Source organism: Cydia amplana, chromosome 5, assembly GCF_948474715.1.
Source record: "Cydia amplana chromosome 5, ilCydAmpl1.1, whole genome shotgun sequence".
Lineage (NCBI taxonomy): Eukaryota > Metazoa > Arthropoda > Insecta > Lepidoptera > Tortricidae > Cydia > Cydia amplana.
Genome location: NC_086073.1, coordinates 15399300 through 15542113, shown reverse-complemented (window position 1 = coordinate 15542113; position 142814 = coordinate 15399300). Strand labels below are relative to the sequence as shown.

The window sequence follows — 142814 nt, the reverse complement described above, 5'->3', positions numbered from 1 at the left end:
CAGATAGGAAGGCGACAAATTATAGAATCTTACAGAGACGATTTATTAGGTACTAGGTGCCTATAGTGTTGTATAAACCGTTTAAGTTCGGGGGTAAATATTAGTAGCAGGTGTAGTAGTAGCACTTTATTGTACATAAACAAGTTACAACACATATGAAACGTATAATAAATATTTTATTTTATTTTATTTCATAACAATTTTTAAAAAACACTATAGCAGAGCTCTGTTAAGTATGAATCAGATCTAATTATATGTTATTAAGTGAGTAGGTAAATCAACTTAATTTTTTATCGATATTGATTATCGCAACTGCCCCATCACTTGCCCCCAAACTGAGCATTAGATAACGGGGTGTATTTATTATATTTATAAGTACAATCTAGTTTACTTCAAAGGTTAACATTTCCCTAAAGACGGATAGATCTATTCGTAGCGACGGACTACTTAACGCTCGTGAAAGGGCATCGCGAACTGATGCGGTCTGGCCTTCGGTTTTACATTTATTTACTGGATTGACGAAATGTTAGCGTTCGAGTAAGTAGCACTACTAAATACCAAATAAATGGCTGATTATAGTCGGAGTGATTTATTAGGAGAGACGAGTTTTGACATTTTTGATTTGATTATTTTCTTAAGTATATGTCTAATATGAAGCTAAGACCTACAGTTTAACTACCAGCCTTACCTTTATATACAGACAACAGTCAGTCTTATCTCATTCATACAATCTTTGGGTAACGAAAAACTAGTCAATTAGTAACTTTAGTTTAGACTAGTGGCGTGTCTCTTATGTATAGCGTATAGAGTCAAAGCTCTGTAAGTTTAAAGATTAGAGTGGTAAATATAAATTTTGTTATACTGAAGCTATACCTATATTTCTCGAATTTGTGTGGAGTATTCGCAAGTTTTGGTCGGCCGAGCGAGCTTGACTGTCTGTATTACTATAGTACAGCAGACATTGCTTGATCCCTTAGTGATGGACCAAATTCAGAAACCAAAATTAAATATCCAATTTAATATTCATACTATTTATTAGGGTATAGGTAACAAACAAAATACAATTACAAGAACACTAGAAATAAAATAAAAAACACAAACTGCCTATAAAATAAAATAAAACACAAACTACCTATAAACTTACCTACCCATAAACTAATTTAATTCAAATAGTTAAATATCATGGCGTTGCACTAGCACATGTGTCTCCACTTTAGAGAAAACAAATACACGGAATAAATGGGGCATTCCAGAAAAGGGTCGGGACGCTATTTTTTAACACTTCTGATAAAGCTAATAAGCCGATATTTGGCATGACAACGATTAATAACAGCTTTAAATTCAGCGGTGTATCATATATTTGTACGGCTAGCATGAGTTGCGTTCTCGGGCGCGAGTCCATACTTGAAGTCGCGCTTGATGTATGGAGTCGCGCGCGAGAACGCAGCGCATGCTAGACCGTCAGGTCTGAATATTAACATAGCTTCTATAAGCGTCACGTCACCAATAAAGTAGACTTTTTTTAATGCCCCAAATACGTTTTCGATACAATTTTGATACGTCAAACGCAAGAATAAGGCGTGTGATAGACAGTGAGCGAGCTATTATTGGCGGTGCGCGTACGCAGAATCTGTTAAACAAACAAAGCTCCGTGAAAACACCTGGTGCTGGGAAATGGATGACAACAAAGCTTTGAGCCTTTTTTAGAGACTTGTCTTAAAAATAGCAGTGAACGGAATTTAGATGTTTCAATGTCAGTGTTATGAAAAATTGAATTTAAATCTCGTTCGACGCAATGAAAGGTCAACCTGGACATGAGAGATAATAAGCTTAACTTGTATAATAAGTACCTTTCTTATGGCCTTCTAAAGATTGTCTTAAAGTCACAGAAAATCTCGTGTGCGGGACTGAAGTTGTTCAAGGCCAAAGTTCACAGAAAACTGTTTTTCGCTAATAAATATCAAGGTTTCTATAGCTCCAATGATGTTTACTTCTAGGTAAATATTCATGTTATTCTCAAGTCTAGCGGGCCTTGCGGTTAATACCTATTTTTCAGGGTTCATACCTAACTATCCTGCCTTTAAGCATTTGCACATACTATTTTAAGAAAGAAAATGTGTAATACTTATACAAATATCAAAGAAAACAGAAAGTCTCGTATCCCCAATAACCATACAAGTGTTTAAAATCACAAATTACAGTCAAGTCAGTTCCCACATTTTATTATGCTATTAAAGTCAATAAAATGCTCTCAATTATAAACAAATGTATTTTATTACATTACGTATACTGGCCGAGATTTAGATGAGTTTGGTAGATAGTGTAAATTTAACACATTGGGGGTAAAAAAACTGATTTATTACCACAATATATGAGATATTGTAACTCTTTCAACGCCGCCATTGTGGCCAGTTCAATGTTACATTTTGATGTCCAAATGATATCTTAATGATGTAAATAATTTTGTTTTCATCCCGTTTGTCATTTATATTACCTACCTACTTAGAATTAAATAACAAAATATATAGTAGCAACATTTCTCGTCTCGGAGGCCAAGTCCCTCTTTGGGTCGCTAAGACATATAAGTTAGTTAGTAGGAACTTTTGGGACAGTGTCCAGCATTGGAAAATTCAAAAGTCACTCGATTTTTAGATTAAGTAGATAAACAAGGTTGCTTATTATATTTAATATCTGCAATTCTACAACTGGCGGACATTACAAAATTCCAAGTGTTTACTGTAATCTTTTCAAATAATCCGAACAGAAGCTGAGCAACCGCTACATCAAAAGGCGAAAATTGTTTGACAAGATATCTACAAACATTATTTTCAGATTGTTCGGATTTTCTTGCCTTTGATTCGTCTGTTCATTTGTTTTTCCTTGAATAGCGGCTGATAGATTGTTATTGCTAATTTTTAGAGTTCCGTAGCCAAAGGGTAAAAACGGGACCCTATTACTAAGAATTCGCTGACCGTATGTCTGTCTGTCCGTATATCTGTCTGTCACCAGGCTGTATCTCATGAACCGAGCTATGCAGTTGAAATTTTCACAGGTGATGTATTTCTGTTGCCGCTATAACAACAAATACTAAAACAGAATAGAATAAATATTTAAGTGGGGCTATTTTTTTGCCGTTTTTTGCGTAATGGTACGGAACCCTTCGTGCGCGAGTCCGACTCGCACTTGGCCGGTTTTTTGTTATGTTGCTTTGCGTACTTGACCAACTAACATGACCCAGACACAAGGAGTGAGGGGAATCTAGGAGGGTTTGATCGCAAATAACACTCGTGCACAAATCACACAACACGAGAGGTGCTCGCGCTAAAACGATTCCTCTGTCGCGCAGAGAAGTGCACCACTTAAGTTTATTTGTTCATATTTGCTAACAGTAAACATGCTTATTGCTTGTTGGGTCTAAACCGATACAGTGTAAATGAAAATTGTAGATATAGGTAAGTAACTTTTTGTAGGAAGTGTCATGAAACGATGATTCGATTATGATTATGACAAAGCGTAAAGGATGACTCACACGGGCCGACCGGGCCGTGTCCGGGCCGGAGCTTCCGGCGCTTACTTCTCTATGACAGATGACAGGTGATCACGTAATGCTTTCCGTAGAAAACAAAGCGCCAGAAGCTCCGGCCCGGACACGGCCCGGTCTAACGCGAGGCGTGAGAACGTGCTTGAGACTAGCCTTACCACGACTGCCTTAGCAGTGTCACAAACTGACATATTCTCTAACGTCTGTGTAACTTGCTTTTTATACATCTCGCTCGCACGAATATGCGAGTACAAGCGAGTTGCATAGAAAGTCAGTTACGCACACGTTAGCGAATATGTGAGTGTCAAATGGTGGTATAAGTATAATATTTTTCAAACTCGAAGGGTAGGATGACACCAGTCATTTCAATACAATTTTGCGAGATTTAGTTTTTAGTTTATACGTAAATTATATGGAGATGACAGGTGTCATCCTACCCTTCGAGATTGAAAAATATAATAGCCGTAGAGTAGGTACCCATAAAAAGCCAGCATTACCATTGTTAAGTTTCGTAAATTTGTAAAATTAATGAGAAACGTTATTTCATAAATCTGTGAAATAATGACCATAGGGCGTTGGACGCGGGGTGTACTTAGTCTCATTGTCATCTAATAGGACAATAAATTATTTGCGTTTTAGGAATGGATGAGTATCGTATCTTTAGCTTTACGTAGCTCCATAACCTCCTAATATCCTGCGTACAATTTTCTGTACATATTCCAAAAAATATTTTGAACTTTCATTGAGTAACTAAGGATTCCAAATTCAAAAACAAAACAAACGCTTCTGGGTCTCAGGAGGAGATATCATGAAACCACTTAACTAATTACACAAGTACATTTGAAATGTTAATAACCTGTTCAAGTTTACTCGTCCAGCATCTTCATAAATAACCAATCAGATAGTCCTGTCTTGTATTATGCCAATTTTATTCATAAACAATATGTACAACAATTTAGGTGGTCTTGCCAGCGAAGGCATAAAAACGGTATTATATTTTAAAGCTCCATTAAAGATGGCTCACTCAACGAGAAATATCTAACAAATCAATTAAAGCAATGCAAAGAATTCATTCACCTTTCAGTGGTGTGGGGAAAAAATTAAACGAATATCGATATCGATATATTACGGGTACCTAGGTTACAAAGTACCTAGTGGCTACAAAAGCTTTCCTTTGTACCACTGATAATACTTAAATGTTATCCTTTCGAATTGAGAATTCGCCTTGAATGAAAGCTAATGAGTGTCAAATAAAAAAGAACAACGGGTTGCACTCCGGGAGTGCGGACAGAAGTGGAAACTCAATGACTAGTCTGTAGTATGTATAATTGACCTCCTTTGAATTCCTTTCTATTGAAAATCTTTAGTTCCGAAATTGTTGGTCAGTAAGCTTGTTTAAAATTCGAAATTCTAGCGTTAATTGTTTAAAATTCGAATAGAAATTGTAAAGTTACCTTGCAGGCCTCGCATCTAAGTATATTTGGTTATGATATTTTGAGTTCTATTCACCAGTACTAGAGTTCACTTTTATTAGCGATTTCATCAAGATGTAGCTTTATTGAATTATATTTGAGTGATATAAAGTTAGAATGTAACTGTGAGATCCTCGTATTTCAGCCCGTACAAGATTAGAACCTTTTTCATGTAATGTCATTGAGTTTTTCTTTATTGATTTAAATGCCATCTAAATGAGTGGCCATCTAAACCTTACGGTCACGTGATCGCCTTACGGGCACGTGATCGCCTTACGCTGTCTCGAGTTTATCATTTTTTTCCCACCTCAAAGAGTACCCAGCGCCACTAAAGAAGTTTTCACTTCAAAAATACGAGAACTTACATATAACAAAGCGCTCAAATACTTAACACATGCATTAGCGGATTGTATGTTAGAGTAAAGCAAAAGCGCTGGCATGTGTTGATAGGTAATTTAGAACGTGGAATCAAAAACTTTCACAGGACTTCCTATAAACCAATCATAATAATTTCAAGACTGATAGAGTGATAGAACATCTCAGACGATTTCTTGAAACCTTAAATACCAAGTTTTTTGCGATTTTAGCGAGATTTACTGCTCATGACTTTAGTCGGAATTAAAAAAAAATCCTAATGAACTTGATCTGCTAGATTCTCTTACTCATGTACAATTTATTTAATAGCCCTTGATTGTATTACTTGTGTAAAATTATGAACAAAACCAGAGCTTAGACTTAAAGTAATTGATTAAATATCACATCTTTTACATTGTAACGATAAAGTCTTATCGATATTCAAATTTGTATTACCCCCGCACTAACGTTATCGCGTCATCGATTAAAACATTTTGATTAGCTTTCGACTTACGGGCAATGTCATAATCTTAAAACAAAAACTAAACGCACTAAACGCCATTATCATCTCTCCACAACCGGTCTTTCCGAGTCTTTGCAGGTTTTAGAAATTACATTCCACATCAATGCTACAAAGTTGGAACGGTTTAAGTGACATTTATTAGTTTAAACCGTAGTCGCATACGTCGTTCATCTCCTCTGTTTTTTTGCGTCAGTTAAAATATGCTTAGCTTTTAATTTGATGATATGTCGCTTACGTCATTTTGCACACAAAGTCATGATACATTAAACGCTTAATATACAAGATAGCTATAACAGAAATAGACATGATGCCACCCCTGTCAAGTGACTGTGCAAGAAACGTCGATAGTGATCTTAGATTCCTTAGTCGATATGTTCGGACTGCAATCGACTCGACAACCGGGCAGCCCTATTGAATTCGTGCTAGGTATGTTCTTAATTGTGACTCAAATTGACGTGTGGAAGACAGTTGTCAGGCGGGAATGGGTTTGAAAGCGTCGATTACTTGTTATTATGAATTGTTTGGTGACGTGAAAGGACAACATTTTTGACGTCATCGACATAGTGTTTCAACACAATGAATTAAAGCCCTTCTAATATTATGTAGGTACATAATGTATCACTATATAGTACATATAAAACAAAGTCACTTCCCGCTGTCTGTCTGTCCCTATGTATGCTTAGATCTTTAAAACGACGCAACAGATTTTAATAGATAGAGTGATTCAAGAGGAAGGTTTATGTATAATTTGTTAACTCATGCGAAGCCGGGGCGGTTCGCTAGTATTGTTAATAAAATTTCATACAAAAATCTCATCGTATTCTGAAATTGGTGAACGCTCCAGGGAATAAGGGCTCTTAATACGCGGGGTAGAGTAGATAGGTAGGTACCAAGTACCAACCAATCCATTGCATTAATTCATAATTCGCAGGCCATAATAAGATGCAACCAAGAATAATATGAGGAAACACTTAATAAGTTATTCATAAAACTTAGCAAACCATTGATAAATTGCGTCCCTTTCTATCAAACACAAATATCAAAATGACAGATAAGGACAAACTATTATCAAGGGCTCGTTAGATTTGACAAAAATCTATTTTAAAGCGTTATTTAAAAACGCCATAAAAGTATTTGTACTGTAGTACCTATACCTCTGAGCCCGTACTGAGTACAAAGTCACTGTCAGTCAAAACTGACATATACGCTATCGAGAACGTTATTTACTTTCTATACATCTTGCTCGCACTAATATGCGAGTACGAGCGAGATGCATAGAAAGTAAATTACGTTCTCGATGGCGTTTATCAGTGCCAAACTGATGGTAGCCGCACTGAATATATCTGTTATAAATAAACTAGCCTCAGTGTTGTTGTGTAATGTAATTCATCCCAATAAAATAAATGTTAGAACACATGAAAATGCTATGAAATAGATTTTCTGAAAGCGTCTTTATACCACTAAAATACATGCATTGTAGCGTTCGCGACTGTAATATTTACATATTTTAATTGAAAACCCTCGTTTTACACCAGCTCGTAACTCGCAGTGGGTCGCCATTCGCCATTGTTTAAATACAACTAATTAAGTATTGCGATACGAAGTAACTAAACGTTGGTTTTTGTTACGCTAGTGTTATGGGTTATCGGAGGAAGGTGTGGACATGCTTCTAATTCTTTCAATTGTAGAATTTTGCATTAGAAAAAAGGTGAACAATCTTGACGTGTATTTTTATTGAAAAACACTTTTGAAAAACTTATTTTAACTTATCATGGCAAATATGTAACAATTATGAATATACCAAACGACCAAAAGTACAGGGATATGATCGACAGAGTCTGTAGGGATATACCAGGCTGAAGTAGCAGGAGCTGTATATTAATATAAAATATAAAACTATCGGTTCTAGTAACAATTGTTTGAGAGTAGTATTATATCGCGCTTCAGATAAAGCAAATCAAGGGCTCTAACAAAGTAGACCAGAGTATTACGCAATACGTACCTACATTGATATCTTAAGTTCAAATTAAGATTTAGTGATTTAAGCCCCAGTAAATATGACATTATCATTGCCAGTGAATATCCTCTAAAACTCTCTAAAGTCATAATCCATTTGATACCCAAGGATTCCTAAAGATTCCCGACAAAAACGGGTACGTCGAACGTGTGTGCAAAATCATTACCAAGTTAGCCACGGAAACTTTTCACGCCTAAAAGCCGTATGTGACTATTAAAATGGTATGGAAACATGACTTCTTGAGCACAGTAGAACCCCCGTGTAAATCGCTCCAAACATGGATGTACATAGAACCGGATAGAGCTCTAACTTTTTTGCTAATCAAAATTGATCCTTGTCACCGAGCAAGACAGTTGATCATAGGAGACTTGAGAAAACAGTCCGTAGGAGAGGATCAAACCAGAGTACTGTGTCTCACTCGCACATGTTACAGTATTGGCGTAAGTTTACATATTAGCGTATTGTAAGTACCTAATGTTGGCATTATTGTATAATAGAAAAAATAGAAAATATTTATTTGAGGTAAAACATTATATCTATACAAAAACAAGAAACAACTAGGTAAGTACCTAATTATTTTCAGATACACCAAATGGGATGCCGCTCAGCATATATAAGTCTACACTGCGGCGTAAGGCACGACACTGGTCTTCACTTTCAGGGCATTCAGCCATTGATATAATTGCTAATTTAATCTAGACGAGATGCGAACCTCTAGTCAACGTCTCTTTCACTCTTTTATGTCGAAGTACTCAATCCGGAATCTACACAGCTCCGTGGCCCCAGCTTACTCCGGTTTCAAACAATAACTCGTAAACATTTATCACGCGTTATAAATGGCCATTTTTCAAAGGCCACTAATTATTTTCACCGACGAACAACAATTGATTTGCCGCTTTTCACTTTAAAACTTTACAATTATAATTATTACGGGCTTAATGACTTATTAGGCTGCGTGGGCTGTAAAACTTGTTTTGGAAACAAAGTGAGAAAGGTATTTGTTTACCGATATGCAACCGTGTGGGCTGCTATTGAAATCTGTATGGGAATTAATTCTACATTATGTTACCTACTTATTTGGTGCGACAACAATTTACCGGAATTTATATTGAAGTTTCAGGGCTATTATCTAAAGATAGAGAATCCGACTACGCTCAGTTTGCACAGACTTGGCACTCTTGGAAGTAATTAATAGAATTACGCGTTACTTTACGGAAATCCATATTAATTAAGACGAAAGTGGATGACGACGAGTCTTGTTTTTCTTAAAAGTGGTTTCCATTCAATTCCATTAAATCGTGCACGTAGAGCATTTTTCGGTAGTTGCTTTTAGTTAAGTGATAGCTCCGGCGGTAGCACGGTCGCATCATTATCGCTTGTCACCATGCCTGTCACGTTCCAACAAATATGTAAGTGCGAAAGTGACGAGTATAGTCACAGGCGATAAAAATGGAACCATGCTACGCCCGGACTTTACTAAAGAATGGTTAAAATGCGTTTCAATACTAATCTCCATTTCCAAGTTAGTTCATTTTGTAATAAGCTATCAATAACCTCTAGCCGCCCATACGTCAAACCATGACAAGCAAAATGAAATTTTATTTTGTCAACACTAAGTTCAAATTAGAATGGAACAGACCTTTTTATAGGTCTCTGGGCGGCTAGAGGATGTTACACTTTCAACAACATAAATTCCTGATTCTATTGTAACGTCTACATTCAATTAAACCACTGTAAATAGAATATGCGATTTTAAATGGAAGTCGGATGACTCATGGACATCCTGTTACAATTTCTTGAATCCGGGTCTTTCCACTGTACAGACCATTCACTGAATCATCAGTATTATAAATTCAATAATTATACCCTGAATCACTATAATTTTTTCACCCCATTGTATGTTCCAAATGTTCCAATGACGTATGATTAACATTCTGAGAAAAAATCAAAAGTGTAAAGAATTAATGATTCTGAAATTTCCAACATCGTGAAACCGCAGTTTTTGTCATAATTAGAAGTTATTTGCTAAAATTGTATGGTTAGGTGCGAAATCCTACGTTGACTAATGTTTCTAGAAAAAACGTCTGCCTTTCAAACACCTAAACCTTAATTAAATCAAGTAATTTGAAAATGATTTTAGTCAGTGTTTGCTTGCCATTATTTGAATTTCCTTTGAAAACCCTTATAGGATCACTCGTGCGTCTTTCTGTCTGTCTGTCTGTCCAACCATTCCCTAAGTAAACTTAACCGGAACCATTTGATTTTAACTTATCCAACAATTTACACAAAAAATCCTGTCCGTAAACACGGTAAAGACGTAAATTTAACGAAGTGTAGGTAGGTACCTTATAATGTAATTAACGTAGACTGTGCCTAAAGAATAACTAATTTGCGCCCATCACCCATGACTCATCGTTACAAAATATTTCAAAAGCATCGCCGCAAATTCGCATAATTTGTCCCATTCCCATGCCATTTACAGGAATTTCAACGCATGGGAATGTTAGCGCTCTCATCCAACCTACCGCATTCACACGGTAACGGAATGACAGATTTCCCTTCCGATATTGAAATACGCATGTCAGACATTCAAAAATGTAGGGAATTCGTTTGATTAAAAAACGAATAAAAATTAAAAAAATACAAAAATGTTGCACTGCCCGGGAATCGAACCCGGGTCGCAAGAATGGGAATCTTGCATGATACCACTACACCAGCAGTGCTCGCGCCAAGTGAGTGAAATTTGTTATCGTATGGTTCATGAGTTGCGCAGTACGTTGACCTGCGCGCACATACCGCCATTGAGGCGTTGACAGCACGTACGATGTGCATCGGCAGCTTCACGTCAGCTTCATATTGCTATGTAAACAATGCAATTCGTATGCAGCGTACGTGCCTACTTAATGTTAACTTGTTTTGTGTACGAATTTGTATTAACAGTATGTTCAATTATTAATTACACATGTAACCACACACACACCCACACCCACATGGGTAGCCTAATCTTTTAACACTTTGGTGGACACTAGACGCCTATATAATAGGCGTAATCCCATTGTTCTTTCTATTGTGTCTGGCGTAGTGTCAAGTATGTATATGCATTTGGTTGCTATGATAAAATATGAATCAGGTAACTAAATAAATACTTACTTAAATTCTATACCTACTAGTTTTTTAAACAATTACAAAGGCCGTGTTATACATAGATTATAATTGTTAAGCTAACATTCGGATCTCGTAAGATGACTTTCGGTTCAATCCGTCACTCTGCTGCGTGTGCGCTGTGATAGAAAACCACCAGCAAATCTGTAGTCTGATATTTGACATAATGTTTTGTTTCTTATGACTTGCACAACAATATCATCAGACGAATTTTTAAGATATGTATTCTACTTGGTGTGCCTACCCATATGATTCACATCACGTACCTACAACTTCATCTTTGCTTTTATGACTCTTATAAACTACTTATATCTGGCCCATTTTTTTCTCAAATCCAAGAAAACAATCTACACCATCCAACACCTACACCTTAGAACCGGACGCCAGCGCGTAAACACTTACACGGCGCGCGCTATAAAAACGATGTAAAATTTTGATGTTTCTATTCAACGTCACCCCTCCTGTTCCCCCACACGGGAAAATACACTCTCTCCCGCTTCCACAGTGGAGAATGGCTCGAATTATTATCAATGTACTTTACACAAAGCAGAAGTCCCGACTGGACTGACGTTTATGTGATTTTGAAAGTAAATTGTGTAGGTTAGTTGCCCGATAAGTGGGATCGCGGCTGGATGAGGTGTTAAGTGATAATTTTGAATGGAACTAGATTCTGTATTTAGTCATAGAGAAAAAAATACATAGAGTGCTCACTCCATACATCAGTTTTAGTACCAAAAAGACTATTAGCATCTAGCATCGAGTAGCGGAACTATCAGTACTGCTACTCGACAATAGATGTAGCAGTACTAATTAGTTCCGCTACTCGATGCTAGATGTAGACACTGAAATTAATAGTCTGAATTGATGTATGGAGTGAGCACTCTTGTCTTACTTATTTCTCTATGATTTAGTGTTGGTTTTATATCGTGTCCAAGTCTTGGGTACCTATATTTAAAAGCCTAGCAAAGATCTACCGAGAGTTCAATTGTACAAGTTTGAATTTTTAATTATTACATATAAGAGTTAGGAGCATTTAAAAATGTGTATGAAATCTGTTTTTCGCTCCTCATTTTTGCAGTAATCAAAAAATCGAATAAAGTCAAACCTAGGAGCATAGCTATGGTTAATATACCTACATCAAATTTTAATTATGTAAAAATATTTCCATAATGTCAACATCCAGAGTGAAAAATGGGGACTACGTTTATATGGAGAAACGGCCGTCCACTTTCCTCTTTGGTGTGACTTTTGAATGATATATGCACGCACCTCCTTTCTGGATATATCTTAAATAATAGTCTATAAATACAATATTTAAGGGAGCATTTTCACTAACAGTTGCTTAATATTTAACACACCACAAGTTCATCTACCTATACAATATTTCATACTCCCAAAAAACCTAATCCAGTTTCTGAAGAATCTCACGCGACCTTCGCCGCCGCCGGCGATATGGGAACGAAGACGTCCAGGGCGAGTCTGTGGTTAAATAAATTAAATTTGGGTGCAAAATACATCGGCGGGCCCTGTAATTGGCGCGCCGCGGTGCGATTTGCCCGCCCCTGCCTCTGCTGCTGGCGAGAGGAGTCACGAATGGTGGATGTGGCTTTGATAAATCGCATCGTCAATACTGTAAACCATTCGGATTCAGACTACACCAGCTTTACTGCAGCAGTATTGCAGTGCGACATTACTACCAAGTGCATTACTGCCACAAATGTCAGAATTCAGGGCAGCAACATATATTTTAACATTTGCGGCAGCAAATGCAGTTGGCGGCATTACCGCAAGAAACATCGTTAAAAAAGACGGCAGCATTCCCATTCTGGGTTGCATGGTCAGATGAGTCATATTCGTACAATTAGGTTCTTGGGATTAGGTTGTCAAACAAACCGCCGTTTTCCTTAGCGAGCAGTAGCAAAAAAGCGAGAACAACACTATTAGAAGGACGATGTTGATGAATGTTCTCACTTCACAGATACCTACAAAACACTATGTAATACCTACAAAATGCCGCATCCAACCTCGCAAATGCTGCTCGTTGCCCTGTAATGACACCGAGATTCTTATCTCATTATCAATTTCATCGGAACGCGGTTCCGATACAATTCCCGGCTAATGGACCGATATTAGCCAACGACGGGTGTCTAAGATGTGCATGTTGGTTATTTACATTATCTAACAGAGGCGGGGCGTTTGGAAAACTCATTTCTTGCCTTAAATACACTTGAAGAAGAAACAGTGACCGCATTCACTGTCAGTGCTACAGATGTGCAAGTTGCGGAAAGTTTCCATAAAATTCTATAAATTCTCTGAAATTTCATGAAACTTTCACTAGGAAATATGGGAAATTTAAATTTAAAATTGGAAAGTTTCAATTCGCATGGGTCCTCTACACGATGGGCCAGCGCCGGCCACTCCAAGGGACGCATTTAATGCGTTAGAGGGAGCAAGTGATATTGCTATCTCATTCTACCGCATGGCTGCGTCCCTTGGAGTGGCCGGCACTGGCCCATCGTGTAGAGGAGCCATCATACAAAAATGTAAGAAATTTTCCGAATGTTTCTTACGTTAAATTTCCGAAACATTTCGCAATTTTGGAAAGTTTCCTTAGGCACATCAGTAGTCAGTGCGAGCTACCTGCTACAAGCGGTTTTCCCCATTTGTAGTGAAAAACACTTTCGGACAGACAGCCATTTCGGAACACAACGCAAAACTACACAGGTATAATATATTTGGGACACACAATCGAAATTTTCCATTTCCTCAATTGAAGTTTCCTTTGTTTCCTGTGAAATTTCTTCTAAATTTCTGAGAACTCTTCCAACCTTTTGCATACAGGCACCTACAAAGCTGGTGGTCCTGTGAATATCAGTATTAGGGCCGCTTGCACCATTCACTAACCCGGAGTTAACCTGTTAAACCTGGAGTTACCAGTACAATATGAAACTGGATTAATGTTTTAACCGGTTAACCCCGAGTTAGTAGGTTGGTGCAAGTGGCGCTTAGAGTTTATTTGCGTGATTAGCACCGATATTCGTTCTTAAACCATGTTTGACGTCAATTTGCATATTTTATTGCCTAATTAATTAATTAATTTATTAGGCAGTTAGCGACATTTTAGCGTCCAAATAAAACTTCAGTGTGAAATCCCGATGGGTTAGTCATCATGTCATCGAATGACGTTCGTCGATTAGTCATTTCATTGAATTTCAGATATGAATCACTGGAGCTTTCATCGAGTGAGCCTCTTACCCACGCCACGTACTTATGAGTAGTCATGACAAGGAATAGAATATATAACTCACTAAAATACAGAAGGCACACTTGTCCAATAAATAGGTAAAGCTCACGAGTTACGGTCAACCCTGATTTTCAATGAATAGGGAATATTACGGGAAACTGCGTAGTGGGGCGCCACTACCACAATTACTCACAATCTGAGGGTCTACCGCAAACGAGAGAGTCGAAATTTTGTTATCTAACCTCTCTATTACTCTTGCATGTTCGACCGATAAAGAGGCAGACTTTGCAAAAAATCACATACTAAGGTACTAATTCTGAACATGCGCCCCATCTTATATTTATATTTATGTAGAAACTAGCTGTTGCCCGCGACTTCGTACGCCTGGATTTGTATATTGGTGGTAATAATTTCTACATTAGCTTAGAACATTATGCAGCAAAAGATAGCAGTAGGGACGGTTAATCATTTGTTACAACGCATGAGATTTGTCTTTCACAACCTGGCTATATAATACCACAGAATAACCTAATACGAAGTTTCAAGCCCCTAACTGAATAAAATTTTTCTCGATATAATCTCTCTCAACCCCCAGAAGATTTTCAAGTCCACTATTTAATAAAACCTACTACCTAACTACCTATTTACGAAGTTTTAAGTTCCTGGCTTTAAATAAAATTTGAACCCTCTACCAACTCTCAACCCGTTTAAACCTTTAGGGGATGAATTTTTAAAAACGCTAAAATTACTTTTCTTGTTTTTTAATATTATGCCTTTATACAACGATTCAAGTCCCGCACTCAAATAAATATTTGGGTTCCATACAAATTTTCAACCCCCTTTTCACCACCTTGGGGGATGAATTATCAAAGACTCTGAAATTAGTTTTCTTTTCTCTTAATAAAATACCTTTTTACGAAGCTTCAAGTTCCTAGCTTTAAATAAAATTAAAACCTATACAAACTTTCAACCCCTTTTTAACCCTTTTAAGGGATGAATTTTTAAAAACGGTGAAATTACTTTTCTTGTGCTCTAATAATATGGCTTTATACAAAGATTTAAGTCCCGCACTCTTAAAAAATATTTGATCTCCATACAAACTTTCAACCCCTTTTCACCTCCTCGGGGGATGAATTTTTAAAAACGCTGAATAGGTTTTCTTGTTTTATAATAAAATACCTTTTTACGAAGTTTCAAGTTCCTACCTTTAAATAAAATTTGAACCCTATACAAACTTTCAACCCGTTATGGACCCTTATAGGGGATGAATTTTTAAAAACGCTAAAATTACTTTTCTTGTGTTCTAATAATGTGGCTTTATACAAAGATTTAAGTCCCGCACTCTCAAAAATATTTGATCTTCATACAAATTTTCAACCCATTTTTCACCTCCTCCGGGGATTATTTTTTAAAAACGCTGAAATTAGTTTTCTTGTTTTTTAATTTAATACCTTTTTGCGAAGTTTCAAGGTCCTAGCTTAAAATAAAATTTGCACCCCAAGACAAAGTTTCATCCCCTTTTTAACCCCCTTACGGGTTGAATTTCCTAAAACGTCGCAATTACTTTTTTTTGTAATCGGCTATTATGCCTTTCTAAGAAGTTTCAAAGCATTTGTAATGGATTCAAACTTTCAACCCCTTTTTAACCCTGTTAGGGGATGAATTTTCAAAAACGCTGAAATTACTTTTCCTGTCTTATAATAATATCCTCAATTACAAAGTTTCAAGTCCCACACTCACAAAAATATTTGATCTCCATACAAACTTTCAACCCCTTTTTCACCACCTTGGGGGATGAATTTTCGAAAACGCTGAAATTAGTTTCCTTGTTTTTTAATATAATACATTTTTACAAAGTTTCAAATTCCTAGCTTAAAATAAAACTTGTACCCCATACAACCTTTCATCCCCTTTTTAACCCCGTTAGGGGTTGAATTTTTAAAAACGCTGAAATTACTTTTCTTGATTTCTAATAATATGGCTTTATACAAAGATTCAAATCCCGCACTCTCAAAAATATTTGATCTCCGTACAAACTTTCAACCCCTTTTTCACCACCTCGGGGGATGAATTTTTAAAAACGCTGAAATTAGTTTTCTTGTTTTTTAATTTAATACCTTTTTGCGAAGTTTCAAGGTCCTAGCTTAAAATAAAATTTGCACCCCAAGACAAAGTTTCATCCCCTTTTTAACCCCCTTACGGGTTGAATTTCCTAAAACGTCGCAATTACTTTTTTTTGTAATCGGCTATTATGCCTTTCTAAGAAGTTTCAAAGCATTTGTAATGGATTCAAACTTTCAACCCCTTTTTAACCCTGTTAGGGGATGAATTTTCAAAAACGCTGAAATTACTTTTCGTGTCTTATAATAATATCCTCAATTACAAAGTTTCAAGTCCCACACTCACAAAAATATTTGATCTCCATACAAACTTTCAACCCCTTTTTCACCACCTTGGGGGATGAATTTTCGAAAACGCTGAAATTAGTTTCCTTGTTTTTTAATATAATACATTTTTACAAAGTTTCAAATTCCTAGCTTAAAATAAAACTTGTACCCCATACAACCTTTCATCGCCTTTTTAACCCCCTTAGGGGTTGAATTTTTCAAAATCGCTTCTTATCTCGTGTACACTTTATAAATGCAACCTAGTGTGCAAATTTCAACTTTCTAGCATTTGTAGTTTCGGCTCTGCGTTGATGAATCAGTCAGTCAGTCAGTCAGTCAGTCAGTCAGTCAGGACACTTGCATTTATATATATAGATAGATATACTCTAAATATTTTGGTTTATTAGTTGTAAAAACTTTAATTAGTTACCTTTATTAAATAAATATTTTTTTTACTGAAGTTCGACAATAGGCAACAATTTTACGAGTAACTTATCTCAACCGCGTATCAAAACGGAGGAATTTGCAATGTGTAAGTGTTTTAACACTTACACATTGCAAATTCCTCCGTAATTACACAAACTAACCTAAAACAACAATCGGCAGTGACACGCAAATCGCTCACTCAAGCCTAAATCAGCTAATTCATTTAAATTTTCCAAACGAAAATAATTCTTCAATAATACGATATAAAGTTCATTTTCCTTTGACAATTTAAGAGGCGCTTGGGACTTACTAGGGCAGGGACCATGAAAATAACATACGTATAGAGCGTCAAGACCACTTTGTTTCACCTCCGAGATATGAGTGCCCTGATAACCATCAAGCTACCGCGCAAACTTATAAAATCACCTATTCCCAACCTTATAAGTAGTCAATAGAGCAGGTTTTAGAAAAACTATCTGCCTTTGTTATATTTGTAGTAGACATTAACGTGTCAATCGCTCCTCCTCTCAGAGTAAGTTATTAATAATCATGTCAATGCAGCGTGAGAAATATACTCGAGTGTAAGCAACTATTAATTTGGAATTATTAAATAATTGACGGTGTTCGTTGTGGTCGTAATTAATTTAGTTTTTATGGAATGTCGGTGACTGGCATTATGGCTTTAGGGAATGCGGTTGTGTTTTGTTTCGACTATGTAGGTACGAGTATGTGTTTTAGTTGTCTGTGAACAAATTGAGATGAGATCATAGACTAGGAATCCTCTAGACGGAGTTTAAGCAATTATTTCATGAAACCGATGCTGCCAAAAATACGGGGGTGCTCAGTCTAGAGGATGTCTTGTCTGTGGATGAGATACAGATGTAGTGCATAATTATTTTCCATCGTATTTTCATGGAAACGTACGAACGTGTCTTGCTATTTCAGTCAGTCTCGGTATAAAAAGTACTGAGGTTGACTGAAGTAGCATGACAAATACAAACGTTTCCGAGAAAATACGATGGAGAACAATTAAATGCACTACATCTGTAATATCTCGATATATGTAGGTATGTAGGTATAACAAAAATCATGAATTAACTCTATTATTACTGATCTAACATATTTACAGAAAATGTCTACATTTTAGTTTAAAATGTCTTTTTATAGGTTATGGTATATTTTTGGACAAGTAGGTATAGGTACTTCTATAATCTTCCGAATCCTGTATTACCAATATATCGCTGAATTTAAAGCTAATTTATCAAATGTTACCATGCCAATCTTAGCTTTATCAGAAGGGTTGAAAAATTGCGTCACGTACCTATATACCCGAATTCTATGGAATGCCCCATGGGATACTATATATAGCTGGTCAAGCAAATTTTGTCAGTAAAAAAAAGGCGCGAAATTCAAATTTTCTATGGGGCGACATCCCTTCGCGCCTACATTTTTCAAATTTGCTGCCTTTTTCTACTGACAAGATCTGCTTGACCAAGTATATTTTGAACATGATACCTGGTTGCAGCATCGCCTTCCATTCTTTGCCACCATCTTCCAAGTCCCATGGTCAGCGCGCCGGCGCGCCGCAGCCCCGCCCCGCCACGCCCACCGCCTCGCGCCCCATTCCTTTTTCCAATTTCAAATTCCGAACAAATTTGAAAATGTAAAAACTTTTCCGTCTACATTGTTGCTGAACAACACTGGTTGGTGGAACTTTTAACAATAGAGCCTGTGCGGAAAGAGAAGAGTCGTGGAATGTATTGGGCCCCACACATTCCACGACTCTTCTCTTTCCGCACAGACTACCATAATTTTCTAATAGTACCGATAGCTACTACGGTACATATTATAATAATACATAATAATTCAGCCACATGCAGACACAGGCCTCCTCTCATGCGCGAGAGTTTTTGGGCTGTGTCCCCACTTTGGCCCAATACGGGATGGGTACTACACATCGCAGATGTATGCAGGTTTCACGTGTTCTGACATATGACATGACAATCTGTTTAAAAAAACAGGACCACGAGTACCCTAACAATGCACCAGAGAACAAATACAATCCAATACATATTAACCTTTTCTAAGATAATAATACAATCGTCGTTGCTAAAATCGGTCAAGATGATCATTATACAATTAAAACTGAAGAGACAGTATTTTTCTTGTCATAAATATACAAATAAAAAACTCGTTATTACCTTATTTTCGTCGTCAGTCACATAGCGATTAACTGAGAACATAAAATCGTGAGAACTACAGCTCTACATACACCATGGCACCATTAATCTCAATAAAACAATACCTGGACGCATACCGAGCTATCATTTATATAATCCTTTTTATTCTATCCACATCAAGCCAATATTGAGATATTAAAACAATCGTACCAGCTTAATGCGAGCACGGTTAACAGATAACCAGTATATGAACTTTGTGTCAAAGCATAAAAAATTGTTTGGTTATTTTAAATACAAATAATAACAAGGTTTTAAAATTACTTAGCTCATGAACGTAATCATGGCAAGTAGTGACCAGAAGAGGTTAGAACGAAACTTACTTATGCAACCTGTGTAAAGTGATATTCAAAAATCCTTTGAAATAACTACAGCATTAATTTCTAAGCTGAGATGCTTATTTATTTTAATAATTTCGCTACCTACATATATATTTTAGGTACCTACTTCGTTACCTGCTTAATTAAATGCTTTCCAACTTTCAAAACATAATATGTGGCGAGGGCGAGCTATCTGTCAATTCAAACCACAAATACCCTGCAAATACCCCAGCAACTGCAATCATCGCCCACTTCAATCAGGCAATCGAAGCAGGGGAGTTTAAGTCCGCAGGCACCTGGACACCATTCCCAGCCGAACTTGACATAACCGTCAGGTAGGTACGGACCCGGCGGTATAGACATGAGTGTTCTCTCCCTCGCCAGAAAAAAATCTAAACATGACTAGGTATGGCTGTTGAAAAATGGCCTGTAGTTAAAATACTGGCGTTGTTAAGATTATACTGCGCCGCAGTCTTCGTGGGCAGAATACCGTCGAATCACCCTCCACAATGGGAGGTAATTAAACCACAATACAAATATTCTCAACTCCGCGTCTCGCAGGTGGTCGCAATGAGAATATATCGTCAAAGATCATGTACTGGGAATAATTAGAAATAATTTTATTGTGCCTATTCACACGAGTCTCTGTGAGAGGTTTTTACTTTTTACATTGCATATATTATTCAGAATATACTAAATTATATATTGTTTAAGATGAATGATTCCGAAACCAATGATATAGTTAAAATGTTCTCTAACTTATTTTCATTAGTCCCTTTGGAAGTTGATACAAATTAAGACCTTTGCATAAATAACTTTCACAACCCTATTTAAGGTAAGTACCTAGTATTGGTTAAACTTATTTATTCAATTACTTACAAAGGAAAACGATTATTAGGTACTAAAATCGTGTATTTATTTATGTTTTTTTTTTTTTTTTCATTTAATTGGGGCGTCAATGATGGTAATCATTTGTACAAATGGATCATCATAATTGTATTTTGGAAGTTACATAATCTCTTCATCATAGTTTTATTAAATTACACGACCGTGCGTTGGCGGATCGACCCGCCACTCGTTTTAATATATTTATTTAATATATCCGAATTATCCGACTCTCGCTGTAGCTTTGTTAGTTGTTGTTTTAAAACTTGATTTCATAATCACAAAAGGAGTAGAGCCTGTGCGGAAAGAGAAGAGTCGTAGAATGTATTGGATCCCATACATTTCACGACTCTTCTCTTTCCGCACAGGCTCTATTAAACGTTTTAATATATTATCTAACGCATAGAGCCAAACAAGGAGGCGATATGATGTGACCAATCTATAACCCATTAATTAATCTATCATGACAACGCACCAGTGGCGTTCCCAGACCTCAATCGCTCACCGGACGAGCGCTGAAGAAATTAGATCGATTACCCGATAAATCTATCGACTCATCGCTACAATCGATACTATCGATACACTGACAAATTACGCTCTGTCCTCTCTGTGAAGGTTTATCTAGCTCTGTGGCTGACATTTCATTTGCGTAAAACAAAAGAGCATCGGATTGAAAAATCGATTAGTTAAGTATTATTAATTCTGAACTTTATAGCAAATACGTAAAGGTTTAATTTGGAACAAAAATGATCAGTTGGTATAAGACGTTTTGAATTTTTTTGGTGTGTTTACGGATTACTTGGTTGTGTACATAATAGGTATTAAACATCGATAAATATGGTTTGTTTGTATGTAGGTATAAGGTTTTTGAATGACGGAAGCGGTTACCAAATTGTTACGGTCATCTTTGTATTAGGTACTCCGTTTGGTTTTAAGTTATAGAAATATTTGGAATGTTTATTAAATACATATTTTTTATATACCGTAAAACGGGATGAGTGGGTTTCGCGGGGAGAGGTGGGTTATGAATGGGGAGAGAAGGTTTGAGAGGGGGGTAAGAAGGGATTTTAAGGCTATTGCTACAAAAATAATGTATTCTAATTTAAAATGGAGGTATAATCATACGCATAATAAAAAAAATCAATCCAAGAATCTTCCAAAATCACCTTTGTATGAAAACCCCTCTCACCCCAAATACGAGGCACTACGGGGTGAGGTGGGTTTCCTCTTTATCGTCAAAGTTATGAAATGGAACTACCCAAAATAAAATAAAAACTAAAATACAAACGTCCGGAACACTTATTATATACACCATTCAGTTTTCATATGTTAAAATAAAATGTTATCGAGGTTTGAATTTCAGTTTTGACCCTACTCACCCCATTTTACGGTAACTATTATCAAACTTGAAGTTACTTAGGTGTCTTATATGACAATCCACAAAAAAATCCCTTATAGATTTTATGGGAAACAAGATTTTTCTTAACCAAAAATTGATGAATTCACTGAGAAAATAAAATATCAATAATTTCTTTGTTTTTTCTTGATTAACCTTGAAAATGTATCATACTAGTTTGGAATAATGACGATGATAAATATAAACTACCCTATGTCCCTACCCGGACCTCAAACTATCTCCATTCCTACCAAAAAGAGGTAACAGACAGATTTACTTTCACATTTATAATTTTAAGATATCACATTTCAATGTCGCAATATCGTAAAGCTACCGTCATTACCTAAAACTAGCGGCCTGATTCGAACAATGCTCATAAGAATTCACAGCGATACGATACCGGTATTTCAATGATAAAACTGACATTTCTTCAACCAAAAAACGTCACTTTTGACACTGACCGATAAATATCGTACCGCTGTGACTTCTTATAAGCATTGTTCGAATCGGGCCGTATACTACGAAATAAACTTGTTACTTCTGACATACACTTATGGTTCGTAATCATAGTTCCCGTAAGTCGTGATAGAGCATTCGCAATGATAGGGTTAACTCGGAGTGTATCGATATATGATTTATGCTCAGAGATGGGCATCATTCGAATAAACTTTAATCGGAATAATCATTCGAATAAACAATAATTCACGACTTTTTTATTCGCGGATGATTCATTCGCGAATAATTCATCCGCGGATGAATCATTCGAACACTTTTCAAATAACGAATGATTTATTCGTTATTTCATTCGAATAAATCCACGAAGAATATTTAAGTTTTTTGGCTTATTCCATTCAAATAAACAACACAAATAATAGCACGTTTCATATGACTTGTTCTTTTACTGTATATTTGTTCAGAAGTTAAAGATTGTTAAGGTTTAAAAGCTAAGCCCAGGTAGTACAATAAAAAAAGCGGCCAAGTGCGAGTCGGACTCGCCCATGAAGGGTTCCGTATTTAGGCGATTTATGACGTATTAAAAAAAAACTACTTACTAGATCTCGTTCACACCAATTTTCGGTGGAAGTTTACATGGTAATGTACATCGTATATTTTTTTTTAGTTTTATCATTCTCTTATTTTAGAAGTTACAGGGGGGGGGGGACACACATTTTACCACTTTGGAAGTGTCTCTCGCGCAAACTATTCAGTTTAGAAAAAAATTATATTAGAAACTTCAATATCATTTTTGAAGACCTATCCATAGATGGGTTTGATGAAAAAAAAATTTTTGAGTTTCAGTTCTAAGTATGGGGAACCCCAAAAAATTATTGTTTTTTTTCTATTTTTGTATGAAAACCTTAATGCGGTTCACAGAATACATCTACTTACCAAGTTTCAACAGTATAGTTCTTATAGTTTCGGAGAAAAGTGGCTGTGACATACGGACGGACAGATAGACGGACAGACAGACAGACAGACATGACGAATCTATAAGGGTTCCGTTTTTTGCCATTTGGCTACGGAACCCTAAAAAAGGACTAGCGTGAACAATGAATTACTCACACACAAAGTTAGTAACTTTCTGGCCTGACCTAGAAAGAGATAGCTGTATAATAAAAGAGTGAGAACACCAAATTTTCTTAGCAGTTGTTTGCTTCAGAGCGAATCTCACAACGCATTTATATTTACAGTTACTATTTAGGTAGTTGCATTGCACATTACAGTTGCCAATCTTTCTAAACCGTGAAAAGTTGATAAGGTATTCGAATAAACAAATTATTCGTGGCAATTCATTCGACGAATAAATTATTCGCGGATAAATTATTCGACAAATAATTTATTCAAATAAGAATAATCATCCGACATTTTTATTCGTCATTCGCGATAAATTTTGTTATTCTTATTCGTTATTCGTCATTCGAATAAATATTGCCCATCTCTGATTATGCTCATATGCTCTTTTGAATTATGTGACACACCTTCACGTACCTATATAATGCCATATTTGAAAAATATACCTACATGTTTTTAGGTTTGGATTTACTCGTACTCAAAGTTCTCGAATTTTTTAACGCTTTTTTGTCCAACTTTCATTATAAGATACGAGTACTTAGATTTTTTTCGAAGCTTTGTTGCGACAGAATACCTAACACCATAATATGATATACTTGACTGATGAAACTTTGTGACTCAGTTTTTTTTTTAATTGTGCAACCAAGGGCGTCCGCGAGGTCTACAACTCACTAAACCACTACTTTTACTGAAGGTTGATTTCACTTCCAGTTGCATGAAGAAAGGCCACTTTAAAACCGGGCTACCTCGTTTATAGTTGGTCAAACCAATTTGTCAGTCAGTAATAGAACCAGGAAAACTCACCCTTTTCTTTTGGGTGTTAGTACTAGTGTAAGACAAAGATAGTATGATTTTCTCTGTCTATGTTTGAAATGAGACAGTCTTTTGCTAAACTATAAAAATCTGTAAAAGTTTTCATCACAACCTACCGATCCTATCTTTCACATTTGCGTGAGAACCTTCACTATTCCTCACTCATAAAACCCATAGGCATGGGTTATTTTGTCAATTATCCTGTAAATATTAACACATTATTTTGTAAAGTAATAAATGGCCTTAAGTTCGTTAGGGCGACGCCACGCGGGCACAATTAGAAACTTTAGGAGCTATAAAACGTCTATAAATCAAGATGGGGAACGCTATGCGTTAGGGTGATCGTGCACTGCAGTTTGAAAGCGCAATTGATACAAAAACATACCCATTATGTAATTAATAGAAACAAATTTAATTTAATTTTGTCCAACCTAACCTAACCCATATCTGTAAATTTATTCATCCTTTCAGTTGACAAACTATTAATACAGTTAAGAGTGACGTGAACTTCAATATATCGTTCTACAATAAATCTCCCAAGAATCGTTCTACAACAAACCAATCTTCAATCGATCTACAATCAAAGTTACGCTCATTTTAACAACATTCTTAAATTAGTTACATATCTATGTCTATGTCTGGGACTAGTTTTCGCTGCTAGAAATTGTAATGTATTCATTCAACAAATAATGTGCTCGATGTCAATAAATTATATTTCATATAGGTGCCTACGACACGCAAAAATTTTCTGTAGGATACCTTAAACCACATAGTTTAATGGATGCACTTAAATCGATTTGTAATAAATCAAACACAACATTTAAGAGGCCTATCTCGGTTATTTTTCTCAAATATTTTACTCTAAAATAAAGCAGTGATAGAGTAACACTTAGTTTTTTATCAATATATTTTATAGGTATATAATTGTACTATAAAAAGTAACCTAAAATTAAAACAACCTAAAAAACTAAAACTAATAGTAAGTACCTATAAATACATAATATGGGTAACCTAGTACATACATACTTACATAGGGATCTTATATGCTACTCAAGCTAAGATATATTCACCAATATGCGTGCAAATACTTTCAAATAAAAAATAACTTAAAATCCTTTTCCGTCCAAAATATATAAGTAAAAGACACAAAAAACTTGACATTTAAAAAATTCCCTTTTTTAAAGTCACTGAAAGTTGTTCTACAACAACAACAACAACAACGGCCCTTAAATCTATTTCCCTGCCAGTGTGCGCCGCCGCGGGCGCTCGTTAGCATCTATACGCGACATTTCGCGGGACTAATTGCGCTTCACCGGCCGATAACCGCCCGCTCCGCGCATGCGTGCGATTAATGCGTGCAGCCTTTAAATACAGCCTTTTAATACACGTGCAAATAGGGCTAAACTAGGAAGAAAATAAGAAACACAACATAATATCAACATTATATTATTTCGTGTGACAGAGCGTTCTTTTGGTTTTAAGGGGCCCACAGATTACCAGTTCGCCGGACGATATCAGCCTGTCAGTTAAACGCAAAATGGTGACAGTTCCGAACAACTGACAGGCTGATATCGTCCGGCGGACTGGTAATCAGTGGGCCCCTTTAGAAATGACGGCCATGATTTTATTTGTATTATTTATTAAAAGTTGTCACAGGAGTCGTTTTTAAGATTTTCGAGGTTTTAAAATTACCACACTGATCACAATTGGACTTCAAATACGAAATATTTCAAAATGGCCGTTAGAGTTTCTTCAAAAATATCATCATAAGAGTCGTTTTCAAGGTTTTCGGGGGCACAGATTAGTAAAATGTGTCTTTTATTTCGCAATGTGCGCCGCCGCGTCCGCGCATGCGTGCGATTAATAAGTGCAGCCTTTTATTGATATCAGTGCAAAGCGCAGATAGGGACTACATAGGGACAAAGGAATACGTAAACTTAACTGTAGTTTATTTGCAATGTGCATGAGAAAAGGTATTTCCGGGACTTTACCGTAATACTACATTAACATTTTAACAACCTACATAGATTACGTAATCTCAACCAACCAACGTTATTAAATTACTATCATTTATCACACCCACCGCAATAACCGAAGAAAAGCATGGAAATCCCACAAAACATAAGCCTCACCCACTAAACGTCATGTACTTGGTAATTTCATAATAATACTGGCAACACATCGCAATCTACCCTATAACTTCAAAAAAGCTTACGTCCTTTTGAAATGAAGGAACTTATGACGTTTTAAATTAGTATCTTGAATATGTTTCTCAGCTAATACTGTGTTCGCGGGTAATTGATAATAATACGGAATGACCCGTGACAGTAGCTGTGAGCGAAGTTGCTAGCAATGGATATACATAATTGTGTACCCTCTGGGAGCTGTGTTTTGTTATGTGTTGCCAGTTTAGAAAATTACCCTGTAGCTGAAGGTAACAGGTTAATAAACTAGCAGTGTACGCAAATTATTTTTCTATCTAAGGTGATATGATATGACTTCTAATCTTTTAAGTATTGTAGTTAGGTATCTACTGTCACTATCAGATATAAAGTACCACGCAATTCCAAATATGTATAACAAACAGCACGTCAGATTTTACGTTTCAACTATTTAATGTAATTCTAACCCCTACTGGCCAATTTGAAAACCTTTACCTACATTGTTGATGGCATGACAAATGTATTCTAAATTCAATTTAATTAGATAATTTACAGAAAAGCATAGTGAATAAAATATATGTTAAAACAGAACTTGTGTTTGGCCTGTGAGTAGATGTACTGTCTACACATTGATCAAATTTTCTATGGGAGGTCAACCCTTCGCGCCTACATTTTTTTATTTGCCTTTTCTACTGACGGAAATGAAATGAGTTGCCAAACTATATGTAAACATTAATAGTATCTACATATTTTGGGGTCAATTTACTTTATCCTGGCAACACCGATGAACAATATAAGCGCGCAGCCAGGCTCTGCGTAATGCGTAATCTTCATCACAACGTATTTACTGAGCGATACGCCCTAATGACAGGTAAACGTCGATCATTCTCACAACACGACGGAATTGTTATTAATATTCTCAGCCAATGTCTTCATTTTATAACCTTTATGGAATATAGAACTCTAAAAAACTGGTCAAGTGTTAGTTGGAGTCGCACATCGAGAGTCCCAAAAAGCGAGTCCATAAAAGCGATATCAAACAATGCTCGAAGGCTCGAACCCTAAAATAAATGAGTTTTTGCCAAAAATAACATCTTTGGTACGAGCTTTTATCGCTGACTATCCTTTTTTTTTCACAGGCAACTTACTCATCGTGTCAATTCTAAAAACCTCAAACAGAATTAGGTTGTGTTGTTTCATCACATAGATCCTACAGCTACCTCCTGTCTCCATCATCACCATCAGATCAGCTCGGTGGTGTCATAATATTGCAAATTTTGCAAATTTTCAACTGAATCGGAAATCGGGAAGTGGGGACAAATTTAGCTTCTAAGATTTGACCCACACTAACAAACCAACTAACAGGGCAAGTTAATTAAATCTTGTAAATCGACTGTAAAGATGCTATCTGCTACCTCAACATGTAAAATAACCGTACAGACAATATACCTACATCGATAGGTAAAGTGTCATTCTATGGAACTTGCTAACTATGTAAACAAACCGCCATATTGAAACTGTCAAAAATTATGAATTTACTTTAATTTACTAGTGACTTTTGTTTACATAGTTAGCAAGTTCCATAGAATGACACTTTGATAAGTAAAGCTGTTAGTGAGTGGCAGATATTTTTGGCGCTTTTGGCGTTTTATTTAACTTTACTGGAATTCCAATACTTGAAACTAACATTCCGTCAGTACGTATATACATTTGATTAAACGAAGTATAAATTGTGAAGTCTATTGTGAGGATGCGTGGCGTTACAAAGGGATCATTTGCATACCCTGACTCCGCATAAGCAACTCACACAATGAGCATTGCTGACGTTTCGATGACTCCGTGTTTCTGATGGGTCTAATTTGCAAGTTTTTTATAGTCTGTTCGAAAAGAGAAGAGTCGTGGAATGTATTGGGACCCATACATTCCACGACTCTTCCCTTTCCGCACAGATTCTACCATAAAAAATAACTTTACGGCCCGTTTAATGGTATAAAGATACTCGTTTAATGGTAGAGATTATTTTATATGTAGGTACCTCTACTACCATTAAAATAAATACAATTTCATCACAACTAGATGGATGTTTAATAACTCTGTATTTAGGTACACATCGTGATAGTTAATAGATTGAGTGTGATTATGTAAGTTCGTTGGCAAAGTAATACTTATCACTGTAATATCAAGCTTGTCTAATTGATGGAGATTGAAAATGGCCATATTATGAACCCTGTAGCAAAGCAACCCTATTGAGTTTCGGCTTGTCAAAATTATAATGAGTAATAGAGTCAAACAAAGTGTGGAGGTGTCATTGAAACTGTCTATTTTCATAGAAATTGAAACATTTATAATGACATTTCCACATATTCATTGCAGATGCCATGCAGACTTAGCTTGGGCGGACTCCAAATAACTTCTTAAAGAAGAGTAGAGTCGCAATGAGAGCTTTTATACTAAATGTTTTTAAAACAAAAAATTATTTATAAAAATGTTTAGAGAATAGAGCTTTAGGGGAATGAGATAATAATGGGTAAAAAACAGCACGTAAAATAATGTTATACTCCCATTGTACAATAAAAAGCAAGTTCTAATAAAGCTGTATCGTCCCAAATCTATGACAATCCAGCGAGAATTACATTTTTGAACTAACAAGTATTAACAACTTATATTAAACTCTAAAGCTGTCATTATAAGGTTGAAAGTCACTTGTTAATTGTTACACTGATTGTCAACAATTGTCAATGCGCACGCGACTAAATCGCCCCTAATGAAGGGGTTGGTACCCTTAAGGGTTACGACAATGCATCCCAGTCGATTATACGGCCAAATTAATTTTATGGTTGCATTACAATCGTTGCTAATATTTGATATTTATAAATTCATTGTTTATTCCTTTGCAGTGACATAACGACAATGTTTTTATAATGACATGTCTACATAACATATGCCACTTAATGTAAGTTACTTTTTATCATAGAGTATGTTCAATAAATATTTAATCGCAGTCGAAGCAAAACGAGTTTTCAAGCTATCTGTACGACATGTAACATTTAAAAGGCTGTATAAAAAATCAGTGAATTAGTATGCGATTTTACAGTTGAGCCGTTTTAATCGAGACTCCCGTACTCATGGCAGGTTCCACTCAACATTTACATACATCAATGTAGTTTTATAGAATCCAGTGACAATGTTAACAAAATGTCAAAAATAAATCCGTTAAACGGGACGTTTCCCATGGTCCGGATAAAGCGTGGGGCGTTTTATATAGGCAGGGATTCCGTCCACCGTGCCACTGTCAAACGAGACCTCATTGTGAGCACACGCCTATTCCATCAGTGTAACTTGTGTCTAAATAATAAAGTAATATCGTGTAAACAAGGATAATGAGCGAGTAGGTGGGGTCGGCAAGGCGTCTGCCTCTCCTTTTTTTCTCGAGATCTGGGCGGCGCGAAGAACACGCCTCACAGCCCACGCATCCGAACGCAGCGCGGCCAAACACGCTCTACACGACCCGACGGCAACCGTATAAACAAACAATTTAAAAAACAGTTCGAAATTTGAAACGTCGTGACGGATTCAACGCTTATCTTTTTTTTTCTTGTTATCTTTATAATTGCCAGCCAGGACGTTAATTGCTCAAACCGGAGTTCGGTTGTTTTATGTGAGTTTTGAAGTGCGCGCGCTTGTTTTGCGGTGAGATTGTCAGTGAAGCGGAAACGATGAGCTCTCGGGGCCAGGTGGTGTTGCCAACATGAAGCACGGTATCGACGAAGAGCACAGAATGCGCAAAAACCCTCGGGCAATCATTTTGTTGCTGTTCATTTTGTTTTGTAAAGCAAGGTAAGTCTATTGGCAAACAATTTTGTTTATTTTTACCCAACTATCGAAAAGGAAGAGTAAGTAATTTATTCAAATGCATGCATATACATTATGTGCATCTAGGTATATATTTCTATAGGTATACCTACATATTTCCTTCCCAATTAGCGCCTAACTACTTTTAATAGTTTAAGATTAGTTTTAATTGTGTTACCTGATTTTTTAAACTATATGAGTGACTCAATGGATCTTAGTACATATATACTGTTTTAGGTAGGTATAGAACAGCTGTGCATTGATAGTGTTTGTAAACAAATTCTGTATTGGGCAAAATTTCTTTCATATATCCGGCTATTCATGTTCACCTCTACGGGTCGCCATTCTCAACCGATTCTCGCGAAATTAGGTGCTAAGCAGGTTCGATAATTGTGTTGATTATTTTGATCAATTCAGTTTCCAAATCACAAATGTAACCCCACCTCAAAAGAAGCAGTTGTAGCTGCAACTGTCATCACGACACTAATCATGCTAATGGCGCCGCATGATGATAGCAATGATAATGCATGCAAATACTGCCGAGCAACAGCCATACAAGCGAAACAATTATTACCTGGCTGTTTTAAACTCTAAGTGATTTTTGGTCGACAATAGAATATTATCTAACCTCAAACATGTCCTCAAGACATTTTTAAAGTACTTAATCTTTAAAGTAAGTAGCTAGCTTGCTAGCTATATCTACAAGTCTAATAGTTTTAAATAATGGCGGTATACCAATTTATGCAAATACTGCCGAGTAACCAGACATACAACGAATTACTAACTATAAGTATAAGTATAATATTATGTGGGATATAGGCAAGGTTTGAAATAGCCCTATTTCAAACCTTGCCTATATCCCACATAATAAATGACATTTAGTAAAATCATACTGCTTGTGGCTATTAAAATTTATTAGAAACTTGCACATTTTGTCCACGATATAAAACGTAAATACTTGTGGCGTTATTACACTAATCATGCTTATGGCGATGCATGATGAATTGATGATCTCAATAATATTGGTCATGCAAATCTTGTCAGTAGAAAAAAGCGGCAAATTTGAAAAATCGCGGGTTAGTAACAGTTTTGTTTACATTTCATCGTTGTTCGATGTACATTGCTGCGTTTTGTTTATTTCCTAGGGATAACATACTTTAGTTTGCTTTACATTGCTACTGACATATCCGGCTTGACAGACTATACATGCAAATATCATTGAAAAACAATCAGCAGTTCGGCCTGAACGATCTATAACATGCCGTCGCATGAGACTATTTGATCCCTGAGCTATTAAAAAAAAAAACACTTTTTTCCCACAATATAAAGCAATCCTAAATTAAACGATAAAGATAAAAATTAATTCACACATACATTTTAAATAATAGTAACTACATACATTCTGACCATGTTAACTTTGCACAAACTTGGCAGTAAGAATGCATTTGCATACATATCCCTATAAGCTACACACTTGACGTAAAGTGTCATTCTATGGAACTTGCTAACTATGTAAACAAACCGCCATATTAAAATTATCTCTGAATGTCAATTTACTAGTGACTTTTGTTTACATAGTTAGCAAGTTCCATAGAATGATACTTTAGCACTGCATAAAACACTAGCATGAAAACTTAGCGTGGTCCGACTCTAAAAGTTTGTGTGGTAGAGCGGACAAATGCAAATATACGACGCGAGAAGCCGGGGCCACCCAATCGGGCAAATTTAGGAGCTTGCTAACTACGGTACGGTACGAGTATGCCACCGCCGTATAATCACTACTACTGACGTGGATGTCAGAACAAATGCTGGAAGGAATAGTCTAACTTCAGTGCTAGGTATTATCAATTTTTATAGCTGGACAAGCACATCTTGTCATTAAAAAAGGCGCGAAATTCAAATGTTCTATGGAACGATATCCCTTCGCTATATTTTTCAAATTTGCCGCCTTCTTCTACTGACAAGATCTGCTTAATCAAGTACAGGGTGGCCAACTTAGAGGTATACACTCTAAAAAATGAAGACCAACTAAGAGCAGTTTTCTCTTAGTTGACGTTAAGTTAATTATAACAATAACGATCTTATATAAATCAAAGAAACCTGATTACTTAAAACAATAAGTGTATCTGTGATTGAACTAATAAAGTAGGTATGTTATTAATCCTAACAATTGTATACTTTGCATCTATCATTAACTTGTTGGCATAATTATGTAACGTAGGTTGATTCAATCCTTAACAAATTAATTAAAACAGATAAATATGTTAATAGTTATGAACATTTTAATAGTTTATGTGATTATTTTCTCTTTGTTGATTTACATAAGACTTGGTATTTTAATCAACTAAACATATAATATTTAGAACAACGAAGATAAAACATTCAATCCCATTATGATCAAGTTATTGTATTAATTACGAAACTAATATTCCATTCTATTAAGAATTATTTGTTAAATCGATTTTTTTCATAATTAAATTAAATAATCAGTTAATCCGTTCAATCAAGAGATAAGTAGGGGGGCGCCGGTGCACCCGCGGTCCTCCCCGCCCGCGCCCCTGCGGCGCCTGTGACCGTGCGAGTGGGGAGTCAGTCTCAGCCTCGACGTTCAACATTCAACTACTTAGTCATTCAAGTACGCGTCAACGAAATAAACTTTACTTGTGCCTTTATTTCACGGCAAGCCTGGAACAGTGAACGTGTTACCTTTGCTTTGTGTACCTAATGTATAATAGTGTATGTGCAACATGGAGCAAGTGCTAATCGCGGCGACGGGAATAAAAGGCGCGGGGACGGGCCGGGATGGTTATGTGGGAATCCCTGTTGTGGACTAATGAGACCCCAGGTCTACCCAGTAAAACCCCTGTTGGCCGCCTCAAGGCTTTAAGGCGAGGCACGGGAAACGATCGGGACCATGCTTCCGAAACCCCGCCAGCGGCTGTCCGAATTGCGGACTCGACTTCGGAGGAACTGTTTCCCTTTACTTCTCTAAGAGTGCGCCATTTTTTGCGCATTGGCCATCCCAGAGACCCTCGTGTAGGCGACAGACGTCCCCGAGCCTGCCGCCAACGGGTACCCATAAGGGGGAAATCGACGGTTGTACGCCAAACGGTCATTATATTTGTAGCCCGTTTTAAATGTTAATTATAATATATATGTAAGGTATGTAAAAGAATGTTCGATTTTTAAATGTAAAACGTTTAGTTTTCTAAATGTTTAGATGAATAAATAACATCTTATTATATATATATTTTGTTTTATTCATTTACCCCCTTTTCATAAAACTTTACTTAGTTCTGGCTAATAAGATGCATAAGTCGATGCAATCATGTTCTTAGTTGAACTTATTAGGGTCAAATAGTTGATACAGTAATTCTTCATGTTAACATTGATTTACATCTTAGTTGAAATGATTAAACAATTGAGATTCAAATTTAACAATATCTTAGTTCAGGCTAATAAGGTGCATTAGTCGATGTAATCATGTTCTTAGTTGAACTTATTTGGGTCAAATAGTTAATACAGTAATTCTTCATGTTGATATTGACCTACATCTTAGTTAAACTGACTTGTTTGTATTAGTTGGTACAGTAACTTATCATGATAATAATTATCAAGCCCTTAGTTGATCTTGCTAGGATCAATTAGTTAGCATAATTATTTTTCGTGTAAATATTGAACAAGATCTTAATTGGTTCAGTTACATAGATATAGTAATAGCAATCAGAATTACCTTATTTGATGTGTCTAAGTTCTTGTTAGGCTCGTATGGAATCAAGATGCTTGATTACGACTATCAAGATATTGATAGGGCCAACCAAATTTTTTTTAGAGTGTAGAACTTTTTTTTGCCGCCATTTTATTTTGGCGGTAAATATGACAGTTATTGCATGAAAATTAGTTTGTGTAGATACGGCAAATTTATTATGGAGCGTTTTACGACGGAACAACGTGTTTTAATCATTAAAAACAATAGAAACATTAAAAATAACGTTTCCCGGTCGATTAATTTCGAGAAATGGTGACATTGACTGGCCCCCAAGATCGCCTGATTTAACAGCTCCTGACTTTTTTCTGTGGGGCTATCTAAAGGGACGTGTCTATGCTAATAGGGCAACGAACCTTCAGCAATTAAAACAAAATATTCGAAACACTGTCGCTGAGATAACGCCATAAATGTGTGAAAAAGTGATGAAAAACGCGATGAAAAGGGTTCGCATCTGCCATGCTGCTAGAGGTGGACATTTGTCTGACATTATTTTCCATGTGTAATTGCTGACCCTACATATTATATTTAACAAGGAATACTTCATATTTTTTTATGTTTTATAGAATAAAATTTCAAAAATAAAGTGTATACCTCTTATTTGGCCACCCTGTATATATCACTACATAGTATAAAGCAAAGTCGCTTCCCGCTGTGTGCCCTATGTGTGCTTAGATCTTTAAAACTACGCAACGGATTTTGATGTTTTTATAAGATAGAGTGATTCAAGAGGAAGGTTTATGTATAAATTGTATAATTTGTTAACCCGTGCGAAGCCGGGGCGGGTCGCTAGTATTATACAATGATATTATATAACCATAGATAGGTTATACTCATACTTGAGGAGCACAAAAAATACTTCCATATTTATTTCTGTGCCTACGAAGAAATCTGTTATTTTTGATTAGTTTTCTCATTCCATCCATCTTTGTCACACTCGTTGTTAAAAAAGGTCGTCTCTTTCTCTTTCGGTGTGCGGGAGCTCGTTAGCACGTGCACATTTCTCGCTTGTCCAGCCGCGACTAAAGGAAACTTGTCCAATTTGTCACAAGGTAAGCGCTTCAATTTTGGAACGCTTATAACCTATCTTGAGTTATAAATCATTGGTATTATATATATTTCGTTGCGTGTACCACACAATACAAGCCTTATTGAGCTAACTGTGGGACAAGGCCGATTTGTATAAGATTGTTCCATATGGGTGTTTGGGTGGTGAGGTGAAAAATCTCGTTTGACTTTTCCTAAAACTATAATTTACTTTACAAAAATACTAATTAAATATTGTTTTATATACAAGAAATAATAAACTTTTCTAAGGATTGGAAAATACTCCTCATCTTTGCTCTAAGCTTCTGATAACCACTTAAACGTAAGAAGAAATTACTTCCTCAACCACTGTGGTTTCCATATAAAAATTCCACTATAACTCCTTATTAATTCGCTTAAGTCAGTTGTAGCGTAAAGCGTAAGTAATTTTATATGTTTTATATTACTCGTACTTATCAGAATTGTAATTACAAGTAGGTACTTATGTGTAATTGATTTATCATAAAAATATAAAATAATACGACTAAAAAGTAGGTAATATGATTTAAAAATTTTGACCGAGCGAAGCGAAGGTGTGCCAATTCTGTCTGTCTGTTTCTCCTACTCTTCTCCCGCACCGTAATAACGCTAAAACCTATTTAGATTTTATTACAGGCCTACCTAAAGCACGCCTCCATAATTATTGATCTTACTTAATTGCTTTTCTTTTCATATAACATAGGTAATATAGGATTCTAAAAAGCAAACCGTTTCTCTTCTTATACGGGACCATTCCATAAAATTTAACTCTACGTCGAAGCAATTACTATTCATAATCATGAATTACTTGGTAATTCCGTCAAATAGCCAAGTGGAGTGTTGGCAATAAATATAGGTAATTTGTCCCGCTGTTAGTGTTTACATATTTTAGAGAACCACGTTTATATATTAGATTTATAAAGGGTGCTTCCTGTAACAGGAGCAATAAATTAAACTAAAGGCTGTACTCTTCAAACTGACCAACATTTGTTCAGCAACTTTTAAAAATTATGAATCCTTTAGTTAGACTTCCTCTTATTCATACAAAATAAATATTGCCTTCAATGTACGCTGACATCAGTGTGTTTGACGTTGCTTGTCACGCTTTAAACATAACAAAATTTGCAATATATTGCGTCTTAGAATAAACTTTAAAGTGTAATAAAAATCAAAACACGAGTTATTTTCAAAAGTTGCTGAACAAATGTTGGTCAGCTTGAGGAGTACAGCCTACAGTTTAATTTGTTGCTCCTGTTACAGGAAACACCCTGTATAGGAGACCAAGTAAACGGAATTCGCTTTGCGTGGTTGGTCGTGCCCCTAAAGCAGATTACATACTGTACAGCGAGCTGCAAAATCGCATACCACTTTATGATGAATTCCAGTCATAAAGATGGGAATGGACTTTTGCAGCTGTGTGTACAGTTGCCGTCAGATATATCGGAGCGGCTAAGGTGCTCACAAATATCTGAACACGCCTCTATCATCAGGGCGTTATAGTGCGTGTTCAGATAATGTGAACACCTTGGCCGCTCCTATATGTCCGATAACGACTGTACTTGTTGCTTGAAAACTATATAAGCTAACATGGACATTTGGGTAAAATACAGATAATCACGATATGTTTACTGTTTAGGCACTTTGTGAACTTGGGTGTATAAAGTTGTCGCAATGTTGACACTAAGTGCAAACACCATATTAATAATACTTTACTATTGACATAAAAAGACACACTATATTAACGTGGCAACTGACGTATTTTATATTTAACTACTGCGAGAGTGACTTTTACCCACACACTGTAAACGCATCCGCAACGTGCCGAAAATGCCGAAATATTGATAATCGTATAAAACTTATAACATGGTAAATATTTCATAATTGCCTTAGTATATTAATAGAAATTAATTTAATATTTTCTTTCGATGTGGTTTTAATATACCTAGTGTCTTTGCAAATGAGAAAAAGCCTTATTCCTTATCGAAATTAATTTTCTCCTTACTCTTTCCTACAATTTTATACATAATATGTACCATTGCATAAAGAGCTTTATATGCGATGACGTACTTTCGAGCACTTTGCCCATGCCGATACATACACTTCATACTAAGATGGAGCCTCAATAAACCTACAAACAGATTAGTATTAATGGTCTATGGACATAAGCAAAGATAAGCCCATATGTAATCGATTTACGATCATTTTAACAGTTATCGAGAAAACTGATTGCCTTTAAGGATAACATTTTTACATACTCCGCACAAATCAGGTTTATCTTTAGCTTATAGCATAGATAGCGAAATACAAATAGGTATCAACTACACAGCACATTGTTAGTACACGGAATTTCAATCAGGGTTTAAACCTTCGCTTTTTAAAAGGCTTAAGCGTGTATTAGTAGCGATCGACTTTGAGTCTTTCTGACTGATTAGAAGGTAGATTTTCGATTGAAGGGAGAGGCGTTACGTCATTGTTTTAATGGGAGCTCGAGAGGAGAAAAGTATTTGCAGAATTGTCGGCATGCAAAGAGAAGCAACGCAAGTAGCTGTAATTTGTATTGAAATAACCTTTCTGCCGGATCGCAGCATTTCATCAGACGGGTCCCGACAAGAGATTTATTATTTTTTTATCCGCAAAGACTTGAGGTTCGAAATTATTGTTTTTATATCCAGTGAAGGAATTTTCAAAGCAATTATATAGGGTTTTAATTGGATCAAAGTTGTTACTGAGGTTAACGACGCTGGAAAAGCTTATGCTTGATTCAGTTTTTACAATGTTTATGGATGATGTGAAGTGTCTAGCCATTAAGGAGCTCATCAGGGTAACTGGTTTGGTACCAAGAAGCGCGGTTAAGCGCTGAGTATTAACGCGGAGCCTAGATTAATGATGAAACATCAATCCTTAAACGTACCGTCGTATGTAACTTATGTGTTGCAAAATGTTTGAAAGGAACTTGTGAGGTACATACCTACACAGTTGCAATATTACAATTTAGAGAAATTAGTTTAATTCCAATGTAAGTGCTTTTAATTTATATGCACCGTGATTACCTTTTGTATTGCTTTCCAACTCCCGATATTTCGACGCAGTTACATGTACACCGCGCTGCAGTAGGATTTCTTCTGTACCTACTGTGAAAAATAACTTGCTGAACTCATATAGTAATTCAAAAAATATCCGAACTTAAGTAATTCAATTCAATTCAATTTATTTATTTGCTAGAACATACACAGTTTTCATGGTTACATGTCATTGGGGTGTTAAGGGCCTGCAGTACCGGTCCCGGTACCAAGAATTTTATTTCCCGGTTCTGAACATGGCCGGAACCGGGATTCCCGGTTCTTCCCGGTTCTCAAGGCATCTTATGATTCTTTTTAAGAAATTGTTTGTGTTAGCGTACAATCTTTATGAATTACTTATTTTCATATGAACAATTTCATTTAAGGATTAATAAACGACTTATTTTATAATAAAAAAAACACTTTTAGCGTTACCACCTATTTTACGAAATTAACCGGCACATATTAACTCACATTTATAGACGGGTCTAACGCGAAATTTATTCAATTACCTTTATATACCGACGTTTCGACACAGGTTTCACTGGTCATGGTCGCGACATTTATAGACCCGTCTATAAATGTGAGTTAATATGTATTCAAAACGCGAAGGTTTTAACCGGCACACTTTGCCTCCGCCTGGGCTTAAAGGTGTACACTAGGGTTTGCTCCCGGGAAATACCGGTACCGAAAGTACCGAGAATTCCCGGGATTTAGACGAGCCAAGCAAAGAACCGGGATTTCAAAATTAAAATCCCGGTACTCCCGGGATTTTCGGGACTAACATTTCCGGTACAATATTTGACTGCTTTATGTTACATAGCATGAAATATCATGTTTTATAAAGAAAATAAATATGTATATTTTATCAATCTAAGGCTGATGGTAATACTTTTACGGCTGACCACTACATTAAAATAAATAAAAAAAAAGTCAATGGGTTTGACAATGCCGACAATATAAAATTGCGTAATTTGATACTTTAAGGGCATAAATGTTTGTACGATAAATTTATACGAACAATTAGTTATTTCATATTTGTATACTAACTAGAAGCACAACTAGAGACAATTCTGTAATTAATTAAATACTACTTTTAATTCAAATTCAAACACGGTATAAGAAACTCACATATGATAATGATATTTTAAATGAATTAATAATTCTGGCTGAATAATTTCTTGATTTGTCGTATTGATAGTTCTGTTATTATATGTTCGAAGGTCCACAGTCCATTTTGAACGCATGCGAAAATTATCATGTTTTTTATCCTTTTTCACAAAACGTCTTACATATTTAAAAAAAAGGATGATATTACTGAGCCACAATTCAGTTTTTGCCTATCAACAAAGATAGTAAAAATATCATGTAGTTTAGGGAAAAAAAAACAAATTATATTAATGATTGTGTGACTTAAAGACACCTTCCCTGTGCTACTTTTTTATTGTTTTAAGAAAGATTCGTGGTCGTTTTACGCTTTTTTTTTACTGAAAATTGATGTGAAAACTGATTTTTGAAGGCAGTCCCAAAAGTACCGAAAATACCGGGAAATCCCGGTTCCATTTTAGCCCGGTACCGAAAATCCCGGTTCTTTTAAACAGTACCGGTTCTGCAATCCCTAGTGTACACTGTACGAGCAACACGGTCGTAGTCGATGCACTCAGCACTATGACGGCACGGGATACAGGAGTTAAAAATTCAACCCGATAACGGAATATTTTCATATTAAACCAAACCTAGAAGAAGAATATTCGAATATAATAAATAAATAATATCCTACTTGTGATTTAAAAGTTGTTTAAACATTATAGTTTAAGTCACCCGGGTCAAAATGTATAGATAGACACCTTATTCATCTAAATAGGTGTAATTTAGTAGCTTTAAGGCTCCATTGGGACATATGACACAAACATACATAGATTGCTAATATCATTAGTCCTTTATGTAACCGCCATAAAAGTACTGAACGATGTTTCAGATAAAAACAAAGTTGAATTAGAAAACTTGGTGAATTTTTACAAATTACCACTTTACTAGTAACTAGGTTAGTTTGTCGGGTTATTTTTGGGTCCCCCGTTTCATAGCACCATTATTAAAATGTTATTTAATGTCCGGAGCTAAAGTACTAAGACAACTACTATTGAAATGGGAATAAATACGCATACTGATGAGAACCAGGAAGTACCGGTACCGGGTCTTCAGTACCGGTTCTTTCGACACTATAAAATTCCCGGGAATTCCCGGGAGCATGCCCTAGGTGTTATAGGTAATAACGAAATAAATTTTGATAAATATCCTAAAACCGATTTTGTTGTTAAAAATGTTAAGTATTTTGTTACTATTATGCAAACATTTCTTTCAGTGCTATTTTTGTATTTCGTCTTATAAACTTCTTATATTTATACATATAAAGCTTATCCCTTTTTTAAATGAGCCATGTTGATCGTCGAAAATCGTGATACATTCCCAATGGTCCACCCCGCATGCCTGGACCGTGAGAACCTCGCGATAACCGACAGTTAAGTAAAGCTCGGCCGGAAAACTGTGTTTAACTTCGTATTGTTTTTCAACTGATAACGACAGCAAACCTCTTAATTGTGGTGCAATTGACACTGAGTAATCTGTTTTTTTTAATACATGGTCCGGTGTATTTTACGACATATCGTTTAAATTAAACGTAACGTATAAGAGCATTTTTCTGTGTAGCATTTTTGGAACAAAATCTCATACAAAGAGAGAACTGAGAATTTAGAAAATAGTGCTTACGTAGTGGTTGGAGTGTCTTCCCACTCCCATTATTAATTTTTGACTTCATGCGCGTAATTGCGCCTGTTTTTTCTTCAAAATAGTTTTAAGTAAAAAAATATTATATAACAATGATGTGGCTGTAACGGCTGTGGAATACCCATCCTTGGAGATTAGATTTCTCTTCTTTCTACCGCACAACTGTTTTTAAATACGTTTAAAATTTTATTATTTAATGTAATAAATGCGTTATCACACTATAACAATGATGTTTAAATATCCCGAATCTGAATAACCCCCAAAACGCTTCTACGCCGAGTTATTTCGTCTGCGCTCCATTTTAATCTCAACTATTCAACAAAATTCGATAAGCCTTCAAACCGAGCATTCCACTCCAATATTCACCAAAACAACATTTAATTAAAATACTTTTCGTGCTTATTATCTATCGTGAAATACTTCCATAAATATTTTGTTTCAATATTTTGATTTCGGTAACCTCGGTAGCCGTGTAACAAATTGTTTCTCGTATTCGGTAAATATTTTAAACTCGTTCGATAACATCTGTTCTGAATAAATTAATTACAACGACATTTTTTATAAGAGAAACTACCAATTAGTGCTCATATTAATATTAGTGGAAAACTTTTATTAATTATGCGATTTGATTGTTTGCTCATGATTAAGTGTTTTTTTTTAAGTGATTAATTTGAATACGTGAAATACCACATAATTTTAGGTGTTTAATTACCTTAAATCGAAGCTTTATATAGTTAATATCGGACGACAAAGGTATTTTTACGTCTTATATAATGACATTGTTTGAAATCGAAAGAGTAGACGTACCTACATTCTGAAAGAATCCGAGTTGATACCAAACATTATTAGTATTTAATTACTTAGTAAAAAATAACATAATAAAATTAAGACTGGTATTTACTACGATGAAAAATTATACACCATTTGTACAGCGAACATTATATCACTTCAAGCTTTTAAAACAATGAGTTTCAGTAAGACTCACGTTTCTATCTAAGCGTTTACATATACTCAGTAGAATATTTTTTCTTTGTTCTTATTAGTTATTAAATATAAACCCTTCTCCCCCAGTTCCCGACACAACATGGCGCCCAACCACCTCCTCAATTCCGCTCTGACCTGCCGCCTAGTCGGAGGGCTGACCAGAGAGCAGAGAGCCACGTGCCACGAAGCGCCTGACGCCGCCGCCATAGCGTTCGAAGGTCTACAGCTGGCGGTCAGAGAATGCCAGCATCAGTTTCGGTGGCACCGCTGGAACTGCTCTAGTCTGGTGGTTAAAGGCAGCAATCCACATGCAAGCGCTATTATGAAAAGAGGTAAGCAGTGTTAATTTTGAGGTATACACCATAGTTCAAAGTTTACCCAATAATTTTGCACTGTATCGAACTTGATCTTACTTCTATATGTGTACTCTATGTCTTCTCCGCGAAATAAAATATAAAGAACAATCCAAGTACCTAAAACATAAGTAACAAAATAAATAATAAAGATGTATATGTATGTGTAATGTTAAATGCGACGTGTAATGTCATCTATCGGACAATTGGGCAACTAATAGTTCTACCTAATTAGTTTTGCGAGCCCTTTAAAATATTAGAAATATAGGTACATTTCTTCGTAATGAAACAATGAAACTCAAAGTTTATTAACAGGGATCGGACAAAAAGTGCGGATGACGTCAAACCACTTATAGGATGATTTCAAATAGTATTTTTGATTTTCATAAACAATTATCACTTATCATTTATCAACCTCTTTATTAAACGATATCGCCACTTGAAATGAGTAAGTACGTTTTTGACTGACACATTGTCAATCAGATGAACAATAAATTGACTTCGTTATTGTTTAGCTATTGTATCTTCACGATTATATTTAGCTAAAATTTAGCTATAAAAGTATAATAACATCAAATAATTTTTTTTTTTTTTACTAATCTTACCTACTGTTCCCACTTTTGACTATTAAACCTATTTATCTGAGGATCCCACAGACTTGTTCTAAGTGTTCTAACTAATTTCAAATAATTATACCTTATGGTAACAAGTTTCGTGAAATTTATGTTATTCACTACATCACCCTACCACCTGTATTATTAATTCCATGGATTTATTTACGATTATTTTGTTACTTCATTAATACTACTTTGTTACTACATGTCACACGGGAGTTTAAATACAAACTCAAACATCATCCTGTGTGCAAGATTACGTCATTTTTACGCCATCCGCACTTTTTGTCCGACCCCTGTTTATTAATAAATAGCTACCACGTACGACGGCTAAATAATTTATAACTCCTAGTTAACTCATCCATAAAAGGTATTTACAAAACCCTTTAACGAAAAAACTGATTTTATCGTCGGCAATAGTGACGGGTGACAGACATACTCATTTATTTTACACATGTCAATGTCACAACCCTTAGTAAGCAGGTGGTCTCCTGAATATAAACACTAGTGAATAATAACTGTACTTAATTATTGCACAGAAGTTTTATTGAACAACAATTATATCTCAAGAAATATGCGCTTTAAAAATAAACCGAAGTTGTATATTTACGAGGCTTTGTTGCTAATGGAGAGACACCAATAACATGGCGGGCTCGTAGGTGGCGGCAATCAATGTAATGCCAAAACCAGTCCGATGCGTCGCGTATTTCCACCAGATAATATTAATAAACGCAACTAAACTCTCGAACCAATCGCCATCAGCCATTACAATCCGAATTTATTACGACGAAAAATTAGCCACGCACATTATGTAGAGATTCAGACCCACCGGACGGCATTCTATTTACAGAGACTATATCCTCGGGTGTGAAAAGGCTTTGTGGACCTTATTTTTTCCACAATCATCGCACACGTTGACGTGGAAATTTACGAGCACGGAGGATGGGAGACAACAAATAATAAGGTGATTGTTGGCCAGGTGTGCCCCGCTCCCGCGGCCTGATTTCACGCTTCGTGTGCGACCGGGGCGAGCCATCGCCACACGATTGCCTCAACCAATTAATATCTTAAATGGAATTACCTGGACTTAAGATCCATCGGAGTTTCTCAATTTTCTATACGCCTCTTTATAGCTGCACGCATTTTAATAACGGTTTGATATTCACCATAAAGCTTTATAGGGAAAAGAGGAATTTCTGAAGCGAGTGCTGATCAGTCGTTGATGAGAGATGAAATCATGAAGATTTAATTGCTCGACAGATGCCAGTGTAGAGAGTGAACATGTTACTGTGCAGGGTATTATGTGATTTCGGACATCCATAGCGCCGGTAACCCGTGACGACACCTTCCGGCCCTTCATCGACATGATTCCTTTTAAATTGAAAAATTGTGAAAAAGCGTATCTAAACACTTAAACATCTTTCTTAACTTGCCCTTTGTTGGGGTTCGAATTGAAACGCCGACGGAGAACGAAAGCAAAAAAAGTCGAAGAACAAATCGAGAGGCTTTTAAATAGGATAATAGCGATCGATGATCGAAGGAGAAAGATAATAATGATTCGGGACCGTTGGTTTTTTTGCCCGTGCGTGGATTCATTGGGTGAACGCTGGACGGACGGCATTCGGGATAGATCACGGATTTGTTCCGCTTCCCGGAGATCCTCCACACGTTGTTAGCGCTCTTGTTGTACGTGACGCTGTGACAATGCCCCACTGTCAACGATTTAATGACTTTTGTGAGGCTAATGAGACTATTGTCGGAAAAAAGTTTTCGCCTCGGGCGTTAATGGAGGATGGTGGGTAAGATTAGCGTGAGATGTGAGTCGACGCGTCGGATGTCGCCGGTGTCACGTGAGGGAATGGCGCGCGTCGGGGCAGCAGGGTGGCGCGCATGCTCGATACGATCTGACCGCGACGTGACGTGAATACGCCGCGCAAGCGACTCATAAAAAAGTGACATTTATTGGCGTTTTATATCAACAACGTGTACGCAGGTGACGTCGTGGCGACAACATACTGCGGTTATGATCCCGCAAAAACGCGATTCATCGCTCAGAGGCGTCTTATCTGGCGGACCGTCGTGGGAATTCGACGGTCTTCACGATGATATCTTTATTTTTGACAGATTCGCTTATTCATTCTAAGACCACTATAGCCCCGCGAGGATGTTAATAACGCGGTCATATTTTAAATTACTAAAATTGACTATGATAAAGAGTCATTGTTGACCTAAAGCTGCAGCTTTTGAAGAGGTTTTAAACAAAAAAGGGACGTGTCGAAATGTCTCAATGGTGATAGCCGACCCTCTAATAGCGCGATACGATAAGATCGGACGCGGTGCGTTACCGGGTCGTGCTTCTTCAGATGCTTTTAAACTGTGAGAAACACACAAAAGAGTCGGGGGAAAAAAATATGTTCCCATTTTTGAACGTGACATCGAGTGGCCTTTTTGTTTCTCGTCGGGCATTGTGCCCTGTCGGATTATGATGCCTTTAACTGTTAATTAAGGCGGGCATGCACCGGTGAGTTTGCGGAATTTTCGGGATCGAGTTAATGGTGCGGTTGTTTAACTTAATTGATCCAATGACCGGGGCTTTCATCGGGTACGATTAAATACAATATTTATAATTAGTAATCCCTTAGGAATTTTGAAATAAGCTTTTATGTACACGAATGCGAGATGTTAATGCGACTTAATCTGACGTGACATATTTTATTGAACAAGTATGTGATTGATATATTTTTTGCAGCAATCTGCTTACTATAAAAGGGTTGCATATGGTAATGGAAAACTCCCCAAGGCCTACTTCATACGGGAAGTGAGCGTATAGTTCTTTTTTTTTCTGAATGACATCATTCATAGATCTGATGTCCATCCATCCTTTTATGTTTGAATGGCGACATTGAATATAAATGTGAGTGATTATTTTTACATTCTGTAATGTATGACGTTCTTGTAGTTTAAATTAAACCACACATAAAACTCTATCCTAAGAATGAATAGTATGGTACCATAGTTTTATAATTCTTAACCGGAATATACAGCATAATTTTCAGCAAACAGTCAATTATTGGTACTGACGTCACGCGCCCAGTTTCGGTAATTAGCGATTCGCAACGCCCGCGCCCGCGCAGCCCAGCCGAGCCTTAATTGGAACAAAACCCCTGATACGGACCTCATAAAACATCCATTTTAAAATGCATCAACGAAATTCCATTGACATTATAGATACGTACAACACTGATAACAAATATGATTACATTTACCGTTGATTCTTTATTAACAAAATATTCAGTATTCTTCTTAATCCATAACAAAAACTCGACTCGACAGTGTTAGTTGACTAGACAAATGCTTAAATAATACAATTAATAGTCTGCGTTCCACTTGTTCATCCACTGCGTCCTTAAAAGGTATCTCGTAACTTACCGTTACCCATTCAGAGAAATCTCTATAAATTCCCCGAGCGCATTAACTGCTGGAATCAGCTGCATAAGGAGAGTTTCCACTCATCGCGAATAAAAACTCGCTGCAAGTTCATTCATTTTGGCGCCAGATTTATTGGCTATCGACTCGGAAGCGAAGACGTGAAAAACCGTTTTAAAATCGCAGAGTGCGCAATCGTAAATCACGCAACGACTCTTGCGCATCGGGGATGCGGCGCGCGCATCAAAAACGATGTTACACGACACGGAAAAACGCGACCACCGCCGGCGGCACTTGGAAAAACCTATCAGTATGCGCATGCAATTACATCAATGTCTCGCAAGCGCACATTTTTAAATTAAGAATCGGAGATGAAATAAAACGTTTAATGATAATTGAAATTTGTATTTACTTAGGCCGGGCTGTTAGCTTTTTGCCGGCGCCCAGTTGCCTTACATGGTGCGCATGTAGATTTGCCAATTTAATCCGTTTCGAAGAATCGAGGTGGCAGCGGAGCTGTCCCACTGATGGACAGCTATAAGTAATTAGCCTCGGAAACGTTCTCCAGGTTTTTTGCATCATTAACTAACCAGCATTAAAGCGAAATTAAAGTAAATAGCTTGCATACTACTGCATAATTGAACTTGCGGGTAATCTATAAAAATGACAACTCATTGGACAAACTTATCTTACATATTTTAACGTAAATACATTAAAATTGTCTCTCATTTACCCACCGTACACGGAGAGAACTTAAAGTGCAGACATTTAGTGTTGTAAATCCCTTTACCTTTTTTACTTATCAAGTCGTAGCGAAAATAATTACATGTCATGCATTATTAAAACAAACACACACAAAAAATAAAGGGCCAAGTGTAAGGGAAGAATTTAAAATCTGTCACCAGTTCGAAATTCAGAGCATTTCGCTGGAAAAAGTCAAAAACGAAAGAGCGGAATTCATTAAAGTCGATTAAGGAATTCGGTGCTGGTTTTGGGACGCGCAAAAAATACACTAAGTGCACCTAATTGCCACAAAATTATCACTGCAAGTGGCACAAGCGCAGTAAAGACCAGTTAGTTACTATGTAACTTGAGTAGGTCACAAAGGCGCAGAAGTCATTTAGAAAAATACGACCATAATTAAGTTTGACTTTTTTTCAACCATTTCATTTATATTACCAGGGAAAGTTGCGATAGTACGCCTACCTGCTTTACATTGATTGCACAAGAAAATTATACAACAGGTTACATTCCCGTAAACAAAGCCAGGACCGAATAATACGCCAATAACAGTAAACCCAACGGCGGTAACCCATAACTCGGAATAATCCAAATCGATCAACCGGAGACACTATAAATCGCCACGTATCGATTCTATCGCGTCTCTTTCGATCGACAAAATATAAATTTGTCACGGGCCAGTCGGAAAAAGCTGCTCCTGATCAAGTAGTCCTCTTTCTCGACTGAGTAACGCCGTATGTTGCTTTGCTGCCCTTAGATACATCAGTCGCAGTGGTTCTCGGGTTGTAAGTTTATAAATAAACAATAACATTGCCCTATTTGGTTGGCGCACCGTAACATTCATCTGGCGACCGTTGCGATCCCGAGTGATAACCGTAGTACGGCGATATGTTTATAACATACGACACAAATATACAGCACAGATTTTGAGTACCAAATTGATAATGCAATTTCTGTGCATTCGAGTGACTAAGTTATATTAACCGTAAACATGGAACCTTTCCACAGCCTATGATTTAAAATTAAATTACCTTCTTGCGAAGGAGACATTTGCGTATTATGGTAGCTAATATTATAATATATTTATCTGTTGACTCTGTCATTAAACCACGCCATCTACCGAGAAATATAGACACGATACGCTTGTACCTAAGCAATCAAAATGACAAATTGATGACATAAACATTGTTAAGATAAATTTTATAGTTGTTGCAAATGAAATCCCCACGCACCAAGTGAAATCGCTAGTAAAAGTAAGTAATAAAATTATCAATTGCGCATTGTTCAATCAATGAATTCTTCTTGGTTCGCATCGCAATGTAAAGGATTGCCACGTTTATTGTCTCGTTGGAATCATATTAACCCCTTTGTATAGAAAATGGTCACTTTCTGTTGTGTTTAAACATATGGACTATGGTCAAAACATATGTTATTTTTGCACGTGTCACTGCACAAATGTGTGTGATTTTATTTAAGATCATTTAGAACGTGTTTTGCTATAGATTTATACCTGTTGAAAATGCAACAAAGTATGTACAGTCAGCAGCAATAGTTGCTAAGCGGGTGAGGTGTTCAAAATGATCTTGACACGACTTTATCGTTAGTAATTTTGAACACCTCGGCCGCTTAGCAACGTCAACATGAGTAAAAAGTTCGAAAAAATGTTCTTAATACATAATAAAGAGCTTATAATATGTGTGTATCTGTATCCTACTGTACATAATTAGGCATTATGTAGCAGTCACATAAACTACTATTAACAGCATTCCCTCCCTATAAATAGTACGTTTATAAATACCCTCTGCATATAATCGTAGGAGTTAATGAGTCATCTTCCACCAAACATCGCACCGTATAAAAACCCCGCAACATTAATTCATCGATGATCACTCCACCCAGATAATGCTTGATTTATAATGATTATCATTTCATTAAATGTGATTCAGCCTAAATCATGTCTCGGGTAGTTTTTGCGCTAGTTTGTTGACCTAGAAACCGGAACACTGCTAATACTATGTTAGAACTTGCCCGAGACTGTGTAGTAGGTACTTCTAATTGTTACTAAGAGCACTGTTGTGAACTATTCATTTTTTTGCGAGAAGGTTAATGATTATACAGGGTGGCCCATTTAAATCGGTCAGTATGGGAAAGTCTGAAACTATAAGACATACGAAGATCTGTTCTTAGGAACCATGTCATCGATTTTAATAACATGAAAAACTGCATTCATACATTTAAAAAAAAAACCTGTTCTCAAAATAATAAAAAGGCGGTGGTCATTTCGAACACTTGCTAAAATAAATTAAAGAATATGAAAACAATGCATTTTATTCATTTTAGACATCATGTTTCATAGTAAAATTTACTGCTTAAGACCTATACAATCGATATCCAAAAAAAAATTGATTTAGTTTTATTTCTCAAAATGTCCGGATTCGATTCTCGAGCTGAGTACAGGTGTTTTTTTAAAAGTATGAATGCAGTTTTTCATGTTATTAAAATCGATGACATGGTCCCTAAGAACAGATCTTCGTATGTCTTATAGTTTCAGACTTTCCCATACTGACCAATCTGAATGGGCCACCCTGTATATTATTATAGCAGTCTACAAAATGTTCATTCGATTTTATATCCCGGGTGACATTAGCTATATTTTAACCGACTTTTTGCACTAATTAAAGAGTAGAATTATTTTGTCTATGGCAGATGTTATTGGTCAATGTAGCCAATTCCTACTTTTAGCAAGACAGTAGTGGTGTTTGAAAGATGTCGGATGCGGCTGGTTTGTGTTGTATGTAGACTATCTGCCACAGACACCGAATTATCAAGCGCTCACGCAAACTTGCCGTTTGCAAATATGGGCGCTCTTTCGCGCCGGGAGATTTAATTCTATAAATTGCCTATACGTCAAAGCTTTTTAAAACGTTCAGCTCCGATATCAAGGAGATTGACAGTGACATCGTCCTTTTCCCGCGGCTTCATCTGTTTTAACAATCCTTATCTAATGTAACCTTAAAGGCCTGCGCAAACCGGCGGAGTACAAACGTAGTCTCCATTTTCCTCTCTGAATATTGACTTTATATAAAATATTTCTACACAATTTATTCTGTATTAACGATAGATGTCCTTTCGTTTGACGTTTGACCGAAAAACAATCCATACAAAGTTTTAAAAGCTCCTAACTCTTATAATCTTTAATAAAATCAAATAAGCTTAAACGCAGGGGCACAGCTGTAATTAATACACATCAAAAATATTTTGTATAATGCAGAGAGGAAATTTAGGAATACGTTTTTATTGAGAAGCGGTCACGTGATGTATTACCTTTCCTCTTATGGAAGCGACATTGTGTGGTCACCGTGGGTTGTCTTATTGCTCCGTCTACTAGGCCAGTGATCTGTAGTGTAGCGGCTCTCTAATGTGAGGACAGATTGACAGAATGATGAAACAGCGAGAGATTCCCACTTCCTATTGACGTTAAACCAAAGTATTCTTGGGAGAGTTCTGCAGAACGTTACTGGGTGACATTTTGAACGTGACTTATAATTATACTAACGGTACGTTTAGAATGAGTATATAGATCAATAATTAACGTCATTTAAACAAAAAAAAACAACGGGTTGCACTCTGGGAGTGCCGGCAGAAGTGAAAACTCAATGACTAGTGCAAAATGTCTGCAGCACTATTGACGTTAACGCGATCTAGCGTTATTTGGTCGCATTACTTGAAACCTTAAGCACATCACTGTTAGTACTTGAGTTATAAGTAATTAGTACCAGTTAGAGGGAAACTCACTATAAGATGGCATTTAAATCAATAAAGAAAAACTCAATGACATTGTAACAGGTCACGTGTCCGTCTTAGCCGTTGGAGCCGGTCTACCTAGTTTTATTTGACGTTCATAAGCGCATTGTAATTATGCCTACTTGAATAAACTATCTTTTATCTTATCTTATCTTATGTCTTACGAATTTTACATCACAAAAAGTGCACAGCGCCGCTAAAGGAGTTTTCACTTCAAAAAACACATTTTCCTCCGATACAACAAATTTGACTCAGTTATGAAATACAACTAAATATTGTTAGCACCAGATTGTGTTTGAAAAATCGAGTTAAGGGTACATTGTAATGCACAATGGGCCTTACGAGGTTAAATTATTTGTCATCGAGCCGGAAATGCCAGCGATGTAACACGTTCAAAAAGTCATCCTGTATAAAGGTTAGGTCGCAACAGGTGGTTAAATTTTTCCCTTAAAATAACTAATCACGTACTTTCCACACAAAAGACAAAGACGCTAAAACATTTTAACATTTAAAAGTGTGACGTTTACGCTATTGTATGGAAATGTCTGTCAACCCGTAAGCTGCAGTCAGATTGAACAGCTTTGAACACAGGTTGTCTAACTCGAGCTTTATTTTTACCATTTCTTTTTAAAGACCATTATTATTAAAAGCTTTTATTTAACTTGCAATGTACCTATGTAAGTATGTACCTATGTAACTGTGTTTGTACAGGTCAAATCTTGCAAGTTAAATTTGACGCACTTCCCGACTTCCAATGAAGCTGAAAATGTGCATACACATATGTAAGTCGGGTGACAATGTAATATTATGGTACCATCAAGCTGATCTGATGATGGAGAGAGGAGATGGCCATAGGAATTCTGTGATAAAACAAGGCAACCTAATTTTGTAGTAGTAGTAAACTCTTTATTGTACAAAAAGACCTATTAAAAATAACATACAATTAGTAAGAAGTACAAAGGCGAACTTATCCCTTTGAAGGATCTCTTCTAGTTAACCTTTGAGTAGATGAGAGGAGAAAGTGAAAAGAGGAGAGAGTGTTTTGTTTGGGGTTTTTAGAATTATCTTGGTGAGGATTAGTTGCCTGTGGAAAGAAAAGTACAGGTTTGCGATAAAAACTTGTATCAAACATGAAAATTTTGCCAAAACTTATTTTATGATACAGGAAGTAAAAAGCAGACGAACACATGCAACACTAGAGGGATTGCAAGTGCGTTTCATGCCTTTAAGATGTGAGTACGCTCTTTTCTTGAACTTTTGAAGGTTTATTCCACAGTCTAGCTAAGAGGCGGGTAGTTTCTGAAGAACCGCACAGTTTAAGACTGCTACCATTACCATCTAAGTGGTGAAGATGGTAATGTTGTCACGTTAGAGCAATGGCGGAAGAAAGCGGCGGGCGGCGGCCGCGTCAGGTAACAATTCCCCGGACTCGGAGCACTCCCCAGCACAGATTAAATAAATAAATAAAGAAAATAAGTAAAAGAATTTCATAACAATTAGCAGACATCGCCTGTAGAAACGATCGCCACTGGGGTAGAATGGTATGTGAGAACGAGAAGCCACCGCAAACCAGACCAGCTATCATGGTCGCATTTTTATTACCTGTCATGCTATGCGTCACTTTCGCACTTACATATTTGTTAGAACGTGACAGCCATGGTGACAAATGATAAAGAGCCGGCCATCTTGGCCCTACAGCAAGACAAGGCCCCCAACAACTTGAGGCGAACGCTGCTTTAACCTCTTGTCTGTATACCTATGATAAGGATCCTGGCCGAATTTTTAGTCATCTTTTTGTATTTCCTTTCGAGAAGATATTTTTGTGAGGGGGCAGATGATGGAGCCTCACTTGGGATGGTGGAAATTAACCCGTGGAGCGCCCTACCAAGACACGTGTGCTGGTAACTAGTATAGGAGTTCCATACTACGCTAATTCTGGAGCGCTCCACGGGTTAAAGGCAGGATCCAGGACGACGGTGGGTATTTATTTATTTAAATAAAAAGGCACCTGTAACAATACAGGTCAAGTGTTAACTAAATAACAGATATGTATAAAACACATTCGTAAATTACTATAAACTTACAATATGTGATGATAATATATATATGTAGATATTCTGGAGGTGCGCTGGGCCACTAACTGAGCACTATATAACACTGCACAGCACTTATATATTATCTTTGACTAAATATTATTATCACAATTACTAGATGAGTGGCTTTAGGCCGTATTTAGGAATTTAGGAAGTATACAGTCTGTTAAAATAAAAATATGTTTATCGATCGAAGTTTTGGATCGAACTGGAAATAAAAATCATGGAAGGGTATTTGAAGAAGGATTTGAATTTAAACAAAAAGCGGCCAAGTGCGAGTCGGACTCGCCCATGAAGGGTTCCGTATTTAGGCGGTTTATGACGTATAAAAAAAAACTACTTACTAGATCTCGTTCAAACCAATTTTCGGTGGAAGTTTACATGGTAATGTACATCATATATTTTTTTTAGTTTTATCATTCTCTTATTTTAGAAGTTACAGGGGGGGGGACACACATTTTATCACTTTGGAAGTGTCTCTCGCGCAAACTATTCAGTTTAGAAAAAAATGATATTAGGAACCTCAATATCATTTTTGCAGACCTATCCATAGATACCCCACACGTATGGGTTTGATGAAAAAAAAATTTTTGAGTTTCAGTTCGAAGTATGGGGAACCCCAAAAATTTATTGTTTTTTTTCTATTTTTGTGTGAAAATCTTAATGCGGTTCACAGAATACATCTACTTACCAAGTTTCAACAGTATAGTTCTTATAGTTTCGGAGAAAAGTGGCTGTGACATACGGACGGACAGACAGACGGACAGACGGACAGACAGACAGACATGACGAATCTATAAGGGTTCCGTTTTTTGCCATTTGGCTACGGAACCCTAAAAAGGGAATTTACAATTTGGATGTGCCAGTACTTGGCCAGTACCAATAGAAATGGTTGTAGTGTAACGTTTCGTTACACGCACCGTTACAATTTTCTGCTCTATACAGCACAGCCGAGGTTTGAAAACACGACCACCACACACATATTATGAAAGATTAATAGTACTCGGAGCAGTCGCATAATAAGCTGAGCGCGCCAAACAATTGAGTGAAATATTTTCGTTGAAAAAATTGTGAGCACATCTTTACAATCTCACCAAATTTCACCCAAACCGGCCTAATACCAAATTAAAACTCCTTTATTTCAATAAAACCGTATCAGTGGGTGTCAATTAGGCTCACTCGGAGAGGGCAACTAATCCGTCCCGATAACGGGCAGCCCGTATTAATCACATGCCATAGAAGAATTAATTTATACGATACTAACAGCAGCAATCTTCCCTGACCATTGGTGAACCTTATGTGATTGCTACAACGGTTAAGTTTGGTCAGTTAACTGTGTCGACGATGGTACATTTGTATCGGCTATCGGAACGTTATCGCTGCGGACGAACTCGTGAGAACTTTCGTTTCGAGAAAAAAAAATGCTGTAAGTGTAAGCACATTTGTTTCAGTTGCAACTAGGGTTGCCAGATGGTCTGGATTTGGCGGGATTCTCCCGATGTTTAGCATGTGTTCCCGATTCCCGACAAAGTGGAAATTGTCCCGAAAAACAGCTGCACATTATAGAACAATAATTTCAAGTTCCGAACTGTCGTCGAGCGAGAGAGCGACCCGTGTCGAGCGCGTCAGCGTTATTATAAAAACGTCTATGGGCAGAGCAGCTGACGTAGTGCCAATAATATAAAATATCGTTGTTTTTTAATACAATTACTTTAATTTGAATGTTTATTTTTTCCCGACTTAAGTCTCAAAATCCCGAAAAATTTATATTTTTTCCCGATAATAGCGCCTTTCGATCTGGCAACCCTAGTTGCAACTTGCAACCGCTAGTGGGTTACTGCAACGGCCAAATGGTCATATATTTTTGGATGATCATGAGCGGCATCGATCAACAAACTGATCTCATTTGATTTCTTGTAGATATCACTTGTAGATGTAGTGCATCTCGCTCGGACTTATGTACCGATTAGTCATCGACATCACACTGCAAGGTCCATCCCGAGCAATCCCTACGAGCCATATAAGTAGATATATTTATTCCTTTTATATGAGCCTAAAGTGTCCCACTGCTGGGCAAAGACCTCCCTCCTCCTTTTCCACGTATCCCGGTCTTGACCCGTCTCCCACCAGTTCCTATCATAAGCGTCAAGTACCTATAATAATGATTATATTGCGTAGTTATTAGGTACCAGTGGCTCTGAGAGTGGATCTCAAGAACCCCCATTATTTCACCGTTTTGAAAATGTCCTAAAACATTCAGATGTTGGCAGTGACAAAAAATCTATACATAGGTACATCATATAATTATAACTGCTCACCAAACACGAGAATTGAAAATGAGAGCATCCAGACAGCCGGACAGACGTACCAAAGGATTTTTGTTAGCTAGATCCAAATTCAGGCTCAGCAAACAAAGTAAATACCTAAATGAACTAACCGCTACGACGATGTGACATCAATAATCAATTACATCAAAAATTCAAACACACATATTAGTTAAACAATTTCCCCAATCACAGATCGCATCCTTTATATCTCAAATATTGCAATAAAGATCGCCATATGGCTACGCGCGTATCGAATAGGGTCAATCGCGACGCAGGTGGTGCAGGCCTCAGCGTAATTGCCCATTAAAAGGGAGATGGCCCTTGAAATCGCTATAATACCAAAGTCCCATTGAAGAAGCACAATGAAATCGCCCGAATAGCACCAATAGCACATTATTAACCGTGGTACACAATTAACCGAGCCGGCTAAGTCAAATGCAAATAGATGTCATACTGTTTATAGTAAAAGATTACATTGTGCGGGTCCAATAGCTTATCTTCGCATCTAAAATGGTTTCTGTATTTAATTTATTGCAATAAAATAGATAAATGGCGGTCTTGGACGTTCCGCGTTCCTATAAATCTTTAAGGGATTTTCCACTTGGTGTTGTTTTGTGTTCAGTTTTGAATGATAATTGAAACAATGCTTGATTTCGCCAATATATAAGTATTTTAGCAAATCTGTCACTACTGTGCTAATGCAAATTGTACTTTTTATATGCCATGCAAATGCCATGAGAAAATTCACACGGAAACTAGACTATATTCGCAAGGATAGACCCCAACCCAATCCTTAAAAGGTCAAATCCTACACCGGAACATGCGAGACAAAAGAAAATCACCGTGTCGCCGAAATAATTTTAGCCTGTAAGATTTTCATTATTGTATGTACCTATGTTAGTTTGTAAGGTATGTATCTATGGACCTTAGTTGCCTGAAAATAAATGTTATTTAATTTTTTAATTTAATTTTTAATTAAAGTTGGCTCCATAGAAAAAAATACCAATACATATCTATTTTTTTTTTTTTCATTTCTATTTAGTTTGGCCCCCTTAACCTTTAAGTTGGACTCTTCTACTTAGTATAAAATGGCTGTATTATACAGTATTGAGTTGACATTAATTGCTTGCAACCCACAAAACTTAAACTTAAAAATTTACAAAACCAAGCGACAAAGCTCAAAGAGGAGCCAACCAGCGTAAGCGCACTTCATGCTCCTACTAGTTTATGTATGACAAATACCATTGATTCATCGGAATGCGATGTCTTCTCTTGCTCTTTGTATTTAATGCGGTTCCGGAAACACAACAGTGGCAATGAAATGTACATATTCTAGTGATAAAGAAATGGGGTTAATTGATAGAAATCTCTAATAACCGTAAGATGCGAAGCCTGCTATGGAGAAAACAGGGGTCGACCACGCCAAAGCTTTAACGCACCTTTTACGCAGCTATGGTGGAAACGCAAGGCATAAAATACGTCACTGCGTATGCCGCGTCAAGTTAGGCCCTTAGTCGAGGCAGTTTGAGCAACTAAGTTAAGACGAGTGCGTTTTTTTACAAGAAAACACTCGCTGCTTATATAAATCTCGCTCTTCGGTATTCTTTTCTCGACGCTTAAATACTTCGAATAAAGAATCGTTTATAAAATAAAAGCTTTAAATATCATAAACATAACCTTTGCGACCTTCACGTAGCAATGAAAACTGTAACGATGACAATACTGATAAACTTTCCAAAAGGTTTCGTAACGAAAATAAACTTGAACTCTAAGATCGCATCGATATTGATATACATCGTTATTTTCTTCACCTTCTTTCTTGGCTTAAATTAAAAAAAATGTTAATAGATAGTTAATCTAGATTTTAAGAGAACTAATATTGTACGCCTGACAGCTCAAAGCCTGACAGACAAATTATAGTGGCTACACTAATATACCTATTTATTATGTAACCTTTTTGTACACCTATAATTGTATGGCGTTATTCATAAACCGCTGCTAACTTAATCAGTTTATGATCGTCGTTTGTCCCTATCTGTCGTTATGCCATAGAGACGGACAAACGACGATCATCAGCTGGTTAACTTAGGAGACGTCTATGGACAAGGGGGTTAGTGGCTTAACTTCGAACTTTGATAAATCCACTTTACCCTCTAAGGAAATATCTACCCTATTACCTTTTTTTAATACCAAAATCCCAAATACTGACAGTTGGATTAACCGAATTCGAAGTTAAGCAACTCAACTAAGCAATTAATTATATCTTATCTTATATTTCCAGGCTTCCGCGAGTCTTCCTTTCTGTACGCGCTGACCGCCGCAGGAGTGGCGCACGCCGTCGCCCGCGCCTGCGCACAAGGCAGACTGCTCTCCTGCAGTTGCGACCCCCTCGGCTACCCCTCCTACCCCAGGGACAGGAGGGCCCAGAAGTGGGAGTGGAGCGGGTGCTCGCACAATCTGGCGTTCGGGGTCGAGTTCTCGAAGAAGTTTCTGGATTCGAGAGAGAAGGTGGACGATTTGCAGTCGAGGATTAATGTGCACAACAATGATGCTGGACGGTCGGTGAGTACTGATCTGAGAAATGTAAATTCTGGGGCATTCCACGAAAATGTCTACTATTGTTCTGTACAAATGCGAATTTTCCGATGATTTGCGGATATAGAAGCTGCGCTTGCCACTTCAGGGGTATCACTTGCGCGTTGCCAACAGCTTAGATCCAAACAAACCATCAAAATCACCGACATAGGTAATTATCATAAATCCTACTGTAGAAGCTATAATTAATGTTTTAGAATATCGTCATATCTCTCAATTCTCATCGATATGAAAGGAGGTTCTAAAGAAAACAAACATCACCTCCATAAACTCGGAATTGTCAATTGAATTAACATGGACACGAAGAATTTTAATCAAATCCCTAAGCAAAGCAGGAATCCTTCATTTCACTTTGATGTTTATTCAAAAGCGAACAATGGGGGTTCAAAAACACCACTAATACTCAATGACACTTCAATTTGCTTCATTAGAAGCTTGCAGGAATATTGCTGGTTTGATCAGACGAGATGAGGGTGAATATTAAAACATCTTGAATTAAAAACTGTTAAAATCAAAGGAAATTGTCATTAGGACCTTATTTACCTGTTATAAAAACGGATAACGGTTTACATACAAGGTGTAAGAAAAATAGTGGTGATCCGTTAAGGGCATATTCGGTATCGTGTTCTCATTAGGAAAAAGAAGAAAAAGTTATTGAATGGAAACATTTTTTTTAATGGGGCAGGTCGTCTAGCTAGTGGGCAGGCCATATCCGATTCCATAAAAATCTAACTCCAAAAATTAATGACTCAATTATTAACGACCGAAGTTGTTATCCTCGACGAAACATCACGACACGTAAACTATTTCTCTATTTTGACATAACGACCACAATTTAAACCCATATTTACAAGACACCAATTTACATTGACCCGTCTTCAAGACCAATTTTTCTCAGATAGGAGTAAGTTGTAGGTCATTTAGTAATAGTCGCTGTCGGGGTAAAAATTGTTTAGGTGTCCAAATTGGTTATCCAAGGCGTTAAAAATGGGGTCCAACACTTATTTAGTTCAAATTGGAGAGCGGTCGATGGGCGTGGCGAGCGGTAATCTCTGTATGGGTGGTCCAAACAGCCGGCATACATGGCCATAAAACATGGTATGGTGTATGGCCATCTGAGTGATCACACCCAGTTTTATAGCACATAAAGTGCGCGTAATGCGTACCGTATCGACTTAAAATCGGAATTGACTGGCTTTGGTCGTATGTAGAGCAATCATTTTCGATATTGCGGAATTAATGTTAATTTACATGATTGGCGTCTGTACATTTGCTTTTCGTGTACCTACAGAAATGTCTGTGGGTGTCCTGGGCACTATTTAAAAAATATAACTGTATGTAATATTGGCTAAAGTTTTTATATCCGTTTGGTAATAAAATATTTAAAAACAGAATACTAGTACATATTAAGAAGGAGTTTACACCTTGCTATAAAATTGTTTCTGTTGCTGATATTAAAAGTATCCAGATACTTAATTCCTTTCCTTATAAATATGAGGATTAAAACTGAAAATTAATACAAGTTATAAAACAACAAAAACATAATATATTATTATTTTATACTTGAGTTGTGAATATAATCGCTTCATAATCTATCTAACTTTACCCTCAATTTCTCCTTACACGCGGCATAAGTTGTCGCCCGATACTAAACATGTCCAAAGCTGATTTGTCGTGTCACTAAGCTGCAACATACACTACACCGACACTACCAAGTAACCGACAGTTAGCCAAAATACCGGGCGTACAGGATTACGCCTAATAATTTAATAGGCCTCTTCCGTCTAAGAATAAACATGTCAAGCTGAAGTTTAAATACGAAATAACAAACTTAATTAACCCGGTGAGAGTCATCAATTCGAAGCTTTATGTGGTTGACTATGAGTTGAACACATTTAATGTCAACGGCAAAATCATGTTTGCTTATAATATTATATTAGCCTCCGGAACCAAATCTGACAGCGAAGCGGCATACCTGGTATCGTGGATACATATTAGAGGGATTTACGATTAATATAATTTACGTCTATACACTTTTTATAATACAAACACGACGGTTACGTACAAATGATTTAATTTGTAATTCCTTTGTGGTTTTTAATTGAGTGGCATGATACCGGTGCCACCAGCAGTCCAGAATCTATAAGGGACGTTAGGTTTTTATGTTTTAGCTTTTATTTTACAGGTTCTTAGTTCTTACAGTAAGTGCCACAGCTAGGGCTTGCAATTCGAATATTCAGCCGCTCATTCGTTTTCGATTCTTCGAATATTTTTTATTACTATAAAAAAATCTATGTCATCCGCTGTAGTTACAGTTTCTGTGTGTTTTCCGGGTATTTACAGTGAACGGTATTTACGGAACGGTAGGTACCCAAATACGAAGGGAATAATATTTTTACTGTATTCCTCTCGATAGACTTCGTGAATACATACATAAGTGGATATTTATGTTAGGGTACCGATTGTATCTACGTACCTAAATATGGTATGTAGGTACCTATATAATATAGGTACTCCATTATCAGACAACTTCTTAACAATATGTCGTAGAATAATAAAATGTCAGGTTTTTAGATTTTCTTAACTCGTACATGGTTAATATTTGCTTGTATTCCTTGATATTCAACATGGATACAATAGATACTGCTCCTCCCTTGGCCTATGTATTTTTTAGGAATTCGGTTTATTAGAAAATTAAATGTTCAGAAAATAATCTCATATTCCGTTTCATTAATTAGTAAACATCTCGTGAAAACGTCCCCACTTCCCTTTAATAAGACAAATTTAATTACTATCAAAGCCAGACGAATATAATCGTAGTTTTAACGATCCGGTAGCAAAGATAAAATTATATGCCAAATACTATTTAATATCTATATAATTTACTATTAAAATATACTTTGCTGTGACATTTACGATCCATAGTGTATGGCAATAAAAACGGAACCCGAGCTAATGATTATTACTATACCTACAATGTTGTTTTTACGAGATAATCATGGGTTTATTAGCTATAAATTAACATCGCTAAAATATTATAATTGTTGTCACTTTCTGTATCAGGGTCCCCTTAAAGTTGTATGGGTAATTAAAAAGTTATGTTTTATTAGATAATTAGTTGCTGGTTTGATGGGTTAACCAGTTGTTTTGGAATGGGTGTTTAGCATTTAGACGTTGTCTGCCAAAAATACACTGTTTTCTTGCACCAAGAAATGGATCCCTTTAAGCACGGGAAGATTAACAAAAGATGACAAAAGGTACTTGAAAAGTTGAAGTTATGATTTAATTGATAATAACTTATGTATGAATCAAAGATGTGACGTTAATGTAGGTATAAAAACTAAATTAAGTTATTGAACAAATTAAACTTTTCACAACCAGCAGAAAAATCCATGTTCTAATCCGTGTATATTTTTCAATTTGAAAATTACCGTGATACGCTCTTGACCGTCTGCGGCCGTCATCAAACTCAAAAGTGGTTACGTTTTCTCATTGGTAGTCTGACTCTTTCGCACTCATGGGATGTTCATATACGTGATGGCTTCCCTTTCGCACACTTCAGCTGTCTGTCAAGCGCGAGCGCGAAAATGACAAGTCTGTGGAAAAATCCGACCCTAACCCGCATACCGTTAAGATTGACACCTGACACATCGAAATAAACTTATTATCTCAGAATACACCCCTCGCCAAGGTGTAAGAAAATTGGCCGAAGGCATGTAGAACGTATCTTGGCCGGTGGTCCGGCCCACACTCGAGGTACGGCGGCATTTACCATTTTGTTTTGTAGCCACATAATTAACAGCCGCCCAGTGAGATCTCTGTTAGACACGCTCGCTTGTAATAACCCCCGCGATGATATTTTTATTAATGTCAAAATAAAGGCGGGTCGAGTCACACCGAAGCGTAGCAGCGCACGCGATTATGTTAACGGCTAACGTTTTCGCTGTCACTAAAGTGCAGGTACAATATTTTATTAAACTTTGTTAGCGAATAAAATGGCATACCTAATGTACAGAAAGGGCCTCATCTTAAGTAACCAAGTCGCCGTACTAGCTTTATAGAAAAGTGGATACTTAAATTGACTGTACAAAAAAATGACAATAATACTCAATATAACTCATTGAAAAATTATGCAATTATTCTTCCTTGCATACATTAATGATCTGCCTGGTATAACACATCATAAAATCACTCTTTTTGCAGATGACTGCTCTATACTGATTTGCGCCAATAACCCAGCATCCTATGAAGTAGAAGCGAATGATGTCTTTGAGAAAGTTAATACATGGTTAGGAAAAAACAAACTTAAGGTTAACCTGTCTAAAACTGTTTTTATGGAATTTTATGCTCCGCAAGGTCAACCGATGAACCTTCAAATTTCGTATAAAAACCACCAAATAGAAAACGTCAAGTCTACTCGATTTTTAGGCATCATGCTTGACTCTCATTGTAACTGGCAGGAACATACAGATTACCTTATTCAAAAGCTTAGTCGGTACGTGTTTGCTCTACGGAGATTGTCCGATGTGGCTTCAGAGAAGGCTGCTCTTCTAGCGTTTCACGGACATATAATGTCAAACCTCCGATACGGCCTTACATTGTGGGGTTGCTCAAGTAATATGCAGAAGGTGTTCCTACTGCAAAGAAAATGCATAAGAGCAGTGTGTGGTGCTAGCTCAACAGATTCCTGTAGACCACTTTTCCACAAACATAGGATTCTCACCCTGCCCTCTCTTTATGTGTATGAGACATGCCTATATACAAAAAGGAATTTTGAAAAGTTTACCACTGCGCCGAGAAATCCCAGGCAAGCCTCTGGACGCAGCGGTTTAAATCTTAAGTACCCGCCTTGTAAAACAAAACACTACCGTAATAGTATACTATACATGGCAATCAAAGTTTTCAATCATCTGCCAGAGGATATAAAGATGTCTAATTTCCCTGAATTTAAGTCTAAACTACTGAACTGGTGTTTAAATAAACAATATTATGCAATTAATGAACATTTTGAAACTACTAGGTACTAGTCATTGAGTATTCCAATCAATTTATATTTACTAAATTCCTATTATTACGCATTGGCATTGTTTAAATTTACCTACTTGTTTCTGTTTTGATTTTAATATGATATTGATAACACTGCATGTTGAATGTATATTTGTACTTCTTTTGACATTTGTTTGAATCTAATATAATTGACAGACACCTAGAGAATGAATTAATATCTAATATTGAACTCCACCTAGAATTAAGCTTAGAATTAAATTAAGAATGTAAATAATATTGCATGCCATTATGTGGCGGAATGTATTTGGAACTTTGTATTTATCCTTTTTGTAACGTTTTTGACCTGCATTCTTGCAAATACATGAATTTCATTTCATTTCATTTCATTCAATTAAATCCATTAATTAAAACATTTTTTTTTTGCCCGGTCTAGCTGAGCTTGCCAAGTGATTCAGCTTTAAATCAAGGGGTGTGAGGTCAAATGACAGCAGCTTTTGTAAAAATAAAGCCTACGCCAATTCTTGGAATTAAGTTAAGTGGGAAAAACAAATCCCGAACGCCTTGGATTGAACTAAAAATGCTCAAAGAGATATTATAGACCATATATGTACTTATATTTCAATCAACTTATTCTGGTCCAATTCCTTTAAATTATGGTTATTTTCTGTCATTATTATTTGTTGTATATTTGGATACAAAGATAAAGTAATCTCATTATCATTACTTATCAATCAACACTTAGGTAGGTACCTAAACGGTGTGACACGCGACCTCAAGCTTCGAGATCGAGACGACCCTCAGCGGGACTATAAAAGATCTCGCGTCGACCCACACAAGAAATTAGGTCCCACATTAGAGAGCCAAGGTGATAATTACGTTACAAAAAATCGATACGATGAGTTAATATTTTGTTTCCCGATGACTGTTCGATATCGATTTAAATATAATTGCTATTAATTTTTTCGAGCCGCAGTTGCGTCAGCTAGACGAATAATAGACGGTTTTTGTGCCGATGTCAATATACTAATTATTTTATTCAGTGAGATCACGAGTTAGACGTGTATTTTAAACTCGTATCCATTTAGACAGCTCTGCTATTTTATTGTCATGGTTTTTATAAAGGTTTATAGATAAAATACTGCCTTTACCGATTATTTCTAGGTAATTAATAACTTTACTTTAACACGTTACTTGCTAATAATTAAGTAAGTAACTAATAAAGCGTATGAGAGATGTAGGGGTACCATTGCATTACTTACTTACATAGATTGTTGTAGCCTGACAACGGCTCAAAAACCCCGGATGTTGAAACTTGAAGTCAGTTTCTTCGGACACCATAGAAAATTATTTTTACATCAAAAATAAGATTTTGTCAGAGAGAGTCCTGACACTAATTGTGTCCGGGATTCCCTATACGATTTATAAAACGCACCTGGACGCTCTTTAGTTCAGGACAAATCCGGGGATATCCAAACGGATGGCACACATGATTATGTCTCCGTTTAGCAATCTCTCAAACGAACTTTTCATAATATCATGTAAATCATGTTGTTTAACTCATAATCTGTTTTCCGTTTATATCACAAATCATTATTTTAATTTCACCTAGCTGGCACAATATCTGTCTGTAATCATATGTTATATTTTTGTTAATGATATTACAGTTTTAATTTTTCAATTTGCCGGCAACATTACCACTTCTATATCATAAGACGAATGTGGCTATAGATGTCATGATTTATGATAGTATATAATTATCATAAAAATAAGTTATGTCAATAAGTGGTGTAATGTTATGTGTCTCACGGAACTTTTGTTACCTATTAAAATAAGTTAAATTTACCTCAGTACCTAGCTTTTAGGTTTATTCCAATTCCATTAAATGATCAATGCATTGAAAACTCGCTTAGTTTAGATTTTTCTACAACGACAATTTCCACATTCATGTTATCCTCATGTTTCCTTTGGGACACGGTACAGGTAGTGTTTAAAGCTAATTCTCCAATTTGCATACCTAGGTATTAAAAATACCTTAACTAAAATAGCTATCAATCACAACAGCAAACCATTAAAATTATTGAATTCCATTAGTATTGAATCCTATAGATTCCCTCTAACTCCATCGACTCTCCGTGTGCGGTTAACTAATGGCACAGACAAGACATCCTCTAGACTGAGCATAGTAGCGCTACCCCCTCTGCCACAAATATACGGTAGTTTTACTCCATCTTCGAGTCAAAGTGTCTATGTGTGACGTCCGTGTGTTTGAACGGACCAATCACGGCACGGCTCGCTCACCTCGTCCCCCGCACCCCAGTATTTTTGGCAGCATCGGATTCATGAAATAATTGCTCTAAACTCCGTCTAGAGGATTCCTAGTCTATGACTAATGGTTAATTTGTTTGTCGGTTTAGTCGCGGTCATCTTAAACCTATTATCGTTAGTCACCGACTTAATCGCCTTTCAGATTACTGTGATTCACTTACCTACGTTTCGAATCGATTTTGTTTTTTGTGTGCGCGTGCCAAAATAGACGTTATTTAAAGGTGATGTATTTATTAGACGATATTCTGAGTACAGTCAGGTGTAAAACATGGGTGCACACATCTTACTCAATTTCAAAAATATATGTGACGTTATCTATGAAAAGGGACCTTATTGTCGATGGCTCTTACGCCATTATTAACGATGCTCCGATATAAATACAATGCCGCGCGACGCTGTGCGGCGTAAGCGCCATCGACAATAAGGCCCCTTTTCAGTGATAATGCCCCATATGTCACGTATTTAGCTTTTACATCGGCGAGTTGCGAAAAATGGGATAAGTATATTTTTGGGTATATACCTGTGAGCTAACTACTCTACAGGTAAATGCAACAACTTATATTTTACAAAAGCCTCTACTCTTCCTTTTCTATAGATGCCATAAATATAATATTGTGAAATCTCACAGCAAAGGATTCAATAATTCGTTGAATGGTCTCAACGCTTAGGCAAGCACTTATATAGCTTCCTTTTAAAAATAGAATTTTTACATAAATTCTAACTAAACTATGCACCATCCTAAAGGCCACAGCTTTAAACAGTCATAATAAAACGGAGCAGTCTTAATTATATTCCATCGAGATAATTATACGTTTAGCGTCAATTTGTTACTAGTTCTGGCTACCGATGCTGATTGCTAATGACGTCATTGTTTAGTCTGACTTAGAGGACAGGGAGGCGAGATGTAAACAAAGGAACCAAACTGGTTTACTTTCCCGACCTATGGCAATAAACAGAGATGTGTCGACAGACGACCTCTACAAACGTATGGAGTTGACACATTGGTAAATATAACTAAAAGGATAACTTGCCTTGGATTTGATATAGGTACTGAAACAATAAATGACTCCTTCTGCTGTATTCGAACTTCAAGATATTCACAAGAGACGACACGTACTAGATCCATTCTAGATACGTTATAGTTTAGATTTCAACTAGTTCTCTTTTGCAGCGCAATTCGGGCAACCAATGTCACTTTTACTTTAGACAGAGTTAGATATCTATTAGATGTGAATTGGATCTCTAAGTCATATCTTGTGGAGATCGTTCAAGAGTAGCTCCAGAATCACGCAAATGCCAAATTTAACATATCGTTATCGTATCTTGGCGATGTTTAAAAGATATCTAACAGATGTCTATTTAAAAACCCGAATCGGGCCCCTTATTAGGATTATTCGCCTTTATATTTAAATGATTCGCTTGTAGTTACTTTCTGAAACGCCTTATCAAGAATGTCACTTGACTTTTCTTTGATTAATCGCGTGATGACAGCTTTACTAAATTACACCTTCGGCTCCATATTTCATTAGTGTCTTTAATTATATCGTGCACTAAATTAATTGAAACCTGAACCCCAAATCGAACCACTAAAGTGTTATAGATAGCGCCTTAAACTATCGAAAGTCGTGGGCAATCGGGCGCGCCCTGCAGGGCCTACATTAGCCCGCCGTATTTCACGAACGGCCCGCCGAGGTGAGAACATAATAAGCGGTTCGTTCGGGGCCATTTTTAATATTCCAGCTTCATTACGACGTATTACAGACGTCTTGGGTGGCGAATTCTATCGCGAACGCTCTTAATACCAGGTTATTAGGGTCGGCCGGGCCGGGGGAGGCGGACCGAAACGCCGATTTATTTGAATTTTTGCCCGACTCAATTTGGAAAATTGTTCGGCCGGCGGCTTTGGCGGAATTAAGACGTCATCGTGATTGCACTGCGGCGTTTAATTATGTAAATGTTATGAGATAGCTGCGCTGGGTGGCGCTCCGTCGCCATTGTGCGAGCGACGTGGTCACGTACGATACAGATTTATGATTTTCATGCGTCCGACGCGGAGTTACAATTTAATGTAGCCAGGGGCAATGCTATGTGGCCGGCCAGTGCACCCAAGGTCACTTTCTGATGATACGGGGTCAGGTGAAGGAGAAATCGGTCATATTGGTGATTAATTCAAAACCGTTCTTAATTAAATAGTATGTAAAGTAAAATAAATGAATATAATTGCATGTTTCCCCTTGAACTTTGTATTGTGTTCTAATCACAAACCCGGAGAGACAAATCTTAATATGAAATTACAATAGTTTTATCAAAATTCATAATACAAAGTGAAAAATTAAATTGTATTTTTATAAACACACTTATTTTTATTGCCTATACTTCACGCCCCCAACGAATTTAACTCGGCAAAACAAATTATATAAGCATGATCTCGAGGGGTTTATTTAGGTACCTACTAGATGCCATCGAAAAGTTCTACTATTCATCTTCTGTCTTTTATGCTCTATTACTTGCAAAATCAAATTGGTTTGCAAGATTTTATTATATTGTTAGTAACAATAGTGAAGTTAATATAGTGGCCTACGTAGGTAAAGAAAATCAAAAGAAAGTACTTAAATCATAACTTCTCTGGTTTTTCTCCAGTTTTACCGACACCTGTGGAAGACATTACTATAGTGTCCTCTAGCACCTAACAAATACATAAATCGATACATAGGTCCACAGAACCTACGCTACGCTACGCGTGAGCTTTTGCCTACGCAAAAGCGAGTAAAGTGTCTCCAAGGGGCCCAAGGGCCTTATGAGCCTATCCGATAAACAGTTACTGTATACTGTACAGCCAGGTTGGTTTTAAATAGGTTATTTGTTTCAGATCCTGTCATCCCACATGGAGGTTAGATGCAAATGCCACGGCCTCTCCGGCAGTTGCCAGCTGCGAACCTGCTGGCGGGCCACGCCTGACTTCAGAGTGGTGGCTTCGACTATCAAACGACAATATAGGAAGGTACCTACATCAAAGTTTGATTTTGGGGATGACCATAACTAATGCTATGTATCTGCAATCCTGATCCATGATTTGTAAAAGTTTTAGACATTTGGGAATAGTATCGCCATTAGCTTCGGATATGTTTGACATACACACTTTAATCTTAACTTACACGCCAAGATCATGGCGGCAAGCGAGGCAATATAAACCTTATTCGAAAGCATGAAAGTTACATCTTAGAAAGTTAACGCCATCCCTTAACTCTTATAAGCGTTTTTGTTGATATGGGCATGACTATTCACAGCGACCACTTTAAGCGTTCTTGGCATTTAATTCATTACAAGAGGTTTTAATTACATTTAATTCATTGCAAGGGTTAAGTAGGAAAGGTTCGAATATGCGTAGTATTACTAAAGATAAAATAGATAAATTTCTGTTATCCCGGTTAATTAAAGAAATTCAGTAACCATTTGATTTTCCAGGCTCTAATAGTAGCACAAGAAGAGCTCAACAACGGGTTTTCCGTACTACGTGGACGGCCCAGGGGTAAAAGGCGGAACCGAGCGCGTCCAGCTCCCAAAACTAGTCTCCTGTTCTTTGAAAAGTGAGTTCATACAATGTCGTAATTTACTTATTTATTTGCTTTCGCACTGACAAGTCACATTATAAGTAGGGCCTTATCCCCTCAACTGCCTTGTCCCGTATCCGTCCCAGACAATTTGGACTCTAATTCATAGTCGTACTTGAAAGGTTATTAATTCAGTCAGTAGCAAATTTTTGACACTGGCGTACGAGGGGTTAAAAAACATCAAGGCGGTTTTGGTTCCCTAAAATTTCAGTTATTAGTTTTAAATAACAAATGTATAATATAAACAGTTAAACAATTTCACTGACCTGCAACCTTCATCCTCAGATCCCCAAGCTTCTGCGAAGTGGACCCGAAGACGGACTCCGCCGGTACCTCGGGCCGCGTCTGCCGGATCGGGCGGACCTCTCGCTCCGGCTCCTGCGACCTGCTCTGCTGCGGTCGAGGCCACGCCCTCATCAGGAAGTCTAGCATCAAGCCCTGCAACTGCACGTTCCATTGGTGCTGTCGGGTGGACTGCCAGAAGTGCAGGGATGATAAATGGGTGGCTGTGTGCAAGTGACTTGTGAAGTGATTGTTTGCTTGGGTTATGACGCAAGTCGGAATACGCAGAGTCTAACACAAGTTGGAGTTGGACTGGTAATCTGCTGAAGGGAACACGATGATGTTTTAGGAGGAAAAGGGACCGGATGTTGTGAAGATCAAGAGGGAACCGTGTATGGCGGGTTCAGTCTTTAGTCAGCATTGTAGAAGTATTTCTTTACACAATCTCCTATAAGTAACTATACTGATAAGAGACCTGTGTTTCCGTATTTATGTATTTGAGTCCGATTAGATATTCTGTTTAAGAAATATTTCTGCAGAAATCAGGGCGAGGAGAAAACCATTAAAAGCTAAATTATTTTTGTTTTAAACCTTAAAACGAAAAAAAGATTGTAGGAAGACTGCAATCCGGTAAAAATAATGACCGGAACAAGTTCTACAGGCAGCTTTAATTATACAGTTTACTATGATTATCAATTATATTGAAAGAAATAGTAAATTTACTTATTTTGATTGTTTAAGATTTTTTTTTTTGTATCTGTATAAATGTATTTGTAAATAGGTAATAGAAATGAATTGAAGTATGTAGCCACTAAATAAAAACCTACATTTAGGCAGGTATTCGCTTAAAAATTCCTTTAAAAGTGTACGAGTACATTCCATTTACAATATCAAAATAAATAAATAAATATATTCCGTGACATGTATTATGAAGAATGTATAATAGCTTTAATAATTATTAATTTACCTACTAAATTTGTAAGCAGTAGCCTATTTGCCATTTCATTATATCCTACTAACTGAGAATATGTTAAATACTACCAGACAATTAATTCTACTTAGGTCGCAAAACCTACCTCTGTCAGTAAATTTTGGCACTTAAAATCCGTTGTCTGGTTACTACTAATTCTGACATAAGTATACCTACTTAATTGTGTAGTATTATCCTTATTGTGATTAGAAACATTCCTACTGATGCTGTACCTTTGTGATGCAAAAGTATGTAAGTATGTACCTAGGTAGGTATTTTATACAAATTGTAATTTTACTGATTTATTGACAGTTGAACAGATACCTTAATTTAATTTGTATCTGACCCAATGACACATGTTTTATGTTGTATATATGTATAATTATTTATTTTTGATTAAAATAACTACATAATATATCGCCTAACTAAACTAATAAATATTAGAATGTTTCACTTCTTACATTCCAACAAATCTAAGCAGGTAATAACAATCAGTATTAAATATTAAACTAAGGACTATATATTACAATATTTAGGAATTCTGATTTTCTAAACGTATTTTAGGCCATCCTGCATTCCCTTCTACCAAGTAGATGCCTATTTCTTCCCTCAATGTTTTCGCAGTTTGTACGTATTTCTATAGTGTTTCATTACCTTTTAAAATTTGTAATACTTGTTTCTAGAAAACGAAATTTAGGAAAAAAAAATTGAATCTGTATAAATAATGTATTTTCAATTAGCAAATTGCTAGAAATTTCTTGCAAGATATATTGCCAACTTCGGGTAAAGTTTAGATAAATGTAATATTTGTAATTGACTAATTGTAAATAAAATATTCCAGTAGCATTATCAGTGTCGTATTTACCTAAGTATTAAAGTTAATATTTATTTGTAGTTTAAGGTCACATTTGTACCGGTTCTTTTTTTATAATTTATAATTAAAATAAGTGAACATTTTACTAAATATTTTCTAACCCTATACCTACTTTTTAATTGGTCTTTATCCAACACTCGTCGAAGTGATATGACATTCTGAAGTCAGCTAAAAGTTTCACTTGTTTTCATGTTTGTGTGTTTAAAAAAATATTCATCCCATGATTAGGAAGATCCGATCTACAGCAGCTACCATATCTCTTGAACGAATGTCTACTTACGTTAATCTCCTTAAAATACACTCGGGTGCAAAGAAATCGGACCACCCCAGCATTTTCAACATTTTTTCAATTTGTGTAAAAACTGTAACCTCGATCATGATAATTTAAATACCACGTGGTAGATAATTTTCTGCCCTATCAAATGACATCAATATTCAGGAGTGGGGATGGATATTGTGCAAAATATGGGCCTGGAAATCACCCCCCTCCAACTGCCTCATTAGCGCATGCACTAATTGACCACTTATCATTAGGTATAAAAACAGTCATTATCATTGTTTATGCATCATTCGTGATTGGTACGTCTTCCTGAACACTACTCTCATCGCCTGAACCTGGAAAAACTGGAGAAAAATGGATACTACCTCGACTGAAGCCGGCCAAGCAGTTGCCCTATTGCAGGGAGGGCTTAGTCAACGTGCAGTGGCTCGACAACTCAACCTATCGAAGTCATCGGTTCAACGTGTCTTCCAGAGATTCCGCGTAGATCAGACGTTATCCAGAAGACCCGGAACTGGCAGAACTCGCATCACTTCTGAGAGAGATGACCGTTTCATCGTTCTTACCTCGCTACGAAATCGTCGACTGAATGCCGTTCAGCTTCAGCAGAAGCTCCTAGAGACCAGGAATGTGTCTATCAGCCGATGGACAGTTAGAAGACGACTGAAGGAGAAGGAATTGACAGCTCACAGAGCTGCAAATGGCCCAAAACTCACCCCAATACATCGTGGACAACGACGCGTCTGCGCTCGCGAACATGAAGAATGGACCCTTCAGCAATGGAGTTCCGTACTTTTTTCCGACGAGTGCAGGATAACTTTGTCTGGCAATGACGGACGGGTACGAGTCTACCGAAGACCTGGGGAGCGGTTCTCTCAATGCTGCATCGAGGAACGTGTTGCTTATGGTGGGGGGTCAATCATGGTCTGGGCTGGTATTTCTTTGGAAGCGAAGACGGACATTGTGTTCATCACAGGGCCAGGTACCAGACCGAATTCAGGCGGTTTGACTGCACGTCGGTACGTGGAGGAAATCCTGGCTGATCATGTGGTCCCATTTGCGGGTTATATCGGCGATGAGTTCATCCTCATGCAAGATAACGCTCGGCCGCATACAGCCCGGATCACTAAGGAGTACTTGGAGGAGGTCGGCATCAGAGTCATGGAGTGGCCAGCCCGCAGTCCTGACCTAAACCCGATCGAGCACATTTGGGACGAGCTGAAAAGAAGAATCCGGGCCAGAAATCCCGCCCCTGAATCCTTACTGGAGCTAAAGACTGCGATCGAAGAAGAATGGGCGGGCATCCCTCAAGACACTGTAAAAAAATTCATAAGATCAATGAAAAACCGAATGACTGCATGTCGTAGGGCTAGAGGAGGCAATATACGGTATTAAAATGCTGAAAATTGTTTTAATTTTTACTTGATATCTTTAGAATCGCAGTTTTCCCATTATGCATAAGTTTCACTCCAGTATGCATTTTTAGGGTGACAAAGTTCTTAGCCCTGAAAGCCTGAAAATATTGGAAGTAAACCTGTGAAAAGCACATCAATTTATAGAGGAAAAGCCAACCTTTCATTAGGTATATAATATGTCACAGTAGCACATACAGTTTTTACAGAAATTGAAAAAATGATAAAAATGCTGGGGTGGTCCGATTTCTTTGCACCCGAGTGTATGTATGTTGCACGTAGCTACCTACAAAGCCCCGCTTCCTATTGTATCATATCAGATCTCCCAAGCTGCTTCGCAAAGATTTCAATGAGCCCTCGCAATTATGTCATTATTTCTGGTTAATTTGGCTTCTCGACTGAAGAGCTTTTGTGCTCTGACGCGCCGCCGAAACTGTAATACCCAGGGCGAATCGATGCCGCTATTACTATTGAGAATGTAAATAAAAACAAGGTTTTCATGCTAGCTAACCTTGGAACGTAGTTCGATCAATGAAGGTGCGCTGATTACGGAATCAATTGAAACAGTTCAGTTAGCAAATAACAGAGTTTTGAAATGAATAGGGATGCTACCTGTATTTAAAATAAATTATTTCACACCATGCACGAAATAAAGCACCCGATAATTAAGTAAGTATTATAAAAACGTCGAGGAGTTGTTTTTTAACACATTTTCTATTTAATGAATCGTATAAGCACTTAATCGTTACTTGGCGAAAATTAATATTAGTTAAATCAAAAATATTACTATACGTAAAAAATCTCAATTAAAAAGTTTTGCGAATTAACAAAGTAATATTTTAGTTTTAATAAATAATGGAAGTAACCGAAATAAATAGCTACACATTTACTAGCATTTTAAAATAAAAAAGACGCCCCTTCATCAGTCAAACGTATTTTAAAATCTCTTCACGGCAAGTCGAGTGCCGTTACCCCGTCAATGGGCCGAGTGAGTCGTGAAATATTGTTTGTCCATAATTCAAAGTTGGCCGTCACGTCAAGTGAAGAGTCTTCAGAGTGTATCAACAGTGAAACTGTGATACCCTTAACGGTAGCAATTTCCTGGCTTTTGAAAAAACAAGTTTTTTTTTATTGAAATGTACGGCGCGGCGCTTATGCTCAAATGCCTTATTTCCAATGTAAATAGCAAACGAAAAAAATTATGGTCATGAATCTACTACAGTTGGTAAAAAATATGTACCATTAAATATATTCTGTTTTGGGAATTGGTGTATAACATCCGTTATTGATATAGGTAGTCACAATATGGTCAGAATACTGTATATTTTTCCGTTTTTTGTTTCGTATGCATGTAGGCATAATAACATTAATTATACTCAAATGAATCTAAACAACCCTGTCTACATTACACATTTACTTCCCATTCTTTGGTAGAATTTCTACCAAATTCTGATTATTCTGACAATGCCAAGGTCAGTTAAAAGAGCTCAATGAACTCAAGATTTTTAGAAACTACCATTTTTCTGCAGCGTTTTATCTCTGATCTGTCAAGTTTCGCAGCCGGGACAGAGCACGTCAGTTTGGACACAACAATGAGATGAAGTTTACGGTAGTCGGATTCTGGCATTAGAATGGAGTGTTTCATCTCTTTGTTATTGTGTCTGCATGTTCTGCTATTTAGCATTACCTCCGCTCCATCGGTAGCTGTTGGCTTGATGGATTGTATTTCGAACAATGAATGTAAGTTGGGTTCTTAAGCTTTGGATTGATCTAGTTGATACGTTTGACTGATTGAGGGGATGTTTACAAAAACAACTCACTGCTTTACTTATCATGTAGTCTAATTAGTTATGGTATTTAAATACACACGGGTCATAGGTGACAGCAATATTGGGGAGAATTTAGCTTTTTGACAAATTTTAAAGGTCAAAATCCCGAATTTAACAATTAACAAAATTATACCAGTGTATTTGGTGAATTCAATTATAGGTATATTCAGTCCTCAATTTTCAACTAACCTCAATTATTACTAATAAATATCGATGACGAGTTACTATAAAATTAACAATCGATACGAAAAAACTTGATAGGTACCTATAGGTAATTCGCTACCACATTTCTGCGTAGTCTGAACTTCTACAACTTTAATTTGGACCTTGACTCGGCCGCTTCATAGGTACACAACCAACTGTAATTAAAACCCCACTCGCCCCCAATCACCAAGTTATCCAGCGCGCGCAAGGTCGAAAGGCATTATGACCTAATACTGTTACAACGGATTAGAACTAAGTCCGAAGCCCGGGCACTTGACGGGGCTCCGAAGGCGACGCCACTCGGGGCTGAGAAGCCAACAACGGCGGAGGTAAGTCAGTGCAATAGCATCTATAAAATAAAAGTGCAATTAATATAATAATTAAGTAAGGACTTAAGTTCCTAAACCAGTGTCGTGTCTTCAGATTACTTCCGGTGACGCAAGAAAAACCAATCAAGAGTTTTAAACAAAAAACATCACATGACTAACCAAAATGACGGATTATTTAAATATATCGTCTTTGCCAAGTCCGACGGAGAGGTACAGCCTTGATAGAAAGCTCGGCTCCGGCATCTTCGGCGAAGTCTTCAAAGCTTCGGACGGCGAGGCCGCTCGAAAGGCGGTCGCCATCAAAATACAAACATACAACGATGACACAGAGGTCCACATCCATGAAGAATACAAATGCCTCAGAGACCTTACCCAACATCCTAATCTCATAGATTTCTATGGAGTATTTTGTGAGAGGTCGGAAGGCGTTAAGAAGATTTGGTTCGTTCTCGAGGTAAGGAACATAAATTTAGTACGACTGAAAGGTCAGCCACTTGTCCACGAATAGCACATAAATCTTTCTTTCTCGTCTCGCTAAAGCTATGCATAAATCAGATCGATATACCGTCCATTTTGCAGTTGTGTGAATGCGGATCTGTCATCGATATTGTCAGAAAACTGAACGCGGCCGACAGAAAAATGTCCGAGGAACACATCGCTTACATCCTCAAATATACGATCAAGGTAAGCCCATATTCGACTGACTATAAACATGTCTCTCGTCACATTCGAGTAGGGATGGCTGTTTATAAAACAAAGGACCTGCCAGTCCACCTTTCAACGGCTGAATCAATTGGTTGGTACTTTGAATGCAAACTCAATTGTTCTCGGATCTTTGTCCAAGCGATGCCTGCTCACGTGACGTGGAATAAAATATTGCCAGGCGAAGTCCACGTATTGGTATACTATCTAGGGCCATTACTTAAAATGCACGCCGCTTTATTTGATGTGATTCGCGACGGAACAGTCGAACTTGTCGATGCGAATGTCGGAGCGCGCCCGACAACACCATGACGGCCCCCCATCGCGGCGCATCGCTCAATTATCGTAAATAATGCTCGCGCACACAAGATATACGGACCCTCTGCTCGGTAGCCAAGGATCCCGCGAACACTTCCACGACATCCGATAACTGCCCTTACTATCTGCACCCCAAAGTCTACAATCTCGGAATTTGAACTGATCCCATAAGACTATTAGGAATTCCCGTTGGTTAAATGCGTATTATCTTTATGCAAGCCACTTGGTTCACAATACCGGTGCTCCGTCCTTCTCCATCGGCAGATCTCCCATGCATATCTATTGATGTTGCATCTCGTAAGGTACGATCAAATTCTGTTTGCGGTGGGAAACTAAACTATCGATACTTTAGTAAAACCGACGACAACAAAGTGAAGCCGAAGCCGGTCAAGTGAGGACATAGACATAGGTGACTGTTATTTTATCTATCACTGAGCAAGTTTATTTATTTTGTTGCGTGTAAACATGATGTCCTTTTTCGTATTCATCGGATTTGTTCAAAGCGTACTAGTATGGTGTCTACAGCTTAGATAAGATGTAATTATAGGTATCCAGGTTCCAAATTATAATTCAAAACCTATCGTTTACGCCGATAAAGAAAAAGCTCTGTAGTAGAAACTGTTACAACATCATTCGTATTCTAATTCTGATTCGATCAGTAATGATTTGGACTCACTTTACAAATTAGTTTGTGCAGTAGGTACATACTAAACATTAAAACCATTTTAACGCTTAATTTTCACATCGTCAATATCTAAAAGTTTACTAGGTATTTATTGAATTCGAAATAATTACCTACCTAATAAATAAATATGAAATTTCCCGTATACCTACAGTTGCCATGATTCTGTAAACTTTAATTTGTATTAACCGTTAAAATTATAATAAACATCGACAACAACAGAGTCCAGTCACATCCCTAACTCTTAAACGATCGTAATGAACGCATTAAGCAAACTGATATACCAGACAGTAGAGAGCGCAGACAGGCCGCCTGCGACAGCTCGGGGCCCGATACGTATGCAAATAGGCCCCAATGAATCTCGGGGGCGTGGGCCTTTGACTGACACTGACATTAGTATCGCCGAGCCGTCCTAACAATCCGATACACCATAATGGAACACTGTACCTAAGGGGCGGTCGCTCCATCACTACCTGTCGAGCTCACGTGTTGACTCCTCTGATTGGTGCAATCAATTCAGCTTCAATCTTGTTCTAGGCTCTGGTTTATTTGCACGACAACAAAGTGATGCATCGTAATCTGAGGTGCAGCAACATATTAATAACAAAGGATGGGGAAGTAAAGCTATCTGATTTTGGGTTGTCTAAGATGTTGAATAGTTCTCTGGACAAAGCTAGGACGAATATCGGATCGCCTGGATGGATGGCACCAGAAGTGATAGCTGGTGATGGATACGGAAACAGAGCCGATGTGTGGGCATTGGGAATAACGACGATTGAAATGGCAGATTCTAAAGCACCTTTTCAGGATATGCATCCGACAAGGGCATTGTTTCAAATCGTAAGAAATCCCCCACCTAGTGTCAATAGGCCAGCTATGTGGTCTAATGAAATTAACGACTTTATAACAGAGTAAGTAATGTTGTAATGTTTTTATTTGCCTGTCCGTCGCAAGGGTTTTTATTATGAAATATATCAATTGCAGATGCCTTGAGAAGAACCCTGAGCATCGGCCATACGCTATGGAGTTAGAAGAACATCCATTTATACAATCTGTTCCAGAAAACGATTTTCATGTAAGTTTCATGTAAATAAGGAAAGTCTACAACGACATAGTCAAAAGAAAATAAATATTATGTCAGTGTCTGTCCTTTAATTTGATTTATATGAATTACAGTTAACTACCGAGCTGAAAATGTTAGCCTTCGAGTTTAAAGATAAAGAACTTCCACGTAAACCACCAGAAAGGATAATCAAAAATGGTCTTCTGACAACTGAAGGTGTAAGCGAATCAGAGACTATGCAAGTAGAAGACCTGGCTGCTCTAGAAGTACTCACAGAAGACAGTATTCTAGCAGAACTGCAGACTAAACTAGCAAAAGGTTATTTTACTTCATTTATTGGCGATGTCCTTCTTATACTCAATCCAAATACGCACGAAGATATTTACAACGAAGAAGTATGTATGAACTTTACATTAATAACATGTCGGAATAAGTTTAAATTGGAATTTAATGAACCTAATATTTAATTTTAGTATCACAAAAAGTACGAATGCAAATCAAGATCTGACAACGAACCTCATATATTCGCTGTAGCTGACGGAGCTTATCAAGATGCTCTTCATCACAATGAACCTCAACATATTGTGTTTTCTGGAGAAAGTAAATCTGGCAAAACAACCAATATGAATCATGCTTTACGGCACCTAACTCATTTAGGAGCTATGAAGAACAACGTTGCGGAGAGGATTGAAAGAGCTAAGAATGTTATTCAAGCAGCTATAAGTGCTGGTACCCCTATAAACGCACACTCTACAAGAGGAATTTTTCAGATTCAAGTAACTTATGGAAGTTCTGGAAAGTTAAGCGGAGCAATATTTTGGTTGTATCAACTGGAAAAATGGAGAGTCTCATCAACGGATATGCAAGTGTTAAGATTTTCAATCTTTTGTCAAGTTTTCATTCTTAATCGTGGTTATAGTCACATAATATGTGAGAATTTAATGAATTTACATTATATATTGTTTTAGGTCCCACGCAAATTTCGATCTACTTTATTATTTTTATGATGCCATGGAAGCCGGAAACAGGCTAGATGAACTATCACTTGAGAAAAACAGAAAGCACCGGTATTTAAGGATACAAGAAGAACCAAGAAATATAAAAAAATCTGTAAGAGAAACTCCAGCAGAAAATGTTTCTAAATATAAGGATTTCATAGAAAATCTCAAAGCTTTAGATTGGGAACAAGAGGATATTATCATGTTTGAAACTATTCTAGCTGCTATTCTCACTCTTGGTAACGTCAGATTTAAAGATGGAAAAAATGGAACAGCAGAGATTGAGAATCCTGACGAAGCTAAAAAAGTTGCCAAATTATTGTCTCTTGAGGAGGTAAAGTTTTTGTGGGCGCTTCTCAACTACTGTTTAATCGAAAGAGGGACAGCAGTAAAAAGAAAACATTCCACGGATGAAGCTAGAGATGCACGCGATATACTAGCGAGTGCATTATACAAACGATTGATCGATTGGATGATTAATTTAATAAATTCCAAATTATCTTTTATGAGATCAGTATTGTAAGTATCCTGCCTTTCAATGAAGACATTAATTATTAATAGCCTTGTTGGTACCAGATTGAAGATTTATTTTTACTTATATTTTTATAATTGCAGTGGAGATAAATACTCAGTGAGTTTGTTGGACATGTTTGGATTTGAATGCTTTCATAGAAATCGCTTAGAACAACTGATAGTGAACACGACAAATGAGCAAATACAATTTCTGTACAATCAGCGAGTTTTTGCTTGGGAAATGCAAGAAACTGCCGAGGAAGAGGTTGATGTAGTCGCTTTACATTTCTATGACAATAAGCATTCGGTCGATCAGCTAATGGGAAGACCACTTGGCCTCTTCTATATTTTAGACGAAGCTAGTCGTACTGGAAGTGGACAAGAATTTATCATGAGTAAGTGAAAGCTATTTTTTAAACGTGCCCCTTGTGTATATTTAAAACTCATTAGTGATCTTACATAGATTTATATTTCAGGTACCATTCGGACATCCTGCAAAGGGCCATACATAAAGTTGTCCGGTAGCCATGAATTCAGCGTTGCACACTATACAGGAAAAGTTAGTTATGACGCCAGAGAAATAGCCGATAAAAATAAAGACTTCCTGCCTCCAGAAATGATAGAAACCATGAGAGCATCAATCAACACCACAGTTCAGGAATTATTTAGAAACAAATTGACCAAAACAGGCAATTTGACTGTATGCTCAAGTCAGCCGAAAGTAACTGTGGTGAAGTCAAAGTCTGAAAAAGATATGGAAAATACCAAAGCTCGTGTAAGTATAGTCTATGCAAAATCTGGCGTGGGCTTCTCAGATATTTTTGCTCCCAGTTTGTAATATTTCTTGGTTACCTACTTTTTCAGAAATTTAACACAATGTCCAAAGGACAGTTTTCACAAGTACATAGAATGAGAACAGCGGCTGCCACTTACCGAGCTACTAGTTTAGAGATCCTGAAGCAGCTTTCTGTAGGTCCAGGGAGCGGGGGTACCCACTACGTTCGATGCATTCGGGCAGATCTGAATGACAACCCTAGAGGATTTCAGACAGAAGTAGTTCGGCAGCAACTGAGAGCTCTTGCTATCTTGGACACTGCAAAAGCAAGACGAAATGGTTTCTCGTGTCGTATACCTTTTGCTGAATTTATTAGAAGGTAACAAAGTAAAATCGATCAAACATTTTTAAAAGTTTATCAGATATATTTTACAAATAACAAAATGTTTGCAGGTACCGGTTCCTAGCCTTCGATTTTGATGAAAATGTAGAGGTTACAAAAGATAATTGCAGGTTATTGCTGATTAGGCTCAAAATGGAGGGTTGGGAGCTTGGAAAGACTAAAGTATTCTTGAAATACTACAATGAAGAATTTTTAGCCAGGTATATTTTTCAGATCATTTTTATAATTTGATCTGTTTCTACAAATCATTAATAAATAGTGTACCTATCTGACTGACTTAATGTAATACAGGTTATATGAAACACAAGTAAAGAAGATTATAAAAGTTCAATGCATGATGAGAGCTTACCTTGCTAGAAGAAAAGCTGTAAAGAGCAAGTCGAAAGCTCAGCACAGTAAGTTAGTTAAGCGTTCATCAATCCTTTTTGAATGCGCTACCCTCCAGCACAACTTACGCTTCAATTAAATCATCTCAATGGACCGTAGTTATGCAGAATGTTATTATTTTTGTCAGTGTTACACCATAACTCAGTGGATTTGGTCGCTTTCTGCATTGATAATCGAGTTGGTTGTTTTCTGCATAATTACGGTCAATTAGACCCATAGTCCAGTATTACAACTATTATGTTCCACACCTTCTTTTTGGTGATGGCTGAGTCAGTTCTTCCTTTTATGAAAATATTTTGCCTTAGAACTGCAACATTCAAATAATATTCACACCGGAACGAAGATATTCGAATTCGTTTTGGGAGCATACTTGGGAGCTATAGGGCTATAGTTGGGAGGCTTTACGGTACTACCGACTTTCTTCTGGAGAGAGCGCTTTCTAAAATGACACTAATTTAAACTGATGTGGTTTTAGTTAAAGAACTAAAGAAACAACAGTCTATGAATGTGACAGAGGATGATGCTGCATTACTTATACAGAAAGGTAAGACGAATGAACGAAATATTGTAAATATTGTTTCTATAGTTACACTTTTAAATTACGTATTCTACTTTTATAATCAATTTTCAGCGTACAGAGGTTACCAGGTCCGGAAAGCTTATGGGCCCCTTATAAGCAAATCAACCGGTCAAATTGATGAAGAGACTTCAATATTTCTGAAGAGGTATGCCATGAAGTGGAAAAGCCGGTCAATCTTCCAAGTACTGTTACAGTACAGAGCAGTTAGATATCAGGATTTGGTGCATTTTTCACAGCAGGTAATATTATAGATGATGTACAAAAACACCAGAAAACGCTTATTCTTGTACGTATTGCCACTGGGAAAATTTATCTTGTTACCTACAGTAAGTACAGTAAAGTACAGTAAAGATGACCGTAGGACAGTTAAGACTTACCTAGTATAAAGTGTCATTCAATAGAACTTGCTAACTATGTAAACAAAAGTTACTAGTAAATTGACATTCAGTGTCAATTTTAGTATGGCGGTTTGTTTACATAGTTAGCAAGTTCTATTGAATGACATTTTAAGTCATGTAGGTATTATAGATCTGTATATAGGTACTGTAGATGACAATAATCACATATGAGCCTTCTGATGAGATTGAGAACATGGACAAAGAGAGACAACTTGTTGATTTTTTCAGGTGCATATCTACAACCAGTCGTTGCTAGAATCACTATTAAACAGCAGTGCCTCTGTGCTTTTGGACAGAGTGGACCCTAACGCCAAAGAAAAGGATTTCCTTGGCTCTGGCCCGCCCACCGTCTGGAAACTTCCATTCAGGATCGACCAGCTTCAGTACTACGATACTTCTTATATGTGTGACCCGGCGGTTAAAAGCAGGTGAGAATTTGGTATCAGTGTACAACATATTGTTTCCATCAATCGCGAATTCAGGGGCTACAAATACCTATGCTTTCCCCCAAAAGAAATCTTTTTCATCGATTCGATACTTGGCAGTTTGTCTTCACATCAACTGAGCGCCCATTTCTAACATCACTAAACAATTGCGCTTTGATATTTTACATATTTAACTCCTTTGCCAATGCATTATTTAATTATAGTGACACATTTGCCAGTCAATACGACTCCGACCACGAGCAATGGGATGAGCCGTTGCAACGGAGATTCAGTTCAGCATCAGCACAAACTTCGCCCAGCCTGGCCACCACGGGCACTCAGACGCTCATAAACGTGCCGTTCTGCAGAGATCCCACGCAGCCCGTGCCCAAATTACCACCAGAAGAACCCCCTAAAGTAGACAGGAACCCCTCCAGAAAAGACGCTAATCGACCCGCAGTCTACAAGAAGAAACCCAACCATTCCACCAACACATCTTATTACCAGCCTCCAGCGCCTTGGGCGGGCGCCCGTGACGATGCCAGCGATTTAGAAAACACCAACCAAAGCTTACGAAAAACAAGCTACAGCCGAAGTCTATACGGCGTCAATTCTCAAAACATGAACGACCCCATAAGGGAACTGCAGGCGATGGCAAAATCAACAAGCGATTTAAACGACGACGACCCGCCGTTCAACTTCCAGGCCATGTTGAAGAAGACGCCGCGGAACAGGGCATCGATGAAACGATTAGGTGAAACAGACAACGGAATGTGGGAGGACAAACCAGAGCCTCGCAAGACTCCTACACCTAAACCTTCGACAAAAGGTCCGGCGCCGCCAAGGCCTATGAGTAAAGAATTCGTGCGACAAGACTCCAGAGAACTTGTCATGTCGGCCGCAACAAGGAGCAGTGTTACACCTGACTTAGATAATCGATCTGTAGATAACAGAGATGTACGATCACCTGGTGATAACAGAGACGTGCGATCACCGGTAAATAACAGAGATGTGCGATCACCAGTAGAAAACAGAGATGTGCGATCACCAGTAGAAAACAGAGATGTGCGATCACCAGTAGAAAACAGAGATGTGCGATCACCAGTACAAAACAGAGATGTGCAATCACCAGTAGAAAACAGAGATAGCCGGCCACGTCAAAAAGTAGTCTTAGCACCAGGATTCAGCGTTGAAGGAATGGTAACAGACTTGTAAAATAAACGAGAATGGTATTTTGTAAAAAATATATTTAATCCCCAATGGAAGTCCGCAAACATTCTCTTTTACTTTAGCATTATTATGGCGTAACACTATTAATATTTTTGACATTTTAGTTTTAAAGCCACACGTTTTATGTGAATCATAAGATTTCAATGTTAAGACTACTTAGTAGAATATAATTTGAGTCTCAATAGAGATAAGTATACTGAATACAATATTAAAGCAGATCATGGCATGTACTGACTCGCTTTCAAACATACATCTATGGATCCATCACGTCATATAAAAATAATAATATCAATTTTCACTTAGCTCATAACTATAGCTATAATCTAACTTATCGAAATTGCTTTGGTAACTTATTATAATAATTTTCTTATAATGTATATTGAGTGGTCGAATGTAAAAGATTAGATATAAGTCTAAGATATTAGTGCCATTGCTTTTAGTGAATACCTTAGAATGATTACATAACAATAATCGATGCATTTGTAATAGCTTTGCAATTAAACAACGCATTTACTCGTAAACAAGCAAATTTAATTCTTTTTTACGTACACAATTTGATGTATAGCTATGCTTCTTAGCTTTACTTTTTAGATGTTTTGATTAAGCTAAGTCCCGAGTTTTGAAGTATAATGGAATAAAAGGTACCAAATTCAAAACAGCATAGATGGCTCTGGGTCTTAGGAGGACAAAAGTTAGGAGCGAAACACAAATGTCATTATAATTTTTTTATATCCTCCTAATTCTGATAAAATTGTGTAAGTATAAATGTGACGTTTTCCACCAAAAGGTATCACATTGTCGGTCGTCGATAAGGTTGATTTCAAATAGAATATATATGGATATAGCGCCTTATTGACAACCGACAATAAGTACCCTTTTGGTTGAGAACGGTACAAATATTTTCTTTAATGTTAATACTCGTATCCAGAACTTGGAGGATACAACTAAACGGAGTAGCCATTAACAGGCTTTCCCCTCTGTCGAAAATAGGCGGCCAACGGTCATACACAATGTATGGACTGACGTTTATTTGACATGGCTATTTTTACGTTACGCATACATTTGACGTTCCCCTCCCCCGCAAAAATCGGCAGACTGTTTTGTACAGAAAATTACAGACATGGCGTCTCCGTTTGATTATATCCTCCAAGATCCAGAACGGTAAACTGAGTGTGTATGGAAAGGCGCTCACGCGGCCGTCTACTTTCGTCATAAATTCACCCGTTTTTGTGAAATACTTAAACAATTTCCCGAGGTTATTGATTGTTAAATCTCAAAATTGAATCCAATGCAATAGTTAAATAAGCGTTGTAAAATTGCATTAACGACATACAAATCCGGAAAATTCTTAGCATTTACAGACACATTTATAAATATACTTTGTTTCCAGTTCCTGTTTTTGCACTTACTGATCTATCTTTTTATTTATTGTGACGTAACAATGACAATGAAGCTCATAAACATTTGTACAGAGTGTTATGATATGTTTCTCATAAGAATTTTCCACAGTACCTAGTTTATTAATTATGTCACTTGTGTTCGAATGCCCGTAGAATCCAGTGGTTATACAACTTACTAGTATAAAGTGTCATTTAATAATCACAAAGCTTCAACTGCCTTACATTACCTTAATATAATAATAACACATAAATATTAGTACAAAAAATATGTTTTTTTTATTTATTTTCCTTATTTTCTTCCCACATTCGTCTTTTATTTTTTTGATATAGTGCTCTTTCAGTTAGAGTTCGTAAATACTGTCCAAATATCTTTTTCGTTATTTAAATATATTTTTTTATCTGTAGAAATCACATTCTAAAGGTTTATTGCCGAATATCATAATAATTGACTTACACTCTATCTTAAGTTTTAGGTTCAAAAGCATAGGTATAAAAATATTACGATCTCAAACTTATAATATAAGTCTTAAGCTCTATTTATTCAGTCAAATACATGAAACGCTTAAGAGCAATAGGTATAGGACATCACACCAAGACATTAAATGAATAGAGTCGATATTTGCAGAAAACCTTTTTAGGGTTCCGTACCTCAAAAGGAACAAACGGAACCCTTATATACACAAAATAGTTCTTTACCTATAGATGACAAGAAAACCTATTAGAAATGTGCAGTCAAGCGTGAGTCGGACTTAATGTACGGAACCCTTGGAACGCGACTCCGACTCGCATTTGGCCGGTTTTTTGTAAATGTTCAGCGTTTATTTTCGTCACTATCTCAACAGCAAATTTCATGTTAGACTATAGTCTGGCAAACACAACTTGTCAGTCATTAAGAATTATAAGTAATGAGATTATCTTGATTTGACTCTCCTCAAATTAGACTAGACAAATCCTTTTATACTTTTCAATTATGAGCCGGAGAAGCCAAATAACTAAATAAGTATCAAACTAATTGAGTGTGATGTCCTATCTGATGAACGATAAGTATGTATAACCTATTGATTCTAACACATAATACTTGAGCGTCTCACCACTATTATTGAGATCATTACAAAACAATAAATATAATATACAACAAAATAACCGTATTTAAAAAAAAATAGAATGCAAATGTAATCAATAGTTAGAATAAAATAAAAAATTGGTTACATCGATGTCGTACCACGAAATTTAATTTAATTTTTCTTATTAACTCTTGGTAAAGGGAAATATTTCCCACCTGATTTTGAACTTAATTTTAAAGCGATAGGGTCCAATTTTGCACAATTTATGAACCCTTATGCCTTATAAAGGGTTATTGATTAAAATAAAATTATTTCAGTTCGAATATTATCCTTGTCACTTCAGATTATAAGTTGTTATTCATCTAGACACACGACAACGTGTCAAGCCAAGTTCAAAATACAATTAACATTATTTAACTTATAATATGCTTAAGTGCAAATAAGAAACAGGTGCTCTGACTGACCATATTACCGTTTTACTGACCTTTACTAGAAAACATGGACTGACCATATAATTAGTTATTGCCCGAATATAACACACACAAAATATCGCCGCTATACTTACTCAACCTCGTATCTGCAACACTTATTTGATGACAAAAACACCCGTATTCCAAATGAAAGAAAAGCGACATTTCCATCAAATGATTGTTGCAGATATGAGGTTGAGTAAGTATAGCGACGATATGGGCCGAATAATTATCATTGTTATTCTAATTTCTAAATCTATAAAAAATACGAAACTATATTAATTAATATAAAAGACCAGAAATCTTCTCACTGTTCATACACGCTACTAAACTATAGAATCTTCCAGAGATTTATATTTAATTTATAATTTGCTTTTTAATAATATCTCAATATTATTATAAGCTCAAGACACGACCTTTAATTTTCATTTTTATATCATATCAAAAATATGTTTCTTAACCTAAAATCCAATTCAATACAAGATAAAATCTTTCAAACATACCTTACAAGTAAGTTTTGACATAAGAAAAAGGGTATATAGGTCTACTGTTTGACTCAGGAGGTTTGTATGAAATTATTATGACCAGCTACGGACTCGAATTATGTTATGAAGTAAAAATGTATCTAGAACCAAAGGAATTCAAAGCGCTGCCCTTGAGCTGAATCATCCGACACATGGAGATGGTCGAAAAAAGGCAAAATGTTGCTCTTGAGGGGGTTATTTTATGGACTTGCAAACTTTTTACCATTGTATTTTTACCCAGAATGTATTTAACTGCCTATCATATTTCAAATTACCTGTGTGACCTGTAAAATATTTTTTACCAATAAAGAAACTGAACTGAACTGATTGCATAGATGCCGATGGGTAAAATAATGTCCGCAAGGGCCACCGAAATAATAAGATAAATTTAATAGGGTCAATACGCTAGTTTCCGTCCAGGCTCTAGTTTTCGACCACTTGACGGATTAGCAAATAATTTATTTCATTCTTAACTTGCTACTTGCGCAATTTAATTTTTATATTATTGTATAGACATTAAGGATTGCAATAAGTCCAAATTTGTGCAGCAATGTAGGTTTATTCAAATTTCGTCAAGTGGACAAAAACTAGCGCAATTATCTTACATAAACTAGGTGTTTCCCCAGCTACCTTCTACTACAAAATCACCGTACAGTCAGCAGCAGAAGTTGCTAAGCGGGCGAGGTGTTAAAAATGACCTTGAAGCTACTTTATTGTTAAGAGAATAAGAGCGTGTCAAGGTAATTTTGAACACCTCGCCCGCTTAGCAACTTCTGCTGCTGACTGTACAACTTAACTAACCGCCTGAGACAAGTAGACCTATAATTCCCGCGGGCCCCGCCCATAAACTCAAAAACCTACCTTAAGCAGTCTTTTCCACCGCGTTCCCATCTCCCATCCCCACTTGACCCAGTAACTGGGCCACGCTGGGTTCGTTAAGGGTTAAAACGGCGTGGGCCTCCACCATAACTACCAGGGAGTTCCGGGCCTCTTCGTGAGGTACCCCGTGGGCTCTGGTAGCGTGGGAATACCAAGCACCGGTGGATGGGAGAATGGAGACACACCATTTGCAGGACAATCTGGAATTATACAGAGAATAGAAGTTAATTTGACAAAGTTAATTTGACAAAGTTAATTTGACAAAGTTAATTTGACAAAGTAAAAAATACTAACTTTAACTTTAGACCCTCCTTTTGTATTTATTTATTAGTATTGACGTAATACGACTAATAACGAAGGATGCTTGAACTCACTACCTTCTCATTTTTGTGTCGATTTTAAGGTTTATATGTAAAAGGCAATGGCAAAACAAAACCATAACTCTACCCATGGAATAAAATTCGCTATAAACCCCGCTACGCCCGAGTGGAGTGTGCTTTACGAGCAAGTGTGATGAAAAAATAGTGTCCGAGCGAAACCGTTTTTTAGGGTTCCGTACCCAAAGGGTAAAAACGGGACCCTATTACTAAGACTCCGCTGTCCGTCCGTCCGTCCGTCCGTCCGTCTGTCACCAGGCTGTATCTCACGAACCGTGATAGCTAGACAGTTGAAATTTTCACAGATGATGTATTACTGTTGCCGCTATAACAACAAAATATCTGGGAGACCGAGCTTTGCTCGGTAAACATATAAAAACTCAAACACCAGCGTTTTCCTAAAGATAAGACCTAGCTAGATCGATTTTTCGTCCCCGAAAACCCCCATATACCAAATTTCATCGAAATCGTTAGAGCCGTTTCCGAGATCGCCGAAATATATATATATGTCGGAGCGAGACACCAGAAAGACGTATTGCAGCATTACAGTTCATAGTTAGACGCCTGTATAAAATCGATTAGCAATGTTTGGCGTATTGTTGAACTAAAATGACAGGTAGAAGGCTTTGGAACGTCAAGATGTGTACCTATCTTGAGTGAACGTAGGCACGGACAGGCATTTTTGTCGTTATGTTGGTAGACTGGTCAGGCAGGTTTACCAACTTGAATTGGAGGCGGGAGCGGTTGGCTCCGCCGCTGGAACTGGCTGCCTTCTTCTTGATCGGACCGCGCTAGAGATCGGACGTTAGCCAAGCTCGTGCCTAATTCGCTACGTTCCTGAAGGCTTACACCTGAAGGATTATTCTGAAAGCTTATAGATTCTCACGTTGTTTAACCGTTCAGCTAAGTGTTTTATTCCAAGTGTTATTTTGATTTCTTATGTGCCATTATAAGCTTACTTTTGTAAAATAAAGAAACTATGTGTTGTTTTGAAAATATGTGTACCGCCGAGTTTGTTGCCGGGTTAAATCTTCTCGGGTCAGAGGTGTAGGGTTGGAACCGGTTTAGTTTGACTGAAATAAAGATTTGAACGATTTCATGTGATCTTTTATTTTCAATTTAACCAGTCAACATTCTAATAGCAATTAGTTCTTTTCATCATTTAGTACTGAAATATAGTAGGCACTAGTATGGTTAATGAGTCCGAATGTTTATTTCATGCGTTGGTAGCATACCTACTATTTTGGCTGTGAAGTAATACATCTAGGTACTACCCCCACGCGCCCACCGCCATCGGGACCATCCGTCGCCGACATATATATATACAATATATAAATAAATAAATAAATATGCAAGAATTGCTCGTTTAAAGGTATAAGATACTAAAAACAGAATAAAATAAAGATTTAAGTGGGGCTCCCATACAACAAACGTGATTTTTGACCGAAGTTAAGCAACGTCGGGCGGGGTCAGTACTTGGATGGGTGACCGTTTTTTTGCTTGTTTTGCTCTATTTTTTGTTGATGGTGCGGAACCCTCCGTGCGCGAGTCCGACTCGCACTTGGCCGGTTTTATTTTTGTTTTGCTGAAACCGAACTAAGCGAAGATTCGGTATTGCTCTAGTTTTGGGCCGAACCCTGATTTTTATGCCGAAACCTACCGAAACCGAAACTTCGGTCGGACGCTACCGAAAATACAGTTTCGGCAAATTTTTTAGCCGAAACATGATTTTTATGCCTAAACCGAAACCGAATTTTCGGTCGGACACTATGAATGAAAAATACATTCCTTTTGCTTTTGCATATGTGCTGGAAGCATGTGTATTCAGCAAAATTGATCTCTGACACCTGTGCAACCTTACAAGCTTACAACCAGTACTGGTTACCAATTAAATCGTATACCTATTACTTACATTGAAACACTGATCGAGCACATTTGCAAAACAAAATAGTTTTTACCCTCCACACACCAATATGACATAATATCTGACTTGGATAATATGTTATTGGTATAAAAACGAAAGAAATATTAGATATCGGGTCGATTATATGTAGGAAATGACATCTCTAGTGCGTTTAGGGAAGCTTTCACAACTGAAAAAATAATATATACCATCGAATTTAAACTGTTGCGAGACATACTAACTTTGAATAATTTTACGGTTGAGACTCACTTGTCTTAAGTCACTCGCGCAACATGTTTCGGAGAGCCTAGGTCTCCTTTCTCAAGCACTAACAGTGCGGGCAGCGTTCACGACGGCCGTGTATCGTGTAGGCTCTAGGAAACATGTCGCGCGAGTGACTTAAAACTAAGTGAGTCTAAACCGTAAAATTATTCAATATATACCATAATAACGGCCGGTTAACCTAGTTGGTTGGTTGGTTGGTAGTTGGTTGGTTGGTTGGTAGGAATGTCTAAATGTGAATTTCCTAAATAATAATAATTCTTCACATTTTCTACAATAGTCCCAATGCCTGCTGAGACCGGTTCATGGGTGTCAATTGTTGCACCTGGGAACGGGTTCCAGCAGGCGTTCTCCATGACACTAAAGCTCTCCAAAGGGCATCTACGTGTTGGATCTATATCCCCACGCAAGCCTATCAAAAGACCGGGATTTATAGGCCCGTAAAATCCAAAATACTTCACATTAAAAATAAACCGTACCTGTTGGTCATATGTCGAGATTTGACGTGTCGCCTCCTATAACCCCAGCTGTTGTACACGCGAGGGCAGAACGGGCAGGGGAATGACGGGTTGGCGTAACAAGTGTTTTTATCTGAAAACAACGTAGCTATTTTTAAATTATTTTAATTATGATTTGGGCAACAAGACCCAAATTACAAACACAAGACTAACAGACATAATAATATACACACCTTATAACTTATAAAACAAAGTCCTCGCCGCGTCTGACTGTTCGTGTGTATGCTCGCGATAAACTCAAAAACTACTGAACAGATGCAGTTTTCACCTATCAATAGGGTGATTCTTGAGGAAGTTTTAGGTGTAAAATTTGTTAAGATTTTGTGTAACCCGTGCAAAGCCAGGGCGGGTCGCTAGTAAATTTCATAAAATTAAAACTAGTTAAGTACTATGATAGAAGACAGAATGACGTGGCTTCATGGAATTGTGTACTCCTGAATAATTAATTGGAACCTCCAAAACATGACACCCAGAAGTCACCGCACCCTGCAGCGGCCGCGGCACGCACCACAAAGGAATTAAAGTGCTACGTGCACTTAGATTATAGACTAGGCGAATAAAACACGCATACTGTTCTAGTTCACTATTCTAGGAATCATAACAAAGAAACAAGTATGCACACTAGATGTAGCATTGTAAGACTTACGGTCACCATGCATTTGTGTTCCTATTCTAATTTAGTTCTTGTAATTTTATATGCAACTTTATTTTTGTTAAATGAGTATATTGTACCTACATTGTTGCAAATTAATATGAATTGAATGAACTGCTCATCTCAACTGTGTTCATAAAACTTCTTGGCATGTATATTTCACATCTCAAAAACATGAAGTCCAGGGCTTAACATGAACTATTGCAGTGGAAAATAGCATTATGCTAATAAAATGCAACTGGATGTGGTAGTAGTACTTTAGATATAACAATGCCTTTGTGAGGTGTATAAAGTCATAATGCAAGCTCTGTACAAGTTAGTCCATGCATTTAATATACTAAACAAAGAAACAAAAAAGCGGCCAAGTGCGAGTCGGACTCGCCCATGAAGGGTTCCGTATTTAGGCGATTTATGACGTATAAAAAAAAAACTACTTACTAGATCTCGTTCAAACCAATTTTCGGTGGAAGTTTGCATGGTAATGTACATCATATATTTTTTTTAGTTTTATCATTCTCTTATTTTAGAAGTTACAGGGGGGGGGGACACATTTTACCACTTTGGAAGTGTCTCTCGCGCAAACTATTCAGTTTAGAAAAAAATGATATTAGAAACCTCAATATCATTTTTGAAGACCTATCCATAGATACCCCACACGTATGGGTTTGATGAAAAAAAAATTTTTGTGTTTCAGTTCGAAGTATGGGGAACCCCAAAAATTTATTGTTTTTTTTCTATTTTTGTGTGAAAATCTTAATGCGGTTCACAGAATACATCTACTTACCAAGTTTCAACAGTATAGTTCTTATAGTTTCGGAGAAAAGTGGCTGTGACATACGGACGGACAGACGGACAGACGGACAGACAGACATGACGAATCTATAAGGGTTCCGTTTTTTGCCATTTGGCTACGGAACCCTAAAAACTAACCTTTGCAATTCTGCGCCTCACTGGACACAGAATTCAAGTTTTCTGTCGTAATGCTTAGAGATTCAACGATAGTTCCACTCTGTAACACTGTCTCGACTTCCTTATCTATTTCGATGCATTCTTTATCATCATCAATAGTATCTATGGCTTTTTCGTTAATGTTCAGACAAGGTTGCGTGCTGCTGACTTCGCTGATCCACTTTTTGACCGTACGGTCACCTGCGGCGGTAGAGCAGACGGATTTGCTTGAGATACTTTCAGGGCTTGTTGAGTATTTTTTCTCTGTTTCATCTAGGAGGGCGATGTCTGTGTCGTTTGTGTTTTCTCCAGAGTAATCGGTTAGCGGGGAATCAATCGGCTCCAGCTTTGGCACTATGTTCTGTAATTCAAAAGATAAGTTGATACATACTATACATAGGTTATATTTATTTTTATTTATACATAGGTATTATAAACAGGTTATATTAGAGTAAAAACGTGGTAAAAACCAAGTTAGAAGTAAGGATGTATGCCGATATACATATGTATTTGGCCACTTTAGCCGTTATTTCGTAGAGGCGCTACAAGTACATGCGGGCCACACCAATTTTGGTGTCTAGCCATAGCAGTTGCCGCGCACCGCTACGGAATCGACGCCTGCTCGCGCTTGCGCCACCTAGCGGTCGTAATAGACGCGGTTTGTTAGAGAGTGAATCTTCTGTACCTACTATGATTTATTCTGTGTCGTCACTATTAATTTGATAAGACTAGTAATTGTACAGTCAGCATCACAAATAGCGGATTAAATTAGTCAGACAAAAAGAGACAGTGCTTGATTGACAGATCAGCAACGGAATAAGGTTTGTTGCAGTAAATAAATAAATAATAAACACAATGCATTGGATGCCTGTATTCTTTCATACTTACATTATTTTTGAAGGGGTCCGAGGTACTAAGATTAGTGCCAGTATCAGGTTTTGGTGGTGTCGGAGCCGTTTTCTTAGTTTTGTTGTTGTTGTCTTCATTCTCGCTTTTCTTGCGTTTTTTAGTTGGCTGTGCAGTTGTATTAGTAGTACTGGCTGGTTTCTGTAAATATACAACAATATTTCATATATTATACTTATTGTTTACTGGTGTGTTGATAATAAAAACTAGAGATGCCACGATTATTCGGCAACTATTCGGTATTCGGCCTATTCGGCCACTTTGTCGAATGTTGCCTAGTATTCGGCCGAATACCGAATATCTGTTGCACCTACTTAAAAAGAAAAATTGCACAATAAAAATAACCAAAAACTTTGTAGGAATATTTAGAATGTATTCTTAGAAAGTTGTTAAATAGGAAGACCCTTTTTTGAGCATTTGTTGATTAAATACATTTTATTTTTATCACGAGTCTGTTTTGTTTGACTCTATTCATTAATGCTGTTCAACAAAAATATATCTTAGCTAACCTCATCTAACGTTGAGCTTTATTAGCGATCAGTTTTCATAATATGTAATTGTGACTCAAAATGTTCGCATGTCACGCCGAATATTCGGTATTCGGCCAAAACCATTATTCGGGGCATCTCTAATAAAAACAGTTAATCTGGGTCCACAATGGTGCCCCTGCTAAAATTATGAATTTAGGTATAGAGAATGCCTTGCTTATGTAACAAATTTATACCATAAACCCTCTGTAATGTTGATATCATAAACACATGGGTGATGTTGTTATGAAACTTGCTTTCAGCTCGTTTCATAAACCCACTTATGTTTTATTGCCTTTCATTATGTACAGTCACATAACCTACTGTTCATTTTTATATAGGCATAACAATTCCAAACCAGCAGGTCAAATGACTATCCAAAACAGTAAATTGTTGCCGGCATGGCTACTATTTCAGATAATTGGCTAGTTAAATTAAATTCAACAACATTAATATGTAAACATAACAAAAAACCTGCTCCAGTTCTGTTGCATCCTAATTCAGGAAGCATTGTTACATTGAACACAGTTGCAATTAAATACAGGCATAACAAGCAATTAATGGGAGTGGCTCCTTCAAACACGGCATGGAGGTTTATATAACAAAAAAACAAGCCAAGTGCGAGTCAGACTCGCATTCCAAGGGTTCCGTACATTAAGGCTCATGCTTGACTGCACTAATAGATTTTCCTGTCATCTATATGTAAAGAACTATTTTGTGAATATTTTTCAAAATTTTATACCCAGTAGTTTCGGAGATAAAGGGGGGAATGGTCGGACAGACACACAAGTGATCCTGTAAGGGTTCCGGTTTTTCCTTTTGAGGTATGGAACCCTAATAAAACATAAATATGTAAGACTGCTAATTAATAAAACAAATTTGGGAACAATCTAACACATCAACCTAGCCCCAAACCAAACAAAGCTTGTACTATGGGTGTACCAGCCAATGACATAAATACTTTTATAGATTTTATATGTAGATAACATTCATAAATCAGGAACAAATAGTTATGACAAACAAACAATTAAATACGGGAGCCATCCCAAATTTTTGAGTATATGCAATCATTGAAAGGATAGCCATTTTTGACCAACTCTAAAGGGCTTCTTAAGGGAGGGCTTGGCCACTCGACCAGAGATTTCTTTAGAACATATAACAGGGTCAGACTGTACGAAAGGGGGGGCTGGGACTTAGATTTTTTTTTGACAAAGTGGTATCATTATGACACTATTTTTAAATGATTGTAATGTGTAGATCACGTCAAAATAAGCATCTTTTATTGGAAAAACTTTTCTCTAAAATAAAAAATGGCCGAGTTAGACGCGACCAAAGATTGATGTTTTTAAAGGGAGCTGGGACTTGTAAAATTGTATTATTATAAAAACGTCGGTTCTGGCGCTTCGCCGGCCGCTGCCGCGGCACGCTCGCTTCGCTCGCTCGGCTCGCGCGCTGTATGGTCGCAGTTCTACCTAACACTCCTCCTCGCTTCGCTCGTCGTCGTACCTACTCCGACCTGCCTTAAAAGCCTGGCCTGCCTTAAGCTCTATCTCCGCCATTTTCAGTTTTAGTAAAAAGTTTTCCAAGTAAAAGTTGCTTATTTCGATGTGTTCTATACATTAAAATCATTTAAAATATATGTCATAATGACACCACTCTCAATGAAAATTTTCTAAGTCCCAGCTCCCTTTAAAAATATCAATCTTTGGAGGCGTCTAACTCAGCCATTTTTTATTTTAGAGAAAAGTTTTTCCAATAAAAGATGCTTATTTTGACGTGATATACACATTACAATCATTTAAAAATAGTGTCATAATGACACCACTTTGTCAAAAAAAAATCTAAGTCCCAGCCCCCCCTTTGCTACAGTCCAACCCTAACAGCTCTTTTTGTGTATAATTTTATATAGAATACCTAGTGTGACTACTTAAAAAATATAATTCTAATCATTTAATCAAACAATTAGATGTGTTTACTAATTGAAAGAAAGAATGTAATTAAAAGTACAAACCTCATCATCTCGCGCGGTGTCGGTTCCCGTCGATAAACCACAAATCCTCAACGCCTCCGCTGTCTTCAGCAGCAGGGGCAGAAGCTCCTCAGTCACATTCACCTCCCCGTTGTACATAAACGTCAGCAACGTTCGCAGCGACGCCGTGTTGATGTCATGAAGCACTATTATAGGATCCTTGTGGGGGTTTTGCTACAAAAAAAAACACGTAGGCGTCACGCAAAGTTACACGCACGAATCACATGTGTAAAAACTGTTATTTACCTGGAAAATTGTCTTGAACACTGAACTGTTCGCTGACAAAATAACTTTGTGAGCCTTGAAGCTCAACCCTTCGGAAACCAATGTTACGTCCGACAACCCCTCATCCTCAAACAAGCCCTTAACATTCGTCAAAATGTTGTCTTGATACCCGTTCCATTTTAAACTGATTTCCTGATTCGCCATTACTGAAAGAAACGCAGCATATGGCTGGCAGTTTTTGTCGAAAAATTAAGGAAAATAATAAAAAATAATTAAGTTCAAGAGAAAGCAAAAGCGAACAGAAAACAAAACTTGGTGTTGCTAATAATCAACCGTGGTGTTGTTCGATTTTTTCTGACATTGAATTTATTGCCATTAAAAAAAAACGTTTGGGTGTAAGTTTAAGTAGATCAATTTTTGTGCCCCCAACACGATAACCGATTATTAATCGATTATCTAGTAAGTGAATCGATTTCGCGGATTACGAGAGAAGGTCGTTCCTCCCGAGGTTTTAGGCAGCCAAAGAAAAGCAAACCAAAAATAAAAAAGAAGATACAATCAGACGATTTTGCCGACAATAAAGCCTGACCAGTAATCTTCACGCGCCATGTTTCGGAATTTAACTGGAACACATTTTTTCATAGGTACTATACTGAACTCATGAACTGTCGCCCTATACTTGAGAACAACAGCGCCCTCTTAACAATGATCACAATATTCCTGGATGATAGTTTTGAATGATTCACGGTTAGTTTCACTAACTGAGGCGCTACCGCCAAAACCGAAATTCGCAAATTGCGGGGATCTTTCTCTTTTACTCTTATTAAGACGTAATTAGAGTGACAGAGAAAAATGCCCGCAATTGACGAACTTCGATTTTCGCGGTTATAGCCCTGCAAGTCCTGCAACTATGTAACTGCGTCGAAATATCGGGAGCTCGAAAACAATACAAAAAGTAATCATGGTTCATATCCCGGCCGATATATTATGCCTAGTGATTCCTGCCCTAGTAGCACGGTCGCATTTTTATCGTTTATCACCATGCCTGTCACGTTCTAACAAGTATGTAAGTGCGAAAGTGACGGGCATAGTGATAGTGGATAAAAGCGGCCAAGTGCGAGTCGGACTCGCCCATGAAGGGTTCCGTATTTAGGCGATTTATGACGTATAAAAAAAAAACTACTTACTAGATCTCGTTCAAACCAATTTTCGGTGGAAGTTTACATGGTAATGTACATCATATATTTTTTTTAGTTTTATCATTCTCTTATTTTAGAAGTTACAGGGGGGGGGGACACACATTTTACCACTTTGGAAGTGTCTCTCGCGCAAACTATTCAGTTTAGAAAAAAATGATATTAGAAACCTCAATATCATTTTTGAAGACCTATCCATAGATACCCCACACGTATGGGTTTGATGAAAAAAAAATTTTTGAGTTTCAGTTCGAAGTATGGGGAACCCCAAAAATTTATTGTTTTTTTTTTCTATTTTTGTGTGAAAATCTTAATGCGGTTCACAGAATACATCTACTTACCAAGTTTCAACAGTATAGTTCTTATAGTTTCGGAGAAAAGTGGCTGTGACATACGGACGGACAGACGGACAGACGGACAGACGGACAGACAGACAGACATGACGAATCTATAAGGGTTCCGTTTTTTGCCATTTGGCTACGGAACCCTAAAAAAATGGAACCGTGCTGAGCCCGTGGATGATTATTTAATAATCGATTATCGACTTCCGATGAAAAATAAAAATTTATCTACTTAAATGTACTTAAACGTACGCCCATCGTAAATTTTTATATGGCAACAAATTAAATGTCACGAAAGAATCATTCCAATGTCCATAATAGTATGCTAGATGGCGCTGTACCGTGTAATTTTTTTTTTCTAGGAATAGCTACCCAATTAGTTTAAGAATCACACGCTAGATGGCACTAGCAAAGAGACTTGATTACTCAAAGAGAATTTGAAAGACTATTTTTTTTGACTCTATCAATGCAGGCAAATGTAGGTAGATTCATGGCGGAGTATATTATTATACCATGGGTAGATTGAGAAAAGTCGTCGACATCTCATCTCAGGGTTAAAAGTAGAGGTACCTACCTAGGTTAATTAAGTACTTGCTTACTTCAACAACAAAGGTAAGTGAATTAGGTAATTATTTCAGTTCAAGTATCTGTCAGTTTGCCTGAACTAGTACAAGGCTTGCCTACAAAACAGCAGGGTCAAGTATTGTGTATAATGCGTTAATGCGATAAACGGTTTAATTTTAGCTATCCGGCGGTCTAGCATAAGTTGCGTTCTCGCGCGCGATTCTATAATTATATACCTACTTGAAGTCGCGCTTGATGTATGGAGTCGCGCGGAAGAAGAAGAACGTAACTCATGCTAGCAGACCTGGTTAATTTGTACGCCTATTCGTTTTCTACTTTGTAAGTGAAAATAAATATAACGCTGGAGTTACTTAAGGGTGCGAGTGGTGAAGCGTTATTGATGCGAAAAGGAAATGGTAAATTTTTCCTGCGGCTTACATAATTATTCTCGTTCAATCTCGTTCGCTATCCGCCTCGCGACTCGTTATATATGAACGTGCAGCATTAATTACCTCTACATACTTAATAAGATCCATTTAGTTAATTGTCAATGTAATGAATGACTAATAAGCAGTTGATACTTAAGCTGGAAACAAATTATCGGACGCGGCTGACGGACGCGGTTCACAGCCGCGACTTATAGGTATCTAGATAATGAATATACACTGAACTGTGCAAACTATCGGAGGTAAGCCGTGGACGTAACCTTGAGCCTTCGGACATCCGACAGAAATCTGGCGCTGGATGTTCCTGACTGTGCACACTTATGTCGCGCGCGTCAGCCGCGTCCGTCAGCCGCGTCCGATAATTTGTTTCCAGCTTTATAACAGATGTTTATTGATTATGATAACATTGAAAACTATGATAAGATTGTTCTTACACCGGTTAACCTAATTTAATAGGTACCAAAACATGGACGATAGACATTAACAGTTATTAACACAACAAAACACCTTGTGCGACCTAGAAATTCTCAATGTTAATATAATAGATAATGTTATATCTACTGGAATTTATTTCGAAACTATAAGTATAACTGCAGACATCAGTAATAAAATCGATTATAAATATTATAATCAAATCACCTTGAATACCTATTCGAACTTTTAAAATGTTGAGCGTGCATAAACTGTAGACGGCAGCATAGAAGCTGAATAGGAGTCAGAGGTGCATGGCGGTGGGAAGCATTATGACAAGTTTCCATTTTCAGAATTAAGCCACTAGATGTCAGACTCTACTACCTATGTGAAATAGAGCCAGCGTGAAGTGTAGGGGGCAGCACCTGCTTGGAAGTGTAAATTGTTTTCGCTTTCGATTCCGGACACGAGATGGCAGTTTCTCCAACACGTACGGTCTCTAGAGGATAAAACTTTGTAGAGATCTTCTAATTAGTATCTATGTTAAGTTAATATATCCACGTTCTGTCATGTAATGTCATAAAATCTTACAAAAGGTGTAAATATTTACAAAATTTACAAGTTTCACAGTTTCCTTGACCAGTGTACGAAATACCAACATGCTGTAGTGATTTATGTTTCTATTGATCTACTGCGCTGCTTTGCATAATTATCCAGAACATTTTAAAACACAAATATAAACCGAAATGAGTTAACGAAACGGAATTATATTACCGGACACGGCGCGCTCATTCTTTCTTCCGTGTTACCGGAGCTACCGCTCCAGTGTGTTATCAGGTTTTTTTACCAGTAAAGCTTACACCAGAAGGCACAGTTTACCAGTAAAGCTTACACCAGAAGACACAGTTTACCTGTAAAGCTTACACCAGAAGGCACAGTTTACCAGTAAAGTTTACACCAGAAGGCACAGTTTACCAGTAAAGCTTACACCAGAAGGCACAGTGTACACTGGCATTAAAATGATATCATTGATGATCTACATGATTTCATTTAGTTATCGTGCGTCTCGCTCGCGCCAATACATGTGCGGACATGAAATGACATCATTTTGATGTCAGTGTACGTTCGAATTGACCTAAATTAGCTAAAGGATTTTTCTTGTAACAGAAGTAGTACATTATACTTCAATGTAACAGAAGCCCATACTAAAACATACTGTGTTTTAGGAATCAGAATTTCGAAACAATTTAGCGGCCAGTGCCCTTGCACTTATCAACACATATCGATTATCAATTTAAACGCTAACCCTTCAGTCAACTCCTAATCTTCGTAAGAGATTGACTCATTAACTATAAACGCTCTATATTAGCCATGATACTAAGCTTGAGCATTGTGTTGGTTCTTATGCTGATGAAGGTTAATGGTGATGAGCCTGATTCTGTAGTTAATGGGTATAAAACGGATCCAGGAATATTGGAAGATGCCAGTTTGGACACGGTACGTATTTTCCCGTGGTGTCTAATGTCGTTTTATAAGACTAGCTTCCCCCCAAACCCGCAACTTAGCCCGTAACTTCGTGGGCATGGAATAATTATGATTTTGATGATTGATAAAAACTATCTCCGTACTAAAAGTAATCTAAATAGTTTAACATTTATAACAGAAGCTACTTTCGCATTTACGAAAGACGCATTTTTTTGAAAATGCTAGGAGATATTTAGAGTGTTGATACATTCCACTTTCTAACATTCTCAGAAAAAATCAATATGACTAGTTAGTTCTTGACCTTCGTAGGCAACACGTTGTATTCAGTACGAACGAAATAACTATATTTACTAACTGAAAATAGGTGTTTTTATTATCCGGGAAAATATTTCAGGATATTCTAATAGGTTTCCACATTACTAATATAACTTCCTGTAATTTTCGAATTTAATATCCTGTGTCCAGCATCACAATATGGATGACATTAGAGATCACAAACAAAAGTGGCACAACCATAATACCTAAAGCGGAAAACCGAAGCAATAAATACATATACCTACATATTTTATTTTCTCCTAGTGGTCCTTAATACGAAAATACGGGTACCCCTGTGAGATCCATCGCGTGTACACGGAAGACGGGTACATCCTGGAGCTGCACCGTATCCCCCATGGCCGGGAGAACGGGACAAAGCCGGGCCCGAGACCCGTGGTTTTTCTGCAGCATGGCCTGCTCTCGTCTTCTGCGGAGTGGGTGCTTATGATGCCAGGGAAAGGCTTTGGTAAATATAGCTTCACTAGTAGTAGATCCATTCGAAAACTACTATTTAACTGCACCATAACTGCACAGACTACAAGACGCGTTGTCTTACGGCAAATATTATTTGCCGAAAACACACACAGTTACACAATTTACACATGCAGTTAGGTATTTACAGTTTGGCGAAAATATTGTATACCTAGTCCTAAGTGTTTGTTTTTTTAAATAAATAAATTAAATAAAAAAAAAAACCTTGGAATCGGCGCAGCGCAGGCTCGTCTTTAAGCCACTTGTTTTGCTCTTTACAATGCAAATTTTAGTAAATAGTTTAATACATGAAGAGTTTTTTATAGCCTATTTTGTGTCCCACTGCTATAGGCAAAGGCCTTACCTTTCTTCCGCCATTCATCACGGTTTGGTGCATGCTCCCTCCAGTCGATCCAAAATGCGTAGAGGTCATTCCTCCATCTCTTTTATGGTCGCCTCTGCCCCGGCTAAAGAATTTTCTAAGTGAAATATTTTTTCAGCATACATATTAGCAGAAGCCGGCTACGATGTATGGATGGGCAACGCCCGCGGCAACACATACTCCAAGCGCCACATCTCCATAAATCCCACCTCGTCCTCTTTCTGGAAGTTCAGCTGGCATGAAATCGGCTACTACGACCTTCCGGCCATGATCGACTACGTCATCAAGAACACAGGGGTTCCCAAGATGCAGTACGTCGGGTTCTCTCAAGGGACCACTGCGTTCTGGGTCATGGCTTCGACTAGGCCGGAGTATAATGAGAAGATTAGCGCCATGCAAGCCCTGGCTCCAGTGGCGTATGTCGGGAATATAAGAAGTCCGCTAATAAAAGCGATTGCGCCGTTAACCAATTCTCTTGAAGTAAGTTTCCGATAGGTATTGCTGAAGTATTAATCCAAGTTTCATTAATATAGGAATTGTGTTTTGACGACCTGGACTCTGCCTATAAAGCCGATGTTCCTGGGGAAAAAACCCGGTGAAAAACCATTTATTTGTGTGGTGGGTGTTTTCTATGTATTTAAGTTTTTAAAGATATTTATATATTTTATATGTCTTTGTCTGGGTAGGTACCCAGACCCACAGCAAGCGTGTGAGGCTTAGGTACTCAAATTGTGTTATAACTTCCTTTAATATTTATTTATTTATTTAATTGTATAGTACCTAAGTACAATCTACAATACTTCAAAATTTCATATAATATGATCCCATGTAGAGCCAAGCTTCTAACTCTACGCGCCCTAACTTCACAAACTCTACACCTTAGTCAAAATATGTGGCTTTGGCCTTTTCGTTACTACAAGAACTGATGTAAGTTCTTATAACGTAAAAGTAATGAACAGTGATTTTTTTTTATCTTAAGTCCATGTGACGGTACCGAAACGGCCAAGCCACATATTTTGACTAAGGTGTAGAGTCGAGTTAGAAGGTAGGTGGTGATCTTGCGCTTCGCTTAGCTTGTCTTGGTGATAGTCTAGCTCAGCGGTCGGCAACCCGCGGCCCGTGAACCTGTCGCGGCCCGCGAGCCTCCCTGGCTATTTGTATGTAATATTGACGACCGACAATGTCTGATAAAGTCATAAATATTAACAAAGTGCGGCCCGCGTCAACTTCGTTAACTACTATGTGGCCCTTGGCTGCTAAAAGGTTGCCGACCGCTGGCTAGCTGGCAATACAAGTTGCGCATTTATAAATAACGCCGTCTACTAATACGAATATTAATACCATGAATCTAGTATTAAACTGGATGGGGCATGAGTGGTGGGGATAACTGACAGAACGGGATAGTCTTATGTATCTTTCAGTAGGAGTAGCAGCGAAAGCGCTATTATTGTTTGTCCTTGTCACAGTCTCACTTTTTTTTTATTCCTCACCGTAAATTAGTATGGATTATGGTGGGCAACAAATAAATTCGACCAATCACAGTGTCGCATTGCGTATGTTTTGTCCCTCACGGAGACACGCGTATACCACTTCTATAGGATGCTACCTTCTATGATTAATACCTATTATGAGTTTGCCTTTAACTCTTGCGGTTGCCACTAACAATTCAATTCAATGGGGTTGGCAACTGTCAAAGGTTTGCATAGATGGCGCCATCATAGCTTGCCCCTGTCTCAAGTTTTGTTCCATGAAATTTGGCATAAAGGGCTGGCAATACTTCAACCGGCCATCCCGATGGAGCCGGTGTAGCTTTATTTGACGTTCATAAGCGCATTGTAATATGTCTACTTGAATAAACTATCTTTTATCCATAGTCTAATAAAACATGGTCTTCTTTTCCCAGAGTGACACAAGCCTACGTCACAATAACATTGCCACTTTATATAGCGCTATTGCATATTATCATATAGCGCTGTCGCCTGATGACGTAGGCTTGTGTCAGTCACGTGGTCGGAAGAGAGTACCAGGCGGAGTATATTATTATACCATGCTTTTATCTTATCTTTATCTTATCCGTTCAAACCCAATCAGGTCCTTCACAGTAGGTTTTACATTAACAGCTGATCATGAAGATAATCGGGGCCAACGAGTTCTTGCCTAACGGAAAGATCAACGAGCTGGCCGGCCAGACGTTCTGCCTGGAGGAGTCTATCACGCAGGTCCTCTGCACCAACCTACTCTTCCTCATCTGCGGGTACAATGGCGACCAACTCAATGTTGTAAGTATCGAAATAACCGGACAAGTGTGAGTCGGACTCGGAGGGTACAGTACTTTTTACTTTTTAGTATTTGTTGTTATAGCGGCAACAATCACGGTTCATGAGATACAGCCTGGTGACAGACAAACAGACGGACGGACAGACGGACCGAGGAGTCTTAGTAATAGGGTCCCGTTTTTACCGGTACCCAAACAATTGAAATAAATTAGAAACGGTAGTTTAAAACCTTTTGAACGCCAAGAACACCTAAAGTCGTCGATTGCAAACAAATTTGTATGCAGGGGGGATTAGTTATCTCTGCAGATGTCGGTACATCAAATATATCGGAAGGGCCAAGTTAGTTAGTGCGTGTTCAGATATTTTTGAGTACCTCGGCAGCACCAATATGGTGACTGTACCATTTCAGGCAATGGAATCTGTATATTCGGCATGTTCTAATGTAGCTTCGTTACTTCTTTTCGTCTTGACGGTACCTAACTGATTAATTTATTTACAGACAATGCTGCCCATAGTACTAGGCCACACCCCCGCCGGCGCCGCCACCCGTCAGCTCATTCACTACGGCCAACTGTACAAGTCTAGCAAGTTCGTCCAGTTCGACCACGGTCTCTTGACCAACAAGCGCAAATACGGCACCTTCAAACCTCCCCCCTACGACCTATCGAACATACGCACCCCTGTCTTCCTCCACTATGCTGACAACGACTGGCTATCCACCCCCAACGATGTCGACAAGCTGCTCAGGGAAGTAAAGTCCGCTGTCGGAAAGTACAAAGTACCCTTACCAAAGTTCAACCATTTGGACTTCGTGTTTGCGATAGACGCCAAGAAACTTATCTATGATCGTGTCATGAAAATTATGGAGCAGTTTGTGTAAATAAAATATAAAATGTGCTTGCTTTTATTTACGATTATTACGAAACACTTATCACTTTTTCACATCCCAGGAACAATCCTGAAAAAAAGCAGGTAGGTAAGTATAAACAGCAACACTCTTCTGCCCATGGACCAGTGTCATGGCTCCTCTACACGATGGGCCAGCGCCGGCCACTCCAAGGGACGCAGCCATGCGGTAGAATGAGATAGCAATATCACTTGCTCCCTCTAACGCATAAATGCGTCCCTTGGAGTGGCCGGCGCTGGCCCATCGTGTAGAGGAGCCATCAGTTAAGAGTGTGGGCGATGGTACTAGGACACTAGGATGGATCATCAATTCATCATCTTCCTCGCGTTGTCCCGGCATTTTGCCACGGCTCATGGGAGCCTGGGGTCCGGTTGGCGACTAATCCCAGTAATTGGCGTGGGCACTAGTTTTTACGAAAGCGACTACCATCTGACCTTCCAACCCAGAGGGTAAACTAGGCCCGTATTGGGATTAGTCCGGTTTCCTCACGATGTTTTCCTTCACCGAAAAGTGACTGGTAAATATCAAATGATATTTTCGTACATAAGTTCCGAAAAACTCATTCGTACGAGCCGGGGTTCGAACCCGCGACCTCGTGATTGCAAGTCGCACGCTCTTACCGCTAGGCCACCAGCGGTACTAGGATATGGATCATTGTATCATTAATAGGTACACAATTAACAGATTCATATAAATTAATCTCAGGGATACAAGAAATGTACGAAACAACACTTACTTAATTTTAAAATTATTCAGTCATTTAATTACATTTTTATATAAGAACAGAAAGTTTTTCTAAATATTACCTTCATCTGCTTGGGTGCCAAATTGCCAATACCTAGGCTTAATTATGCCGCAAAGAAAATTGAGCAGACGAATCCAGGTTTAATTTTTTAATTTACATGTGAAAACTTAAACTAACTTACACATTTTTTGAGGGACAACAATTTTGCTTCAGTACGGAGTTTAGAAGGTGACTGGTTGAGCTTTATATTATAACTATGATACGACGCGTCTATTTCCGATGGGGTTTTTTCACTGCACTTCTTATTATTACTCACAAGACCAACTTCTCGCTGCATTATAACCCCAAAAGTAGTTTGAACTAAAACAAATTAAATGGAAATGATATTTATAAGAAGATATTCAAACGATACGACAATCATAAATGTCATCTCATTAGGTATGTAAAATATTACGTTTTTCCAAGACGTGGATGGGATCTTCTTTTCTGCAACTTGAGTCAGTTTTACTGTTTGTTTTGAAAAATGGTTGGCTTGATTTATGCAAAACTTGTAAAAGTGACACTTGCTTATAGCCCTGTAAAAGAGTACACTGTTAGGCCCTCAGCACACGGCGTCGTAACGTAAGAGACGCGTAAGCGTATCGTAAAAATGTTACGAGTACGAGGCGTTTAGAGTTCTGCGCGCGTAAACATCGCGTAAGCGTATATGTAATAGTTTTACGAGTATAGCCAGCATTACGCTACGCGCTACGACTGTCATAATTACGACAGAAATCTAATACGCTATGCTACGACTACGCTCCGTGTGCGGACTTGTTTGAACTTGTATAACGTTTTTTTTATACGTGCTCGTAGCGCTCTCGTTCTACGCGAGTGCCTATACGATACGCTTACGCGCTTCTTACGCTTACGCTTCGTGTGCTGAGGGCCTTATATTAGTTAGGTATGTTCACAAAATTAATACAAATAATTATCGATACATACCAATTTTTTGCAGTTCTTCATAGTTATAACCATCTCAGAATCAACATCATCAACGAAGTTAGTTGTCTCTTCTTCTTCGAATGGGTTAGGAAGATAGGCTAAAGCATCGTTCGATGGCAGCGGTGCCAAACGTGCCAAACGAGACTTCAAAGCGCTTTTTTTATAAACATCCTGTAACTGCACCTTCAATGACATGTTCTCCTTTTTCAATCTTTCTATATCCACCATTAGTTCGTTTAAGTTTTGTTGCAAATTATTTAAATCATTTTTACATATTTCATTGCCCCTTTCTTCTAAGGTAGAAGTTTCGCAACAGACATCAGCTTTCTTTATGTTAACTGATATACTTCTACTTACTTTACGTCTCTTGCAGGTCACAACGTAACTTTCAGTTCTTATTACAGAACTATTTTTTTTGTCACATATCGCATCAGTTGCTCCAACATCGCCTGATATGTTAGGACAGATAGGAGATGCTATCGGTACTTCAGGTTTAAATTGATGTGAACTAGTTGTCACGTCTATATCTTGATTCTGTTCAAGTACAGATATATTTTTAACATATGAAGCTTCATGGAAGATCTCATTTTTCCAAGATTTAATCGTAGTTAAAACAGTGTATGAACGGTCATCAAGGGGAGTTTCCTCCTTTTTTGGAATATTAATTCGGAATATTTTTTCCACTATTATCTTCCACAACATTTTGATACCTTTCAAAGCATCAAGACATCGCTCACAAGGCCAACTACTTGTTTCGAATTCTTCCTAAAACATTATAAACCCTAGATTTAGTTACCTGTTAATTCTCCATTATTGGTATTACCATGTTCGGAAAGAGAAGAGTCGTGGAATGTATGGGGCCCAATACATTCCACGACTCTTCTCTTTCCGAACAAACTCTAGAGTTAGGTACAGTTTAAACAGTTCGCTGTTTTAACTGTACCTAACTCTAGAGTTTGTTACGTACGACGATTACGTAAATATTTTGCGAATTTTTTTATTTATTTTGAACATGTTTGTTGATTTTAGTAGTAAATTTGTCTATAAGTATACTTACTTCATCGAAATACTTTTCATACGTCGGATTATTCTGAAAGCATTCTTTAATAGTCTGACAAGAATTACATATACTTTCCAGTACTACTTTGGACTTGCAATTTGGTTGGCATCTTGGTGTGAGCTAAAAATAAGAAAAAATAATGGTATTACTATACCTATACATTATAGTAAACTAAATAAATCTGCACAGCCAAAAAGCGCCCTTGAAGTTTAAATTGTATCATTGCCATCATTGGACTTTGATTCTCATTGCTGACACGATATTGCGTCGACATCGATGGGAACTTGGGAAGCAAAGGGTTTATGGGTTTAAACATGTTATTATTTGTATCTCCTTTTGGCTTTCACGGGCCTATAATCCCGGTCTTTTGATAGGCTTGCGTGGGGATATAGATCCAATACGTAGAGGCCCCTTGGAGAGATTTTATTATGATTAGGTATATAATTGGTAATCGAGACTCACGCGGCCACGGCTCCTGCAACCCATGACCCTTAAAGTCGCAAGTAGCGTTGTAACGGGTATCACATAACAGGGCATATCACTCTTGACCCACGCCCTGAGGTGCCCGCCTCGTACTGCCCCATCGTGGTTCCAAGCTCTGACGTCCGCACACGACTCATATGATTTTATTTTTCCTTCGTTACGGGATACCAGACGCAATTCGTATGGTATGTTATAATACAGCATCACACATTAAAACATTTAATTTCAATCTAACATCTTTTTATTACACATAAATTTGAAATAGGGTTAAGACATGATTTGACAGACGGGGTTTAAACACCTCCTTGGATTACTACCATAGATGCAATAAAAGCGATCTTAACCTTAGCTATGACATGACATATATTTTAAAGCCGGTCAACCTCCCAAATGTCATATCAGAAAACAAATATTTTGAAACTCGCATTCCATTTCAAGCCACCATTCCATCTCGATTTATGACAGCTCAAAACATTTGATATTTTCGTATACAATTTACCATAAGTCTAAATATATTAATTTACGGTGTTATTTTCAATATAAAAATGTCTCGTTTAACAGGATGCAAGACAAACTTAAAATAGAGTTATTTTAGAACCGTTTATGTTTAGACAAATTATATTAATTGTAAGTGGAGAAGGCTAGTAAGCGTCACGATGTCTTTTATAACAAAACGAGAGCGCGTGTTTAATGACTTGGAGGTGTGTGACTTACCTCCGAGAAATGAAGGGAAGTTGAAGGCGTACGCGTCTTGCACGGACGCTAGAGCATGGTCACACTTCGGGTCCTCGAAAACGGAACACCTTACAGAGCTGATAAAACGGAATAACGATCTGTCAGCGCCCGTGAAGTATGTGCCTACGAAAGTGATTGTTGACACCCTCATGGCATCTAAGAACTTGGAGGTAGGCAGGCTAAAACGCAAGATTGAGGAGTTCGAGCAATTGTTAGCTGCTTATGATGTACTGGATCTAGATTGTGCACAAAAATGTGAAATCGCAAAAGCAGTGAGTAAAATTTCATCCCTCTTATACGCTCTATGTTAATGTTTAAAGAATGTATGACCAGATAAATTAAGTAACATAATTGTAAACATAAGTGCAATTACTTCCTCAATCTTAAACCTTAACCTTTTATTGCTACAACTTACTACCTATGAATATTGTTACCGTGATAGTTAAATATATCGCACATAATGTTATATAGCTTTTTCCTACCTGAAAAATATGTACCTTATTTATACAGATGTATTGCATAATTATTTCCATCGTATTTTCACGGAAACGTACGAACGTGTCTTGCTATTTCAGTCAGTCTCGGTACAAAAAGTACTGAGGTTGACTGAAGTAAGTAGCATGACAAATACAAACGTTTCCGAGAAAATAGGACGGAAAACAATTATGCACTACATCTATACCTTTTTTTTTACGTTGGGGAAATGCGTTTACGCATGCCACCTGGTCCGGGAGAACCAGGGGGGATTACGGACTAAGCACTGGAGGACTACCGTCTAAAACCACTAACGAGTGCCCACTCTGCCTGAGATGGCGTGCCGCAGGGTCGCTATCAGCACTCGACCGCGTGCGCCCTGGACTACATCTGTACCTACCAATTAACCAATTTCCTTTCGTTTTTATAACTTATCTAGAGAACAGCCCCATCATCCTAATACTTTGCGGTCAGGCGGATATTACTGCGAACATCTAAATAATAAATGAATATTATATTTCAGCATGCTGCTATCAAAGAAGCTAATAAGGACCTTGACGACTTGGTAAGGTTTCATAAACTATAGATTCTGCTAAACTGGTTAAAGTTTATGTTCTGTTGGTTAATGTGGCATACTGTACCTAAATCCAGAGGCCGTGAGTTCAAGTCTCACCCAAGACAGTAATTTTTTCCACTTTTAAATTTATTCTAAGCTTAATAACATCGGCCGCAGACGTTTCTACTTGTTAAAAATTAAATTAGGTATGTAGGTACCTAAATGTTTTGTATTTGTACTGAATGTTGCGATAGTAAAAATACGAAAAAAGAAACGCACCGCAAAACACAAAAAACGGCATGGAAAAACCAACTAAAATGTAATGTGCAATACCTACTTGTTAATGATATTAATAAAACAATTATTTTTTACAGTGTTTGAACCTGGATATTTCAACGTGTACAGATGTAAGTGTATTTCGTATATTCTCAATATTTTTTTAATTAAAAAAAGTTTAGTTTAAGTTATTATAATGTCTTTGGCCAGTGCTTTGGAACATTTTATAGGCTGGATTATTCCATTATTAGAGTGTGTGCGGAGAGAGAAGAGTCGTAGAATGTATTGGATCCCGTACATTTCACGACTCTACTCTTTCCGCTCAGACTCTAATTTAGGTTTACGTTCAATTTATTAATTGCAGTTTTTTACAATTATTTAACAAACTAGAATATTTTCGTTGACTTACTGATGAAAACTATGGTACAGTTGGTACACCTAGCTCATAAACTCATTATTATTCTTGCTTTCAGGGTTTCGAGACAGAATCGTTTGAGGTAAACACCCTCATTAGGCTTGAAGCCGATTCTTATTTGACAATTTGTTATAATTTTCAACTTGTTATGCTACGACCTCACACTGCATCACTCGCGCACCAATAAATGCGTGTGAAATGTATAATGATACGACGCAATGACGCGCGGGCGCATTATCAACACCTTCACAAATTGAAAACTCAGAATCGGCCCCTGTACAAACATCACACTCTTAACTGTCCGTCGGTGGACCTTATGCCTTTTGTAATAAGGTTTATAAACCAGGGATGTTGCGGATGCCGATTGTTTGACATCCGCGGATGCGGATGTGGATGTCAAGATACATAAAAAACGTCAAATATTATATTTTAGTAATTTTTATTTCAAAAAACCGGCCAAGTGCGAGTCGGACTCGCGTTCCAAGGGCTCCGTACCAGGGATGTTGCGAACATCCGCATCCGCATCCGCAACCGCGGAACATCCGCATTATTTTCAACATCCGCATCCGCATCCGCATCCGCATAAAATCGATGCGGAGCTTATGCGGATGCGGATGTCGAACAAGTCGGTACAGGAATGTCTTAGCGGCGGCGTAAGTGCTAGGTAATTTCGTCATTACCTCTAACGAAATCGTCTAGATCCAGAAAAGTCGGCCAAGTTACTGTTTATTAAATATAACGCACCTATATTCTTGCTCAAATACTAAACGTTTGGTTTTTTTTAATAAAAAAATACTAAAAATGTAATATTTGACGTTTTCTAAGTACCTAATCTTGACATCCGCATCCGCATCCGCATCCGCGGATGTGAGCCTTTAAAAATCCGCATCTGCATCCGCATCCGCGGATGTCAAAAAATCTGCATCCGCAACATCCCTGCTCCGTACATGAAGTCCCACTCACGCTTGACTGCTAATTTCTAATAGGTTTTTTAGCTAATGACTAAATTACCTAGCAGTCGTCACTTACGCCGATGCTAAGGCGTTCCTGTACCGACCTGTTCCACATCCGCATCCGCATTAAACTCCGCATCGATTTTATGCGGATGCGGATGTTGAAAATAATGCGGAAGTTCCGGGGTTGCGGATGCGGATGCGGATATTCGCAACATTCCTGTTATGAACTGTCAGTTAACAGTGTGGGCGATGGTAGAAAGTACAATGAAAATGTATAAAACCGTCGCCATATAATCGAAGTTACGGTCTCATTTTAAAACATTTTGAAATAACATTTAAATTTCACAAAAACATTCAAGTAACATACCTATGTATATCTATGTTTAGTACTAGTTTTTGTTACTATAATTTGTAAGTCATCTTCCTCGCGTTGTCCCGGCATTTTGCCACGGCTCATGGGAGCCTGGGGTCCGCTTGGCAACTAATCCCAGTAATTGGCGTGGGCACTAGTTTTACGAAAGCGACTGCCATCTGACCTTCCAACCCAGAGGGTAAACTAGGCCCGTATTGGGATTAGTCCGGTTTCCTCACGATGTTTTCCTTCACCGAAAAGCGACTGGTAAATATCAAATGATATTTCGTACATAAGTTCCGAAAAACTCATTGGTACGAGCCGGGGTTCGAACCCGCGACCTCCGGATTGCAAGTCGCACGCTCTTACCGCTAGGCCACCAGCGCGTTACTATAATTTGTAAGTAATATAAAGAAATTAGAGCGAGTAGAAGTTTAACATCCAATTAATCCAAAACTCATTTCAAAAATTGTTTTTTTTTCAGACTGGGATGTCGAAAAGCGTAAGTGTTTCGATTATTTTAATCTATTTGTGAGTCTAAAGGGGCCCACGGATTAGGTACCAGTTCGCCGGACGATATCAGCCTGTCAGTTAAACGCAAAAGGTGACAGTTCCTAACAACTTACAGGCTGAAATCGTCAGGCGAACTGGTAATCTGTGGGCCCCTTAGTAAATTTTGTTATTATAATATCGTCAGATAGAAATCGAAGGTTGTGTGTACACTGTGTACCTACATAGGGGAAAACCTTGTAGAATTGTTTTATTATTTTTTTGTTTGTTGTTTGCAGGTTCAGTACAGCGCTAATTGGGTGATTTTTTTAAATATTACTTATTTTAATTATTTTTTAGTTAATTTGAAAGTCCCATGGTATATTTATATATTGTTTAAATTACATATCTACTTTTTTATGTCTGTCTCACATAAAACTAATTATAATTGTTGCTTTCAGTCTATTAACTCGAAAGCAGCTGAAGTAAGTATTTGTATCAAAAATAAATTAATATAAATTAATATTATTTCAATAAAATATTTTTTCAATTGTTTTAGTCTGACCGATCGCGTGGAGATGCAGTAAGTTTATTTTTTATATGTTATTGTTTTTTTTTAATACAATATAATTATACTACGAGGGGCGTTCAAAATATTCTCGGTATTGATATCTTACGACCTCTTCTAAAATTTCTTTCGTTACTGGCCGCTAAGGTTTATTCATTGACATTAAAAAAAAGTATAATTCAAACCGAGATAGTCTTTTGTTTTTCTGCAATTGCTGAACAAACATGAACATCCTGTGCGAATTGACAATGTTAACTAAATTAGAACATCGATGCGTGATAAAATTCTTGACAAAACAGGGTAAAAATCAAAAAACCATAAAAGAGGAAATGGATTGTGTTTACCGTGAGTCTGCTCCTTCTTTATCTACCATTCAAAAGTGGTCAAGCGAGTTTAAACGCGGAAGGGAGAGTATTGAAGACGACCCTAGACCTGGCCGGCCTGTAGTAGCTACTTCACAAGAAAATATTGATAAAGTGGAAAAACTTATATTGGAAGATGGTCGAGTGAAGGTAAAATCTATAGCACAAGTAACCAATCTCTCTATTGGTACCGTACATGATATTATCCATGACCATCTTAATATGTCAAAAGTAAGTGCAAGATGGGTTCCGCGAATGCTGACTCGGCTTCAAAAAGACATGCGTGTAGCTTGTTGTTCCGATTTTATTGACCTGTGCGGTGAAAATCCTGATGAGGTGCTGCAAAGAATAGTTACTGGAGATGAAACCTGGGTTCATCATTATGACCCAGAGAGTAAACAAGAGTCCATGCAGTGGCACATTAAGGGTTCAGCTCATCCCAAGAAGTTGAAGGTGGCAAGGTCATGGCCACGATATTTTGGGATTGTGAAGGAGTATTACTAATCGATTATAAAGAAAAAGGTGTAAATATCACAGGACAGTACTACGCTAACATTCTACGTCAATTAAAGGATGTAATTAAAGAAAAGAGGCGAGGAAAGTTAACCAAAGGTATTCTGCTTCTGCATGACAACGCCCCCGTCCATACTGCTCATATTGCCAAGGCAGCTATTGTTGAACGTGGGTTTAAAACTGTTACTCACCCACCGTATAGTCCGGACTTAGCCCCCAGCGACTTCTTTTTGCTCCCCAATCTTAAAAAGGATCTGCGTGGAAATAAATTTTCTGACGATGAAGCATTGAAGGCGGCAGTGGAGGAGCATTTTTACACGAAAGATAAAAAATATTTTTACGAGGGATTAAAAAAAATAATTGATCGATCTTTTAAGTGTATGAACATAGGGGCGGAGTATATTGAAAAATAAAAATATCAAACTTTTCGTACTTGTTTGTTTTCATTCTCATACCGAGAATATTTTGAATACCCCTCGTAAAAGCACCTTATGTTTTATGATTAACAACCAATGAATCTTTCTTATCATTCAACAGTGGACTGTGATGGTCGACAAAGATTTGGCAACGCAAGGCAACCAAACGTCCCTAGTGTGCCCATGCGACGCGAGCGTATGTGAGTGTCTGATACGCCGTCGGGAAGTTTTCAATATTGCAAAATTTCCAATATTTCCATATACAATATTTTGAAAGGAGGTTTAAAAATGCACGCATTGCTGCGTAATATGAATGTTGGGGGTCGGTTGCACCAAACCGCCTGTCACCATTAAACCGTTCACTAAATTGTTATTTAGGAAGTTCACTGCCAATTGCCGTTGATCAGTCCCTCAAATGATTAGAGTACGTAAGTGTGTAAGGATTAAACTGATTCATTCACCATGGATTGTGTTTTTTTTAACAGTTCATTTGCCTATTCCCTATTGATTCATTTGTTGATCGTTCTAAAAAAGCACATTCAAGAATATCCGATGTAGATTGGTTTGAGCCATAGGTACACTCACGGACTTAAATTGTTGAGTCATTTAGGGTTTACTTTACATTGGATATTTCATACCGTCTTTGGGCCATTTTATTTAAAGTTGTCCCCTACACTTAATGAAGTGAAAACTTCTTTTGCGACGCTGTGCACTTTTTGTGATGGGGAAAAAATGTTAAACTCGTAACAGGTGTCACGTGACCGTAAGGCGTAAGGCGTAAGGCGTAAGACGTAACCCTCTCTTTCTACCGCGCGGCGAAAATGCATGCCTGAGCCTGCGGTTTCGTTTTTATTCACCAAAGAACTGAAGTCATAACGTATCATAATCAGGTCAATTATTTAAAACTGGACTTTTATATTAAACAATAAAGTTCAATGTTCTTATCTTGTACGGGCTGAAATACGAGGATCTCACAGTTCCATTCTAACTTCATATCACTCAAATATAATTCAATAAAGCTACATCTTGATGAAATCGCTAATAAAAATGAAGCCTAGTACTGGTGAATAAAACTCAAAATATCATGACCAAATATATTTAGATGCGAGGTCTGCAAGGTAACTTTACAATTTCTATTCGAATTTTAAACAACGCTACGCTAACGTTACTAAAGGAGGATGGATCAATTATACATAGTGCTGCAGACATTTTGGACTAGTCATTGAGTTTTCACTTCTGTCGGCACTCCCGGATTGCAACCAGTTGTTTTTTTTTATTCGTGGATTTCTATGCTATGTATGTTATTTCTATTCAGAATCACGAGCTCTTTCTATCCTAATAGGCGAAAAAAAGTCTCCCGCCGTTTTTTTCCCAATCCGTTGCCATTTTTCATAGAATTTGTATGGCGGTCACGGAATGGAAAGATCGAAAAATGTGTGGAAATTAAGGGACACTTTTTTTCTCCTATTAGGATCTAAATAGCTCATGATTCTGAATAGAAATAACATAAAAAATCCCAATTTTGAAATAAAAGTGTAGGGGACAACTTTAAATAAAATGGCCCATTGGCAACCACATTAGCTTGAACCCTAAATGGCTCAACAATCTGTACATGTTCTTGACAATTGAAAAACTTATGGCTCCAATTTTCTATTATAGCTGTAGAAGACCCAAGAATAGACGAAATGAAAGAACAAATTATATCAAAAGATGCTAAGTTGAACGCCATGCGTAATTCATTAGCGGTTAGTCATTTTAATATTATTTATTGGTTAACTAATGTTGTCATATTATGAGATAACAACATTAACAACCTACTCAGCTTATATTCTAAATGTTTTCAGATAATGAAAAACGATATCTGCGAGCCATTTGGCATTTATGCGCACATCTACACGGCATTAGAGAAAATCTTCGGGGTTCTATCCCAAAACTCTAAGTACAGACAATATCTTAACCTTATGGTCCGTTGAGTGCATTATCGTTGACTAGAAATGCTATTTAACGTTAAACAGCGTTATTAATAAACCGCTTTTGCAGACAGCTGGCAAGGACATTCGCTGCATCGATATAAAAGGGAAAATACTGTTTAAGATGAAAGTGCTGGAGAAGTTCTGCCTCGCGTTGGTAGCGCCGTGCTCGAAAGAATTTCAATGCACCAACGATGACTGCCCTTGTTACTACGCCGATGTTAGCACAAAAATGGAACACAGCTATCGGTTAACACCATCTGAATGCATTAATTCAGATGCAACAAAAAGATCCCAACTAGTAGCTGATATTATGGAGCATGAAGAAATGAAAGAAATACTAAGCAAAGAAAGCACACCTGATGAGAACAATGATTCTGATAGTGACACTGACAAACAGGGGTTTGACATAGCTTCTGTTATGAATGAAGAGAACCAAAAACGTATTAAAGATCTTCAGGAATGCTATGAAGATTTGTTGAACTGTTATGAAAACTTAAAACATGAAACTGATTGCATACGAGTACGATGTGCAAAGTATGAAGATTTGGAATTGGAATTGGAACGTTTACGAGGTCAATTAAAGGAATATAATTCACTGTGGAATGAGAAAGAACATTACCGAAAACGATCTGAAGATTTAGATAGCTTAAAACAACAATACATAGTACTTGCAGAAGAATCATCTGGGTTGGAAACAAAATTAAAGGCAGAATCAGAAATAAATCATATAAAAGCTAATGCGATAGATGAACTGAGAACTCAAAATATATCCCTCGAAAAAAGATTAAACGAATTATATGTTTCGTTTGAAAAAGACAAAAATACCCTACAATGCCAACTACAGGAATCTGAATGTAAATGTATGTGCCAAGATCAGCAGATAAAAAGTTTAAGTTCACAAATAGTGAAACTTCTTGAACAACAGCCTGAAAATGTACGAAAGTAAAGTTATATTAAGGTATTTACAAGTATTTGATATTTTTACTAAACATATTTTTTTATTTTGTTTTAAGATACCTCTTCAAGATACTTCACTTTCTAAAGAAAACGAGTCATTAAAAGAGCAACTTAAACAATATCAGGATATAGAATACGAATTTCAGGATAAAATGTCTCGCATCAACGAGTTGGAAGAGGAAATCGCGAAGTGGAGAGGTATATTTTCTTTAGATAGCGCCATTTACCATTACATATGCATATTTTACTTATATAATAGAGGAACGTAATGAAAGTTATGATTTTTTCTATTTAAAAATAAACTAGACAGGAACCGTAAAACCAAATATATACAAGGCTCCCAACTATAGTCCAAACTCAAATATCTCCGTTCATAGGCAAGATATTTTTATGAATGGAAGAAAGACAAAACTAAAAAGAATATTGTTATTAATATGGACTTAGTTACGCACTTACGCATATAACTTGTAGCCATAGTTGTATTTACTGGACTATGCTTGGGTGATTTTACGGAATTGAAATAAATCAGATAACATTTTAAATGCCAAAGCAACATGTATGTTAGTTTGTCCGTGGCCTCTTCAGCTTCACGCTTAAATGTCTGTACCGATTTAGATGAAACTTGATATGAAAAAAAATTGAGGCCTGAGGAAGGAGAAGGAGGAGATAGTTTTTATCAATCATCGTCGTGAAATATAAGTACTTAAAGTGTCATTCTATGGAACTTGCTATGTAAACAAAAGCCTACAAATGACATTTAGAGACAATTTCAATATGGCGGTTTGTTTACATAGTTAGCAAGTTCCATAGAATGACACTTTATGTACAGTCAGTATCAAAATCACATGTATTGAACAGGAACTGAGACATATAGGTATATCTATTAGGACAAATATTCCAGAGTGGCAGATACTTTTTGTTCGTTGTTTCATCAGCTGCTATAGATGCTGACTATACCTACCTATTTTATTAATTTAGTCACATCAGGAGTATAGATCTTTCCTTATCTTTTTTCTTAGATTGCACGATAAAGATATAAATTCCCCGATAGTATTAGTAGACAAATTACAAAATCACCCCTTGTATTAAATTAAAATGAACAGTGTGCTTGTTACTTTACCTAATTTATTTTTTTGTAGCCGCGTACGAACACTTGCTTCAACAGAATCAGCAATATGAAGGATATATCGATAGCTTTCAAAATGAGAAAGATAGACTTATGAACGAAAACAGAGCGTTACGAGAAGAAATTAAGGATAAGTCCGATGCTGTTGAAAATCTCATGGGCGTGATTAAAATAAAGTCTGTAGAAATACATAAATTGACGGGTGAAAATCAAAATGTCTGCAGTCAACTTGAATTATTGGGTGAAAAATATAAAGATCAGGTACACTTATCACGACAAGAGAGTCAGGAATTACTGAGAAAGGTTAAAGACTACGATGACTTTGTTCAAAAACAAGAAGATCTGTCAAATGACATAGAAGAGAAAATGCGTGAATATGAATCCTTGAAAGTACTTTTGAAGGCAAAACTAGAAGAAAACGAAAAACTTAAACGTGACTTGAATCACTTGCAAAATGAAGATGCCTGTAATAAAAAATCCCTGGAAATTTCTAAAAGAGAGAGCTCATTAATGGAGACAAAATTATCTGAACTAGAAGATATTTCCCAACAATTTATGAATTTAAAACATGCATTCGAACAATTAAGTAAAGAGAAAAATGAGCTGGAAAAAGAATTAAGAAAAAAAGCTTCTCAACTTGAAAGTGCAATATACTCAATAAAGATGAATAAAAAAGAAAGTGGTGAACTTTTAAAGCAATCTGAGTCTATCCACGGCGAGTTAAAGAGATTACATTCGAACAACGATTTATTAAAACAGCAATTAAATCAACTGCAGGATGAAAACAAGGCGTTGAAAATGGAATCTGCAAGACTTTCTAATATTGAACACGAATTATCTGACTTAAAGAAAGCTATTGCTGAGTTATTGAAAGAAAAGGCAGAGTTAGAGCATAGTTTTAAAATTAAAGCACAAGAACTTAACCATATGCACGATATTTTAGACCGTAAAATAGAAGAAAACAAGTCGTTGATGGAAGAGATCGATACTTTAAAATCTCATTACTTACAAGCAACTAATAATATAAAGACATTAGAAAATGAAAATGAACTATATCAAACTGAATTAGGTAGATACAAGAGAGAAAGTTCAGTCTTAATTGAAAAATTGGAATTTCACAGCAAATTAGAAAACGAACTTCAAGAATTAAAAACGGATCATGACGAGATAAAATTAGAAAAAGAAAGATTGCTGGAAGAATTAAATGCTCAATTATTAGATTTTCAAAAAATACAAGATGAGAAGAGGGAGCTGCAGAGCAGAACTGACGACCTTTTGGCCCACAACAATGATTTAGAGAAAGTTTTAGTCAATACACGGAATGAGGTATATAATAAACACCAATAACAATACACATACGAGTAATGTCTTTATTAGAAAGTTATAAAAAGCTACATTGTTTCGTCTATATTGTGGTAGACTACCGAGGGCGGGTCATGTTTTAATAGTTTGTATTTATGAATGTACCTATATCAAATTTTAATGACCACACCGCTTAACGGATTTCTCAATAATGACATGAGGATGTCATGAAATTCTTTTGACATAAATATGGAACAGATCAGCTTTAGTAGACTAAAGCCATGAATACCTACACAATTATTTTTGTATTATTACTGACTATCAAATAACAATAAAAACATGTTTCAGCTTATGCAAGCGAGCCCATCAGAATATAAACCTCTAGCTGATTTAACAAAAGAAATTCAAAAACTGAGAATTGAAAAAAGTGATGCTCAGAAGGAGATTCGGGAGTTGTTGCATAAACGGGACGAATCGGTAATTAATTGAGTATGAGACAGTGTGAAATTTCTTTATCTGCTTCTCTTTCGCTCTAATATGTAAAAGTGATAGAGAGGCAGATAACGAAATTTTAATTTCCATTTTTCGCGGTATTTCCTCTGGTTACTTCAAGTAATAACTGTTTAAGAAGGTCACTCGCTATCACTCGGTAAATTAACTTTAGAAAGGCTTCGTTTTTTGTTTAGATAAAAAAAAGTTTCGTAAGTCTGGCTCTCCGGGTGTTTTCCTCTACTAGACGCATTTCTCAACCGATTCTCCGAACGGTACAGATTTGATGAGCAGATTCGAGAATTATACAGATTATTTTATCGATTCAGCCGGCCTAGCCAAGGTTACAATCGCTATCGCTTCGACAACGAAACGCTTTGTGTCTCTCTATCACTCTTCCATATTAGTGCGACAGTGACAGTTGCGTTTCGATCGCTACGAAGCGTAAGCGATTGGCGTCTTGGCTACGCGGCCAGCTTTAGAAACGTGTACGAGAGGTCTAGGTATAGCTAACAGAACCACTAATAATAAATAGGGGTTACTAACTAATAGTGTTTTTTTTTGGCATGATTTACGCTGTTTGGCCTCTCCTGGGACCAGTTACAGCTTGAGGTGTGAGTGGGATCAGTGTCGCGGCCTGAAGGGCCGCGATACTGCCTAACTAATAGTGTGTGTGTTTATTTCGCAATAGGAACAAGTAATTCTGAATTATGAAGATGAGATGAGCGCACGGGACCACAAGATAGCGGCTATGCAGAATCATATCAACGATTTGCAAGACGAACTGCAAAAGCTGCAGTATCTGTTAGAGCAAGCCCTTGATGCTGGCAACGACATTAAAAACACAAATGTTAGCATCGAGCATGCACGCAAGCAGATAGAAGCACATCGTAAGTTTTAAAAGTCTTGGTTGTTTTTATCATTGTCTCTAGAGTCCGTCGAAGCTAACTTTGCACCGACTTGAACAGAACATCATACATTATCAGAAGAAAGAATAGTTATTTGTTTTACAAGGGGGCAAAGTTGTTGTTTAACCGCTCGTGCTAATATTGATACCCGAGCAAGCGAAAGATTCTAAAATTGAAATCTTGAGCGTTGCGAGGGTTTCAAAGCACGAGGGTTAAACAAAATTTGCCCCCGAGTGAAACACAAAATTTTTCACCACTCCAACCCGAAGCAAATATTAAATGTAAAATATGAAACAAAATCAAATTCAAATGAATGTTATTAAATATTTATCATCCAAAATCATCATTTAAAAGTCAATTCTACCAGCAAACATAAGAAAACAACTCAAAATTTGCATTTGATTACTTTGCCTCAATTTTGGAATCTTTCGCTTGCTCGGTTATCAATATTAGCACGAGACAACACTGCCAACTTTGCCCCCTTGTAAAACAAATAACTATTACATTTTAAATTGACACATGACATTAACTTTACATTCGATGCTCAGATCTACTTGGTAAGGTTGAGACATGCAGATTTTTGCACTAATGTTTTTTAACAAACTGTATCTCACTAATGGTTAGAAATATTAACGTGATTAATAAGTGAAAAATAACGTACACATAGCCTAAACAATTCCCAGTTTGCATAAAAGTCCTTCGTTCTGTTATAAAAAAAATATAACCCGATAAAAAAAAAAAACATTACACACATATAAAATGTACATCGTACATTAAAACCATTATTCAAGTTTTACTTTTACATGATTCTGAAAGTAAAATATCATTTTTTTTAGATATTTTCGGATGTCAACCTTCTTTTTCTCTTTGAAACAATCCACTTAGATTGACTTTGACTAAAAGATGTTTTAACTTCCACTGATGTTAATAGCGGAAATATGGTGAAAATAATAACAAACAAGGCAACTACATACTAAAGAGTGACCTGAAAATACGTTCATATTTTTTAGGGATATTTTAATTACTTATACATCATCAATGTCATCATTAGTTAAAATTTTGTTAAAATACATTTTTGGGCTACCTGCATTTTAACCTAACATGGTCATTTACACTTTAAATACTATTGAACACGGGGTATTTACCAGTACTCTTGAAAAAACTTAAATGTCGAAATCATGGAAGCTGTCAAGTACCTTTAAGCATACAGATACCTACCTACAATGTATAGTCCAATGTCGTATAATGTCAATACGGATAATAAGTGTGACTGCAGGGTAAGCGTGGCTGGCTAATGAACATGAAAAATGCTCCTAAAATGCGTGATTTTATTTTTGATAGAACTCATTTTCCTTTTTTTTTGTTAAAACTATCTAAATTCAATAACAATGATATTCGCTATCCCGGGCACGCACGGCCTTTCACTCAGTGCTCATTGCCTTAATACTTAGTGGCCCCGGGCTGGTTTTGTTGTCAGACGAACCCGCCGCCAAAGAGCCGCTGGGAGCACAATCTAAGGCACGCTCTCATTTTACGGCATACTTAAATTACATGACGGTATGCCGCATTTTTTGCCTGTGTCTCGCAACACTTATTTGCCATCGTAGCAAAAACCAAGGTTTTTCACGAAAATGTGCTCATACCTGTCTTTTATCTTATTTACAGATTCGAAAGCATCGCACAATTTGAAATTGGAATTAGCAGTCCTTCAGCAAAGTAAATCAAAATTAGAAGACCAATTATCTATTACAAAATCGCAGTATGAACTCTCTTCTAAATATAAGCAAAACTATTTATCTGAAATTGAAGATTTAAAGAATGACCGAGAAATAATAGTTACCGACATTAAACAACTCGAAATATTTAGCGTTGGTGACAGTGAACTAAATCCAGATGATTGTGCGATAGAACGTATTTTACATTCTATTGATAGAATTAGAAGAGCTTTCGAGGCAAGACATGCAAAAACATTATCTTTAGAACAAACAATAGCTAAGGTACAAGCATCATCGCAGTTGGTATTAAACAAAGCCGACGAAGCTAAAACATACTTCGAAAATGAGAAGCAAAGGATACTATATGACAAAGACAATTTAATGAAAGAAAAAAATAGTTTAGAAAAACAATTAATTGACCTGAAAAATGAATTAAATAAACAAATATCGCAAGATGGGGCTATAATCAAAGATTTACGTGTTGAAATTTCGAACCAAGAGCTTCTTTTTGATAAAATTCACGATACCACAGAAAAATATACTAAGACTCTACAAGATGAGATTCAGTCCCTTAAAGATTTGTATCAGGTCGCTCATTCTAATATAAGTGAATTACAAGAAAAACTTAGCAAAAATATGGCTGAGAATGATGAAAAAGACGGCATTATACAAAATCTTATTTCTGAGTTAGAAAGTAAATCTAAAGAGATTTCTGATATAAAATTAAAATTTGATAATTTGGCCAATGAAGCCTCACGAAAGAGAGATTTAGATAATTACAAAGATGTTTCATCGCAGACAGATAATGTGCAGCATCACTCATTCTATGATTTAACTGGTTCTACGACAAAAAGTTCAGATGAAATGGTTCAATATGATCTAACAAAAATAAATAAATCTGGACATAGGGATTCTATCAAACCAATGTATGACCTTTTACCTCAACATAAACCCCCGTTAGTTAATGAGGTCCAAATTTTAGCAGCTGAAACCACGCCGACGTTTGATTTTGTCAGGACCAGTTATTTAGATTATAAAATGAAACGACTTGGTCCAGGATTATTAGAACATCATTCAATACCTTCTATATCGGCAAGTATTACTTCATACGTTGATGAATCACATGAGATGATTAATAATTTCTCCGAGTCTAATGATTCTAATAACACACAAGGTGTGAGGACTCACACGAGTAATGAAGGTTTGGTCGATATCTATCACAGTCCGTCGGATGGTACAAAAACTTCATCTAAATTGATTGTTACGAGTAGTCAAAACCCAAAATCATTAGAAACTTACGGGCAAACAAGCGATGGAGTTTATCCAAATAAGAAAAGTAATATTTATATTAGTGAGGTAGTTAAACCCACTGAAAATTATAGTGAGCGCCACACAACAACGAAATCTCAAAATGAAAAGCATGTGGAAATAGCTGGGAAAAAGAGTGATAATAGCGAAAGGAAACATGTAAAATCAAATGTGAAATCTGAGAGTAGTAGCACTATTCCATTACATTCAAATAAAAAAGAAACTGATGAAACAAAATTGAAACTAAAGATTCATTTACCTCGAGTAACAATTGAGAGTAATTCTTATGTAACTACTACAGACAATGATAATAATTCTTTAAATTCTTCTACTTTTGATACTTACAGTCGTCCACTGCAGAAATCCTTATCCGATGCAATGGTACAGATTCCGTCTTCTGGCGAACACTATACTAAATCTGGAACAATATCACTGCCAACGACTTCAAATGCTGATGACTTATACATGAGGTCACGCAGTTTTATAGAATTACCCTCCAAAGATTTATCACCTAGTAAATCTAACAGTCCGTCAGACAGTAGAATACCTGCTGATAAAACAAATGATAGTCAGGGCCAATTTATTGTTTACGAAGACCGTAAAGTAAAAGTGACAAAGCCACAACAAATTTTCAGGTTTGTAGAAAAACTACGAAAATCTGATTTCAAAAATGATGACGCATCATTCCGTTTTATGGCCGATGATAAAAATGATCCATCAACTGGCAAAACTACAGAAGACAATGTTAAACTAGATAGCTTTGGTAAATCTGACGATAATACAGACCTTCATATGCTAAAATCAAAGCGAAGAGTCAAAACTAGCAAAGGGTCACAAAATAAAATTGTATATGATGATCCTTTAGAAGGCGTAGTGTCCCGTGAAAGTAACGAAGATTATTTGGCAACTGACAAAAAAAGGAAAGAACATAGTAGCAAAATACCACATCAAAAACTTGCACTAAGCGGAAATGATAAACCACATCACAAGGGTCGCTTAGTATCTGATAAGAAAACCAAAACAAAGACTGGTAACGTGGGCTCTGATGCTGGCATTGGTTATTTAAAAGAGAAAAATAGCGAAAGCGAAAAATCCTACCATGATGCCCTGGCACGTTTAGAAGCCAATGTTTTTCTTAAAATTTCAAAAAGTAGTTCAAACTTGGGTGACGATGTTAATAATGATACCAGCGTGCAAGGAAGGCGGAGCGATTTTGCACTTACGTATATTTTGAATTCATTGAATCCTGTAGAACATTCAGGTAGCTATTTATTATCAACTATGAGTGACGAAAGATATGTCAATGACAGGATTAACGAGATAACTGGTGAAGCTCAAAAACGTCGTCCAAAATCTCTCGATCAAAGCGTGATGGTAAACTTAGATACAAATAATAAATATTATGAAGAAGTTATAGCCGGTTTAAGGAAATCTGTAGAAGACGCAGAAAAAGACCATAAAATGCATATTGAAGCAATAAAAATACAGTACGATAGGCACATAAAAAATATAATGAACGAGCACAATCAGGGTGTTATGAGTATACAGAGTATTCATGAAGAAACTTTGCGCGATGTTATGAGAGTTCATGAAAATGAAGTTGAAAATTTAAGAACAATGAGCATAGAAGCAATGCGCAAAGCGGAAAAGCTTGAAAAAGAATGTATGTCACTTAAATCAAAAATGAGTCTAAATAGCTCTACATTACTTGATGAGGTAAGTATAGATCTACATTCACTTGTGTTCTGTTGAATTTAGAATAAAGTCATTTGGCAATTACTCCATGTTGAGTGGAACGATAATACAATGAAAAGTTTTTTGAAATACGGAACTCCCATTTTTTCCTTGTCTTTTTTGTAAGGCTATATGGTTGACAGGTAGATAAAGCGATTCTATGAAATGTTGTTAAAAATACGTAAAAAGAGGCGATTGGGTGTATTTTTTTACGACCCAATGTTAATACACCAAACTATTTTTAGATACCAACTAAATGCGAAGGTTTTCTTGAAGTCGCAAAACCGAGGACAAAAGAATCTGACACAAAGGTACTTACCAAGACTGCCCTTGAAGCGTTCGACGTGAAGCCCAAAATGCGGGCAACTGGCCCTTGCACCTGTACCTTGGACATCAACATTTCTGACACGATCCGGAACATATTCGAGCAAGTCGATGTTGACCAGAGGAAACTGGCTGAGACAACTTACCTCAAATATATTGCTACGAAGGTCACAAATGGTCATATAGAGGTTAGAACAATAGTATAAAAGAGCATAGGTGTTCGTTTTTATTTTCGTCTGTATTCCCTGAGAAATATGACCTCGGTCTCTTTAAAGTAAGAGTGAATAGGCTATTAATGAACCGGTGAGCTGCATCTTAGGCTCTGTCTTCACTTTCATTCAGGTGTAACTAGAGCCAATCGCTGATCGGTTTTTTTATTAGAAATTTTACCTCATTGCTTCTCTTAACTATAAAATTACGGTCAGAATCGGATAGAAATGTTTAACGAGTCACTCGTCACATTAAATCATAACTCAATTACTTGAGTCACCCTACGAGGGGCGTTCAAAATATTCTCGGTATTGATATCTTACGACCTCTTCTAAAATTTCTTTCGTTACTGGCCGCTAAGGTTTATTCATTGACATTAAAAAAAAGTATAATTCGAACCGAGATAGTCTTTTGTTTTTCTGCAATTGCTGAACAAACATGAACATCATGTGCGAATTGACAATGTTAACTAAATTAGAACATCGATGCGTGATAAAATTCTTGACAAAACAGGGTAAAAATCAAAAAACCATAAAAGAGGAAATGGATTGTTTTTACCGTGAGTCTGCTCCTTCTTTATCTACCATTCAAAAGTGGTCAAGCGAGTTTAAACGCGGAAGGGAGAGTATTGAAGATGACCCTAGACCTGGCCGGCCTGTAGTAGCTACTTCACAAGAAAATATTGATAAAGTGGAAAAACTTATATTGGAAGATGGTCGAGTGAAGGTAAAATCTATAGCACAAGTAACCAATCTCTCTATTGGTACCGTACATGATATTATACATGACCATCTTAATATGTCAAAAGTAAGTGCAAGATGGGTTCCGCGAATGCTGACTCGGCTTCAAAAAGACATGCGTGTAGCTTGTTGTTCCGATTTTATTGACCTGTGCGGTGAAAATCCTGATGAGGTGCTGCAAAGAATAGTTACTGGAGATGAAACCTGGGTTCATCATTATGACCCAGAGAGTAAACAAGAGTCCATGCAGTGGCACATTAAGGGTTCAGCTCATCCCAAGAAGTTCAAGGTCATCCCTTCAGCTGGCAAGATCATGGCCACGATATTTTGGGATTGTGAAGGAGTATTACTAATCGATTATAAAGAAAAAGGTGTAAATATCACAGGACAGTACTACGCTAACATTCTACGTCAATTAAAGGATGTGATTAAAGAAAAGAGGCGAGGAAAGTTAACCAAAGGTATTCTGCTTCTGCATGACAACGCCCCCGTCCATACTGCTCATATTGCCAAGGCAGCTATTGTTGAATGTGGGTTTAAAACTGTTACTCACCCACCGTATAGTCCGGACTTAGCCCCCAGCGACTTCTTTTTGCTCCCCAATCTTAAAAAGGATCTGCGTGGAAATAAATTTTCTGACGATGAAGCATTGAAGGCGGCAGTGGAGGAGCATTTTTACACGAAAGATAAAAAATATTTTTACGAGGGATTAAAAAAAATAATTGATCGATCTTTTAAGTGTATAAACATAGGGGGGGAGTATATTGAAAAATAAAAATATCAAACTTTTCGTACTTGTTTGTTTTCATTCTCATACCGAGAATATTTTGAACACCCCTCGTACATCTAATTAGATATATAATTAAATATCAATGTACTTCGCACAAAATAATATGGTTCATTTATATACAAAGAATTTAGGCGTTTAAATGATTTACAATGTGATGTACAGGAAATATCTGTTCGTTTTTTTAGCATTAGAAAACAAGGTCAACAATCATGACGAGTATTTTTATTGAAAAACACTTTTGAAAAATAAGTCACGGCAAATATGTAGTCATGTGTAATCATTATGAATAATATACGATTATTTACATTCTTTAGGTTTCATAAGTAGGTAGTAGTAGTATAGTTACTGATTTATTTAAAGCGTTTTCCAATTAAAAGACCGCGACGTCAGGATCGCGTAGACTTTTTCTAATGCTATAAAAAAACTATCTATACCTACACGTACTACATATATGTATATTAATTGAAAACCATATTAAACTCTGTATTCCTTCCGAGTATTTTAACAGATAAATTTTGTCTTGATTGTATAAATTAATTAGTGGATTTACTTCGCCAGGCTCTGGATACTCAAGAGTTGTCATTCCTACATCTCAAAGTCTGTCGTATTTGGAAACAGAAGCTCAACAAGGAAGAAGTACTTCAGAAAAAACTTGACTCTTTAGAAGTTGAGTTAATTAAGAAACAGAAATTTGCGCAACAACATAGTATGTTCGTCACAAAAGTGACCAAGTTCTTTACTCATACTCATTTATTGATAATATTATTACATATTACACGTCACAATTTTATTTACATAAGATAGATTACTACAGTTTATAGTTACAGATTAGATTATTTTTACAGTTTCGGTTAGTGTCAAGTAGTTAAATATGTTAATTAATTTTACACTAGTACGCATTATGTAAATAAAAATTAAATTTGATACATTAAATGTTATATTGAATGTAAATTGAATCATAAAGATAAAATATAGTATGTAATAATTGTAGGTATAATCTAATATTCATAGTTCTTAAAGCCGAGTTCAATCCTATGCTAATTATATTCCTTTTTTGCCTAGGTAATATCAAATCATTAGGACAAATTGGTTTTGGGTTGGTTTTGGTTTAAACTACTGGAATATCGTTGGTCTTTAGCTCTTTAGATGTTATAATACCTCCTTCCCTTCCCTTAATTTTTATTTCCTAATTGACTGCTATTATATTGCACGCAGGAGTATACATAATTATATTTAGTAAAATACATTTCTTTGTGTATTCAGTGGCTGCATTAGATCGTAAAGTGGCCCAAGAGAAGCAGCGGCTCGAAGAAGTGAGAGAAGCGGTATGCAGAAGCACGCCTGCTAATTTGTCCGAGGGGAAGCCGCAGCCGATACGAGAGACTCCAGAAAACAATTGCAGGTCAAATCTCGATTTGTACCTATGACTTTATTTTGTTATTTTATTCGTATGTGCGTGCGAGTGTGTAGATGGAACCAGATGGCCTACCGCAAACACCGAAGTTCGCAAATTGTGGGCATTTTTTTCGGTCACTCTATTTACGCCTTAATTGTAGTACAGAAGAAGTTCATCAGCATAAGAAGTTGCTAAGCGGGCCAGCTGTTTAAAATTACCTTGACATGCTCTTATTCTCTTAACAATAAAGTCGCGTCAAGATCATTTTGAACATCTGGCCCGCTTAGCAACGTCTGTTGCTGAATTTACTTAAAAGAGAAAGATGCCCGCAATTTGCGAACTTCAGGTCAGGGCGCAATTTGCGAACTTCAGTACCACAAAGTCCTGAACTGCTGATGTTTCTTACAATACCTACCTACAACGCTAAAATTGCGTTGTATTGTAGCAGAACGACGCAGAAACTCAACCCAGGAGTACAGTCACCTGCAACAACAGTTACACAACGATAGCCGCAAAAATATTGGACACTAATCTTATTTGTAGAGTCATAAGAGCGAGCCACACATTTTTGCTGCCTTTGAAGAGTAACATATCATAAAATCAGGGCGTTTTTTTTTGTTGTCCCCTACACTTTTTTTTCAAATTTGGGATTTTTTATGTTATTTCTTACTCAGAATCACGAGCTCTTTCTATCCTAATAGGAGAAAAAAGTGTCCTAAGGTTTTTATGAAAAATGGTGACGTAATGGAAATAAAAACCTTAGGACACTTTTTTTCTCCTATTAGGATAGAGCTCGTGATTCTGAGTAGAAATAACATAAAAAATCCCAAATTTGAAAATAAAAAGTGTAGGGGACAACAAAAAAACGCCCATCATTGCAAGCGACTGTACCAGAGCTTCTAGAGTCTGTGCGGAAAGGGAAGAGTCGTGAAATGTATAGGATCCCATACATTCTACGACTCTTCTCTTTCCGCACAGACTCTAAATTGGTATTTCCCTACACATTTGATTTTTTTTGCTTTAGTTGTCCCTGTAACGTCGAGCACCAGGTGGCGGAACGGCAGTCGGCTGGAGACCTCGCGACCGTGGCAACCGGGCCAAGAAACCCACGGGCGAGAAGGAAGGAGCATAAGGTATATATTTCTCTTTCTTATAGACCCACAGACAAGACATCCTCTAGACTGAGCATAGTAACGCTACCCCCTCTGCCACTATATACGGTAGTTTTACTCCATCTTCGAGTCAAAGTTTCAGAATCCCGTGCCGTAATTGGTCCGTGTCTTTGAACGGACCAATCACGGCACGGGATTCGCTCACCTCGTCCGGCACCCCCGTATTTTTGGCAGCATCGGTTTCATGAAATAATTGCTCTAAACTCCGTCTAGAGGATTCCTAGTCTATATATAGACCCAATCACCGGTCGGTTAACTATACATATACATATTCGCAAAATCCTAGGATATTCTGCTCAGCAGTTGTGGTTGTAGATGGAACTTGGCACGGATTACAGTCACCAAAGATGAGATGTTAACAAAGCGGCATCTCCTGGGAATTTGCCAATAGGTATGAACAGGGGAATGAGATTTCTGTAGAATGACCCAAATTAGCGTTTACATTGCACGTTAATTTTTACAGGGAGTAATGTTAAGAATGGACGCCGAGGAGAGGCGAGACCGGAGACTATACACGGACGAGCCACCCACGAGGCTGCGGCGACAGCACGACCGGCCGTCGCGGTTCACGAAGAAGTAAAACTTTGATATCATACCTACTGCCCTGCTAGCGGGAAAGATGGCTATTCATAGACCAAGAGAAAACAACAAATGCCGGTATATAACTTACATTAGTGTCGCAAACCAGATTGTTTTCTACTGACAAATTGATTTGCCAAACTATATCAAACTATATTTTCACTTAACTTTTTATATTTTCTTTGGATCCCACATTCTGTTTTATCGTATTAATATTGAAATTATTGTTATTATATGCTGCAACTTGAAATTCTATTGTCGTAAAGGCGAAGAACATAAAATGGAACCAAATAATGGCACTGGAATTTTGAACGATGCGATTATTATTTCAAGCCTCTTTAGCGCTAGTATGGCAGTATACCTCTACTTGTACTTTACTTGCTTTACACTTAACCCTTCGTATGTCTAAGCACTGATCAGTGCGCACGAATTTAAATCCATTATTTAATACAATAGGTTTAAATTCGTTCAAACTGATCAGTGCTTATACATACGAAGGGTTAACCATCTCCTTGAAAATGGTTCAAATGTAATCTCGAGTTCATTTATAACTATTATTAAGCCTATAAAAATATTTATATTTGAAATCTCGGGTAGTGAAATAGATAAGGAGTAAACAGTGAAAGTGGTAAATAAACAGTGTTTGCAGACTTCTGGCAACAAATTTGACACTAAGAACAATTGTAAACATTGTAAATGATGTAAATCTACTTACTCCCACTCAGGAATAGCTCAAAATTTCAAAATACTGTTTAACAATACAATATAACGGCTGAAGGCGGTGTGATATATTTTACAAAATTAGATTTTTTATATCGGCTTTTATTGGTATATTTTATACTGGTGTGTTGTATTTATTGAGAATTGTGTGATTAAGCAAGAAATTTTAAAAGTAAAAGGGCAGCGTTTAAAAGCCATTAACTAGTTTTATTTTTGTTTTAGATAGATGTTCTCACATCTATAATTCACAATAGTAGGTACTTTCTGCAACAGGTACACAATAAGGGTTTTTAAAATTTTAAGGGGCCGAAGTTACAAAACGAGACAGTCGAGTTTTGTAAAAACAGGTCCGAGAATGTTAAGACCTATTGTAACATATATTGCACACAATACAGGGTGTGTGACACGACTAACCCGACAGATCGTAATAAATCCTTACCTACCGCATTTAGATTGGTTTAGACATTCCTACTGACAGACATTAAAATTTTAAAAGAAACACGTAAAATGTATGTGTAAAAATAAAGGTGTAAAAAGAAATAACTTGTCATATGCAGAAAACAAAAAAAAAACCGGCCAAGTGCGAGTCGGACTCGCGCACGGAGGGTTCCGCACCATCAACAAAAAATAGAGCAAAACAAGCAAAAAAACGGTCACCCATCCAAGTACTGACCCCGCCCGACGTTGCTTAACTTCGGTCAAAAATCACGTTTGTTGTATGGGAGCCCCACTTAAATCTTTATTTTATTCTGTTTTTAGTATTTGTTGTTATAGCGGCAACAGAAATACATCATCTGTGAAAATTTCAACTGTCTTGCCATCACGGTTCGTGAGATACAGCCTGGTGACAGACGGACGGACGGACGGATGGACAGCGGAGTCTTAGTAATAGGGTCCCGTTTTTACCCTTTGGGTACGGAACCCTAAAAATGACCAATAGTCATATTACATATAACATTTGTCACTCCTTATGACTTCAGCAATGAGTGCTTATAATCTGTCGGGTTATTCGTTCCCACCCTGTATATTTTCTAATATATTTAACTACGAGTAACAAAAATATACCGAAAGGCAAAACAATAAATTACATTTATAAATAGGCAAGGTATTAAATATCGACACAAGGTGCCAAAAATATGTACATTGTACTCGTACACGACCTTATTGCCTTTGCGTATAGTGTGTACAATGTACATTTTGGCATTTTGTTCGTATCAATATTGAATACCGTTACTTATAACAAAATCACCGGAAAGTAAAGGACCTCTTAAAGTTAGGGTCCGGAACACGTTGGTGGGCTGCTTGTAGACGAGGTTCTCGACGGCCTCGCCATCATCATCAGTGCGCAGGAAGCGCTCGTACTCGGCGCGGTCGTGCGCGTCCGTCAGCAGCTTCAGCCCCCATATGATGATGAGGCCCACCACTAGCGTGCTCAAGAGGGATATCAACGGAAAGTAAAGGACCTCTTAAAGTTAGGGTTCCGGAACACGTTGGTAGGCTGCTTGTAGACGAGGTTCTCGACGGCCTCGCCATCATCATCAGTGCGCAGGAAGCGCTCGTACTCGGCGCGGTCGTGCGCGTCCGTCAGCAGTTTCAGCCCCCATATGATGATGAGGCCCACCACTAGCGCACTCAAGAGGGATATCGCGCCGTATTCTGAAACAGAAGTTGATGATACACTCATAGAAACTAAGTGGTAAGGTCAGTTGGAGGTAGGAGTGAGAGAAACATAGTTTATTTTGTTCGGGACAAGAGGAACAGTATGAGGATTCCATACAAATGTGTTTCTTTTGCTCCATTTGATTTTATCTTAATGTTAGCAAAAGTTAAGGATAATTGAGCCTTAATTTCAGGCTGTTCTATAATTTAGCATTGACTTCACTAATGTTATTGATTTATTTAACTATTAAGTATAGAAAATACAAATATTAAGAACCAAATTAAGTAGGAGCCTTGATTTAACTTGTAATATAAAATAGAAGACATTCTAGTGAAACGAGAATTAAAGGGTCCTTGACCGTAAAGTTAGATTGCCACATTGCTCTTAAAACGTAAAATGATATATTATATTATAGATATATTAATACGTACTATAATATTCCTCGTTACAATTCGGCTCTGACAGTCGATACAAGACAATTCCTTGCTCATCGTCGTTGTAAAAGTACGAAAAATTTGCGTAACACCCAAACGATACTCTAGCATTCACGCAAACATTTTCATTATCAATTTTCTGGTCTACATCTGTGACTATAGCCAGGTTATCGCCACATTCTGCCCGACAGTTTTCCGAGCTGTTTTTCTGGATATAGCATGCCACACAGTCGAAGAGGGCGAGGCACTGTCGTGTGTGACAATCGTCGCACCATAGTCCACAATGTTTATCTTTGTAGTCGCGGACGTCCCATTTAGGTAATGGGTCGCATTTGCATTTCTCGCATTTACATTCACCACGGTTGTTACATACCTGAAACATATTAACAATGTATGTAATGATACCTAACTCTGCCACTGCATATTATAAAGCGTTTTTTCGCCTGTTTCCCTTGTCCTTGTCAAGTTAACGCAAGTAACGGTACAAAGTGGAGCAATTTATCGTAGGATTAGTTATAAGGTCATAACCAGGGGTCGGACAAAAAGTGCGGATGACGTAAAAATGACGTAATCTTGCACACAGGATGATGTTTGAGTTTGTATTTAAACTTCCGTGTGACATGTAGTAACAAAGTAGTATTAATGAAGTAACAAAATAATCGTAAATAAATCCATGGAATTAATAATACAGGTGGTAGGGTGATGTAGTGAATAAAATAAATTTCACGAAACTTGCCACAATATTCGAGTAAAGATGACATTTTAGAGCGTTTTCTTATACATTAGTAAATATAAATTTTAGCTAAATATAATCGTGAAGATACAATAGCTAAACAATAACGTCAAAAAAAAAGTCAATTTATTGTTCGATTGACAATGTGTCAGTCAAAAACGTACTTACTCATTTCAAGTGGCGATATCGTTTAATAAAGAGGTTGATAAATGATAAGTGATAATTGTTTATGAAAATCAAAAATACTATTTGAAATCATCCTATAAGTGGTTTGACGTCATCCGCACTTTTTGTCCGACCCCTGGTCATAACACTTATAACGACAGCTCTCTGTGAAAACCGGTACGGGTATTACAAGATACCGTACAGCACGTCTTGTAGATAAAAGCTGGCGTTTGACATTGCTAAATTGCGCTCCTTTCTACGTCTCCGTTTTTAGGGTACAAACTTCCATTTCTATACCCACATTTCCATGATCGTCCATGCACAGCTCTTTTGACATAGAGCATTCACATTTGTCCCCCTCCCACGAGCCCTTGATACACTCGCACGTGCCGTTCCAGCACCTCCCGTGGCCAGAACAGAGCGCCCCGGTGTCGTCTCTCTGGCAATTGTCGGTTCGCACTTCGCAGTACTGCCCCGCGAATCTGTAAAATGTGTAAAGACCGTGTTTGCGTTATTTAATGTGTTTAAGCTTCATCAAGCTCATCGGCTGTTTACGAAAATTCTCTTGAAACCCTTCGTCACCTGGAATAATTTCTTGTACAATGTATTATTTTTGTAGACCTTGAGGCCAATTCGAACATTTGTTATCATTCGCGTGTGCATTTCGCTCGTGCTTGTTCGTACATATATTGGCACAAGTAAGATGCATGGGCGAATCGACATCATTTTGGTATCAAAATTTAGGTTCGAATTGGCCTCCTTTATTATGTTATGTGACTCTACCTACTAGATAAGAATGTTTCTATGACTCGTATATTTTTGCGAGCTTTAACTTAACAACGTTCTCACAAAATCATGCGGTTACTGATCAGTAAAGAATTGTTCAGCATAAAATGATGACGAAAAATTAGTATGAATAAAAGTATCACCCTGGCCTACACATGCAGCCCCCACAAATGCAGTTGCCATTTTTGCTGCACTCGACGCCATCTTCGTTAAAGCAGTGGGTCGAGTTCTCCGATAGTGCACTCGTAGAATTATTCTCTATACACGCACATGTTGGACCGCTTCTAAAAATTAAATCACACTGCTATTTTGATGTTTTTATAGTTAAGTGCTCTGTGCCAATGCAAAGTGATTGGTAAAAAACTAAATACTTAATAAGAGTTGTCACCTCCGTTTAAACTCATAGTAAAAACCCAAATTGCTGATGCATGAACAACCTATAATTCAATACAATTTAGCACTTAGGTAATATACTCACCTATTTTCATTACAACTGCATATGCCACACTGTAAATCGCCAGCTGAATTACAAAAACTTGATTGAATTTGATAGGTTGAATGATTCGCAAACTCACAATCGCATCTGGAAAGTATTTGGATCTCTAAAGTCAGAGCCTCTTTTAAGCCCTTCTGTACAATAGGTATGGTGATATTATCTTTCCCATAATATTCTTTTAATTTGATTTGTCCATCTATGCGTAATTCTTCTCCCAATATAACTTTGCAATTTTCCGTTTTGCTACAATCCGGATCAAACGTAATTTCGAATTTATCTTTGTCCTCAGCCAACATGTTTACATCTAGAAGTATATTATTACTAATGTGCTGCAATAGAAGCATTTGCCAAATTAATTTAAGTAATTTGCATCTAGAATTATACTATTTATTTATAATAACGACTTATCAAAAGGAGGGTTTCTGTTTAAATACAGTAATAAATAACCAAAATTCAAGGAGAACATCTACAGATGTGCAAGGTGCGGAAAGTTTCCATAAAATTCTATAAATTCGGAAATTTCATGAAACTTTCACTAGGAAATATGGGAAATTTAAATTTAAAATTGGAAAGTTTCAATTCTCATACAAAAATGTAAGAAATTTTCCGAATTTTTCCTACGTTAGTTTTTTCGCAGTTTTGGAAAGTTTCCTTAGGCACATCAGTAAGAACGTCAAACTAAAAACATTTCAACTACACAAAACATAAAAGCGTTTGAGCTTTGTGAAAACCAGTGTTTAGGTATTACCAATATCTTTTAAGTAATATCTAGCTAGCTATCGCAAAGACATATTAAACTAACCTTGTAAAACTTATTCAACATTTCAGAAATTGTACGTTTATCATACGTCGACACGAGGGCTCCAGGTATCGCGTCAGCTAGGACTTGATACGGTTTGCGATACTCCATAGTCACCACAAAGATGATAGTAAACTGATCCTCGTCCGCCAGCTTATTTATCATGCCTATTGAAGGGTAATCCATTTCTTTCTCTTTCGTATAATATCCCTCTTGATCCAAGTAACATTCACCGTCGTATGGTTTTATAATTCCAGCCATATGCCCGTCTCCAGCGTGGTGGGAATGGCTGTCGGTTATTAATATAATTACTTTTCTAGATTGTTTCCTGAATTGAATCCTATCCTGGCAAGCCATGACTTGTGCTAAGCCATCCAATCCGCTTTCTGGGTAGTCGTAGTTTTTTTCAAAAATAGTATCATTTAAGGCGGTTTGAAATTCCTCTAATTGGGATGTCAGATTCAAATTGTGCTTAAATGAGTAGCATTTTCTTGTCATATTACTGAAATAAAAATTCATTAAATTGTTGTAAAATTAAGACAACATTCAATAATTTTAACATCTAAAGCAAAATATATAGTAGGTAATCAAGAACTTACTTTTGGAAGGGAAAAACATGTTTATCTATAAAGGTTCCGTATCCCAATTGAATATCGGTTGTTAAATTATACATTGCTTCGTATATTTCTTTACTTTTTTTGGCAATGTCATTTCTTACTCTCTTCATAGTGTTCGAAGCGTCGAGCAAAAAATATAAATCAACGGGGAAATTTTCAACAGCTTTATAATAGAAATGGAATTTCTTTTGCTCTCCCACTCTTAGTTTCATTTTGATTTTTTGCGGTTTTATTTGTATGGAGTGTTGGTTAGCCGAGGAGAAGTTGAGGTTATCATTATCGTCTACTACAAGTTTGCTCTTTGGGCTGTGGGAATATTCTGCGGGGCATGCTCTAGCTTCTTCTGAATCGACCGGCTGACATCTATCGCTAAGCTTCAAGTTCTGCAAATTAAATCATCGTTATATAATTTATCTAAGGTTAGTGTAAGGGAAATGAATACCTATCGAAGCTATATCACACCTGTCACTCTTTCAAGTCAAATCGCCTCACAAGAGAGCATAAAATAGAGAGTGTAACACTTACATCAGCAGAACACCAAGCACATATCGTCGAGTCTGTAATGCACTCATGACAATTATTTTTCTGCTTGCAATTTTGCACTTCATCGTTAAATACCAGCTGTAACCGGCAGCAAAAAAAAACAAATAACACTTCCTTGTTCATGCTTCTCCGTTACGCGGAATTGTGATTTCGCGACTAACTGTATTAGTTTTGTGCCTCCGTACATTGTATAATTATGGTTCCTTTAAGACAGCGGTCGGCAACCCGCAGCCCGCGGGCCGCATGCGGCCCGTGAACCTGTCACTTGCGGCCCGCGAGCCTCCCTGGCTATTTTGTATGTAATATTGACAAACGACAATGTCTGACAAAGTCATAAAAATTAACAAAGTGCGGCCCGCGTCACCTACTTTAGCTACTATGTGGTCCTTGGCTGCTAAAAGGTTACCGACCGCTGCTTTAAGAGGAAGTTTAATATTTTTTATGAATTACGAGGATGTTTATTACATGCAAAATTTATATTACCTATACTGTATATTTCCTTTATTTCTCTTCAAACTTAAGTTAGGTATACTATACTGTATATTATTATTAATGAAATCAGGTGGGTGCTGTTTTGTCTCAATTTATGCAAACCGGTGGCAACAGAGTTGCTAGGTCACATCGACACTATTACCTACGTACGTAGTATTAAGTACGTTAGGTTCGTATTTTTACGTACGTTGGAGTTGGAGTTAGGGTGGTCCCTACTGCGTTAGATATAAAATAAATTATTAACAGGACAATACAGCTTGTTTGCCCTCAACTACATGTTATTATTGGTATGAGGAAACTAATAATATCGTTTTTTCCCGTTCAGCTACGAGCTTCACATACTTTTAAATAAATAAATAATAAATATTCGGTTGTAATATTATAAAGATCGATCTAGCCTCTAAATAGGCTAAGTTTTATGCATAGAAAACATTCATAATTAATTAACAAACATTCGTGATAGGTATACATATAAACTATTAGTGACAGTGAGTTCAGCCTCGTAGATGTTATACCCCAAATGCCAGCACAACTGCATCCCTAGTTTTATCTACTCACTATTCCCATTACCTGTCACTGCCTTAATTTGCCTTTATTTATTTATGTATGTGTATATGTATAATAAAAATATTTTATGCTTTATGCCTTAGCTAGAGTTTATGCGGAAAGAGAAGAGTCGTGGAATGTATGGGGTTCAATACATTCCACGAATCTTCTCTTTCAGAACAGACCATCCCTTCCCTTCAGATCATCCCTTTGAAATATTGCACCTAGCCATTAAACAACCTTACCTGTATGGTAAGCGGAACAAATCCTTCCATTCTGTCTTGTCAGTGATTGTTTGTAACTCGTTGCAATGGTTACGTCAAAATATTTTCAAACAGCGGCTGACTGTCCCATATTATCTGTCCTAAACAACTTGCTCGTACGTCGCGTACCATACGTAAACAAACATACACCCAGGATAATTTCGGTCAGCAAAATCCTAGCCACTTGGTTTAGTAAATAGTTTAATCTAGGGCGCGTTTCAAACTAACCAAAAACCAAGCGTCTAAAAGTGCTAGCTCGCCGAAAGCATAATAATTATACAGGATGCTAAAGAAAACTATTTATAGGTACAATCTATAACGATCTATGAGTCTAAAGGATAAGTTCTAAAGAACTAAAACCTAGAGAAAAAAATGATTCCATGTTGTTGGTATTTTTTTTTAAATATTTTATTACATTTTTAACAATTTCAGACGTCTCTATTTTTGTTGTTCATATGACATGTGGATGTGGTAACGGTGGGTTAGGAGTCTTTAATTTAATAGGTACTTATGTTTTTGTGTTCTTCGAGGCGAACAGCCACCATTAGACATATCGAAGCGACCGACCGAGAGGTGCCTTGACAATAGAGGTGTGTTTTAATATTTGTAAGCCCCTTGGCGGCTCCGATATAATATCTAATTTCGACAGTACGCCTCGACGAACAGAAATGCTTAGGAAAATAATAACTTTAGGTGGTAGTTACAAATTTGGTTTAATTTAGCATAGCTACCTACTTAACTTTTTATTCATATTTAGTATCAGGTCCAATTAGTTAGAACTTAGTTTTCGTGAAAATGGGGAACAAAAACAAGTTTAAGAAAAACAAGAAATCAAATTTGAAAAGATTGCGGCAGCATGTTAAGATGATGAACATTATTAAAGCAAAGAAAAAAGAAACGTAAGTAAATATAATAATACATACACTTATAATCTTTTAGGGTTCTTAACTTTATTTAGCACCGAGTTCCAAAGTAGCAAAGTAATATAATTAAATATAATAAATAACATATGTATACTTAGGTTTATACTTACCTACTTTTTGTCGAAGAAAGCTAAACCATTAACTATACAGTGTGGGTAAAATTTATAGGCCCCGGAGGAAATTGCCTTAAAATCTTGAGTTAGCTCATTTTACTTAAAAAAAAGCGGCCAAGTGCGAGTCGGACTCGCCCATGAAGGGTTCCGTATTTAGGCGATTTAAGACGTATAAAAAAAAACTACTTACTAGATCTCGTTCAAACCAATTTTCGGTGGAAGTTTACATGGTAATGTACATTATATATTTTTTTTAGTTTTATCATTCTCTTAGAAGTTACAGGGGGGGGGGACACACATTTTACCACTTTGGAAGTGTCTCTCGCGCAAACTATTCAGTTTAGAAAAAAATGATATTAGAAACCTCAATATCATTTTTGAAGACCTATCCATAGATACCCCACACGTATGGGTTTGATGAAAAAAAAATTTTTGAGTTTCAGTTCGAAGTATGGGGAACCCCAAAAATGTATTGTTTTTTTTTCTATTTTTGTGTGAAAATCTTAATGCGGTTCACAGAATACATCTACTTACCAAGTTTCAACAGTATAGTTCTTATAGTTTCGGAGAAAAGTGGCTGTGACATACGGACGGACAGACAGACGGACAGACGGACAGACGGACAGACGGACAGACGGACAGACAGACAGACAGACATGACGAATCTATAAGGGTTCCGTTTTTTGCCATTTGGCTACGGAACCCTAAAAAGGAAACCTTATTTTATGTTTTAAAAAGAAAGAAAACTGCATTCAAAGTATTTTTTATTAATGATAACATTTCTCCAAGAAACATTAGGTGTAACACTCGTCTGTCGTACAAAATAGCCATAAAATCGAATACATACACACACACACAATTTAGTAATACCCGCTACACCTAGTACCCAAGCAAATCCGTAATATTTTGTACCTACTAACCCCCTAGCTTGTAAGCTCTACTAATAAAAATGTGTCCATGTGTTTACACGAAATAAATAAATGTTCATTCATTATTCATTCTAACTTAAGGTTTTAAGGCACTTTTTCTCCGGGGCCCATAATTCTTTTTGCATTGTTTATACATTACAATAAACCATTACCTATTGTGAAACACGAGGTAAATATGTGGATGAAAATAATGTCAATTAAGCAGTCTACTTGTCAAGGAATTGATAATGACGCTCTATTTTGTAGCTGCTTTGTTGTCACTGTGGCTCCTCCAATTGGTACTCTATGCTGGTTAACCTTTTTATTATCAATAACAGAAAATGACGAAGTCTACTTACTCGTATTTACATATCATGCCATGTTTAACTTACCAGCTTAATTATATGAATATGTTAGTAAAAATATTACACGTTTTAGTACACTTGCTGCATCAACATCGAATAACGTCGAGTCATCGCCGATTTATTTAGACTTGGACGATCACACTATCTCGTTGAAAACACAAAAAATGTAAGTAAGCAGTAAATCATGATCGTCATTTTTTTTATAACTTATTTAACTCCCACGATGTAAACATACGTTTTATTTTTTTGATAGTACACATAAAATACCTAACTGTACGGATAACAACAAAACAAAACGTGATAGCCCAAATGGGTTTTGTAGTCTACAGAAGCCAGAGCAGAACATTATATTAAATGATCGAAAACGTAAGGTGCATGGCGAAATGTAAGTATTAATTTATCATTATAATGTAGTTTCAGAATATTTTATTACTTTTTCCAATATATTATAACTAAGTACCTTTAGGTTTACGTGATATTCTTTAATTTGTTTATTTGTTGTGTAGTTATCATAATTTTATTTAGATGATTCGTCTAGTTAGGAGTTATAACCAGCTACTATGCCTTATTAGTCAATGTGAAATATTTGTCCTTTTCTAGACAAAACAAAAATACTCTTACCAAGAAACGGAAGATCGTTGCTAAGGAATCAGAACTGCCCTATGAAATTACATTTGACAATTGTAATGTAAGTGGTTTTGTGCTAACATTTAAAATTTAGGGTTACAGGGTCACCGTGAGGTTTAGAGGTTGTATATATGTAAAGGATATACAGTTTGCAAATTATGCGTAGCGGCAATTATGGTAGGTAGACACTGGCCAGTCAAAAATGGTTATATTTGTCACCAACCAACCATTATGCCCACTTATAATCATTTGATTATACCTAGTTGTATTAATGAGCACCAACTTTCGGTGCTCTTTTATAGACATATCCGTGAGAGTAACTTTGCACGTCCTAAATTGCGCGACCCACTTATTTCAACTTCTATCTCTGTTTGTATTTATATAAGTAACAATTTCTAGGTTACTTCAGTCTGGACTATTAAGTTTTGATTTTTTAACAAGTTGTGTG

General features: G+C 37.1%; 7 protein-coding genes and 1 non-coding gene across 10 annotated transcripts; 4 read left to right on the top strand and 4 right to left on the bottom strand.

Annotated features, from left to right (window-relative positions):
• Nucleotides 1–10559: 10559 nt before the first annotated feature.
• Trnag-ccc (transfer RNA glycine (anticodon CCC)) lies at nucleotides 10560–10630 on the bottom strand. The gene has a single exon. It is a non-coding gene; the product is annotated as a tRNA-Gly (tRNA).
• A 19030-nt stretch (nucleotides 10631–29660) lies between these two features.
• LOC134648349 (protein Wnt-10b) lies at nucleotides 29661–69437 on the top strand. Its single transcript, XM_063502864.1, has 6 exons — nucleotides 29661–30348; nucleotides 42109–42353; nucleotides 57661–57941; nucleotides 68176–68307; nucleotides 68772–68893; nucleotides 69203–69437. The coding sequence occupies exons 1-6, from the start codon at nucleotides 30260–30262 to the stop codon at nucleotides 69435–69437; spliced, it is 1104 nt and encodes a 367-aa protein (XP_063358934.1). The 5' UTR covers nucleotides 29661–30259.
• Nucleotides 69438–75228: 5791 nt separating this feature from the next.
• Nucleotides 75229–83962, top strand: LOC134648130 (neither inactivation nor afterpotential protein C). The gene is made up of 16 exons (XM_063502601.1): nucleotides 75229–75551; nucleotides 75677–75781; nucleotides 77337–77710; nucleotides 77784–77874; nucleotides 77976–78257; nucleotides 78336–78724; nucleotides 78831–79379; nucleotides 79476–79768; nucleotides 79850–80148; nucleotides 80238–80527; nucleotides 80602–80751; nucleotides 80843–80946; nucleotides 81414–81482; nucleotides 81570–81757; nucleotides 82145–82344; nucleotides 82566–83962. Exons 1-16 carry the CDS (start codon nucleotides 75261–75263, stop codon nucleotides 83554–83556), a joined length of 4665 nt encoding a protein of 1554 aa, XP_063358671.1. The 5' UTR covers nucleotides 75229–75260; the 3' UTR covers nucleotides 83557–83962.
• A 3900-nt stretch (nucleotides 83963–87862) lies between these two features.
• On the bottom strand, nucleotides 87863–96602 carry LOC134648507 (zinc finger protein 131-like). Its single transcript, XM_063503029.1, has 6 exons — nucleotides 96297–96602; nucleotides 96033–96224; nucleotides 93477–93635; nucleotides 92571–92949; nucleotides 90950–91061; nucleotides 87863–88108 (listed from the first exon to the last, which is right to left on the bottom strand). The coding sequence occupies exons 1-6, from the start codon at nucleotides 96477–96479 to the stop codon at nucleotides 87892–87894; spliced, it is 1242 nt and encodes a 413-aa protein (XP_063359099.1). The 5' UTR covers nucleotides 96480–96602; the 3' UTR covers nucleotides 87863–87891.
• Nucleotides 96603–100486: 3884 nt separating this feature from the next.
• On the top strand, nucleotides 100487–105057 carry LOC134648128 (lipase 3-like). Of its 2 annotated transcripts, none has more exons than XM_063502600.1 (5): nucleotides 100487–100730; nucleotides 101298–101499; nucleotides 102005–102366; nucleotides 104007–104105; nucleotides 104662–105057. In XM_063502600.1, exons 1-5 carry the CDS (start codon nucleotides 100605–100607, stop codon nucleotides 105040–105042), a joined length of 1170 nt encoding a protein of 389 aa, XP_063358670.1. In that variant the 5' UTR covers nucleotides 100487–100604; the 3' UTR covers nucleotides 105043–105057. The 2 variants fall into 2 exon arrangements, with proteins under 2 accessions (XP_063358670.1, XP_063358669.1); XM_063502599.1 differs by having other exon boundaries at nucleotides 100491–100730; nucleotides 104007–104165.
• Nucleotides 105058–105986: 929 nt separating this feature from the next.
• LOC134648263 (uncharacterized) lies at nucleotides 105987–108607 on the bottom strand. The gene is made up of 5 exons (XM_063502752.1): nucleotides 108321–108607; nucleotides 107856–107978; nucleotides 106799–107563; nucleotides 106269–106389; nucleotides 105987–106174 (listed from the first exon to the last, which is right to left on the bottom strand). The coding sequence occupies exons 1-5, from the start codon at nucleotides 108543–108545 to the stop codon at nucleotides 105987–105989; spliced, it is 1422 nt and encodes a 473-aa protein (XP_063358822.1). The 5' UTR covers nucleotides 108546–108607.
• Nucleotides 108608–108783: 176 nt separating this feature from the next.
• Nucleotides 108784–131231, top strand: LOC134648262 (centromere-associated protein E-like). Its single transcript, XM_063502751.1, has 19 exons — nucleotides 108784–109348; nucleotides 110074–110115; nucleotides 110481–110537; nucleotides 110856–110879; nucleotides 113154–113177; nucleotides 114575–114653; nucleotides 116113–116198; nucleotides 116298–116417; nucleotides 116494–117360; nucleotides 117440–117581; nucleotides 118523–119835; nucleotides 120160–120288; nucleotides 120992–121190; nucleotides 122874–125947; nucleotides 126211–126477; nucleotides 128588–128735; nucleotides 129293–129431; nucleotides 130450–130558; nucleotides 131061–131231. The coding sequence occupies exons 1-19, from the start codon at nucleotides 108998–109000 to the stop codon at nucleotides 131175–131177; spliced, it is 7287 nt and encodes a 2428-aa protein (XP_063358821.1). The 5' UTR covers nucleotides 108784–108997; the 3' UTR covers nucleotides 131178–131231.
• Nucleotides 131232–133124: 1893 nt separating this feature from the next.
• On the bottom strand, nucleotides 133125–138255 carry LOC134648319 (integrin beta pat-3-like). Of its 2 annotated transcripts, XM_063502818.1 has the most exons (9): nucleotides 138112–138255; nucleotides 137569–137969; nucleotides 136973–137471; nucleotides 136153–136499; nucleotides 135818–135958; nucleotides 135190–135370; nucleotides 133988–134363; nucleotides 133360–133552; nucleotides 133125–133160 (listed from the first exon to the last, which is right to left on the bottom strand). In XM_063502818.1, exons 1-9 carry the CDS (start codon nucleotides 138250–138252, stop codon nucleotides 133142–133144), a joined length of 2298 nt encoding a protein of 765 aa, XP_063358888.1. In that variant the 5' UTR covers nucleotides 138253–138255; the 3' UTR covers nucleotides 133125–133141. The 2 variants fall into 2 exon arrangements, with proteins under 2 accessions (XP_063358888.1, XP_063358887.1); XM_063502817.1 differs by lacking the exon at nucleotides 133125–133160 and having other exon boundaries at nucleotides 133179–133552.
• Nucleotides 138256–142814: the final 4559 nt, after the last annotated feature.

What these genes read in the sequence shown, in the direction of transcription:
- LOC134648262 (XM_063502751.1), top strand. Translation starts at nt 108,998, where the DNA reads ATGTCTTTTATAACAAAACGAGAGCGCGTGTTTAATGACTTGGAGGTG. An exon ending in TTGAACAACAGCCTGAAAAT is followed by an intron (nt 117,361 to 117,439) that starts GTACGAAAGTAA and finishes TTTTGTTTTAAG; the next exon opens with ATACCTCTTCAAGATACTTC. An exon ending in TAGTCAATACACGGAATGAG is followed by an intron (nt 119,836 to 120,159) that starts GTATATAATAAA and finishes AACATGTTTCAG; the next exon opens with CTTATGCAAGCGAGCCCATC.
- LOC134648263 (XM_063502752.1), bottom strand. Translation starts at nt 108,545, where the DNA reads ATGCTGTATTATAACATACCATACGAATTGCGTCTGGTATCCCGTAAC. An exon ending in GTTGCAGGAGCCGTGGCCGC is followed by an intron (nt 107,979 to 108,320) that starts GTGAGTCTCGAT and finishes TCTTATTTTTAG; the next exon opens with CTCACACCAAGATGCCAACC. An exon ending in ATGAAAAGTATTTCGATGAA is followed by an intron (nt 107,564 to 107,855) that starts GTAAGTATACTT and finishes ATAATGTTTTAG; the next exon opens with GAAGAATTCGAAACAAGTAG.
- LOC134648349 (XM_063502864.1), top strand. Translation starts at nt 30,260, where the DNA reads ATGAAGCACGGTATCGACGAAGAGCACAGAATGCGCAAAAACCCTCGG. An exon ending in ATTTTGTTTTGTAAAGCAAG is followed by an intron (nt 30,349 to 42,108) that starts GTAAGTCTATTG and finishes CTTCTCCCCCAG; the next exon opens with TTCCCGACACAACATGGCGC. An exon ending in ACAATGATGCTGGACGGTCG is followed by an intron (nt 57,942 to 68,175) that starts GTGAGTACTGAT and finishes TATTTGTTTCAG; the next exon opens with ATCCTGTCATCCCACATGGA.
- LOC134648130 (XM_063502601.1), top strand. Translation starts at nt 75,261, where the DNA reads ATGACGGATTATTTAAATATATCGTCTTTGCCAAGTCCGACGGAGAGG. An exon ending in ATTAACGACTTTATAACAGA is followed by an intron (nt 77,711 to 77,783) that starts GTAAGTAATGTT and finishes TATCAATTGCAG; the next exon opens with ATGCCTTGAGAAGAACCCTG. An exon ending in AATGAAGAATTTTTAGCCAG is followed by an intron (nt 80,752 to 80,842) that starts GTATATTTTTCA and finishes AATGTAATACAG; the next exon opens with GTTATATGAAACACAAGTAA.
- LOC134648507 (XM_063503029.1), bottom strand. Translation starts at nt 96,479, where the DNA reads ATGGCGAATCAGGAAATCAGTTTAAAATGGAACGGGTATCAAGACAAC. An exon ending in TGTTCAAGACAATTTTCCAG is followed by an intron (nt 96,225 to 96,296) that starts GTAAATAACAGT and finishes TTTTTTTTGTAG; the next exon opens with CAAAACCCCCACAAGGATCC. An exon ending in TGAGGCGCAGAATTGCAAAG is followed by an intron (nt 91,062 to 92,570) that starts GTTAGTTTTTAG and finishes CGTTGTTTTCAG; the next exon opens with ATAAAAACACTTGTTACGCC.
- LOC134648319 (XM_063502818.1), bottom strand. Translation starts at nt 138,252, where the DNA reads ATGAACAAGGAAGTGTTATTTGTTTTTTTTTGCTGCCGGTTACAGCTG. An exon ending in TGTTGAATAAGTTTTACAAG is followed by an intron (nt 136,500 to 136,972) that starts GTTAGTTTAATA and finishes CTTCTATTGCAG; the next exon opens with CACATTAGTAATAATATACT. An exon ending in GCATGGACGATCATGGAAAT is followed by an intron (nt 134,364 to 135,189) that starts GTGGGTATAGAA and finishes AATATGTTTCAG; the next exon opens with GTATGTAACAACCGTGGTGA.
- LOC134648128 (XM_063502599.1), top strand. Translation starts at nt 100,605, where the DNA reads ATGATACTAAGCTTGAGCATTGTGTTGGTTCTTATGCTGATGAAGGTT. An exon ending in GATGCCAGGGAAAGGCTTTG is followed by an intron (nt 101,500 to 102,004) that starts GTAAATATAGCT and finishes ATATTTTTTCAG; the next exon opens with CATACATATTAGCAGAAGCC. An exon ending in CGTTAACCAATTCTCTTGAA is followed by an intron (nt 102,367 to 104,006) that starts GTAAGTTTCCGA and finishes TTACATTAACAG; the next exon opens with CTGATCATGAAGATAATCGG.